Source organism: Vigna unguiculata, chromosome 2 (assembly GCF_004118075.2).
Source record: "Vigna unguiculata cultivar IT97K-499-35 chromosome 2, ASM411807v1, whole genome shotgun sequence".
Taxonomy (NCBI): domain Eukaryota; kingdom Viridiplantae; phylum Streptophyta; class Magnoliopsida; order Fabales; family Fabaceae; genus Vigna; species Vigna unguiculata.
The window spans coordinates 16,291,048-16,435,226 of NC_040280.1; the positions used below are offsets into that span (position 1 = coordinate 16,291,048).

General features: G+C 34.2%; 8 protein-coding genes across 19 annotated transcripts in view; 6 read left to right on the top strand and 2 right to left on the bottom strand.

The window, feature by feature from the left end:
* The first annotated feature begins 18,932 nt into the window (after positions 1 to 18,932).
* On the top strand, positions 18,933 to 27,570 carry LOC114169264. 5 transcript variants are annotated; one of them, XM_028054356.1, is made up of 6 exons: positions 18,933 to 19,232; positions 19,404 to 19,511; positions 23,966 to 24,297; positions 25,632 to 25,731; positions 25,839 to 25,909; positions 27,270 to 27,570. In XM_028054356.1, exon 1 carries the CDS (start codon positions 19,068 to 19,070, stop codon positions 19,215 to 19,217), a length of 150 nt encoding a protein of 49 aa, XP_027910157.1. In that variant the 5' UTR covers positions 18,933 to 19,067; the 3' UTR covers positions 19,218 to 19,232; positions 19,404 to 19,511; positions 23,966 to 24,297; positions 25,632 to 25,731; positions 25,839 to 25,909; positions 27,270 to 27,570. The 5 variants fall into 5 exon arrangements, with proteins under 5 accessions (XP_027910157.1, XP_027910142.1, XP_027910164.1 ...); XM_028054341.1 differs by having other exon boundaries at positions 23,966 to 24,564; positions 27,270 to 27,568; XM_028054363.1 differs by lacking the exons at positions 25,632 to 25,731; positions 25,839 to 25,909 and having other exon boundaries at positions 23,966 to 24,564; positions 27,270 to 27,566.
* A 2,313-nt stretch (positions 27,571 to 29,883) lies between these two features.
* Positions 29,884 to 41,816, top strand: LOC114173454 (WPP domain-interacting tail-anchored protein 2). 3 transcript variants are annotated; one of them, XM_028057871.1, is made up of 5 exons: positions 29,885 to 30,403; positions 33,851 to 34,417; positions 34,534 to 35,666; positions 36,348 to 36,545; positions 41,496 to 41,816. In XM_028057871.1, exons 2-5 carry the CDS (start codon positions 33,877 to 33,879, stop codon positions 41,670 to 41,672), a joined length of 2,049 nt encoding a protein of 682 aa, XP_027913672.1. In that variant the 5' UTR covers positions 29,885 to 30,403; positions 33,851 to 33,876; the 3' UTR covers positions 41,673 to 41,816. The 3 variants fall into 3 exon arrangements, with proteins under 3 accessions (XP_027913674.1, XP_027913672.1, XP_027913673.1); XM_028057872.1 differs by having other exon boundaries at positions 29,887 to 30,403; positions 36,348 to 36,549; XM_028057873.1 differs by lacking the exon at positions 41,496 to 41,816 and having other exon boundaries at positions 29,884 to 30,403; positions 36,322 to 36,549.
* A 15,286-nt stretch (positions 41,817 to 57,102) lies between these two features.
* LOC114173470 lies at positions 57,103 to 62,166 on the top strand. Of its 3 annotated transcripts, XM_028057904.1 has the most exons (6): positions 57,103 to 57,277; positions 58,426 to 58,516; positions 58,561 to 58,568; positions 58,938 to 60,544; positions 60,620 to 60,736; positions 60,828 to 62,166. In XM_028057904.1, exons 4-6 carry the CDS (start codon positions 58,952 to 58,954, stop codon positions 61,563 to 61,565), a joined length of 2,448 nt encoding a protein of 815 aa, XP_027913705.1. In that variant the 5' UTR covers positions 57,103 to 57,277; positions 58,426 to 58,516; positions 58,561 to 58,568; positions 58,938 to 58,951; the 3' UTR covers positions 61,566 to 62,166. The 3 variants fall into 3 exon arrangements, with proteins under 3 accessions (XP_027913705.1, XP_027913704.1, XP_027913703.1); XM_028057903.1 differs by lacking the exon at positions 58,561 to 58,568 and having other exon boundaries at positions 58,426 to 58,544; XM_028057902.1 differs by lacking the exons at positions 58,426 to 58,516; positions 58,561 to 58,568.
* A 3,253-nt stretch (positions 62,167 to 65,419) lies between these two features.
* LOC114173628 (pre-mRNA-splicing factor ATP-dependent RNA helicase DEAH10) lies at positions 65,420 to 76,920 on the top strand. 4 transcript variants are annotated; one of them, XM_028058117.1, is made up of 15 exons: positions 65,420 to 65,852; positions 66,128 to 66,219; positions 66,741 to 66,959; positions 67,067 to 67,113; positions 67,242 to 67,322; positions 67,436 to 67,652; positions 67,997 to 68,417; positions 68,704 to 68,907; positions 69,717 to 69,877; positions 70,475 to 70,660; positions 71,403 to 71,634; positions 71,912 to 72,111; positions 72,219 to 72,353; positions 72,531 to 72,738; positions 76,378 to 76,920. In XM_028058117.1, exons 3-14 carry the CDS (start codon positions 66,904 to 66,906, stop codon positions 72,712 to 72,714), a joined length of 2,124 nt encoding a protein of 707 aa, XP_027913918.1. In that variant the 5' UTR covers positions 65,420 to 65,852; positions 66,128 to 66,219; positions 66,741 to 66,903; the 3' UTR covers positions 72,715 to 72,738; positions 76,378 to 76,920. The 4 variants fall into 4 exon arrangements, with proteins under 4 accessions (XP_027913918.1, XP_027913921.1, XP_027913919.1 ...); XM_028058120.1 differs by having other exon boundaries at positions 76,463 to 76,920; XM_028058118.1 differs by having other exon boundaries at positions 66,128 to 66,190.
* A 1,466-nt stretch (positions 76,921 to 78,386) lies between these two features.
* On the bottom strand, positions 78,387 to 90,995 carry LOC114173958 (inorganic pyrophosphatase TTM2-like). The gene is made up of 12 exons (XM_028058666.1): positions 90,678 to 90,995; positions 89,423 to 89,776; positions 88,994 to 89,108; positions 88,220 to 88,415; positions 88,021 to 88,134; positions 87,718 to 87,891; positions 85,880 to 86,074; positions 82,838 to 82,960; positions 82,644 to 82,765; positions 82,111 to 82,234; positions 81,686 to 81,958; positions 78,387 to 79,009 (listed from the first exon to the last, which is right to left on the bottom strand). Exons 1-12 carry the CDS (start codon positions 90,736 to 90,738, stop codon positions 78,791 to 78,793), a joined length of 2,070 nt encoding a protein of 689 aa, XP_027914467.1. The 5' UTR covers positions 90,739 to 90,995; the 3' UTR covers positions 78,387 to 78,790.
* Positions 90,996 to 118,034: 27,039 nt separating this feature from the next.
* On the top strand, positions 118,035 to 125,150 carry LOC114173458 (heat shock protein 90-5, chloroplastic). The gene is made up of 19 exons (XM_028057883.1): positions 118,035 to 118,411; positions 119,072 to 119,145; positions 119,353 to 119,478; positions 119,567 to 119,660; positions 119,751 to 119,834; positions 119,936 to 120,079; positions 120,367 to 120,483; positions 121,472 to 121,519; positions 121,616 to 121,696; positions 121,821 to 121,925; positions 122,007 to 122,147; positions 122,551 to 122,643; positions 122,755 to 122,832; positions 122,920 to 123,174; positions 123,349 to 123,451; positions 123,552 to 123,726; positions 123,829 to 123,934; positions 124,149 to 124,238; positions 124,535 to 125,150. Exons 1-19 carry the CDS (start codon positions 118,163 to 118,165, stop codon positions 124,730 to 124,732), a joined length of 2,361 nt encoding a protein of 786 aa, XP_027913684.1. The 5' UTR covers positions 118,035 to 118,162; the 3' UTR covers positions 124,733 to 125,150.
* A 16,018-nt stretch (positions 125,151 to 141,168) lies between these two features.
* Positions 141,169 to 142,320, top strand: LOC114174522. Its single transcript, XM_028059358.1, has 3 exons — positions 141,169 to 141,801; positions 141,890 to 142,081; positions 142,156 to 142,320. The coding sequence occupies exons 1-3, from the start codon at positions 141,169 to 141,171 to the stop codon at positions 142,318 to 142,320; spliced, it is 990 nt and encodes a 329-aa protein (XP_027915159.1).
* A 300-nt stretch (positions 142,321 to 142,620) lies between these two features.
* Positions 142,621 to 144,179, bottom strand: part of LOC114174523 (protein MAIN-LIKE 1-like) — a 1,870-nt gene continuing 311 nt past the window's right edge. The window contains exons 2-6 of the mRNA XM_028059359.1: positions 143,990 to 144,126; positions 143,470 to 143,872; positions 143,002 to 143,382; positions 142,795 to 142,944; positions 142,621 to 142,722 (exon numbers count right to left, since the gene is read on the bottom strand). Of these exons, the coding sequence (XP_027915160.1) occupies positions 142,621 to 142,722; positions 142,795 to 142,944; positions 143,002 to 143,382; positions 143,470 to 143,872; positions 143,990 to 144,126 (1,173 nt within the window). The remainder of the gene's footprint in view (positions 142,723 to 142,794; positions 142,945 to 143,001; positions 143,383 to 143,469; positions 143,873 to 143,989; positions 144,127 to 144,179) is intronic.

Consider the following 144,179-nt stretch of genomic DNA (forward strand, 5'->3'; position numbering starts at 1 on the left):
TGGTTGAAAAAGATGGGGACATCAAAAGTTGCCCCTAGCGTGACCATGACTGGTCATATGAATGGTGATATGAAGCAACTGTCTAGTTTGGATTTTAGAGAAAAAGGTTGGACAATTGTATGAAAAGGTTGGATAAGGTTTGGGTTGAGAGTAGAGGATATGGTAGGAAATGAAGATGAAATCCATGAAGAGGGTGAGAATGAAACAACGAAGGAGGGTGCCCCTTATCTAATTGATTAACCAGGCTTGTTTTAAGGAGCTTTAGGCACATGTGACTGAAAAACTGTTTGAATCACTGAAAGCAAATCTCAAAACATATTTTTCAATTTTTATTTTTCCTTTTTTTGGATTTTGTACAAACCTTTCAGCACGTCAATATGATTTCCATGAATTAAACCTTTTGAAAGGTACCAACAATCAGTCTTGGATCTGTGTGGGCTTTATTATACTTGTATCGTGGTCAAGGCTAAGGGTATAAAAGCAAATGTGGATAGTAAAAACTCAAAAAGAGGTGATGGTATTTTGCAACAATGATCTTTGAATAATGCTGCATCATAAATTTATTTGACTCTTCTTTGTTCACCATTTTTTTTTAAATATCGCTTCTCCTTTTTTATTTTTTTCTTGATGTGACCAAATCATCATCATTTTTTCTTTTTGTCTTTTTCAAACTTTTTGATTCTAATGTATTTTTTTTATTGGTGAACCGTCTGTCAAACAAAAGTGCAAACCATCGATATCAGGTGACCCTTTGAAAGAAAAAATTTGCTCCTTTAAGGCTCAAAGGGGTAACAAAGGATGACATTTTTTTCTTTTTAATGATAAAGAAACATGGCCACACATCATTTCCAAAACATGATTATTTGCTCTTTCAAGAAGTTTCAACTCAGGAAAAAATTTGGTTCATGTTACAGGTTGTCCCTTACTTTTATTCTTGTTCTTTTTTTAAACCACCCTTTCAGGTTTTTAGTCAAACAAACATTTTTTATTTTCATGTTAAGAGATTTGCTGACAGTATGCTTAGGACAAGTTACTCCTTTTATGTGATTCCTCCATGAAATAAAAGAAGTAGGCTTTACAGTGGAAATGTGATGGAGTAATGATTAGCTTGAAAATTTCATGTTATTCGAGTCAGATAAATGCTTCAAAAGGAATGATATCAAACATTATTTACTTATTCAAGCTACTGATTTGACCAAAGAATTTTTATCTTTTTTGCCTAAATTTCCCTCTCAGGTTTTCAGTCTAGTGAACTTTATTTTCTTCTTCATTTTTCTTTTTTTTTTCTTTTTCTTCCTTTGAATTTTTTTTTTGTCTCGACACATTCAGGGACCACCCAACCAATGTAGGCAATGATAAACTAATCAAATCTACCCAATGAAAAAGTGTGTTCCTCAATTTGGGTAATGGCAGTGTTGATAGGGCAAATCTTTCATTTTGAGAAGCCGAAGGATGGACCTTTTCAACCCGTGCACACACGAATGTCTTAAAAGAAAAAGTCAAGTCGTTGTTCTTGATTAAATATTTGATCCCAGAAAAGTGTGACACCCCATTATTCTCTCTTTTTTTAAAGAAGTGAATTTGACGATTTGCGAGAAAAACAAGTGACTCAAAATGTGACAACCTTTTTTATTTCCTTCCTCTCATTTTTGCTGAGACTGTTTATTCATATGAGGTGAGATGCATGATATGGATTAAAAAAACTATGTACATGCCACTATGACTAAAAACAACAATTGCAACGCAAGTTTGTGCCCAAGAGGCACTTACTCACTTGTATGTCGATGCAATTAAAGAGTACCATACATGATATGCAACTAATTGAAAAGAACCTACATGAGATGTAATGCATGTGCCTCAAGAGGCATTTATTCCCATGATATGATGATGAAATGTTATACAATTACTTGGAAACATCATGCATGATATGCAGAGTGACATAATGAAATGCATGAATGCAGAGTGACATAATAAAATGCATGTTTATGCCTCAAGAGGCGCTTATTTTCATGAGATGTGATGTATGATATAAAAATGCTATGCGTGATTGTGCCTCAATAGGCACTTATTCACATGTACATTAAGCACACAAACATATGATGATTAAAGCAAGCAATCTTCCTTTATGCTTAATAGAGGTTTGGCGCTTAAGGTCTAGGGTGAAGTACACGCACTCACCGGGATGGTTCCCTAAACTTAAGGATCAAGGTCACTAGAGTTATGGCCCACTTCATGATATTTCCCAGAATAGTTGGTATACAACAAGGAGTGAGAGTACCAAGGAAACAAGCAAACTCTAGTTGGAGTGCTCACAATGACCACTTGGGAATTTCATCCACTATGGCACTACTACACAATCCCCTCTAATTCTAAGTTACACAGACCCGGGTATAGGGCCCCACTCATGATATGCACAATGTGTGTGTGAAGGGAGGATGATGCATACCCAAACCCCACCTGCAGAATAGCCAGAAACTTCCCAGGCAAATAAAGCAATTCCAAAACATCTATCAACATAAGCAAAAATAATTCACACACAATTTACCCAAAAAGAAAATATATACAAACACATGAAAACAAGAATATACAAATAAAAGAAGGGGGAAAGAAAACATTAGGAAAAATCACATCAAGTTTTCATATCTAATTAAATGGCTTGACTCTCTAGCGTCCCCAATGGAGTCACCAACTATCGCAACCAGAATCGCGACGGGAAAGCGAACTGAAAAAAGAAAACGTGTTTAAAAAGAGATTTGGAGTCGCCACCATAGTTATTCTGGAAAACTATGGAAGATCATAAAAATAAAACAAGTCTGCGAAAAACCAAATTTTGGATCCGGGAGTCGGTTACGCGTAGGGAAGCTGTTAGCACCCTACCGCGCCCACCTGAGGGCGGTACCTTTAATTAGAAATGCAAAGTTGATGTAATTTTCAAAATATTAATTTTCCCCAAAAATAATAAGACAAAAATGCTAAAAGAAACAAAATAATTTTTTTTTTTTTTTGGGCCCGGCAAGGATTGACCTTGGTCCTACGTATTCTCATTTAAAGTGAAAAATTAGGGTTACGTAGTTCTTTAAAAGATATTTGAAAAACAATTGAGAAAAAGATTTGATTTTTTAGAGGTGAACCTAACAAGGACTGGCCTTGCTCCTACGTATCTCACGGTGGAGAATCAAGGATCACGTAGTTCTTAAAAAATATTTTTTTTGCTTGAAAATGTTGATATTTTTGTATTTTGAAAATTTTGTATTTTTTTGGTATTTTTGAATTACTTGAAAATATGTGTCACACGACGCGAGCGATCGGACAGACACTAAAAGGGAAAGAAAATTATTTTTGGTATTTTTTAGAAAATAAGTGTCACACGGTGCGGACGACCAGACAAACACTAAAAGAGAAAGAAACTATTTTTGTTTTTTTTGAAAATGAGTGTCACACGGTGCGGGCGACCGGACATACACAATAAAGCAAAAGAGAATATTTTCATTTTTTAGATTTTTTTCTATTTTTTGTAATTTTCTATAATTTAAAATATTTTGTTTTTTTTTTGTTTTTTTTTTAGAAAATTATAAAGGTAGAATTTAATAAAAAGGATAAAAATGGAAAAAACAAAATGTGAGGTTGCTTGAATAATGTGTGAGGTATGAAGTAAACACAACAATAGGCCAAAATTAATAAACAAAGATACGGGGGTGTAGAACTATCATATATGGGGTACATGGAGCAAACACGCGAGGTGAGAAGATTGAAAGTGGGGGTGCGTGGAGCAAAGGTGGGCTGAGCCCAACCCCAAATCAACCCCCACTCTTTTCAGATCAGAAAAAAAACCTAGAAGAGGTTACTCCTCCTTTTCTCACACGTGACCCTCTCCCTCATCACCATCCATTGGATCGCCGCTGCTTCATCGCACCACCGCATGGCCAGCCAGAACTCGCGTCGACGACGCCGACCACCGCGAGTCGACCACCGGGAAGGAGTTGCCGGCGTTCGGACTACTTTTTCTTCTTCATTCTCCCTCGCGTGCGTGGCAGGGGTCGTTTCTCTCTGAGGACGTCGTCGACGCAGCCTCTGTGACCACCATTGTGAACGCCGCAGCTGTCGCGACCAGAGCGTGTCGCCAGTGATGCCAAGCTTCCCGAATCGCCTCCCTTTCTTCTTGTTTTTCCTATTCTGATCTTTGTGTTCCGATTTGTGCTGGGTTGTTAAGGTGAATTTGGGGGTTTCGCTACATCAGTGGGTCAAGGGTGATGGATGATGGTGTCGGTAGAAGGGTGTTTTGTTTACTATGTATGCAAATTCGGATGAATTGGAGGCAAGTGTGTGCGCATGAATCTGATGATGATGGAAAAAATGGGGAAGAAAAGTTTGGTGTTATTATGTGCAGGTTCAAGATGAAGGCGATGATCGGGAAAAGAAATAATGATGGTGATAAACTTTGTCAAAGGCTGGAGGTGAATAGAGTGGCGAGGGGATGATGTTGAAGGTGGTGACAGAGATTGAGGGTGAAGAGCCTCGTTCTGTTTATTTTTGCTTTGTGCAATAGTGTGGAGACATTGGAGGGGAGGAAACAAGATGTTTCATTTTCAAACATCACTCAAACGCATTTGATAATGAATAATCCAACAGACAACAAAGTTATACCAACACCACATCAGTCATGCTCATTCCAAAGTATTCAAGCATCAACACTTACCTCTTGTAGCCTCATTGACTTGTTTTGGCTCCCTCCTTAACTCGATGGGTTCCTTTGCTGTCCCTGATCTCTGATAATCTCTTCCCTCTTTGTTTCCTTTTGTTGTGCGTTCCACTGTATTTTTTGAGACCGGAAACTCCTCTCTTGCGCGTGATAGCAAAAACCCTCTTTTCAAAACGACCCTCCTTTTTCGTAAGGTTTTCTATATTTGTTTTTCAATTTGATTCTCCTTTGTCTGGTTCATCATGAATTCCCCAAGCAGAGGCCAATCAAAATCCAACTTAAAGTCTCTGATGCTTGTATTTCTTGAGCCGTGCGAGAAGTGGAAAGGGTGGTTGCTTCCTGCAATTTGGCCACCCTACCTCCTGTCCACCATAGATACTAGTTTTCCATTGATATTTGCAATCTTCTCTCTCTTATTTTTTTAATCTATTTTCTTTTTTCTTAAATAATAAAAAGTAAAAAAGGAAGAAAATTGTAAATAAAATAAGATTAAAATGAAAAAAAAAAGGAAAAAATAATAATAATAAAATAAAACAAAAACAAAATAAAAAAAAGAATAATAATAAAAATAAAAATAAAAAATAAAATAAAAGTAAAATAAGATGAAAAGAAAAATCAAAATAAAAGTAAAATAAGATTATGAGAAAAAAAAAGTAAAATACATTATAACGCGGACAAAATTGGGTGTTGACAATACCACATAAGTAATAAATCAATTCAAAATTATGCCTCATGTTAGCACCCCAATCCTCAATTCCTCAACTTTCAAACCCTATGTTGGACACCACTTGATTCTACATCCTTTGATGAGTACACTAATCGATCTTTGCTGCATGAGTGTCTACTCGGCCCTCCGACTACAAGCCACCACCTAATAGTCCACACGTGAGAATAAATTGTCGCGGCCGCAATCTGCGACACCAAATGGAGTTCCCCAAAATGAGCAGCAGTCCGTAGTTGTCCCCACGATCTCGCACACTCCACTGGACTTCCTAAGCCACCAGGCTACAATCTCGAGTGGCCACGTGTTACCCCAATACAAGTTACACTCGTAATTGGGCCCCCAGCCAAAGCATCGCATCATGACCTTCATCCAAAGCTATGTAGAAATCCTCTTTGCGATTCATCTCTGCACCCAAAATTGCCTGGCGCACCTCTCGCGTCACTAGGCGGAACTTGGTTCCAGAATGCTTGGTGGGCATCTCATGCCGCTAGGCGCCAAGCGCCTTCCAGTACTCCTGCCACACCACTATCGCCTGGTGGAACCAATCTTGCCGCCAGGCGCCACGCATGTACAGTGGCCACTGCCACTGTTTTGGGTATTTATCGCCTGGTGGCTCGCTTGGCGCCGTCAGGTGCCATATCAGTAGCACAATGCTACTGGTTTTTGGCATATTAAACAGGTCCTAAGGGACCCCAATCACCCAATATGTAAGTTATAACACATTCACAATTATACAATCATACCCTATGACAGAATTACGATGCAATCCATCCATAATTTTACAATTCAGGTTATACTTATGCTTAAATATGATGTAATTCATTATGTCCTCATTCCCCTACCAGAAAATCAAGTCACATCAAATGTAAATTATCCTCCCAAATTGACCCGTAATTATAGCTCAAAACATACAATTTATCACAATCAGTCAAAGAACCCTTTAATTATTTCATGCAATTGATTCCAATCTACTCACCCCTATACATACCATCATTTGACTCACCCCCATGCTTTGAATTAATACATCCTTTATCAACTAACCTAATTCGTTCAAAAAATCACTAGATAACCCCAAAGAACGCATATCACAAAATCAACTCAGAACGCTCCACTGTCCTGATGTGTCGCCTGGCGGCGCCTAGGCTGTCGCCAGGCGATGCGGGACAATTTGGGTTCTATCCAGATTTCTCCCGCACCAGTCGTAACCCCTAAACACCCCAAACATAGTATCAACCTTCACATTGACATAATTTAACATGCACACATCATACAGGGTTCATACTTTGTTCATATTAACTTACTTTCCATAAAAACAACGCACCAATCATAGACATAATTCATGCTTATTTATTTCCAACCCCAACATGAACCCTAATCCCCAAACTCATTCAAGAGTTCATGCAAATTCCACCAAATAAATAATTACAGAACATAATTTGTCATGTCAGTCGTATACATACAATAGAAATCCAATTCAAGCACCACAAAACCACTAACAAACCAAACAAACTAGGGAAACTAGGCAACACAGCATACGTCGCCTGGTGATTCACCCTCAGCCGCCAGGCGGTTCATAAGGAAACCCAAAAAACTGGGTTCAAACACATGTGTCGCCTGGCGGCAGTTCATGTGCCGCTAGGTAGTTTTTGGAAAAATCCAGAAACGCGAAAGAGTCCGAGAATGACAAGGTCATACACTTCAATCATTCTATATAATACATATTCATATGATAAAAATTTAAACACCAAAATAGGAACTCCCCTAACCTGGATTCCTTGCTTAATTTGATAAATCCTCTAGTTACTCCTTGATCACCACTAGCCTCCGTTGCTCTTCTGCAATTCCACTATTCCTCTCACTCACAACTCAGTTGCTAGTCTGAATTTTCCTCTCCTCACAGTACATACCAATGATAAACTCCCAAACCCCTTCTCTTCCCTTATTTGGTCTCTTTAATCATGCCTTAATTAGGGCTAATGGCCATAAAACGAAAAATGAGTATTTAGTGAGCTTAATGATTATTCAATGGCTGTTTGAAGACATTGTGACGACCATCCTAGCTTCCCTCTGATGACTAGGGTTTGTTTGAGTCTTCACGTTCATGCCAAAAATTGATTTTAGCAAAAAGAAAGTTATATTACTCATTCCAAGGTTCAAACCCATAGCCCCCTAATATCAATTATGCAAGTGCACAACCAATTCAACCAATACATGTTTCATGATAATTTTTATAAATTTTGAAATTTATACTGTCCTATCATGCTCACACATATGATAAAATAATACACTTTAAATAACACACAATTGGCACACATAGGACTTGAACTCAAGTCCTTTCAAGACAATTAAGTACTCTTAACCACTTAAGCTAGTACTTTTTCACATCATGAAAATTAGCATTTAATGTCATAAAGGCTTCCACTACCCACATTTATTAAATAATTATTTATTTAATTATTTAAATTTTCTAGGTCTTACAGATTCAGCATTGGTTATCTAAAAATTATTGTTCAAATAATTATTGTCTTATATTTTCAAATTAATTAATGTAAAGTCTTAATTAATTTGTTGGCGTTCTCAATATTAACCAAAGTACGGTCTCAATTAAAAGTGAAAACTTTTTAGATTATTCATAGTAAATTCAACAAAAGTATAGTCTCAATTAAATTCTACTATGTTTAATCATGCCTATTCTTTTGCCTCCTTACCAAGTAAAAACTTAATTAACCAAAGTAAAGTCTTAATTAATTTGTTGGCATTCTCACTATTAACCAAAGTATAGTCTCAATTAAAAGTGGAACTTTTTAGATTATTCATAGTAAATTCAACCAAAGTATAGTCTCAATTAAATTTTACTATGTTTAATCATGCCTATTATTTTGCCTCCTTACCAAGTTAAAAGCTAATTAACCAAAGTAAAGTCTTAATTAATGTTGGTGTTCTCACTATTAACCAAAGTACAATCTGAATTAAAAGTGAGAACTTTTTGGATTATTCATAATAAATTCAACCAAAATATAGTCTCAATTAAATTCTACTATATTTAATAATGCCTATTATTTTTCCTCCTTACCAAGTAAAAAGCTAATTAACCAAAGTAAAGTCTTGATTAATTTTAGTTAACGTAATAACCTTTAATCAAAGTAAAGTTTCAATTATTAGTAAAAAACTCATTTAATCACATGAAAGTTTCTAAGTTAAACCAAAGTATAGTCTCAATTTAATTTAAAACCCCTTAAACTCATATGACCAATATGCATATAGATTAAAACACCTTGCTAATTAGCTACAATGAAAAAATCTTTACTTTCTAATTGATTCGGAATAAAAAAGACATATAAAAATGAAAACTACAACAATAATGAAAAGAACAAAGAAATTATTTTAATCTAACATCAGAATCCATAATGAAATTACAATAGAATCAACCTTTGAGGCTTTAGCACTCCATCAAATGTAGAAATAGCATAAAAATAGAAAAGAATGAAGGGTAGAACGTGATTAGGTTCGCTAAAGGGTTCCTAAGGTCTCTTTTCTATTTCCCCTGAGTCACTTTGTATATAACATAAACTAAGCTTTTCTATTACTGAAATCTTTTGTCTGATAATGTAATATCTTAAAAATAATATAAAAGATTTGATTAGTTTTTAAAATATTTAGTAAATACTTTCTGCTGATATTTTATGATATAATTAATTTAATTATTTAAAAATATATAATAAATTTGCATATAAATTCAAAGATTTGCATTTTAACCCCTTTTGTTTGACCAGAATTTGATTAGCTTTGAATATTTTTGAATTTTTGACTCATTGACTATCCAATGAGGGACTACCATGTGCTAATTACCTCTTTATCTCAGAAGAAGATTTTCTTCCTCCATTAGGGTTTCTGTCGCATGGTGGTTTGCTCCGATCTATGCCATCACGACATTGTAACTCTGATTTGGTTCGCGTGGAGGAGATTTGCCTGATGCTGGAGTTGTGTTCTCTTCTCTGGAAAGTTGCTAATAGCGATGGTGTGAAATACTGCAAGAGTAGGAATCAATGATGGCATGATGAAGAATTGAGTCGGTTCATTTTAGATTTTTGAATATGATGATGAGTTATTTAAAAAAACCTAATGAAGATTCTCATTGGACATTAAGATAGCAAGTTATACTGATGTGAAAGTGCGCTTCTAAAGGCTCAAAGAGAAAGAAAGGAACCAATTAAACAAGAAAACAACACAAGATAACAATGGAAATGAAAATGCCGAATTGAAATAAAAGGAAAACAAGTAGAAAAATGGAAGCAATGAAGATGGTTATGGAAGAAGATGGAGCACACCACTCATAGAGGGGCCACATGGCTAACCAACCCTAGAGATGAGTGATGGAGTCACCACTTGCAAGCAAGATAAGGCAAAGGAGAGTCTTCACTCCTTGGAGGAGAAGACCTCATAGTTTTTGTTGATACAAACTAAGTGTTGTTTTACTTCAAAAGTGTTCAACCCTTTCACAAGCTAAAGAGCACCCCTTATATAGAGAGTTCTAGGGGCCTATAGGAAATAAACAAAAGTGCAAAAGGATTACATAGAAAATACCAAACCCTACATTCTAAAAGCATCTCCTAAAAGTAGCACAAACTAAGATTGTGGTGGGAAACCCTAAGGAGATTTCGGCTAAGCTCTTCAAAATGAGACAAGGAATGTCTCTACATGTCTCTACAAAAGGCCAAAAGGTGTTAAAGACAAAAGGAGACAAAATGTACAAGATGCTTTTTACTTTATGCTTTCCTATCTCTTTCACCAAATAAGATATGTATCATCTTCATCCTCCACTAGGGTTGTGCCACATATGCCATGCTTTCTTAGCCTAATTAATCCTACAAAACACATAAACATGAATTATAATCTTCAAGCTTGTTTTCCCCATGATAAATCCAGATAGAAAACACGAATACAAAGTTTGATCAACACGTCAAAAATCAAATCTCCACATCTTCATCAATGTAAGCATGGTTCCAACATGTTCTAAGGCAATGGCTTCAAGCACCTTCATCAAATCAACCAGGCTATTTGTGCCAACACATATTGTATGATTCATGACATAATTTATTGAGATATCATCATTTTCAATAATTTCAAGTACCTGAGGTTCTTCTGGAATTGAATCATTAATTATGTCAAAAGAATCTGTTGGGACTTTTACCCCCTCAATTAGGCCATCTTGCCTTTTTTTTTCCCTTTTTCTTATCCGAGGATTTTTATCTTTGGAACCGACAGGCCTACCACGCTTCAAGCGTGTTTGAGATTCATTTGCTATATTAGATTGTCCAATAGGAATATCAATTCTGATTGGAGCATCAACAATGGGTATATGTGACTTAGTTACCCTTTTTGTGTCAATAAAAGCATTGGTAATTGGTTGGCCAATTTTTGTAAATGAATTATCCATTGAACTTCTAGTTCACATTCTTTTGTATGAGGATCAAAATGAGATAATGATAATTCATTCCAACCAATATTCTTTTCCAGTTTCTTTCTTTCTCCCCCTAACGTTGGAAAAATTGATTCATCAAAATGTCTAGCAACAAATCGAGTTGTAAATAAGTCACTTGTTGATGGTTCAAGCTATTTTATTATCGACAAAGAATCATATCAATCATATATTCCCAAACGTCTTTGAGGACCCATCATAGTCCTTTTTGGTGGGGAAATTGGGACATATATAGCACACCCAAAAATTCTTAAATGAAAAATATTAGGTTGTTGACCAAAAACCAACTACAAAGGAGAGTATTTGTGATAACTTGTTGGTCTTATTATCAATGATTTTGCAAGTCCATTTTGAGTATGAACATGTGCTATTGGATGTTCAACTTCAATTTCATTAACATACAATACTCATTAAAAGCATGAGATGTAAATTCACCAACATTATCAAGACAAATTTTCTTAATTGGATAATTTGGAAAGTGGGCTCTTAACTTGATCAATTGTGCTAATAACTTAGCAAATGCCTGATTTCGAGTTGATAGTAAACAAATATGTGACCATCTAGTGGATGCATCAATTAAAACCATGAAATATCTAAATGATCCACATGATGGGTGTATTGGACCACAAATGTCACCCTATATTCGTTCTAAAAATGAGATTGACTCATTTCTAATTTTTTCTGATGATGGTCTTATTATCAACTTTCCATGCAAACATGCAGTACATGAGAAATCATTAAATCGAAGAAGTTTTTGACTTTTAAGTGGATGTCCACATGAGTTTTCAACTATTTTTCACATTATGATATATCGAGGATGACCCAACCGATCATGCCAAACAAGAAATTCATTTCTATTTCTAAGCTTCTGGCATGCGTCTCAATCATATTAATATATTGTAGTACAAGCCATAAGAGAAGGCTGATAATTTCTCCAATACACATTTTTTATTCGACTCAATTCGAGTGATATAAAGATATTCAATATCTCCTTCATTATTTGTCTCAATATGATATCCATTTAGACAAATATCCTTGAAACTTAGTAAGTTTCTATTGGACTTAGGATAATAAAATGCATTTTTAATATGCAATCTTGTATCTCTTGGTAAAAGTACAATAACTCTCCCAAAGCCTTCAATTATATTTGTAGTACTAGAAATAGTACTAACATTGACTTCTCACGTTATCAAACAAGAGAAAAATGTATTATTCTTGAGAATTGTATGAGTTGTTGCATTATTAGCAAGACACAAATCCTCATCATTGGTGTTAATGCCAATATTCATTCTTCATATAAACATAAATATAAATATTAGAAATTACTTTGTAAGAGGAGAAGAATAAAAAATAAAATAAAAGAAAAAGAACAAAATTATAGGATTTTATTCATAAAAAAATATCAAAACTTATATATATATATATATATATATATATATATATATATATATATATATATATATATATATATATATATATATATATATATATATATATATAAACATGAAATAAATATAAAGCATTGTCTTAAAATTAAGAACATAATATAAAATAAATTAAAACTATTTTCTAACACTCCCATCACCAATAAGGTAATCAATGCTTCCATCTGGTTTAGAAAAGAAATCATCAATATCAAGATGAGTAACATCCATACAGTCATAATCAGAATCACCATCTTTATAAGCAAAATGCATTTCTATGTTTTTCCTTTTAAGTGATTCTTTGTAGAGTTCAACAAGATGCTATAGTGTATAACAGGCACGAGTCCAATGACCTTTATTGCCGCAACGATAACATATATTTTTAGCTTTTTTGCCATTATTTTCACATTTTTCTTTTTCCTTTTTGGCATTCTTATTCCACTTTTGTTGATGAAGTTTCTCTTTGAAATTTTCTTTATAACTAGGTCCACGACTATGATTACTAGAATGACCACTAACCACAACCATGGCTACGACCACGACCAAAATTACGACCACGACTATTATTATGGTCTTGACCTCGTCCATGATTATATGGATCAGATGTTGCTGCTTTCACTTTTGGGAATGAAGTGGAACTAGTTGGTCGAGCCTAATGATTTTCATCAAAAGCTCATTATTTTGTTTAGCCACAAGAAGGCATGAAATAAATTTAGAATATTTGTGAAATCCTTTTTCATGATATTGTTGTTACAAAAGCAAATTAGTTGCATGAAAAGTGGAGAATATTTTTTCCAACATATCCTCATCAATAATTCTTTCTCCACACAGAGTCAATTGAGAAGCAATTCTAAACATTGTAGAATTATATTCACTTATAGTTTTAAAATCTTGCAACCTTAAATGCATCCAACCATAACAAGCTTTTGGCAAAATCATAGTTTCCTGGTGATCATATCTTTCTTTTAAATTTTTCCAGAATACAAAAGGGTCTTTTACAGTAAGGTATTCAATTTTCAACCCTTCATGGTGATGATGATGAAGGAAAATTATAACTTTAGATTTATCTTTCTAAAATACTTTATTTCCTTCTTTAATAGCATCACCAAGACCCAATGCACTTCAACATCTAAAATCCATGATAAAAAATTCTTTCTCCAAATATCAAGGGCTACAAATTCAAGTTTTGCAAGGTTTGACATGTTTAGAACTCGGTTGAGGTATGTAGAGCGTTGTTCTTAGAGAGGAAAAAAATGCTTTCACTAGTTCAATTGGATAACCCCCATGCTGATAACATGTTATGAAATAAAACTAATAATATAGAGGATAATAGAAGGAAGAATAGAGAATGAAAGAATAGGGAGTAACTTTTTTTTGTGTCTTATTATTGATAAGAAGAGTCCTATTTATATATACAACATGGTAACCCATAAAGGATACAAATCAAATAGTTAATACAAAATATTTACATAAAGAGTAATGAATCATATAAGTATCAATCATATTAATCATATAAGTAATTGTATCAAATCAATGGATAACCATTAATTCATAACAAATGTACCTAATTGGTACTATTTTAGTATGGAACCAGACGATCACAAGAACCCTCTGTGTCAAACCTCCTTCTGTTCCTCTTTGTATTTCTCTTGGATCTTCCTGCCGATTGCACTCCGAGAGTGGGGGTACCTACAGGCACTCCGACGCTCAAGTCAAACAGTGATTAAGTGAGAAAAGCACACCTTTACGTGTTCACTAGGTCTTAATTTATGCTAGTCTCTTAACAAACCTGTTATTGTTATTCGCGGGCCGTTTATATTCGAGGATCCACTCTTTCCTTTTTGGGATTTGTTCGTCTGTACTTCTCCAAATATCAACTCTTTCCTTTTTGGGATTTGTTCGTCTGTACTTCTCCAAATATCAACTCTTTCCTTTTTGGTTGAGATTAGTTCGTCTGTACTTCTCCAAATATCATCTCTTTCTTTCTTGGCTGAGATTGCGCGTTGCTCCTCTGCATTTCTACGCCATAATCCTATTTTCCATCTATCACATCATTGGGCTGGGATATACACGGCTAAAAGGGTCGGAATATACTCTACCATCACACTTATTGGGCCCTCTGTGTTGTGTTGGAGACGGTGAAAAACAGGTACCCCAGCGACTTGGCTAGAGCATGAGTGCCCCACACTTGGGCCGGGGTGATCCCGACCATTTGTGCCTTATAGGGCCAGGACGTACCCGGCCATACACCAACACCAGCCCCCTAGGCTCGTAGTGAACAAAGTTCACAAGAGGCTATGATGCACTGCCTTGGGAAATATGGCCGAGGTGTTCCCAACCACTTACATTTATGAGACTTGTTTTAATTGTCGTGTGGGAAAAAAGAAAGTATTAACTCGACTCGTCGTTCGTGGCTGTCTTGTCATAGTGAGGAGATATAGTATGTGTGAAATTAAAGGAAATGTGCTGACAACCGTTGGATGGAGTTAGATCTCGCGATTATAAGAAGGTTATCCTTGTGGAGTAGGTCCACTATAAATAGGGGTGGGGTCTTGGTGTTGGGGTAAAGGATCCACTTAAGAAGTGAGTCAGCCTTCAACCGAGTGTATCCCGTCTGCACTACTCTAGGTATTTCATCCTCCTCTACTTATTATCTTTCGAGTAGGCATAGTGATTTAGAGGAGGAGTGGACCATGTCCAACTCACCATGTAGTGATAGTTCTCAAAGGGATGATGACGACTATGTAGGCGCTGATGAGTTCTCGGCCCTGCGCTATCCAGGGTACGAATGGGTAGATCCCCAGGTGAAACTCCCTTTGTCTAGGTTTAGTAAGTCTGCGACCATAGCTTCTTTTTGTAAGAAATATGACAGTGTAGCTGATACAATAGATGAGTGTATTGTTAGTATAGAACGAGCCAAGAGCGCGGACAGTGTTTGTCACGGTCGCGAAGGTCATTCACATGATTTTCCTATTTGTACTCGACCTTAATTTCTGATTTGCATGTGTGTCTCCCTTTCGACGACTTTACAATGGGAGTGTTAAGGTGCTGAACGTAGCACCTAGTCAACTACATTCTAACAATTGGGCATCCCTTCAAGCGTTTTGACTGATTTGTCGAGTGTTTCACTTGAAACCCATCCCACAAGTGTTCTTGTAGTACTAATTTACGCGTCCAGGAGAGTTGGTCAGCTGGTTGTCCCTAGTGGATCAAAAACATCAGTGTCTACTTACGTCCTATACTCAGTCTTTTAAAAGGTTTAAGACTGGATTCTTTAAGGTAGTTATCCGGTCTGCTGGGGCTGAATATTTTTACTTTGACGATGGCGAACCCAAATTCCCTTTCTTTTGGACTAAAAATCCCACCCCTATCGAGTTTGGCCGAGAACATCCCTCACCCAGGAAGACCTGTATAATGGCTTCAAGAACTCACACATTATATAAAATGGCTTCAAGAACTCACACATTTTTTCAGCCCTTTTCAACTCATCATTTGATGGACAATGAACATAATTTTTATCACGGATAGCCAAGCATCCAAAGGCACGTCGATCTAATTGCACTCTTAAGCATAAGATAGGTAGAATTCCATCTAGTAGCAACATCCATTCTCAAACCTACTTTGGTATCAATACCCCTTACTTGAATAACACATTCTTTAAATGCAATTTTTCTTGCCTCCGATTCTCTCACATACTTGATACTCTCTCTAATATTATTCAAAGCATCAGAAGCCACCCTTAAACCCTCTTGAACAATAATATTCAATACATGTGCACTACACCTTCAATGAAAGTAATCACCATTACATATCAAACTATTTTGCAACTTCAATCGCTCACACAAAATATTTTGCAACACCTCATTGGCACTAGCATTGTCTAATGTGATAGAAAAAATCTTCCTATCTATTCCCTAATCAAGCAACAAAGCAAAAAAATTTTGTGCCAAATCACGACGGGTATGTGGAGGTTCCATTTTACAAAAGGCAATAATCTTACTATTCAACTTCCAACTAGCATCAACAAAATGAGCAGTCAAACAAATAAATCCTTCTTGATTTATAGAAGTCCAACAATCAGATGTCAAACAAATTCGGCTTTGAGATTTACGCATTGCAAGTTTCACCCTTTCCTTGTGTTCATGGAATTTCTTTGAAATATTAGACACAACTGTATTCCTTCTTGGAACTCTTACTTCTGGATTTAGATATACAAGTAATTCTTTAATCCATTTATATTCAACAAAATTATATGGCAGCCCATGTTGAATAATAGCCATTGAAATAAGGTCATCTACAACTTTTGGGTCAATTTCCTTGGACCTTAATTTCCCAGCATGATCAATTATCATTTTTTCCACGTTATTGTCTTTTAATTTCTTTAGGACCATACACTTTGACAAATGATGCAACATTGATAAGGTCCCTACTTTTGTACCACCAGAAACATACTCTACACCACATGCATTACATTTTGTCTTTTCTTTACCATCTTTTATACCAATTTTTGTTAAATGATCCCAAACCTTAGAAGTAGTTCCCCTAGGTCTCTTACTTTCTCTATCAAAATCAGTACCCTCATTCTCATTCTGTGATTGGTGGCAAAGAATAATTCAAATTATCATTAACACATTGGTCATCTATTGTTTCAGAATTCATTTTGTTTTGTAATAATTGTACAATGTAACATCATTAATCATCCGTTCACGTCTAAAAGAATGAACTAATATTTTATGAAGTATGAACTAATATTTAACAAAGTAAACACTTACCGTGAGAAGTGCTTTTAGATTAGGCAAGATTCCTATGAATACAACAATAAATAAGAACTTTTAGCATGCATTTTTTTCTAGAATTGGAGAGGATTTAGATAAATTCACGTGCGTGCGTGATACAACTCCGGGCAAATAATTGTAGGTTATATAAAGGGCTTAAAGATTGTTAGAGCTTTCCAGCATCATTTAAAATTTATATCCAATCACAAATAATCCAACAATTAGTATAATAAGTGTTTAATCTGAGCGTAGCATCATAGTTTTTTAAGAATAGAGGAATATTCATTGAAATAAGGTGTACACTAATTTGATAATTAAAATTGTGATAAATTGACTTTTGAAATGAATAAAATAGTCTTAAAGTGATAAATGATCAATTAATTTAGTGTTAAAATTATAATAGTCAGTTTTTTTATGGTCTTTAATATGTAAAAAACTCTTGAGTTTTCAAAACATGTGTTTATGAATTTACTAGGAATTTTCATGCTATTGTATGTGTATTTATATTTTTAATATTTTATATATTTTTTGAATAATTAATTAAAAAATATGAAAACTATATAGTAAATAACTTACTTTAAAAGTATAAATTTAATTATTTTAAATTGTAAGAACTTTATTCTTTGATTCTTTAAGAGCATGCATGCATGTAATAGAAAAACAAACTGATGAATATAAATTATGGAAGTTCACGTTTTTTCCATTTCATCAAATGAACTTTGTATTTATATAAATCATGCACTTCATGTGTTTATGCACTTCATGTATTAATTATGCTTTCTAATATTTAAATACTAAAGAGTACTTGTTTATAAATTTAAATATTCAAAGATTAAAAAAAGTATTTTGTTTGCACTTCAGGTGGATAATATTCAAAGTATTTATATAGTTCTTATAACAATGCAATGAGACCCATAAGCATTTCAAAAAAGAATGAAAATATTATTATATACTAGAAGAATGAAAACAAAAAAGAATGAACCAATCTTTTATTGAATGCAATACTTTTTTCAGCAAACTAATTATACCTTGGATTTGTCGTCAGAGCAATCTTAGTAGATCAACAGGGTACATGATGCAGAGCAAGAACCTAATTGTTCAGTGAACACTTAAACTGAAAAGAAAAATAAGGAAAATTACAATTGGGAAGAAAACATGAGGTTATAAAGTGATTGCTTATATAATCAATAATACCAGAAGAATAGAAGAAAAAAAAATCAAGTCGAAAGTGAGTGAGGGATGCAAATTTATCTGTTTGTTGAGTCACAATTGATATTGGTACTTGAGTTGAGATGCAATGTCAATCTCCTTACTATTTGTAGTTGAAACTAGGTTTCCATTTGTCAACCCACCAATGTGTTTGGTTAACAAAAACAGCCAAATATTGCAAAGCCCAACATAATGTGTGTTACCATGTGGGTTGGTGGGCTAACCTGGCTCACCACGGGTTCAATCCGGATGGGTGGGATTCTCGGTGGGTCGGGTCAAAAATTGACCCATATTGAAATGTGTAATGAAAGGACTAGATTTTCTAACAATTACTACTATTCTTACATGACACAACTATAATATGACCTATGACGATTTAAATTTTAAAAAAATTAAAAAGTAAAAATAGAAAAAAAAATTAAAATTCTACTACTTAACACATTACATATAAAAAGATGCTAATTTCAAACTTAACAAAAATTATCAAATTAAATTATTTTAAAAAATTAGAAAACAAAATTAAAAAAATAATAAAAAGACTAAATTAACCATTACGACGAAACTCATAACTATATTGGTAATTATATAGATGCTAACATGTGAACTGGATTTAAAAAAAAAAAAAAAAAGAACGCAATTGATAAACTGCGATGTCTGTTTCTTGCGTTTCGATTCTGTCAACACCGTTAAGACACATTTGTCCACAAATTAATCCCTCTCACGGTCCTGTCTCTCCTATTCTGATCTCAACGGCAACATGGCTATTCTGATGATGGTGGGATTGAGCCTATTGGACTTCCTCGTTGCGGGCCTTTCCTTGTTCATTGGCTTGGCCTTCATCGCCTTCATCGCCTCCATTCTCTGTGCCGCAGCTTTGTTCAACAACGTCAAAGACGTTTCCTCCTGAATCCTACATTCAACGGTTCTATCTTCACTTTCAGTCTTTCAATTTCTTGTATTTCTTTTTACAATGATTAGAAATCAGGAGCTTGTAAGCTATTCAAATCTATGGAGTTTAATTTCGTGTATTAATCTATACTTTTTTCATGATTTGCTACGAGTACTTAAAAATTGTCCGTAATTTTGGATGCAGCATCAATGTGGCTGCCGTGTCTGCAATTCCTTACAGGAGCAAGGTTACAACGAAATCGGAACTGGGCTGCGATTTAAATTCAGGGTTTGTTCTTATGCACTTCTTGGGGTATGTTTAGAATATATTGTGATTGTTGCCTGATTTTTAATTAGGACAACATTTTATATTTTGCATTAAGAATTAACGTTTTATCTGGATGATTTGTCTATTAAAAATGTTTAAATTCAAGGTTAGTATAGGTTTTGAGGAATGTGGTGGATATACGTAAGCTGTTGTAGTTACGTGTTGTAGCAATGATCTATTTGAAGTAAATTTCGCTGGAATTTTGCTTCCTTCAGATTACCATAAGCAGAATTAGTTTTTGACTTAGTGGTGGTAGACTGAGATACGTATTTTAGTGGACAGAAAAATAAAAGTATAGGTTTAAAGGGAAATCGATTGAAGAACGGAATGTTGTTATAAGTTTTTGTATGGTAGATGGTGATAATGGAGATGTAAGCTTAGCTATTACATTTTTTTTTATCGGCAAAAATTAAATATAATAGAAGTAGAGCACTTGGGTACTGAAACCCTTAACAAAAAAAGTACAAGGTACCACCCTCTTGGACTACATGTTTAATATACGGATTTGTTGCTAATCAGGATTTTGTCGTTGTTTTCCAGCACTGATATATGGAATAATGCCATTTATGAATTTGAATATTTATGTTAGAGGTAATTTTTAAAACAGATAGGATAATAGTTTTCCTGCATTTGATGCCAGGAAAATACGTTCAGAAATAAGATTAAAGAGAAACTGTTATTTGATATGATTGTGGTCGTTTTCCTTCATTATATATAATAATCTATAGTCATTGAGTGATAGCCCTGCAAAACATCCAACACAACATTCTACGTGATACCGCCGCAAAAGGTTCAACAAAATATCTTAAGCAGTAAGATATTCTACGTGATAACACCTGCCCAATCTTTGGGCCACTGTCTTCATGTTCAGTCCAGCATTGTTCATCCACGGTCATCTTTCCATGGCTCCAGCATCTAATTTGGGCTAGGAACGTTGCAGCCCAAATTTACCCAGTCAGTCATCATGTGGGCCAAGCTAAGATGTGCAGGTCCAATATCCACATTCGGCCAGCTGCCTCGGAGCAGCTATCATCCAGCATTGGGTCTCCTTCTTCGTGGGCCAGCATTTGCACAAGCTTAAGATTTCTCCCTTGGAATCAATGCTCATAAACTTGTGTGGGAAGCACAAGCCAGCTGATGAGAGACTTGTTCCCAACATGATTAAAAAAGGCTGGAGCATTTCCAGCAATGTTCATTGGTGCATTCAACATAGGCGTGCTAGAGAGTTTGAGCAAGTGTGCCGGGAGAATCCGCACTTCATTCTCTTACCACTCATAAAGAAAGCGTATATAAACCTTTGGTGAAGAAGGGTGTTAATCGGTGTGGGACTTGGTTTGATGGCATACGCCCAGCCATAAATAAAAGTTATCCAAGGAGCTAGAGTTTGGATCAAGAGTTTAGAAAATTAGATTTAATTTTTTTGGGCAATGTATTTAGGCCATGCTTAAAATAATTAAGTTGCACATTAAAATTGGATCAAGAAAAATCACCTAGCATTTAAATTGTGCTTCAGGTGATCCAATTCAAATTCTAGGCCAAGAAGCACTTTCCAGAACACCACACATTTAACATATTTAGCACATGATGCAAAGCATGGTAAATGTGAGGTGTCACTTGTCACTTGATCCACTTTTCATGGCTAAGGAGTTAGGAAACATGTGCTGAATTTTTGAACTTTCCCTTCATTTTCTTTGGCCGAAATTTGGAGCCTCCTTTCCTATTAATGCGGAGCTCCACCCATTGTAAAATCACTCTTGATTGTGTAATGAAATGATGTTGAGATGACTCCAAAAAATTGCACTTGAGAGTCACTTGGCTAGAGCTTCCTTAGGATCTCCTCTAGCTACCCTTCCTCTAGCTAGGTTGGGCCAAAAGCTTGAAATGGTGACTATGGTGGATGATGGATGCGTGGAAGCTTGGTGTTGAGAGAAAATGGCTCTCGGATTTGGTGATTTAATGGTGGGATGAAGGTTGCTTGCGGTGATCTAAGAGAGGTTAGGCTAACTCTAGAGAAAAGGGTGCAAAAGGGACCTCTTGGGATGCTCTAGCAAGTTACTAAGAGAAGAAGTATGGCTCAAATTTGAATTTGACAGCATAACATTAACATTCTTAAAGTGAGAAATACATGAGGGAGATACTTCTATTTATAGAGTAAGGTGTCTCCAAAATGGTCCAAACCCTAAAATGGTAACATGCACCAAAACCCTAAAAATGCTATCTGAGTGAAAGAGAGCTTGACATGTGGCACTCCACACTTTCACAAAACGAACCACTCATGAGTTGCCATGTATAAAGCTACTTTATGAAAAGTCTCTCCAATAGGACAATGACACATGGGCACTACCTATGTAAGAGAACTCTCCATTAAAGGCTTTACCATGTGACATGGGTGGCATGTCCTCCACCTTAAGTTAGGGTTAACTTAGTTAAACATCAAAGGATTTCTTAAACTAGACGCATATGATGTTCCCTATTTAAGCAAGATTGTTTTTAAAACCCTACACAAAACTTGGCTCTTAATACAAGGCCTTCAAAGGAAAACCTACTCTACACGACCCTTAATAAAAGGTCTAAAAATGCTCCATGAAAAGGAGTTAGCTTCACCTTGACTAGATGTTGCTAACTCTTCTTGAATTTTCTTGGCCATGCTTCTTGTGATTGGACCCTTGGCTAAGGGTGTGCCATCAAATACTGAATCAGTTTTCAAAGCCAAAATCTTCCTAAACAGAAACTGCATATGTATGAATTCAGTTTCAAAAGCAAAGACTTGGTCAAGGCATAGAACTACTAAAACTGAATGTATTAAACAACATAGCATAACTGCACTGCCAAAGATAAAAATATTGAACCTCAACTCAACGCAAAGACTGTTTCCACAACTGAATAACACAACAAGCTCTGAAAAAAATAAAACAGAAACAATAGTGTTGGTTCAAAGAAAACGACACGACCAATAAAAAACAACACAAATATGAATGAGTTTTCAAAACAAGACTCAGCCAAGGCAGATAAAACAACAGTTTTGAATCAATTTTCACATGGTTTGGCCAATGCACAGAACAACTAAACAAAAGGCTTGAATCTGTTTTAACAACACATAGCACTGCCAAGACATTCAGACACATAATTTCAGATCAACACAGTGAACTGGTCAGAACAAATTCAACACGGAACAAACTCTTGGTTTCCACGATAACTATATCAACTTAGTGGAAACAAGAGAATGATGATTTGGTCAGCAACAAACAGTGACAGAGAATCATTTCCAAAAGCTTCGGTCAAAGAATGCAAAGCACACTTGATTTTCGAAATTGAATTACATTCACGACAGCAGCAAACAACAAATGAAGGAAGTTCAGATAATTTGCTAATGATCTAATAGCAAATCTAGAAACTCAACACAGGAAACTACACATTCAGCAGCTAAACTCACATTACTCAATTCGGCTAACACAAATTCTAGCAAGACAGATTCAAAATAATTGCTAACATATACGGATTACATCTATGGAATTATGAACCTGTAAAAAACTACACAACACTCTAGACAACATAGAGGGTTAGAAAATTTAAAGCTAAGTAAACAGATTAAAAACAGTAGTTACACCTAAGACATACATTATGGAGTAGAAACCTAAACATATAGCATTGATTCAAGACCAATTCAAACAAGGATATTGAATCAATCTCGAAAGATTTGGCACTGTTTTAGCATGGAATAAAGCTATCCTAGATTAAATGGAAATACGCACAAGACAGGAAGCAAAGACAGGAAACAAAGAATTCATAGGAGACAAGTGAAATGAGTCCTCAAGTGCTAGACTTTTTGAATCTTAAAATCACTCTTTTAATGTAAGTGAGAGTCTTAGAGTTTTTAGGACATTTTTTAGTGTAGATTAGATAGTTAAGCTTTAATTTGTATTTTCTTTTAATTAGTAGTTTTTAGACTAGTTTAGTGATAATAGAGAGTAGAGTAGTGTTATCTTAGGTTTTCTTAGTTTAGTTGCTCGATTTTAGATGTTAAGTGTGATAGGATAGGTTGTTTCTCTAAGTTTCCTTGTTTTAAAATAGTTTTACTATATTTGCATTTTCAGTTTAAATCTTAGTTTAGTGTTTGTTTGCTTCTAGCACAGTCTATAGTAGTTTAAGTGATGTTAGTATTAGACTCTTGTAATTGTGTAGTTTAGTGCAGCTTTATTTTTTCTAATTTCGTTGCTATTTTAAGTTTATAATAGTACTTCCATTTGCTGTTTTTTAGTTAGGATTTTATTCAGTTCTTAATTTTCTTTTGTGCGTTCATAGGTAAATTCTATTTTTTCTAGTAATAAGTAGCATTGCCTTTAGTTCAATTAGTAGTATATTGTCTTTAGCTCATCAGTAAATAACTATAGCAGCACTACAATTTTCCTTCTCATGAAGGTTCTTCTATTTGTTTACAGGTTTCTAGGTGCAAAATAGCTAAGGAGATGTGACTTGCAATTGAAGGTGAACAATGCACTAAAGCTAGAGGAAAACCGGGAGTTAACTTGCACTTTCCCCTTGAGTTGCGTCAGCTGCTGCAAGCTTGTTGTAATCAAGACCTGGAAAAGGTTGGACCAAGAGAGGCTACCTGCTGTAGCGAGTTAAGCACTCCAATGGTTATTTCTGAAGAACTGCAGCAATCTACAATAGAAAGTGAGGAAGAAGAAGCTAGCTGCATGGGGAAACTTGTCACCTGCTGAATCAAGGAAAGTGAACTTGGAAGGAGCTGCTGCATCAAAGCTGACCTGTTGTAAGAAGTAGAAACAACTTGTAATCATAGGTTAAGCCAGTTTTATAGGTAGCTAGGTATATATAGGATTTTTCTGAACTTAATTAAGAGTCTGGAGTTTTCAAGAGTTAGAAGCTTGGGCAAAACAAGATAAATCAAAGGCTGGTAATGTGAAGTGAAGATATGCACAATCTGCAGAGTTCATTTTCTACATTTGTGACGTAACTTTTCTCTGAATTTACAAGTATCTTTGGACTACATAGCTAGCTACAGTGAATTGTAATTCAGGTTTGGTATTTTCCAATTTAATTTGGTGTTTCACATTCTATGAACTACATAGTTAGTGTTGTGAATGCAGTGTTGTTTAGTAATTTTGTGACTCATTCTTCTGTATTCTCATTTTCTTTAAATTCCACCCAACATTCATATTCAATTTGTTGTTTGGACTATATAGTTAGCTACAGTGAATTGTAATTCAGGTTTGGTGTTTTCCAATTTAATTTGCTGTTTCACATTCTATGAACTACATAGTTAGCAATTAGGTTGTGAATGCAGTGTTGTTTAGTAATTTTGTGACTCATTCTTCTGTATTTTCATTTTCTTTAAATTCCACCCAACATTCATATTCAATTTGTTGTTTAACATGTTCTATGTGTTTTGGTCTTCACAAATCAGATTTTGTATCTAATTCAAGATTGAATTGATTAATCCTTTGTGAAATACTGAATTTTAGCAAGTGCATAGCCATTGCTTTGATTCGGTGAGCACATAGTTGCCTTACTTTCATTCAAGAAGCACAAAGTGACTCTTGAACAATCAAAGGAATAATCTGATTCAATGTTCTTGAAGAACAAGAGCTGACTTGATCGTTATGTTCGTATTTGTCAATGTTGCATCTATGTATCATAAATTATTTTCATTTCTTTACATGTTGCTGCAAGATTGTGTTATACCTAAGCTTTGCACAGTTCCACAAAACTCCATGACTCAATTCACCCAAATTTAGAAGAATTCATTGAATTTAAGTTTGATTGATATTTTCGTTAACTAGGGTTCATAATTAGGGATTTTTGAATTACATATCATTTTGCTAATTCTGTTCATGCTTAAGTGTTTCGTACCATCCTTTCCATCTAATTGTTCCTACACACATCAGAATTGCATCTCAAACATGTTCATGGCCATTCCCTAACATTTTGGAGTTTTTCTACATTTCAGTTTGGGTAATGTAAGACCTACTTTTTCTGATCTTATGTTAAAGGGCATGACCTTAACTTTTGGGCCTAAGGATTGGCCCGTAGGGTACCCAAAACTCCTAAACCAGCCATAACCCTCTCATTTCTGCCATTTTACAGAAACGCAGCTATCTTACTCTCTCAATCTTTCTAGCAGTGCTCTGTTAGGGTTTAACCCCAATCTTGATCCAGTGAGCTCAGTCTCGTTTTCTTGCTCCATGTAAGTATTCTTCAGCTCATACATCTCCTTTCCAATAGTATGTTTGTATCTCCAGTTAGGGTTTTGTGGTAACCCCGTTCTTGTTCTGTTTCACCGTTTATTTCCAGCTTTTTGGCCTATCCTTAGAACTGTTGTGCTCACTATTTGCATATCGAAGTTTTCTGCTAGCTCTTTCCAGGTAAGGGAAGCTAGGACTTACTTGTTTACTTCAATTTTTGCTTACCTTGACGTTGTTTCACGATTTTATGGCTTGTGTGCTATTGTTGAAATGTTGAACGCCTTGTATTGCTGTTTGGATGTGAAAATATGACTATTGCAGGGAGAACAATGGCGAGATCTAATATTCTCGCCCGAGCGAGCCTGTCTCGCCTAGGCGAGACTTGTAGAAACAGGCCAGGTTAATACTCGAGCTCTCGCTCAAGTGGAGAGCTCTCGTTTTGAGCGAGGTGATATCTCGCTTAAGCGAGAGTGGCTCGCCTAAGCGAGAACTCGTGGGAACCTTGGTATGTCGCTGCAGTTTTGGCCCAGGCGAGGAACCTCACCTTTAAGCGAGGGGTGGTCTCGCTCAGGCGAGGAGGGGCTCGCCTAAGCGAGAACTCGCGAACCCAACAGACCTCCCTGATGGTAGTTTTGCCTAAGTGAGGGCCTATCGCTTGAGCGAAAGACCTCTTTCGCCTGAGCGAGTGTCCATGGCTTGAGCGAGGCTAAATGTAAGGGTTGCTCTGTGCCTGTTCTTTCCTTTGTTTCTAGTTGGTGATTTCCTATATGATTATATATCCTGTTAAGGCATGAATTGGTTAAGTATGCATGTGTTCAATGGGTCATGTACTGGAAATAATGTGTTTGGCATGATCTTGGCATGTAATGAGTATGGAATGGTTGGTTATAAAAGTGACATGGAATTGGTATGAGTAATTATGTTATGTGGATTGTTGGAACATGTTGTTGGTATAGTTAGGACGTAATTCCACGATAGTTTCGTGGTGGTGCCTCATTGGGTTAGGGCGTAATTCCATGAGCCTCTAGGTGAGACTTCATGGTGGTGCCTCAGTTGGTCGGGACGTAATTCCATGACTCTTGTTAGTGGGAGTTCATGGTTGTGCCCCATTTATATAATTTAGTAAGGATTCAATGTAAGGATTGCATCCTGACACTCTAAAGAGTCAGTTAGTCTCACATAGAGCGTACTGACTCGAGTGGTGAGAGTAACAGGAGGCCTAAAGCACTTTAAGGGCTAACCTTGTGTGGGGGAAGAAACACTGCAACAATTAGCTCGGTAGAGCAGGAAAGGCCACCACAAGTGCAAGCATCCGCTGAATCCGACTAATTATATGTATCCGGATGAGTCGTGTCTCGAGTCTTAGTGTATTGTTTGCAAGTCATAACATGATTGGTTAGCTTATGCATCTTAAACTATAAAATTGTATGTAACTGTATGATAAATCATTTTCTGCTCTAGCTTATCCTTTTGTTTATGTATGTTCTGTTTGTGTGGTTTTCTGTTGTTGCGATGATCATCAATTTATTGATGTGAGCAGATGTGAGAAATCCTCGTGGTCAACAAGGAGATGGTGATTCCGCTGCATAGCATGTCTGGGCTGGATTCCGTTTAATTGAACTTTCTCTTAGGGCTACGACCCATGTATTGACTTGTCCTTTAAATCTCTTTTTGATTTCTGTTGGACTTTGTATCTTGTCTTGTTTGGGCATCATAGTGTGCCTTGGATATTGTAAGGAGTAATGTTTATACTCCAGGACCGCACTATTATATTATTCTGTGTGACACTTCATTTAATTAGGATTTATTAATTAAATGGGACGTTACAGGTAACGAGTATAATCTTGTACCTACTCGTTTTCTTATACTTCAATATTAATTTATTTAATTTTTATAAAATAATAAAAAATTAAGTAAAGGAATCATAATATTTTCAAATATTCAATATTAGGAGGATGATTGTTTCTTCGATATCAAATACTTTTAAATAAATTATAATTGATTACATTTTAGATTAGAATACCAAATAAAATGTTATGAGAACCAAAATATTTATTAAATTTACAAACATTAATGAAACCTAGTTGATAAAATTTAAAAATATTTTTAAAAAAATATAAAAGGAAAATAAATATTCAAATTAAAATATATTTTAAATGTTTGTTTACTTTTAAATTATAATAAATATCTTTTTTATACACTAATAAAAGTTATAATACATCACTTCATCAAAATGACGCAAAGATAATAAACATAATAATAAAATTTTGACATAGATCTTGTATCTTTTGAACTCCAATATATGTTGGATGGTGGTAAAAAAATATTCATGATAATTATATTAAATTTTTATATTGTAGTAAATAAAATTCATTTATACAATTATAATGAAAAAATAAATTACAGAATGATTGATAAGGAGTTAGAAAATAAAAATAATCATATCAAATATATCAAAATACTATTCTACATAATGAAAATAAACGACAAATAAATATATAAAAAAAATTAACAAATGTGAGTCTTATAAACAATTTAAGAGACGATTGAAAGAAATCGCACAGAGAAAGGTAAATGTACAATTAAGGGCGTGATAAGATGAAAAATACTTTGGAGATCTAAGAAAACTTTTCGAATATCAATATATCATATATACTCAATGGTTGAGAAATAACGAAAATTATTTTAACGAAACAAAAGAGTTATTCAAATGGAACAAAAATGAATAATAATAAGTAAATAACATTTTTTTCCAATATTACTAGTAAATGAAAGGTTTATGCTATTAAATACTTAAATTGAGAATATTCAACATTCTCATGTTAAAGAAAAATATATAATAAATAAAAATATTAAAAAATAATAGAAATGTTTAAATGTGAGACATAAAAATTTTTTAGTTGACATATATCATTTTAACATAATTACATAAAGGTTATGATAAGATGAAAAATATATTGGAGATGCGAATGAATTTCATGACAAACTAAATAATTAAAAGAAATAAAAAATAGAATATATATATATATATATATATATATATATATATATATATATGGTTACTTAATATTGTAATAATTTTAATGGGGAGGGAGATGTGGCGGGGACATGTATTATGGCGGAAATATGTACATCCCCATATGCAATTGAAAAAGTCGGGAATTCTCCATACCTGTATCCATACCCAGTCAATATGGAGATTTTCCGTCAAAACGGAGACGAGTTCGAACAATATCCATGGAGACAGATTTATTTGCCATCTCTAACTATAATAAATGTGAATAAACTAATTAAAGAAATGGTGTCGTGTTTAGTGAATAAATAATAGTTATACTACCTTACTAAGTTTTTTAATGGCTTAATTAAATTTAAATTTATAATAAATTTAAAAAAATTTCAAATTTTTATTAAATTGTTATTAAAATGTTGTAATCTTAAATTATTGTAGTTTATTGAATTCTTAAAATTAAAAAAAAATTAATTTATTCTAAATAATTAGATTTATATTTTAAAGATGTGACGTAAGAGTTATCGTCACTTAGTCTAAACATCGTTATATAATATTTTTTACAAAAGTAATAAACAAACTTTTTTCTGTGTTTAATAAAATTTATTTTTAAAATTAATTAAAATTATAAACTTATAATATTATAATATTATAAAATTATTAATAAACCAAAAAATTTGATAGGAACTATTTTCTTTTATAATTTTATAAATAATATAATTTTATAATTTTATAACTTTATAATCTATGAGTTTACAGTTTTATAATCTTCTAATTTTATAATTTTATAATTTTATAATTTATAAATTTTTAATTTTTAATTTATAATTTTATAATTTAAGTTAAATTTAAAAATAATTTCTGTTACATAAAATAAATCTTTCAAGAAAATCTTCATCATCATTATTTAAATTTAACACAGAAAGATTTTAAAAATTCAATTAAAAAATGTTAAAATTTGAAAAACCATAAGAAAACAACAGAGAGTTTTTAAATTTATTACAAACTTAAAAGTTAATTAAGCCCTCCATGATTTAATTAATCACACATTACATTTTCTACAAATATATCCAAGATGGAATTGAAGCATGTTATATAGCATTAGAAATAACGATCAACATAAACAAACCCAAGTTGTCTGAATTCACAGCGTGAACCGTGATAGACCCACAAAGACAAAAACACTTCAGCTTTAAGTTGGCCTTAGCCATTGGTTTGTTTGTGTCTTATCTATCTAGTTGGTTGTGAGTACATCGTTGTTTTGTGTTGTTCCTCAGACTCAATTATTCAAAGTCAATATTAATATGCACCCCAATTCAAGTCTTTGATTTGTCTTCCACGGATCACAACAAACAGCGCTCCCACGCACTAGGTTGACCACTCTCTCTGCTTTTTGCACTTTTGGTTCTTCCTCTTACATCGATCAACACAGGTTGGAATAGAAGGAGAGATAAAGATAAAAGAGTGTACCTTTATTTATTTAGTTTGTGCGGTGGGGGAATGGGAGAAGCGACCCTTATATAACGGTAATTCCGAAATGAGTGGTAGTTAAGAGGCTCAGAAAGACCATCCAGCAGAATTTTCATGTGCGCTTTTGTTAAGTCAAGTTTCTTCAATATTATCGTCGGAGCAAAGGAATAGGAAGACCCGGAAGCGTTTTGACAAAGGTAAGACTCGATTTCTTTGTTCCCACTTAAGAATTTAGTGCGACTTTGGGGCCTTATGTTCTTCATTGTTGGAAATGGGGCGGTAAGGTTCATTCTTTCCGTAGCATTTCATGTTTTGGAACAATCAAGTTAGGAGCTTTGTTGAGGATTGTCACTGGGGTGGGGGTTTGTTTCTGGAAATTTTATATTCTTATTGATGTGAACTGAATGTGCAGTATTATTGTGGCGATTTTGTGTTGATGTTATGATTGATGGTTTTGGGGTTTATCATGAAGGATTTGTGCTGTGTGTTGATTTTGTTAGGCTACTCTGGTTATCCTGTGATTTCTGTTATAAGATAGAAAGAATTTGGAATAGGTGTTTCGGTTCTGACATTGGCTCTGTTTGAAACGAAATGAAATGTATTTTTAATTGAACTGCTATTGTGTTTAAACTTTTCTTGCCTTGTGCTATGGATGTTTAAAGAGTGTAAAGAGGAAATATTGCGTACGCTCAATTTTTGTAATTTTAGTTGTGGTGTTTCTGTTGGTAATTATATTTTAATTAATTACAAGAGGGGAATAAGATGCTAGCTAGTAGTGAGTTGTAGAAAAAGAAACCAGGCAACCAAATTCGTTAGATGATTCTACTTTTTTTTTTTTTACCATATATCTTCAGTGATGCCAGGAAAAGGAAAAAGGTGAGGTTAGTATAGGATGAAATGCTACATGTTTTGAGTTCTTGAAATTTATATGAAACGTAGAGGTGAATAAAAGCAACTTGTAAAGAAACAAACAACTTTAGTTGATTCTCAAAATTACTTCCATTCTAATTAAAAGAAACTCTTCTGCTACGAAGCATCTTGTACTTCACTTTTTCTCTTTTTGTACATTTCTTTGATATCTTACAGGCTTGTAAACGAAATCAGTTTTTATGTATTTCCCATTGGGAAATAAAAGGGAATCACGATGATACCGATACTTTCTTTTTATGTTTTCAGTGAATAAGAGCAGACAAATCCCTCATTATATGAAATTCTTCTTACCAATACTTTCCTTTTATGTTTTCAGTGAATACTGCAAATAAATGAGAGCATACAAATTCCTCACTGTACCTTTATCAAATTCTTCTTTCTGAGCCTTTTATAAATGATCAAATTAGTTTAGATTTATCAGGAATTATGTGAACTTTAGAATGAAGAAGTGGAAGAGGCTACATGTAAAAAGGAGAAATGTGTGATTGTAAAAGTGGATTAAGAAAAAGTTTACAACTCTCTGAGTTGAGATTTCCTTTGGTACATGTTAGAAAGGCTAGCCTTTTGTAGTAAATGGCTTACATGGATGGAGGGATGTACGGAATCATCCACCATATTGATTCTAGTAAACAAGAACTCATCTAAAGAGTTCAAACCAAGTAAAGGATTAAGGCAAGGGGAGCAATGAGCATCTCTTTTGTTCTTAATTGTTGTGGAAAGGTTGGCTGGGCTGGATAGACAGGCTACTGAGAAAATTATGCTAGAAGGTTTGAAGGTGGGGAAAAATAAATTGGAAGTGACTATTTTGCATTTGCAGATGACATGTTTTGAATTAGCATTAGGCCCTATGGGTAACTTCCATAAGAGTAAGGTTGGGGAGTTGGGTATATAGACAAAGGGAAGCTAGATAGGTACTCCAAAATATTAAACTGCAAGATAATGAATGTACCCTTCACATATTTGGGAATTATTGTGGGGGGCAAAATCCTAGGAAGCAAATCTTTTGGCAGCAGGTTGTGAATAAAATCAAGAAAAGACTGTTTTGGTGTGAAGGGAGATTTGTGTCTTTTGTGAACCAAGTGTGCCTAATAAAATTTGTTATTACAACAATTCCCTTGTACTATCTGTCCTTTTCTAAGGTTCTAGTGGAACATTCTTTGAAGCTGGGGATCAAACTTTCTTTGAGGCCGGGGATCACAAGGTAGGAATACAGCATGGATTAAAAGGGAGAACACGTATAAACCAAAGGAGGAAGGAGGGCCAGGAATTATAAACAAATAGTGCCCTGCTCGCAAAGTGGAAGTGAAGACTAGGAGTGAAAAAGCAAGGTTCGTGGAAGGAAATACTAGGCTTCAAGTATGGATAATGGACACGATTGAATGAGAGACCTAGATCAAATCATGAATTTTGGTGGAGGGAGCTATGTGATGTGTGTGGAAAGATGAGGAAGCACTTCAGTTGAGATTCCCTAGATTATATACAAACTTGAATAACAAAATGAAAAAGTTGAGGAGGTAGGAAGATGAAATGAGAGTACATGGGAGTGGTGTATGAAGTGGAGACGGGAATGGCTTGAGTGGCAAAAAGATCAAGTTGATGTGTTCATGCAAGAGATTCAAAGAATTTTAGTACATAAAGAAAGGGAGGACGTATGGATGTGGAAAAAGGAAGACAAAATCATGTTTGGTTAAGTCGACATATTCAAAATTGCAGGATAATTTTAGTGGGGAAGAGGTTGACTTATTCAACCTATTCTGGGAGATAAAGCTCTCCGTGCAACATTTTGCATGGCAGGTAATCTTAAAAAGTTGGCAACGAGAAAAAACCTTGGTAGAAGGGGCATTTTGATTAGGAATATGGCATGTGTTTTGTTATTCCTTTGCTGTAAACTTGTTAGAAATGTAAGGGATATGTGTGATAAGTGGGTAGGAGTTATCACATCATAGCCAACCAATGAATGGAACGCTTCAGGGATACCGTCTGCAGTTGTAAGGTTGTGGTGATGGAAGGATTTTTTTAGAAGGATTTTGTTTAAAATACTGTCAAACTATAAGGGTCAAAACTGTGGAAGAAACTCCATAACTTCTTTTTTAATTCTTTCTTATGTATATAAAAGTCGTATGCGGGTTGGAGCACTTTAGGCACTTCTATATCAAATATATCTTTTTTGTTGATAGAAGAAATCTGGACTATTGCGTGCTAATTACCAATCACTAACTACTGTTGCTTCACTTTATTAGTGTAAGTACTTTTGAGACATTGGCTTACACTTCGTTTGTATTGGATGGTCGAGCATGAAGTAAAATAACAAAAACAAAGTAATATTATTAATTCTTTAACATATATAATTGATTATATTAAAAACTTAACCTTTAATATACATTGATAATAATAATAAAATATTTACTATATAATTAATTACTTTGAAGGGATAATATATGCTGTAAATATTTTATTTGTTATTCAACACGTAATTATGTATTTGAGAATGATGGACTATAAATTGTTTAGCGCAAAATTGATTTTTTTATTAATTTATTTTATTCCTCATTTCTCGTGCTTTGCCTTTGTTCTTTTACTTTGTGGTCTTGAAAGAAACAAGTCGTGAATTAACTAGCCAATTGTGGTCTATCTTTTCGTGTGTTGAATTAGTACATAGGTGTGGTGGTTTTGTTCTTCTTCTACCAAAGATCTCATTTCTACCTTACTTTCAGGACAAGCTGAAGAAGTACAGACCACAATGGATGAATTTGGTAAAAAAGTTGAAGGTGACTTTTATGCTGTAGATTCAGCTTTTGGAAAACCCTACGCACTTCAGGGCTTTTCAACAAAAGAAAACGACACACAAGAAGAGTTATCCCTGCAAGCTTTAACGGAAATAGATTATCGACTAGCCTATTTTACCGAGAAGCTGGTGAACTTGCATGTGCTTTATATTTATCTATTAAGCGAGGAAAGTGATCTTGAAGCAATGGATTCAAAGAATAACTGCATCTTGGAACAATTATTTGAAAAGGCAATGACATTTGATCTATTGTCTGGCATTTTGGATTCTGAGGTAAGAGAGCTTGACAGTTTCATGGACGCTCTCCAAGAAGAAATTTTATTTGCTCGTCATAAAATATCTTCGTGCAGACATTTGACTGAGGTTTCCCTTATGATGGACAAAAAATTGTATGACTCTGAAGAGTCTGTGAAACAGTTTCAACAGCAGTTAATGGAGTTGAAAATGCAATCATCCCAGTTACAGAAAACCATGGATGCTTATAGAAATGAGAATTGTAAGTTGGAATTCTTACTAAAGTTTTTTTTTTTTTTCTGACATTTATACTGAGCGTGCAGTTCTTTTCCAAGTTTGGGATGACTGTTCACCTTTCTTAGTCATCCATGTAAACAGGCGAAACGGGGAAGGCCTTGAATTTATCAGGAAATGGTCAACTTTCAGATGTGAAAGCAAAATCCAATGATCAGATGGTTGAACAACGAAGATATATTCTGCAAATGCTTGAGAAATCTCTTGCAAGGGAGCTAGACCTTGAAAGGAAGTTAGCAGAGTCAAAAGACAATGAGGACCTAAAGTTGAAACTCCGTTACACAGAACAAGTGGCATTTTATATGGAAGAAGCAGCAGAAGTAGTTTGGGGAAGATTTCTAGAGGCAGAGAATGCTGCAGAGGTGTTAATGGGGATTTCTAAAGGTATAATGGGACGTCTTCAAGTAAGTGAGTTCAATCTCAGTAGTTCTATGCAACGAGAAAATGAGTTGAGATCAACAGTTCAAAATTTGATGGAGCAAATCAAGGCTAAAGATGCTGCTTTAGATAAGCTTGAGACATGTAATATCGAGAGTACTAAGGAAAATTCTGATGTGTTGGCTTTGAGGGAAAAGGTGAAATTTCTTGAGGAGGAGAGAAAGGATTTTGAGCTTCGGATTAATAATGCGATTGCAGAGAATGAAGCATATCATGAACATCATATTGAAATGGAAAATTTTGTTGAGTCTCTGAGAGAAAACATTGACATTGCATTAAGTAGGGCTGAGAGTGCAGAAGCTAAGGTGACACAGCTAACCGAGACCAACTTGGAACTTACTGAAGAGATGAATTTTCTTAAAGGGAGTGCTAGCACTGCAGAGAAAAAGGTTGGTTCACTTGAGAAGAAACTAAGGGAATTAGATATCCAACTACAGACTGCAAAGGCATCTTCTGAAGCAAGTCAAGAACAGCAGAACATGTTATACACAGCTATATGGGATATGGAAATATTAATTGAAGAGCTGAAGTCAAAGGTTTCAAAAGCTGAAAGTAATAATGAAAGTGCTGCTGAGAAATGTTTTGTGCTATCTCAATCAAACTTAGAACTTAATAAAGAATTGGATCTCCTTAGGTCCAGAACAATATGCTTGAAAACGTCTTTGGATCAAGCTAGCCATACAAATTTTTCAAGGGCAAAAGAAATTGATACTAAAACCAAACTTATCATGGACATGGTAATGCAATTAGCTGCTGAAAGGGAGCACATCAATAACCAGGTAATGACTTAAGAAATTTGTAGGTTTTGAACTCTAATTTCAATGGTTTCTTTAAGAGAAAACTTATATTTAGGTCCTTTAAAGATACGTGTACTCAATTAGGTTTCCTACAGTTTGATTTCATCAGAGAAGTATTCAATGTCTTCATTTATCTAAGTTTGATCCTTCTGTACTTAATTCATGAAATTATATCATCTTAACTGTTATTGCTACAACCGAATGTGAAAATAAAATATTTAATGATTCAATAGTTGGAAATTATACCTGCAGAGCACAATTAAGAAAAAATGTCTATTTCAAGTATCAAAAGAGTGTTGCTGTTTCCACCCTTCGTAGTTTTTCAAGGGACATTAAAGAAAATATACCTATGCGGATAATCTACAGTGTGCCTGAATCAGAATTTCAAATCCAGATCTATTATGGTTCATGGTTGCTTATCCTGAAAGAAACAAGTGGGAGTTAGGTGATTATGACTGTGTTTGGCATAATTAGAGAATAAATCAGTATTTTTCCTTGGAACAGAATAAGAAACCGAAAAAAAGTAACATGATAATTTTGAAGTTATGATTATGTTTGTTGATTTATAATTTTTTTCCAAATAACTCTAGAATTATTATTCAACTTTTTATGAATTATACACTAACAGGGACATTAGATTTCTTATCATTGTTCTTCTTGCAGTTACTTGCTTTAAAACAGCAAAATAAACATTTGGTACTAAAGTTAAAGAATACTAAAATTGATGGATCTTTACATACATGCAACTATGGACTGAATAACAGCAACGACGATCAAGATTCCAACATTGACTCAAGCAATGATAGCTGTGCTAAGTCCTCGGATGAGGAAGTAATAGATCACTTTAATGCCGCCTTTCAGGCAGGTACTTATTTGTCAGCCTTATCTTTTTAATTTGTAGGTATGCTTATTATGTGAAATGTAGGTGTTACATTTAAGGGTCTACTTAGGAAATTTTCTCCAAACTACTTGTAGAGAAAGAAAATAAGAAGAAAAATAAAATAAGGTTCTCTATAAGCTCTATTGTGCACTAAGTGTTAAATTTTGCCCCAGAACAATGCAAGAGCGACAAATTTAGTAAAGCATATTATATTTGTTGTTAGTCGGATATTAAATGCAATATTGCAAGTTGTTGGTATGATATTAAATGTATTAGTAAAAGTTGTTAGAAGACTCTAGAAATATCTAATAATTATTACTTTAGGGTTTGGGTTCTCTATATATCAAAGTTGATGTACTGTTTCAAATAAATTAAAAAAAAATAAGAATCTTCTTTTTTTTCAAATTAATCCTTTTAAGTTGGTATCAGAGCTCCTGATCTAAGAGCCTTGCTTCTGCATTTCTTCTTTTCCATCTTAGTTAAAGTTTTCGTTAGCATTGCCTGAAGTGCTGCCATTTCTTTTAATAAATTGGTTACATGAAGTGCTCCCAAGTTGTGGTTTTGTCACTACTGCTGCCCCATCTGCTGCCACCCACGGGAGCTGTCATGGGAGCCATTGTTGGAGCTTTCGCCAGGGCTATAACTGCTGTATCACTGCTGCCACCGTCACTGCTACTGAATAACTGCTGTCATCATCGCTGCTGCATCACCACTGCTGTTGCTGTCATCACGCTGCTGCCATCACAACTTCTGTCACCGATGTATTTCTGCTGCCATCACTGGAGCTTTCTGTCTTACCTTTTATTTTCATTTAGGAGAGGACTAAGGAATTCCTATTATTTAATTTTGGCATGGCATCTCCCTAAGCAATGCCAATCTTCTGCACTTGCCTGATGACTGCCACCTTAATGATCGGAATTATCTCTAATGGACTCAATTTATCATATGTACCTGAAAGGGAACATGTAGACTCAATGATATTGAAGGAAAGTCCATTTCCCTGGATGATCCTAATTTTCAAATTTGGGATAATGATGACTCACCAGTCATTACATGCTTATGGGGATCCATGACTACGTAAATTAGTAGAAACTATATGTTCTACTCCAATGCCCGTGAAATTTGGGAGGACCTTGCAGCTACTTATTCTATGCGACAAGACATCTCTAGATGTTATGAGTTAGAAACCAAGATCTTTGGTGTCAAGCTGAGAACTCTCTATTTCATAATATTATGGAATGTTGAAGGGTATGTGGATTGAGTTGGACCAATATCAAAATTTGAAGCTTGAGAATAGCAAAGATGCTATCACACTTGCTCAGTTTGTTGAACAATCTCGGATATTTAACTTCTTATTAGGATTGAATCCTGAATATGACCCTATTAGGGCTCAAATGCTTGGAAAGGAAAAACTTCAGTTGAGATTAGAACAAAAATCTTCTTTATTATCTGAGGTGAGGAGGCTCGTCAAATAGTCATGATGAATGAGCCCTCCATTGAAGGAGCTGACATGTTCTCCGAATAGACTTCCAAACTCAGGACTTCAAATCTTGCAAATATGAAACTTAGCTTAAAAGGTAAGGAAAGTGTTCTCATTGTAAGAAATCTGGACACATCAAGGACACTTGCTTCAAGCTACATGAAAGGAGAAAGTTCTCAATTGTCCAGTGGAACTAAAAGAACAACCCTCTAGGAAAGCTTATTAGGTATCTTTAGATTCTGAAAATTCTAGCAAAATACCTTTTTCCTCTTCACCTGAGGAAACAATGCTTGCACTACATGCCAAGATTGAACATATAAAATCTCTTATGGAGTCTCTAAGTAAGCTACCTTCTGGTATTTGCTCTCTAATCATGATCGGTAAGAATTCTAATTCTTCTCTTAATGTTTCTAAAACTTTATGAAAGGATTCTTGGGTTTTGGACTTTGGTGCAATAGACCATATGACCCCTCATTCATATCTTTTAACATCATATGTTTCTCTTTTTGATAACCACATGGTTGTTGACATTGGGACTCATATCCCTATAAATGGAAGTGGAAATGTTTCTATTTTACCATCCCTTAGCCTTAAAGATTTCCATTATGTTTCCAAACTATCTTATAACCTTATTTTCTCATGACCTAAATTGTTCTATAACCTTCTTTCCCACTCACTATGTTTTTTAGGATCTTGCCACGGGAAAGACGATTGGAGTTGTTAAGGAATAGGGAGGGTTGTATTGCTTTAACAACTTGAAAACTTAGAAAAGTATCGGCAAGCAAACACCTACCTCTTGTTTCCAGTCTTGCACTACTTTTGAATCTTCTTAAATTTGGCTTCTCCACCGTCGTGTAGGACATCGGTCCTTTTTTGTTTTAAAGTCTATGTACCGTTGTCTAGGACATCCGTCCTTTTTTGTTTTGAAGTCTGTGTTCCCTTCCTTGTTTACCAAAGAGTTTGTTAAGTCATTTAAATGTCATGTATGTCAATTTGCAAAGCACCATCGTGTCACTTATCCTTCTAATTATACAAAGAGTGTTCATCCTTTTGATTTGGTTCATTTTAATGTTTGGGAGCTTGTATCAAGATCTAGTATATATGGTGTTAAATGGTTTGTCACTTTTATTGATGATTGTACCCGAATTACATGAATTTTCCTCATGATAAAAACACAATTTGGGAAGTCGATTAAATGCTTGCGTTCTGATAATGGAAGGGAATATGTAAATCATGACATGTCTACATTCCTTTTCGAGAATGGTGTTGTTCATGAATTCATATGTGGTGGACATACCATAACAAAATGGCGTTGCTAAGAGAAAAAATAAGCATCTTCTTGAGGTGACACAGACACTTCTTTTCCAAGTGTATGTCCCTAAATCTTATTGGGGAGAGATTGTCCTCACTGTTGCCTATCTTATTAACCGGTTACCCTCTCGAGTTCTAGATGGTCTGAGTTCCATTGAGTCCATGCCTTCTCTCCATTTGTTCCTTGTCTTTCTAGTCTTCATAGTTAGGTGTTTGGATGTGTTGTGTTTGTCCATCTTCATTGTCAATTCCGTGGAATGTTAGATCCTAAAGTTGTTAAATGTATATTCATTGGTTATGCATCTAATAAAAAAGGATATCATTGTAACCATCCTCCAAGTTGAAAGCTTTTTACCTCCATGGATGTTACTTTTTATGAAACTAAATCTCTTTACATGTATCCTCAAGTTCAAGGGAAGAGTTCTTTTGAAGCCGAGTCTTTTGAATCTCTTGAGTCATCTTTTGTACCCTTCATACAAGAACCATCTCATTCTGATACTACTCTGGTACTCCTTTGGCAAGGGAAAGAACAACACAACAACCAAAAATACCAAAGTGTATAGCAAAATTAATTCCTCCAAACTTGCAAGAATCTATGAGTAACAAAAATAAAAAGTGACAACAATAATCACAAAAGCAGACATCGATATTTTGACATGTGAAAACCCTCTTAATGTGAGAAGTAAAAGTCCACATTCACAAGTCATTCAATCAAAACTAAAATCAAATACAGATACGAGAAAGTCAAATTAAAAGCATAAGCAAGGGCCTACAAGCAACCAATACATCAAAACAATAACACTTCCAAATTTTAAGAACAAAGAAAGAAAAACCTAAATACAAGAAATGTGGTAGTTAACATATCATTGTTACATTAACTTTTTGTTCTATGCGCTAGTTATTATTTTGATGACGTACTCTGGTTAGTCATATACAAAATATATGATTATTTACTAGTACGATGTTGATACATAAGTGTACTTTTAACTGCATATGAAAATTGTGGTAAATGAAAAGAAGAATGTTATTTTTTTAGAAGTTTAATTAGTCAGATGGTACTTACTTTCGTTCAGACGTGTCAGTTTGGTACTTGCTTTTAAGAATATGTCAGTCGAGTCTCAACTTTTGAAAAATTGTTTCAATTAGGTCCCTTTCAGAAAAAAATTATTAACGTCGTTAACTTTATTCATAACTTTTACTCTAAATTTTAATATAAATATAAATATTTAATTTTGTAAGTCATTTTAAATATCAATACCGTTAACAATGTTAATAATTTATTTATTTTTTCTGAAAGGGACCTAATTGAGATATTTTTTCAAAAGTTGGGACTTAATTGACACCTTTTTAAAAGTGGGTACTAAACTGACACATCCAAACAAAAGTAGGTACCATCCGACTAATTAAATCTTTTGTATATGATGGGAATACAGAAATAAACTGGTCATTGTTCAAACTGCGCGTCTCAGTAGATTTTGTCTTTTATATACTCTTTATTATATTTAAATAGTTATTGGGTAAAACCACCTTACACTTGAAGAGTTCATGAATCATGTTATAAAATGTCTCTAGGTTTATATGGTTTTCACTAAAGCCTGTTTTTGAACTTGGAGGATCAGACAATTGGATGATGAAAACATCACACTCTGATCTTCCTGCGCATCTCTGTAGATTTTATCCCATTTATCGTTTCATTCTATTTAACACCAAGCATCACTGTTATTAAGAGAATATAGTGTATGTAATAACAATGTACCTTGTCTATTTCTTGTAATTCATCTTTCCTTTTTTGAACATGATTACGTTCTTCCTGAATACTACCATGAAAAGAGTCTACAGAACCCTGCTTTCCCTTCTCAAGCCTTTTCTGTTTGCCATGCTAATAACAGAACTTATTTTAGAATTTGAAATTATATGTCTAGAACCAAAATGCCCAACATGTATCCAGAACCAATTGGTTTCTTTCAATCTTACACTTTCTACCATCATTTTACTGGATGGATTTTTACATACTGCTTTGGAAACATTACAATGTGAAGAAGTTCACCTTGCATTGATAGAGTAAAAAGCTAATTTACAGGTACAAACTTAATTTTTCTCAGATCCTAAAGTCTTTTTCTATTTTGGTTTCAACTATTAGGTGGATGAAGAAATTGCAAGCTCAAAAACTCGAGTCGCATCATCTATTTCGGCAGATAAGCTTGCAAGCTGCAGAAAATTGACATTTCTTTCAGTAGCATTTTTTGTCCCGCTGGTTTCTGTGTTAGCCATCTGGTTGTTGGACAAAGGAAACATTTTGATTCCCAAAAGCTTATGATTGCCAAGTTATGAACGCTATAGAAAATTTGTGCTTGTGTAGTTGGGCTTCCCTCAAGTCCTAGAACGTCTTTATGTTGTTATCTTACTTGCTGTAAATTAATATTACAATTAAATTGAAGGTTATTCTATCATTAGTGCTTAACAGATCTAGAGTTTGTCTTTCATAAAGGTGCAAATTATGAAGATATATTCTTCCCTATGCACATTTTCCAAAGTACAAAATATCTAAACTACTGAATCCTGCGAAACCTACAATAAACCTATTTTAAATAAAAGTTTTTCATCTACATCCATTATCATTTTATTTTTCCAAATGTACAAATATTTTTCTTAAGAGACTTTCAGTCTTATTTTGTTCTTCTGACAGAAACGGTTGTAATTTACTTTAACTTATTTGAAAAAATATTAGTCGAAATATTATAAATGTAATTTAATAATAAATTAATATCAATGATTTAGAAGATTAAGTAAATAAAGAAATTATGACTTAATTTTGATTTTAACTTTTAAATTATTATCTAGAATTTGTTTTTATTTGAACATTGATAATGTTTGGTCTTTGTCTATTAATAATAGAATTCAAGGTAGCACAAAATGCAAGTTTTTCCATCAATCACAAAAAGCAAAATACACAGAATTAACTCAAAATAGAAAGTTCAAACACTCTATTTTTTTGACAAGTGGCAACGTCTGGTGATAATACGTGTTAACGCATTTTCTAAACCCTAATTCTTTCACACTCAACTCTTCTCTCACTCTCTATCGTCACCATCTGCAGCCTCCATTTTTTCACTTTGCTCTCACCCACACCCTACGCTGCCTCACTGAAATCGTCCATAATCATCATTGAAAATCTAACCTTATGTTACTCTCCGATCATCAACGAAACCCTCCATATTCATCACTGAAACCCCACCGTTCTCTTACTCCACGATCATCTGAAACCCTAACCTTTTGTTACTCTCTGATCATCAACGAAACCCTACCCTAACCTTCTGTTAATAGATTTGATTATGGCTTTACTAACAAAGAAAATTATCGGAGAAGTCTTCAAGTCCAAAGATCAGGTTTTGGTTTTGCCTTCACCGTTTACCCTTTATGTTTTTTCTATCATCGTTTTTGTTTATGATTTGGTTTTCCCTTTACCGTTTTTTGGTACGCCTTCAGTAAACAGATTGACGAAGAACTTTCCATGGTTTTTTATTTTTCATGATTTCATATTTTTTAGGGTTTATTTCTAGCTTTTTCATATTCATATACAGGATGCAAGTTCGAAGAAGATATAAAGGCATTCATAATATGTTACTCTCCGATCATCAACAAAACCCTGTACGAAATGTGTACACTATATTTTCTGATTTCCATCATATTCGACCACTACTTCGTAAGGTTTTGGGTGTTTTTTGTTTACATGATTATTTTTGTGTTTTTTCTATCTTCGTTGTTGTTTATGATTTGGTTATGCTTTCACTGACAAAGATGATCGGAGAAGTCGTCAAGTCCAAAGATCAGGTTTTGATTATGCTTTCACAGTTTACTTCTTTTATGTTTTCTTTATCTTTATTTGCTTTTTGCCTTTTGCTTTTTGGGTACGCCTTCAGTGAACAGAATGACGAAGAACATTGTTATACAGGATGATTTCACATTTTGAGTGATTATTTCACATTTCTTTAACTTTATTCTCATCACCATATTCATGATTTCAATTTTTTTTTACCTAATTTGTAGGTTTTCGAGATTGATATACAGGATGCAAGGTCGAAGAAGATACCTTAATGTGAAATCACGTTTACCCTTTCTGTCTCAAACACATCACAGAATTATGCACAAAATGACAGTGATGAGTTTAGTCTGAAGTTGGAACTCATTGGAACTCATTGACTTTTGTTTAAATGCATTCATATTCATAATTTTCATTAATTTTTTTTGTGTTTTAGGAAATTGATATTTTTAAATTATGTTACAGAGAATTCCATTATCCATTCTCAGGCGAGTATTCCATTATCAATTTTCAGGCGAGTATTCCATTATCCACATACATGTGTGCATAATCTGATATTTTTTCATCTTCTTCCATTATTTTCCTTATTGTTGTATTGTTGATTCAAAGATATCATTTTAATTTTGTTTCAATTCATTATGTTCATCTTTTATTGTCCTGAAATTAATTTCTTTTTCACATTCATGGTTGGTGGTTGCTGATGTTATTGTATTGTATCAGAAGTAACTGTATTAATTTTTAAGTAGTTTGAAAATGTTCTTACTTTTTGTGATCTTAGTTTTTCTGGAAATCCAGGTTATGCACTTAAATCCACACAATTTTATTTTTATATGTTTGATTTTCATATTGCTTCTGATTTTTTTAAAAGGACTTACTCAGATTTGTTGATTGGAACCCAAGGTGGATTTGTTGTATCAGGCAGTGTTGGAATTCAAGGCAAAGCAAGTAATGTTTTTTATGCAAAAGAGAGAATGTTGGCTGCAATTTTATGTAAAAAAGATGGCCAGCTGCTATGCTCATGCTCATGCTTGACGAGCTCAAAGCAAGAACAAAAGCTGTTGTCCATGGGATTGGATATGAGAACTAATAATGTAGAAGTTTTGAAAAACATAAATTAAATGAGTATGTATTTGCTTGACATTGAATTAGACAAAATATGTCCATGCTATCATTGTACCCAACAATAACATTAATTGTCATTTAATTTAATTTTACTACAAATACATCAAATTGTATATATGTCTAAAAAAGTAAATATCACTTCTTCATATCTGTTAGATTTTTTTCTAAAGCTCTTTCTATCACGATAAAAAGCAACATACTTTGACAATCTCTATAATTTATGTTGGAAATATAATTTGTTTATTAATTTAAAATAATTATATTTTAATTATTTTATTCAACCTTTTAATTTATTTCTAACCTTATTATTCTTTTATTTTATGTAGCTTTTCCCATATTTTATGTTGGAGTCCTCAGTTAACTAAAACAGTAAAAAATGTACATGACAACATCAGGTGACTTCTTTCCTTTATCTTCTTATGTGATATAAAAAAGCTACATGACTGCATCATGTCACTTCTTTCCTTTTTCGGCTTTCTGTTCTCTTCATACTTTTGTTTTTCTTCTTTCCTTTTTCTTCTATGTTGTCTTCATATTTCCTTTTGTTCAAACCTTCAAACAAGATCTTTATTTCAAATCATATTTTTATTTCCTTTTTCAAATTATCTTTCATTATTTTGCAAACATTTAAATGTCCGACAACTTTTATTTTTCTTCTACTCTCTGCCATATTTTCCTTTTATTCCACAACAAAAAAATGGATTTTTAGTAGATCAAAACAAAACTAGACCACATCAGAAAAAACAATTATTTTTAATTGTTAGTCCTATTTTATTTATTATTGAATTATTATGTTTGCATCTATAGGAGAAATAAATAATTATTATCAAGGACATATCTTCCTTATGGTTGAATAAGACCATGACCTCTTAAATCTTTCATTCATATATATAATGATATATTTTTATTGTTTTAAAATATGAGTATCTAAACTTAAATAATTATTAAATTTAAAAATCTAATAATATTTATAATGATTTATTCTATTTACTTGTGTAAGCCCCATTTTTCTACTCTAAAGAGGTTTGGGCCTCGTCTTTTCGTGGGTCCAAGGCCAACCCATTAGGGGACCTCCAGAAATCCTCCACTCAGCCCCATTTACTTCCCATTCTGCCTCCCACTTCTCAAACAACTCAGTCTCACTTGGTCTCATTTTCAAAAATTGTTCCCTTTCTCCTTCCCTTTTCTGAAGCAAGAACTGTGTTAGGGTTTCAATCACATTCTTCTACGAGCTAGCAAAGTTCATTCTACCTCCAAGTAAGTTGAGCCTTAAACTTCCTTATCTTTTCTTTCCCTTTCCAGTTTGGGTACGTTAGTTTGGTCTAGGGTTCATCCTCATACCTTTATTTTGTTATGGTATCCACATTTCAACTCACTAATTGATTCCTGGGTTATGGTGCTTCTCTGTTAGGTGTTTGTCTTCGTTTGCTAGCATTTGTCCAGGTAAGGAATGTAAGACCCTTGAAATTTAATTAATTAATTAAATAATTAATTAATAAATGTGAATAGTAGGAGTCTTTATGGCATTAAATGTTGATAAAGGTGATGTGGAAAAATATTAGCTCAAGTGGTTGAGAGTACTTAGTTGTGTCGAAAGGACTTGGGTTTGAGTCTTTTGTATGCCAATTATGTGTTATTTAATTATTATTATTTTAATAATATGATTGAGCATGTTGAATGATGGCATAATTATTGAATTATATTAGTTAGCAAGAAACATGAATTGGCTTGATGGTTTAGCATTAACTTGACATTGGCATGGTTGTGGGTTTAAGCCTTGGAGAGCCCAAATTAAACTTTATTTTTGTTATTTTTAGTTTTGGCATGAATTTGAAGGGTTAAAGGAAACCCTAGCAGAGCCAAGAGTGGCTGAAAAACAGAAGGTATTAGACAATTGAATGGTAATTAACATTACCATTAAGTCTCATTTGCGTTTTTGACATTTAACCATCATTAAGACTCCATTATAAGGCCAGTTAGTGGTAAGAAAGAGGGTTTTGTTGGTTGGCATTGGAGAGGGTATTGTGAGGAGCAAAAATTCAGAGAGAAACGAGTGTTCTGGTGTGAAGGGGGAGCTGAATTGGGAGAGTAAGCCAAAAGGAGGCCATTGGTGATCAAAGGAAACTCTCAAGTATCCATCCTAAGCAAGGAAACCAGGTTAGGGGAGTTTAATTTTGTGTGTTGTATGCCATTTATATGATTTCGTGCTATTCTGGATGAATGGGCTGTGTATTTTGGAGTTGTGTTGAATTTTGTCGCGTTTCTGGAAATTTCCAGAAGCCGCCTGGCGGTGTTGAAGGCCCGCCAGACGACTCATGCCTCCAGAACCCATTTCTGGGTTTTCTTCTATGCATCGCCTGGCGACTAGGTGTTGTCCGCCAAGCAACACGATATGGCTTGCCCAGTTCTCTCAGGTTTTTGATGTTCCAGCGATGTTGGGACATTTGGAGTTGGTTTCTATGATGTGTGTATGATTGGTATGTTGTGTGATTATCTGTAATTGCTTAATTGGTGGAAGATTGTATGAACCTCATATGAATTTGGTATTTAGGGTTCATGTTGGGATTGTGGATGAATAACATAAATGACATTTAAGAGTGGTGCATTGTTTGCGTGGAATTGATGATAACATGATTATATTATGAACCCTGGATGTGGTGTGCATGTGAAATTACGCCAGTTTGAAGGTGAACATTGAAACCATGGGGTTGCAAGTCACACTGGATGCGGGAGGAATCTGACAGAACCCAGATGGTCACACACCACCTGGCGGCACCAGGACTGCTGCCAGGCGACACGTTAGAACAGAGGCATTTTAAATGGCGCTGTGACTTACGTTCTTGGGGTTATGGCTCGAGGGTTCTTATTCATGAAATGGGATAGTTGTTCAAGGACATATGAAAATTGAACATATTATGGAATTGAGTGCTAGAGTGTATAAGGATGAGTCTTATGAAGTTGAATGCATGAAAGAATCGAGGGATTATGTATCTGAATCTGGTAAATTGCGAAATGGGTAATGTAATTATGTATTCTTGGAATATTGATTTAAAAATGGAGTTAACACGTGCCAATGGGAAAAAGGAATAAATCCTAGATTACTTGCATTATATTTAAGTATAGGTATGGTTTGGATTGTAGAATTATGAATTATAATGCTTGGTAAATGTTGTTATGGGAGTATTATTGAGGTCTGTTTAAACATGATTGCATGATAGTCTGTGTATAAGTGGTATAGGGGTCCAATAAGGGTTGTTATATGTCAAAAACCATTAGCACTGCGCTAGTGGTATGGCGCCTGGCGGCGCGGGGCGAGCCGCCAAGCGGAAGACATCTAAAACAGTGGCAGTGGCCACTGAACTTAAGTGGCGCCTGGCGGCGCAGGATGGTGCACCAGGCGGTCTGCTTGGATTCTGCCTGGCGGTGTTGTGGCAGTGCCAGGCAGATACGACTATGGTTGGAAACTTGGTTGTGATGTTGAATTTGATTGACTAAGTCCTTTGGTGATCTGGGATGTGCTTGATTGGTGACATAAGCGAGGAGTTCGTGTCAGGTGGACCGCATGCAGAACGTGAACGGTTTAGTTCACCGGAGGTACCCTTGTTGGGATGAATGAATGAAGGAGTTCAATTCATGCTCAACTTGGGAATGCTATGAGTGAGGGAGTTCATAGTAAGAAAGGCGGGTATGCGTGTTTGGATCCGAGCGAGGAGTTCGGAAGACGGGAGAGGGAGTCCGTGAAGCAGGACTACGACCGGGGAGGTTCGTGGAAGCACGGGAAAGTCCCATGATCAAGAATACATGCATGAGCTCATAAAGGTTATAAGTGTGAGAAAATGGGTATTTCGTTGTTTTAAAAGTGAAATAATTATGTGTCAACACCCAATTTTGTCTGAATTATAATATATATATTTTATTTATCTATTTATTTATTTATTAATTTTTGTTATTATTATTTTTATTTATTTATTTATTTATTATTATTTGCTTTCTTATCTTGTTTTACTTTGATTTTTTTATGTCCTTTTATCTTATTTTATTTTTATTTATTTTTTTTCTTTTTATTTTCTTTTTATTTTCTTTTTCTTTTTGTTTGTTTTCAATTTTCTTCATATTTATTTTTATTTTATTTCATTTTTATTACTATTTATTTTTATTTTTATTATTATTATTATGTTATTTTATTTTTATTTTATGTAAAAAAAACGGATCAGAAAAGAGTGAAAAGAAAAAAAAGAAAAAAAAGAAAGAAAGATCAAAAAAAAAGAAAAGAAGAAAAAAGTGCAATGAAAAAAGGTAGAACGGAGATTTGAAAAGAAAAGTAAAGAAAAAGGGCAGCATTCAATTTCTCTGCACACAGGCTGCCTAACTCTTTCCTTATTTGGCACCCTGGAACACACACTCGCTTAGCTGCAGCTACCTATCCAACAAAAGAAGAAAATGCATCAGTGAGGGCTGGCTGCATCTACATGGATTGATTGAAGGGAGAAGTGACTCTGCAGATTGGGCAAAGGGGGAAGCAACCGCCACTTCCCACCTTTCTACGTCTCTGGACCTAAACAAAAAGGGGGTTCTCAACACTCAGGAAAAAAAAAGAAGAAAGGCGGAAGAGAAAAAAATTTCAAATACAATTCACACACAATTCATATCTAATTGATATTCAGAGCAAAAAAGAGAGAGAAGAGGGGGGAGAAAGGAGATTTTTGAAAAAAGATAGTTCCTGCATAGAAATCGGTAGTGGAGCAGCGGAAAAAAAGAGAGTTGGGAGAGATCCCAGAGGTTTGGGGAGAACAAAACAAAAGCTGCGATCAAATGGGAAAGGGGCATCACAAGAGAAAGGGGCATCAAGAGGTAAGTATCGCTGCCGTGAATATGAACTGGAATGTATGTGGCTTGTGTTCTTCTGCTTGTTGATTCATGTGCATGTATGTGTAAAAAGCCGTTGTGATATCCATTTACAATGTGTCTGTGTCATCTAAATAAAAAAAAACAAACAAAGAAACAGAATCCAACCATAGCAACTAACATCAATATCACGTAATGCACTCTATCCTCCTTCACCTTCACCATTCTATTCTCCTCCGCATGTACACACGTAACATGACCAGCTTTACCTTCTAACCCACCGCAGTCACTTCCCAACCGAACCCCAGAGCCACAGATTACCTCCATTTATCCCTGCCGTCTCCGGTCCCCAAAGTCAGCCAACAATACACGAGCTTCCATCACCCTTATATTCACGATTATTGTCCATTCACCAATTCCCCCACTATTACATACTCCACACTCATCTTCTACCTACAAAAAACACATGAAAATACAAAGTCCAGACACTGCAACCTTCATCACCCAATCACGCACCATTCCACCACTTCACCCTCAATCTATCTCGCCATCATCAGCATCACGCCCTCACCTCCATCCTCTACAACCTTATCATCTCCCAATCCCCCATCACCTTCAATCTACAGTCAGAAAATCAAGCAGACACGCCTCACCGCCACTCTTCGTTTTCTGTTAAATCCCAAACATCACACAAACCCTCACATTTCTCATCATCAGCCACATCCAATCGAAACAGAGAAGAGAGAAAATTGTCGGCGGCGCTGCCGCCAGCGAGTCGAAGCTTTAACGACAGCGGCTCTAGTTTCGCTCACCAACATTGTCGTTGTGGGCCTCTGTTCGACCTCGCAGATTAGAGGAGAGGAAGCACCCCCTGTTCGCACCAGCGGCGTCGGCAATTCCCTCCACGGTGGCGGCGAGGTGGTGCGACACGAAAACGACTGCGACGGGCTTGCAACGGAACGCGCGGAGCTTCGACCGGGAAGAAATCCTCGCGCAAAAGGGGGAATTGGCACCGTGGGCGACACGCTTCGGTCGCGGCAGCGGCGGCGTTCACGGTAGAAGTTGCAGGCGTTGCGTCGGCGTTGGTCTCTCGAAGTTACGTTCCGGTGCGTGAGTGAAAACAAGGTGGTTGAGCCACTGAGAGGGAGGACGACGCCCCCGGCGTCGATTAGCGTCGCCGGCAACCAGTCGTGGGGTGGCGTGGTGAAGTAGAGGTGTGGGCGGTGTGTTGGTAGGCAATGAGCCGTGCAAGGGTCGAGAGAGATAGAGAGGGGCGGGGCTCTTGTTTTTTCGAATAGCTAGGGTTTAGGTTAAGTTCACCGTACACATCTCATGTTGGACTGATTAGCCCACTTCCTTTCTTACACCGTTTTGTTTTAATATTCTCACCCTCCCGCTCTTGTGTATTAGAGTTGGATCTGTTTTCTCCTCGCACCTTTTTTTTTAATCTCTGCACCTCCTTTAGTTTGTGTTTTGCTGTTGTATTTTGTTTTCTCTGCGCACCCTTGTTATTTGCTAGCATCACACCCCTTTTTTTTGGACTAGTTTGCTACCTGCTGCACCCCATGTTCAGTAACTCCACCACCCATTAGTGTTCTATTGTCTTTTTTTATTTTACATGTTACACCCCCATTTTTATTGTATAAATCTGATTTACTTCATGTACCTCCATTAATTATTCATGTACCCCCTTATGTTTTCCACTTCATTTTTTTTTCTTTTCTCTTTTCTCTCTTTTTATTTATTTTTTTATTTTTATTTCGCTTATTTTCATTTTCGTTTTTTTATTATTTTTTATTTTATTTTATTTTTTATTATTATTCCTAGAAAACCAAATATTTGAAAATTATTAAAAAAAATTGCAAAAAAATAAAAACTAGAAAAATCTGAAAAAATGTGTTTTCTTTTACTTTATTTTGTCTGTCCGGTTGCTCACACAGTGTGACACTTATTTTCTAAATAAATACCAAAATAATTTTCTTTCTCTCCTTCAGTGTCTGTCCGACCGTCCGCATCGTGTGACACACATTTTCAAATAATCTCAAAAAACACAAAAAAAATACAAAAAATTTCAAAAATACAGAATATCAACATTTTCCAAATCGTTTTTCTAACGAACTATGTAACCCTGATTTCTCATTTTGAATGAAAATACGTAGGACCAAGGTCAATCCTTGTCGGGCCCAAAAAAATAAAAAACAAAATATTTTGTTTCTTTTAGCATTTTTGTCTTATTATTTTTGGGGAAAATTAATATTTTGAAAACCACGTCAACTTTGCATTTTTAATTAAAGGTACCACCTTTGGGTGGGCGCTGTAGGGTGCTAACACCTTCCCTATGCGTAACCGACTCCCAAATCCAAAATCTAGTTTTTCGCAGACTTGTCTTATCTTTATGGTTTTCCATAGTTTTCCAGAATAACTATGGTGGTGACTCCAAAATCTCTTTTTAAATCCGTTTTCTTTTTTGGTTCGTCGTCCGGTTGCGATTACGGTTGCGACATTATGTGATATTTGGGTGGGTGTATTTTATATTTATTTTCATCTATGTGCATAGCTCACTCTATCTGTTTGTGTGTGGTGATGATTGGATAATGTGTTATCCGGGAGCAGATGATTGTACAGGTGAGCCAGGAGATGCATAGTAGCGGAGAGCGGGAGCAGATTACATGGAAATTTAGAAAGTCTTTTTATTAAATTCTCATGTAATTTATTTACTGATTTTCTTTTGCGACTTTTGAATTGTAACGACGACTTGTAAACACTGAACTTTACGTTGTAATTTCTAAGTTTAAAAGTTTAAAATTCCCGCATTTTTTGGGAATGAGTTTATAATAAATGAGGTATTATTTATAAAATTGTTATTTTAGTTCTTATTTTAAGTAATATCCTACTGGGATGTTACAAGGAAAGCTAGGGTTTCATTGTTTTAAGTTATTTTGCCTTATTTTTGGTCTGTTTTACGTTCTTGGTGCTTGATACATGTTGTTGGTCGTGTGATAATACATTGCTTGTGCTATTGATATGGATTGAATCTGGTTTTGCATGTGTGAGAGCAGGTGGGATCTGTTAAACTCGCCTAGGCGAGTGTGTTTTTCACCCAAACGAGACGCTCTCGCCTAAGCGATGAGCTCTCGCCCGAGCGAGAATAGCAATAACTCGCTCCCCTCTGTCTCGAGTTGTCACCTGAGCGAAGGCCTCTCACCTAAGCGAGAGTAGTCTTGCCTGAGCGAGATGGGCTAGCTTGAGCAAGAACTCAAAGTGCCTTCTATTTGAAATCTTGCCCAAGTGAGAGCTGTTAGCTTGAGCGAGGGGTTCCTCTCGCCTGAGTGAAAGCTCTTTAGCTTGAGCGAGAATGATAGTAGAGTGTTTAAAGGCTTGTATGCTCCCATGATTAGTTGGTTTATTGTTTTAAAAGTATGAAGTATGATGTGCATATGCTTAAGGTGATTAAATGAGATTGTTACATGTTGGGTTTGGCATGAATGAAATATGGATTTTGATTGGTTGGATGGGCCTTGGTATGATATAATAATGTGTGAGATACAATGTGGTTTGGTACGAGAAGCATGGTTGTGGTATGAGATAGACGTAATTCTATGAAACTCTTGGTGAGATTTCATGGTGGTGTGTAGTGTATATAATTAGATAAGGATTCAAGTAAGGATTGTACCCAAAACTCTAAAGAATCAGTTAGTCTTACGTAGAATAGACTAATTCAAGTGGTGAGAGTAGCGGAAGGCCCTAGTCTTTGGCACGATAATGACTTTAGATGTTTGAAGGCTAACCTTGTGTGTGGTAGGGTGAAACCCATTGGCAATGGCTCTGCAGAGTAGTAGAGGCCACCACAAGTGCAAGCATCCAATGAATCCGATCTCTTTATATGTATCAGGATAATTGAGTCATAGAGTCTTGTTTGTTTGCTATCACATGATTTCATCCCTATTGTTTTGCATGTTTATGATCAGTTTTAATTATCTGCTTGCTATAACATGTTTCAAAATTTCTTTTTACTCTAGCATACCCTTTTTGTTTGATGTCTATTTGTTGGGAAATCACGTACTAAAAATAATCTCTTCAAGCGAAAACACATCCACAAATAAAAGTAGAAAAAGATAAATAAAAACACATAGGAAATTTAACGTGGTTCGGCACCTCAAGGCCTACATCCACAAACACTCAGCAAAAGTATTATCACTCAAAGTGCAATTTTTTGTGGACCAAAATTGCAAACTCGTGCAACTTTTCTGGCAAAAACTACAAACCTTCTAATGAGACACAACTACCCAAGCCCCTCATATACCCAAGAGACCCATTGTGTTGTAGTGTTAACTCTCAAATCAACTCATCACTTTTATAGTAGTTTCCTACTTTTTCTTTCTTCACTTTAGTCAATGTGGGACTTTAGTGAATACCCACCTTAAAACAACATATTCCTCCTTCACCAAAAGTTTCACATATTAAAAGATCATCTTCATGATTGACTACATTTGTAGAATGAGTACTCTTAGATTTCCACATCATTTCCTTCATGTGCTGTAAGTCCTCTTTGAATGCTCGACATTTAACTTGTACATGACAAAACTCTCCACAATAATGGCATTGAACATTAGTAATATCTTTCGATTGAAATTTACCTTGTTGGTAACCATATTTCTTTCTCGACTCACCTTTAGTTACTAATATTTGACTATCTTCTGAACTTTTATCATCACCCATCATTTGTTGACTCTCCTTCAATGATCTCACCACATTATCTAGTCATAGTGTACTCTTCCCAGCTAGAATTGACTGCACTAGTGGCTTATAAGACTTAGGCAATGATGCCAACAAAAGTAATGATTGTTCCTCATCTTTAATACTCTCATCTCCTGCATTCATAAGTCTGGATACTAATTCATTGAACTTATTAATATGATCAAACACATTACCTCCATCTTCCATCTTCAATGAGTACAAGTCCATTTTCATCATCAATTGATTGGTGAGAGTTGTTGATGCAAACTTACTTTCCAATAAATTCCAAAAATTCATTGGAGAGGTCTCTCTCAACATAGTCACTTTAATTTGAGGAGCTAATGCCAATCTAATTGTGCTTACTGCTTTTTTCTGAATTGTGATCCACTCTGCATCTTTCATCTCAACAGACTTTTCCCCCTCTAAAGCACAATTTAGACCTTGTTGTACCAAATAATCTTCAATTGTGCATTGCCATAAGGAGAAATCCATCCTCCCATCAAATAAAGGAACATCTAACTTTAACGAAGTCATTACACAAATTAAAGAAAATTATCAGCACTAACCTTTTTTCCAAGGAACCCACGTAAAGTTGCCTTTGTTCAACACTTCAAATTGTTCCTATTCCTCCCTTGATCAAAGCCTCAGCTCGGATACCACTGTTGGGAAATCACGTACTAAAAATAATCTCTTCAAGCGGAAGCACACCCACAAATAAGAGTAGAAAAATATAAATAAAAACACACAAGAAATTTAACGTGGTTCGGCACCTCAAGGCCTACATCCACAAACACTCAACAAAAGCATTATCACTCAAAGTGCAAATTTTTTGTGGACTAAAATTGCAAACCCTTCATAGTGCAATTTTTTTGGCAAAAACTGCAAACCGTTTAATGACACACAACTACCCAAGTCCCTCATACACCCAAGAGACCTATTGTGTTATGGTGTTAAATCTCAAATCAACTCATCACTTTTATAGTAGTTTTCTACTTTTTCTTTCTTCACTTTAGTCAATGTGGGACTTTGGTGAATACCCACCTCAGAACAACACTGCTTTGTGTGGTTTTCCTTTTTGTAATGATCACCAATTCCTTGGTCTGAATAGATATGGGAACCCTTGATGATCATAGTGATGATGGGAATGCTACAATCTAATCAAGCCTGGGTTGGCTTTTGCTTAGTGAAGCATCTTTTCTAGGCACTATTGCCTGGTTGTTTTAATTGCTCTGTGAGGAATCTGCACTATATTGTTGCCCTTTTTATATTCGGTTATTGGCCTTGTTTTGTGTCCTAAGTTTTCTTTTAGTATAATTATGGATGACTATATTTCAATGGATTCTTATATATTGTTTATCTTGTGCTCTAAGATATTATGAATAATATAATTGTTTTATTTAAATGGAATATCACAACTTCTTACTGGTTATTATTTAACAAATTTGTTACTATGTTACTAATACCATATTCAATATTTTATTTTTCATGTTCTTTATCATTTAAATTTAAAAAATTCATCAGTTATATTTAAATCATGTCAATATCTGATGAAAGAAAAAAAAAACACATTTTAATTAAGTTTTTTTTTCTGTAATGATTTTTGAAAACAAGATTTGAAAATAAAATGGGAGATAACTTTATGCATACAATTATTTATATTAAAAAGAAAATAACCGTTTTGGTTAAATTATTGATAAATTCAAATAATTTAAAAGAATAAGACCTCTATTTATTAGATATATATTTTTAACTATATTAAAATATATATTTATGTTTGTAACAGTAATAAATGATAAAATATATAAATTTTGAGAATATTATTTTGACTCTTTAAAACATCCATCACTTATTATTATTATTATTATATCAGTATAAGTAGATATTGAAAAAGAAAGAAAGAACAAACTCAATTTAAAAGTAAAAATTTAAACTAAAATAACCGCAAACTCTAAACAGACAAATGTTAGTAAAAAAACATGTAAATTCAATTTTTTTATGATAACAAAAAAATAATTAAATTAAAACTATAAAAATAAAAAATAAATAATTTTTATAATTTATTTATAGATAATTTTTTTAATTTTATAGATTATTTTTATTTATTTAATTTAAAAATAGTTAAATTAAAAAGAAAAAAAAAGTTAAATAAAAAGTATTAAATTTAGAAAATAATAAGGGAAAAATTAAAATAAAAAAGTTGAACACAAAAAAATGAATCGTATTTATTTATGAAATAATAGTATAAATTGAGTTCTTCTTCATTTAAATTTGACGAACTTAAAGAGATAGAAAATCAACTAAACTAAATTAAATAATAAAATATATTGTATTTGGTTTTTATATTTATTATTTACTCGATTATTTAATATTTATAAGTATAATAATCTTTTCAAAATTGGATAATAAATAATATGTGTATATATATATATATATTCCATATAAATAAATATTTTTAATTTTATTTTTAAAATAATAATTTTATTTTTACTTTTACTCTTTATATCAGTGAAAATACATATGTATGCATGTGTTAATTTTCTTATGATAATAATAAGTATTTTTATAATTATAAAAATAAATAAAAATAAATTTAATATTTTATTGTGAGAGGCTCTTATTTATTATAAATAATTGTTTTAGTTTTGAAAAATAGCCAAAGAAAACAATAGCTAAATTTAAAAAAAAAGTTTCTAAAATAGTAAAACAATTAATTTAGCTTGAAACAAAATTATCTACACTATCTATATTATTATATCTGCACTTACTGTTATATAAAAAAAAATCATTTGTTTTTCAATTTTATCATTTACCAACCTTTTTAAATTCAAAAATTACTCGTATTAATTTTATTTTCTAATTTTATTATTTTAATAATTATTTTTTTTAGTTTGTATCATTATTTAATACAAATATTTATATAAAAAAATATAATTAATTATTTTTATAATTACTTTTAATAAAAAAAATTATTACAATAAAAAAAGTGAATACACATTTTATTAGTAAGAAATAAAATAAAAAATAAAATATGCATACCGAAATTTTATATAATAGTATGCGTTAATTTAAATATTGATTATTTTTTAAAATAAATTAATTATTTTATAATTTTATTCTATTTACTTAAATTCAATTATTTTTCTAATTAAATTATTTACTTACAAAAAAAATAAGAGGCATATATCTTATACCAACTACAATTGTTTTAAAACAAAACAAAAGGTCCATTCAGGTTTTTTTGTAGACAAATTCTCTGTTCCATATTCTCTCCCTTTCCTTCAACTCTGTAAGATAAATACAGGAGGCATTCTCATTTGGTACTTTGGTCCTTCTTCTCCTTTCTCTGCACAAATTTTCTTCTCTCTCAACCCTTCAAACAGCCCACTTCGATTTCAAAGGTAATTTCTCTCATTCCAACATTGATTTTACATTTATCCTGTTGTGCAGTTTTATTCAGAGGGTGAATTTTATTTCACGGATCGCAATTTTTACTTTGATCAAATCAAATATTTCCTGGGCACGTATTGGACAATGTTTGTTTCTGTTTAATATTTTTATCTGTTGATTTAGTTGTTGTCTCGGAAGAATGTTGCTTCTGTGGTTTCTTAAACTTAATATACCGGGACATACTGGTTGTTTTGGGGGTGAAGGAATATACCGGGACATGAGTTTAAGATTTGATTTCTTTATTTTCTTATTCTGTTGCATAACAGTCTTGTTGCACTGATAGTTCTTCTTAGGGTTTTAAAAAACTCATTTTCATTCTTAATTGGGGTTTAAAATTTATACTTTGTATTTTGCAGTAGTTATTAAGGGTTGGTCTTACAATTGGCCAAACTTAATTTTGCATTGCAATTTGCTGAGTCGATTATTTACTATATTGTCTTTTCTCTTTTATTTTGCATTAAAATATCCTTTTCTCTTTGGTTAATGATTTTTTTTTAATCACAAGTAAAGAATGCTATTGCAATCCCAACCAGGTCAACACTACACTGCTTACCAATTTTATGCAGCATTCTTAATACAATTAATAGAAAAAAGAAATACAAAGTGGGGGGACTAAACCAAAACTCAAGAGAATCTATGTTTTGAGAGATCAAATCTATCACTTCAAAATTCAGAGATAATACAAAGAGGGCTCTCCATCTCACCAAGTAAAAATTAAAGTTCCAAGACCATATGCAGCTAACCTATCTGCATACCTGTTTTCCTCTAGAAAAAGGTGTGGAAATCTATTCTGTAACTATCCTTAATAAACTCTAAAACATTTTCCATCTAATCCTTACCTTCCAAGGAACTAAAAAACTAATACAAATAAAGCTGTCACAAAGCAAAGAATCCCTCTCCACCCAAAGAGCTCCTCATCCTTTCTGAATAATGATATCACTGGTTGCTACTTATTACTGCTTATAAACAGCAACTATCAGTTTGTTACAAATGACATTGCCATTGAACTATAGTAGGCTGTGTGGTTATGGATACTGGTTGCTACAGGAAACTGATAGCTTTGTGCTTTTTGTGTGATGCAAAATGTGGCCACATCAAGGAGGCGGGCTAGTGCCACTATTCAGAGTTTGCACCTCTGCCTCTCCATTTTCCCGTCAAACCTTTGGTTTAGTTCAATCTCATAAAACTGACTTCAATCTCATAAAACTGACTTATAGGGTAAGTACTTCCAAACCTTATAGGCTCTATTAAAGCCATATTTGTAGTCAATGTAGGACCAAGTACCTTCTTGAGGCTCCAATTATGGCGCATTAGGATGACTGCAATTGAGGTGGCTTTCCAACAACAGCTCCTATTATTTTATTACTTACATTACAACGCAATCATGGTCTTCACTTTAGTACAAGTGATTGCAATTTTTCTCTTATTCCTTGTTTCAATTCCAATGGGCTTTACACATTAACATAATTTCTAGATGCACACTTTGTCCTCATTTATCCACAATGTTTAGGTCAAACGGTTGTGACCATTGACACGGTTGTTTAGATCATTCATTTTGGCTTTCTTGTCTTCACTGGATGTAGTAAAGTTTTCCTTTGGAATCCTGTGCAGAGTGCCCATGTAATATGGATCAAGAAGATAGCAAGATTCACCCAGTTAATCCTACTGAACTTTCTTCTAATCCTCCCGCATCAGGGAAAGATGAGATGACGGGCATTGAGAATTCTTTGTCATCTGGAAAGGATGATATGCTGGGTACTGAGAATCCTCCATCTTCAAGAAAAGATGATGTGATGGGTGATGAGAATCCTCCAGAAGTATCGCCTAATTCTATGTCATTAGAAAAAGATGGTACGGTGGGCACTGTAAATCCTACTGAAGTGTCTTCCAATCCTATGCCTTTGATAAAAAATGGTATGATGAGCACTGATAATCTTCCGTTATCTGGAAAAGATTATGAGAAGTGTGCAGAGAATCCTCCTGATTTGTCTTCTAATTCTCCAACGTCAGGAAAAAATGTGAATCTTCTGTCACCAGGAAAACATGATATATTGACCATTGAGAATCTTTCTGAAGTGACTTTTGGTGATCTTTCTTCTGGAAAAGATGATGGAAAGAAGGATATTGATTCTCCTGAAGGAACTAGTAAATCAGATTTGAGTGACAAGAATACCCCGCAATCATTGAAGGCAAAATCTAAAATTGTTAAGAAATCTCAAACTGGTAAACTTAAGGGGAAGAAGAACAATGTTTCTCAAAAGATTAATAGGAAAAGAAAAATTAAGACTTCTAAAAAAGTGGTGGATAATGTTGAGAGTTGTCATAATGCTGGTGAGAAACAAGTTTCAGACGTTAGTGAGCTCAAGGAAAATAGTGATGAACCATCTGAGGGCAAGGGTGAGGAGGCTGAAAATAAAATAAAAAAAAGACAAAATAAGAGCAGTGCTGACAGAAGTCCGAAGGAAGAGTCAGACACTAGCCAACTGAAGGTTACTGATCCTCCTGAAGGATCTAGTAAACCAGAGTTGAGTAACAAGAATACTCCACAATCATTGAAGACAAAATCTAAAATTATTAAGAAATCTCATGCTGGTAAACTCAAGGCTAAGAAGAACAGTGGCACTCAGCAGATTCATGGCAAAAGAAGAATTAGTATTTCCAAAATGGTGTTGGATAATGAAGATGAGAAACAAATTTCAGACAGTAGCCACCTCAAGGAAACTGATAATGAACCACTGAAGGGGAAGAGTCAGGAAGGTGAAAAGAAAGTAGCAGAAAGCCAAAACAGGAGCACCAATGGCAAAAGTCGTAGGGAGAAGATCCGGCAGGCTCGTAAAGATAAGACTAGTCAATTGGATAACACTGAGCAAAATCTAGAGAGTGAAGAGAAGCATAGGGACTCAAGCAAGGGTTCTAGGAGTATAAAAACCAAAGTTAGGAGAGGTGGCACGGAAAGGAGTCAAGTAAATGACAAGAAGGCTGAAAGGCTTGGTGGTTTCATCTTTATGTGCAATGCAAAGACAAAGCCTGATTGTTTCCGCTATCGAGTCATGGGTGTTTCAGCTGGTAAAAAGGATGATGTTTTACAAATCAAACCTGGGCTTAAACTTTTTCTTTATGATTTTGATCTGAAGCTACTGTATGGTATTTACAAGGCTTCATCTTCCGGTGGCATGAAGCTTGAACCCAAAGCTTTTGGTGGCAAATTTCCTGCTCAGGTTACTTTCTTTCATCTTCCTGTCCAATTAGTCTGATGTTGTTTTGTTTTATATGCTGATGGGTGACTCCTTCAGGTACGGTTCAAAATTGTTGCTGATTGTTTCCCACTACCAGAGCGCATTTTCAGAAAAGCCATCAAGGATAATTATAATGAAAAAAACAAGTTCAGAACAGAACTTACTGTTAGACAAGTAAGCATTAAACGTTACCTCTGGTGGCCCTTCTGTATTTCTGTTTCTATTGTTTTTTATGATGAATGATATTTGAAATATTCTGTTTCAGGTGAGGAAGCTCACTCAACTTTTCCGACCAGTTGAAATTCGTTCAGCTATGCACCCTGTCCACTCCCAGCCAAAGGTAATAATTCGAGATAGGGAATCTCCCCACAATGTTAGGGGATCATGGTCCCGGTTGCAGAGGGAAAACTATAACGTGCAGTCTCTTAATAGGGATCATCAATTTGACCTACAAGAGGAAATTGCTCATGATCTGTTTCCAATGGAGAACAATCGTTCGTATGGTCTACCAAGATATAGAAGGAATGTGGGTACCACATCTCATATTACTCCTATATTGGAATCTTATGACAGAGACTATCAACCCCATCACCTAGACCATGGCTACACGAGAAATGTTCCTGCTCATGTAGATTCCGTTCGAACTGATCATCTTTATTTGAATGACAGTAGGGATTCTCTGTTTTTGAATGACAGTAGGGATCCTTATCATGTCTATCACCATGGTGTTTCACCTAGGGATGCATATTTGGCACCTTTAAGTAGGGAGGAAAACTCTTATTTGGTTGGGCGAAGACCTTTTTCTGGGACGGATAACTTCCCAAGGAGAGAGGCTGAACGAGATAGGCATTCTGAACGAGATAGGCAATACCCAATCTATGCTGCACCTGATGCTTTGTCTGATCATCTTCGGCGGCCATATCATGGAGACAAGTTGGAAGCTTCACGGGCCCCAGTTTCTTCTCGTTACTCTTTTGCTGGCCCTTCATTTCGTCGCCGCTGACTTGATGTATTTCTGAATTCCTGTTTTATGGCTCTTTATCTCTTAAATTCTGGTGACTGACTGGTAGATATTTTATAAAGAAAACTGTATGCAAACGTACTTGAGCCCTTCTGCATTTTGAAAATAATATCTGCATGCTTAGATTTTAATCCTGGTCAATATGCAGCAGATTGTCAAACCGTCCCAACATTGTATGATGATTGCCTGCTGTAGAACTTTAACTGAAGGGCCAGTTTTGATAACAATTGGTGATTACTGGCTTGGTTATGCGGCTAGTTACCATGTACTGCTTTAATGAATAGAGAAAAAAGGCAAGCATCGTTTCACTTGATGTAGAAACTAAGATGACTTATGTTGCCGTATTTTGTAGGCCAGTAATTTGGAGAAAGCATACATGAACAGAGAAATTTCTTTCAAACTCATGCATGCATTTGGATAACTGCTGGTTTCACTGTGACTACATCGGAAGCTAAAGGGTCTTGTATACTGTTCGACATTTGTCATCTTTTATTTGTCATTTCCTCTCTTTTCACTTATTTATCTGTGAACTAAATTGGATCCTCAGACTATTGTACTAGAATAAAAAAATTATTTTCTTTAACTGGTCTCTAACCTTTTTAGAGCAAGCCGTTGTCAGTTTCTCACATGGACCTTGCCCACATAAAGGCATTTGCTTGGAACCAAATAAGGGTAATAATTTACTCATCTCATTTGTGATGCTTCCAATCAATGCTGTTTCCAAAACATTCATAGTCCAGCAAGTAATGCCTGGAGGGCTAGCTATTAATCATGAATTGGTTTGACTTGAATGGATTTCTTATGATTTATATAACATCCTTTTCCACTCTAAGACGGATTGATTGTGCGTTGAACTTGCATGTTAACATCTTTGTTGGGAACTTTTCATGTCACAAGAATTGACTTGGCAAAAGCATATGAGAGCAAATTGATTTGTTTTAGTGAAATGGAATTGTCTTCTAAACCTAATAAATTAATCTGTTCTCAATATAACCACTCAACCCATCCCCCTCCCATTACAAATTATATTTGTTATTTACTCTATTTATCTTTTCTTTTTCTTTCACAAATTTTTACTATTATGATAACACACATGGACATACTCAATAGACAATTAGGGTTAGAAATGAATATAGAATATATAATAATAGAGATTCATATAAAATATTTGATTATTTTGAAATGAATTAAACAAATATTGAAAATGATATAAATTAAGTTCCTATAAAGTTTGTGTATTTTGAATTAGATCTTATAACACCCCATTTAATTTAGTAAAGGAAACGTCACATAAAGATAATATAATAGATAATATAATAGTGCAGTCCTGGAGTTTAAAACTTAACTCCTTACAACCTAAGGCACACCACGATGCCCAAAAGAAAACTAGACAAAGAGTTCAACATAAAGTATATAAATCCAAAGTTCAACATAAAGTATATAAATCCAAGGACGAACAGGTACATGGGCCATAGCCTTAAAGAAAGCCCAACAAGAAAATAAAGTCTAGCACATGTAGACTATGCAGCGGAACCTCCATCACCCTGGTTATTCCAGGGGGTTCTCACCTATGCTCCCATCAACAAGTTGATGATCATTGCAAGAGAAAAGACCACACCACAAAAAACACAACAACAAATAGTAGGGTAAGCTAAAGCCAACAAGATTTTTCATCATGCAATCAAATATACTTTCACAGTCCAAAATACATATATCATCCAAGCATGTTATGACCGTTCAATCAATATACTAGGACCCGACTCGACTCATTTAGATACATATGACCTGGTCGGATTTAGCGGATGCTTGCACTTGTGGTGGATACCTCTGCTCACACCCGAGCTACTCACCTCCGAGCTATGTGTTATAAGTGTTCCAATGAATCAATTCCCTCACACACAAGGTTAGCCCTTAATGAGTTTCAAGCCTCTTGCTACTCTCACCAGAAGAGTCAGTCCGCTCTAAGTGAGACTAATTGACTCCTTAGAGTGTCGGGATGCAATCCTTACCTTGAATCCTTACCAAGTCATATAGATGGGGTACCACCATGGGCACCCACTATCAGGGGTCATGGAATTACGTTCCGACCACTGAAGCGCGACCCTGAGAGTCTAGAGATCCCAAGGAATTACGCACTGACACGGACCAATCATACTCAATAAAATCAAAAAGGATTTATCATGCATATATTATGTCAACCTTTACTACCAATCCCTTTCATGTTTCAGATCAAATCCATACCAATTCCTCATACTCCAGCCATGAATATCCCATTCCAACTCATCTCGTTACCATGCCACTTTAATACCAACCTTCTCATTAAGATCACATGTTAAGTTCATGCTAAACCCATTATTCACAATTCATGAATCACATCCCTCAGGCATACTTATTTATTTCATGCATTTAACACAATACTCAAAACCAAGCAAGCATTAACCATTCAAAATTCAAGGAAAACAATCACACATCCCACTGCCTCGCTCAGCCCCTCGCTCAGGCTGAAGGGTCTCGCTCAGGCGAGAAGCTCTCGCTCAGGCGAGCCCCCTTTGCATAGGCGAGGGCTCAAAAAGGGGAACAATAGCCTCACACGGGATCTCGCTTAGGCGAGACCCCTCTCGCTTGGGCGAGATGCTCGCTCGCTCAAGAGTAACGTGGGTCACCTGAGCGACTGCTCGCGTGAAGCAGCTTGGGCGAGCCTCTGCTGATCTCGCCTAGGCGAGCCCCCTTTGCATAGGCGAGGGCTCAAAAAGGGGAACAATAGCCTCACACGGGATCTCGCTTAGGCGAGACCCCTCTCGCTTGGGCGAGATGCTCGCTCGCTCAAGAGTAACGTGGGTCACCTGAGCGACTGCTCGCGTGAAGCAGCTTGGGCGAGCCTCTGCTGATCTCGCCTAGGCGAGCCTCTGTTGGTCTCGCTTGGGCGAGAAAACCAGTGCTCACCACTGTTCTCTTGTGCACATACACTCAATAGGTCACAACTGGCTCAATATTTTCATACACAGGTTCACATCAACACTAAACACATCAAAAAATGGTAAAACAGTGGCACAAACAACGCAACTCAAAAGAAAGGGCGAACCCTAGCTTCCCGTACCTGGAAGGCAAGCTAGCAAATGGTCCTTGGGTACAAACAGGGAACACAACAGCTCCTAGAGTAGATTAGTGAGCTGAAAACATAAGGAACAATATAAGACGAAGCTACCCATAACGACCTTAATTAGAACACGAAGTAACAGTGCGAAGCAAGGGAGGTATGGAATGAGAGTCAACTTACATGGAACGAATCTGACTCGAACAAGAGGGACAGAGTTCCAAGACTGAACCCTAGCGGAGTGACGACTGCGGCTCTAAGCACCAAGGGAGCAGGTTCTGAAAGTGCACAATGAATCAATTAGGCAGACTTTGGGGTGGTTTTATCCCTTGGGCCAACCCTTAGGCCCAATAGCTTAAGACAACCTTTAAAACTTTAGGACAGGAAACGGTACCTTACAAATCTTAATTAAAATTTTTTATAATATTAAATACTTAAATTTTTTAATAGAATTTTATAATTTAATTTTATCGTTAATTAAAGTGATATAATAATTATTTTTGTATTATTATTTACCTATTTACCCATCATTACATAAAAACAAAATAAAAAAATAAATTTTAAGGTCTTATTTTTTTTATAAATTTGATATCACTTTTATTGGTTAAGGGGGTCATATGATCATTTAATTTTGTAACATAAGAAACAATCCAACAAATTTAATTTAATAATAAAAATATACATATGAAAATATAAAAATTTTGTCTGAACTTTATATATCATCTTTCATGCGACTAGACAATTAGACGATTACGGATGATAAAGCGGGGCAGATCAGTGGAGTGGCGCTGGTAAAGACGCGGTAACATTTTGAACCTGTTTACCCGCAAAGCAAGTGGCGTCACATCTTCTTTCTCTCTGAACGCTGCGTCAAAGAATAACAAACGCACAGAAGAACGAAGCTCGGCGACGGCGGTCCTTTCAACGGCAACGCTCCTCTCAACGGCGGTCTCCAGCCAGCGGCGCGACCCTCCCATTTGCGGTCCACAGCCAGCGGCGCTCCTAAAGCGGTGGTCCCCAACAGCGGCGCAACCCTAGCAGCAGCCGCGGTCCTCGTCCTCCCCAGCCAGCGGCGCTCAACCCTCCCAGCGGCGCTTCCCTGACCAGTGGCGCTCCCCTCCCAGCATCTTTTACTGATTTCTATATTGCTGTTCCTTCTACTCAGTTCCCTTTAGGTTTCTCTCCAAACTAAACTCACTTCATTATTTAATTTTCATCGCTTATTTGTGAATTTCATACCAATGCCGCCTAATCAATTTGGAGGCCGAGTATGGATTTCGATTGTGAACCAAGGATAGCTTCAATTTGTTCAAGATAATGGATAAACATTGGTTGCTGTCAGTTAAATTTCTCATTAGTCACTACTTAAAAAAGAAAATTAATAACTGATGATTGAATGTAGAGTTTTTTTTTCTCCCTGGTTCTGAATCCACTTTCTTATGTTGTTCAGAGGAACTTAGATCAACTGGAATCATTATCCAAGAAACTTAAATCCATAACCGTAAGGACTTAGGTACCCTCTCAATCTATTGCTGCAACAAGGTACTCTTTGGCTATAAATCTTGATTGCTGCGCAAGTTTTTTTATCATGCCAGTAGTAGTCAATCTTGACGAATTTAGGAATTATAAAAATCTTAGATTATGTTATGGCTGTGTGTAGTGCTTTGAGTTGTTAGAACGATTTTTACTTCTTAGCCAAGCCTTATTGCCTCCAAAATTGGTGTTGGCCACTTGCATTTCCAGATTTCATTTCATTCAAATTTGATCTATCAAAAAAAGCGGGTTGGCCGCGGGCCAGTAGCTATGTGGGAGGGACCAGAATTTTCAGTCCATATTTTTCAAGTGGGCTAGCCTGGCCCACATTTTGCTGGCCAACTGCAGGGTGGGCTTAAATGGGCCGACCCGGCCTGCATTGTTGTACAAGTATTTGAATTTAATTCTATGATAATTTAGTCAAATTCTTTGAGCTTGTTACCGGAAAAGTTCTTATGCTTAATGAATGTCAATTCATTTCAATAAATTTAGTTTGAATTTGTAAGTTTCATCTGAATTTGATTGTGCAGATTGCAGTTTATTTTTCTTCAAAATCAAAATTGGAGCTTGAATCAGAAGAGTCTTGGCCGCCATGAAAACAAGGAAATTATAAATGTGGTTATAATTTCAAGCTCTTTCACATTGTTGTATTATTTCTTGTTTCATTTCTTTCGTGTATCACTTGCCGCCACCATGCCTGCGGTGCATCGGGGAAACTTCTCCAATCGCCAAACACAATTCTCCGCTCGGTATTCTCTTAGACCCTATATTAGGGTTTCAGAATCACTTCAGAACAAAAAAGTAAATGCAAACTTTTCAATTTTTGATTCAATATTTGTAATATGTTCTTATGCAGGAGGCAGAAGATAATGCAACAAAGGAAGTCCCTTCCGATTGCTTCGGGTATTTATCTATTGCCTTAGTCTTTTAGGTGTTAATACTTTCAATTTCAACTTGTGGCAATGTGTAATAATTAGAATAATTACTAAGAAGGAGAGTATTAGTGTTGACCTTGTTTATATTTGTTGTAGTTGAGAAAAGACTGGTTGAAGAGGTTCGGAAGAATGATGTGTTGATTATTGTTGGTGAAACTGGAAGTGGAAAGACTACTCGTAGGTTACATTTATCTTGTCAAGTGCTTATCACAGTGTTTCTTATAAGCTTTGTTTTCAGGATAAATGGTTTTAGGGTAGTGGATTTCACTATGCTATGTTGTTCTGTGTAGAGATTCCACAGTTTCTATTTGATGCTGGATTTTGCCGCGATGGAAGGGTTATTGGGATAACACAACCTAGACGTGTAGCTGCTGTCACTGTGGCAAAAAGAGTTGCTGAGGAGTGTGGTGTTGAGTTGGGTCAGAAGGTCGGGTATTCTGTTAGATTTGATGACACTACTTGTGGCTCAACAAGGATCAAGTACATGACAGACGGTTTGCTTTTGAGGTACTTATTTTGCATAGCATGGACTATATTTTTTCCTTTCTCGTTAAGTTTAAACTTATAAGACTTGACCAACAAAAAACAGAGTCCTTTGATTTTTCTTCTTCCTAGTATCAAAAATAGAATCTTTTAGGTGAAATTTTCCTTTTTTCTTTTTATCTGTGTGAAGTTAATGGGATTCAAGGATTTGCGATTTGGTTTACCATCCCCCCTCTTACTGAGGTGGGATTGTGGAGTTAATATGGTTATATGTTTGGAGTTGCTAATAAGGTTTTGAATTAAAGTATGTTGTTTCCCATGGTTTTATGAGAATTGTGGTGTTGATATGCATTCTATTGTGCTTACAGGGAAGCATTATTAGATCCGTATCTTTCTAAGTATTCTGTTATAATTGTTGATGAGGCACATGAGAGGACTGTTCACACTGATGTCTTGATGGGCTTGCTAAAGAAAGTACAGCTCGCTCGGTCAAGTTCTGTCGGTGATGGTCAGGGACTCAATTTTGGAAAAAAGAATTTGAAGAAAGTTATGATGTCGGAGAAAGAAAATGATCAGAGTGGCCGTTTTCATAAAATGCCTCGCCATGAGAAGTATGCTCCGTTGAAGTTAATCATCATGTCTGCAAGTCTTGATGCCCGGGCTTTCTCTGAATACTTTGGTGGTGCCAAAGCTGTTCACATCCAAGGGAGACAGTTTCCTGTTGATATATTTTATACTCGCATTGCAGAGACAGATTATTTAGATGCTTCCTTGATAACAATATTCCAGGTTTGTGGTTTATTTGGTCCATGTATTTCAATCTAATGTGATTTAACTTTTATTTTATTCTTAGATGGAGATTTTTGGATCCCAAACAATGCATTAGTCTTGCTGCATTGGTTCTGTGTATGCATTTTTTTGTATTAACAGTTTCAATATATCATGGTCATCCTGTTCTATTCTTTCTTGGTTATGGTATTTCTGGTTCATGCTTAACGTTAACATGAGGAATGGAAAATAAAGTTCATATAATTGCTGCTTAAACTTAAATTCATTTATTTCTTTGATTTTATAGATTCATTTAGAGGAGGGTCCTGGTGATATACTAGTATTTCTGACTGGGCAAGAAGAGATTGAATCTGTTGAAAGGCTTATCAATGAGAAACTCCCACAATTACCTCAAGAAAATAAGAAGCTTCTAATTGTACCTATTTTTGCTGCTCTTCCATCTGAGCAGCAAATGCGGGTCTTTGCACCAGCTCCATCTGGGTTTCGCAAGGTACACAAGCCATGCGTTTAATATATGATGCTGGTAGAATTAAATAAAATGGGAAAAAGTTTTTGATTACTTATTTCTAAAACTTTTATTTCTTTTTGAAGCAATTGCATTTCCTGTTGAAACACCTTCATTTTCTCTGATTATGTTAACAAATTTAAAGTAAAGGCTGGTTATTATTTTGAGATCCAGTAGGTTTAGGACATGGGCACATGATTTCAGATTGCTTTTTTAGTTATGCAACTTTTATGGAAGTTGTCTCGCACACATGACTTGTGTATTGATCATCTTATTCATTATTGATTAGCATAAGCAAGCAAACAGCATTATGCACTCCAAACATGATCCAGCTCCTTTGTTTCCCAACTATGCAGTAATGTCATCTTCTTGTAACATTGTCATTTACTGCTTCTCTCATTTTTACCACAATACCACTTTTACTAGCAATCATGCTTACCGTGAAGCAATTGTGTGTACCAACCAACAATATGCCATTACTGAACCCATCACCTTACAACTGCATCCACTGCAACTACTATCATCTTAGTCATCACCTCTACTACTACTGATGCTTTATATCTCTCAACAAACACTGCTTTTTCTTTAGAACTAAGTCAATTAATTGCCTTGCTATAATTCCTACAGATAAGACATTGAAAACAGAATGGTATCTCTGACTTTGTAATTTTGAACTTGAGCTCCACCTATGTAATGTGAACTTATATAGAGTTAGAAAAAACTCTTGAGATTTATATCTTATCAGGCTATTACCTTTTTTAGCTGTATTATACTTATCTCTGTTGTTTTTGAAGGTGATATTGGCAACTAATATTGCTGAGACATCAGTAACAATTCCCGGAATCAAATATGTAATTGATCCTGGATTTGTTAAAGCACGATCCTATGACCCTGGAAAAGGCATGGAATCCTTGATTATAGTGCCTACATCCAAGTCCCAGGCTCTGCAAAGAAGGTGGGGCTAGATTATGTTTGAGTCTGTTTAATGAGTAATTGTGACTTGTAAATTAATTCGGTTAATGAAAATGAAGTTTGGCTCAATTTGACTAAGGATGACTTCCTTTCGTTTTTCAGTTGAGTTTTGTAATTGATATCTCTGGTTTTCTTGAGGGAAACACAGTATTGCATGGCAAGGACTTTTTAGATTTGAATCTACCATCAATGTTTCTAGTATTTATTATTTATTTTAAATTAGTATGCTTGCAGGTGCTTGACTGCTTTAAATTTTTGTTATCGGTTAAAGTGGAAGAAAATGAATCTTTCAATATGTCTTATAAGAAAAGAATAAACCTGTGAATGTAAAGTATCAATTTTCGCTTCCCTGAAATATTTTAATTTCTGAAAATTTTTATTTAATACAATTGCTCATTCTTGAATTATGACTTATTTTATGTTTTCCCATATTAAATCTTGTTTTGTTTGTTTGAAATCATTGGTACATTTTCATAGTTAATTTCAGCTAAAATTATCTTTTGAATTTAATATATATTTGATTAATTTTACTTGAAAAGTAGTACAAATTGATTAATAACATTGCCTTTTTGGGTATTAGTGGGCGTGCAGGGCGTGAAGGACCTGGAAAATGCTTCCGACTATATCCTGAAAAAGAATTTGAGAAACTTGAGGACTCAACAATGCCAGAGATAATGCGGTGCAACCTTTCTAATGTTATTTTGCAGCTTAAGGCTCTGGGTGTTGATGACATACTAGGGTTTGATTTTATTGAGAAACCTTCAAGGTAGGAGAACCTTCCAGAATTTTATTCTGGCAGTTTGTGTGGATATTTATGTGATTCCATGTTTTGGTTGATAACTTCTCTTTATCTTGAAAAATAAAGTTATTAAAGGAGTAGCTAGATACTATTCATATACCAAAATGATATGAAAGGTATGGCATTTAAACCAAAAATTAATAAAATGTTACGTATGTTATTGCCTCTACTTTTGGGAATATATTCATCCGCTACATAAGTAATGCAGAAGAATCCAGGGACCACATCTGCCAAAAACCATTACATGGACCATGGTGAACAGAACCATATGTCTGGATGGATAGTTTTAGTTTTAAGTATTTTAATTTGTTAATTGAAGTATTTATTTTGTTTATGTAGTCTTTAGAATGGCAGCCATCATGCATCCACTATCTTGCTATAGCAGTTTTGGGGTCGTGCTGCATCAAATTGATAATTTTAGTCCATGTATTTGTTTTCACTTATGATGTCTCCATTGTGCACGTAACAATAGTACTGACCGACCACTTCTTTCTGACCAGATGAAATATAATACCGTATAAGGGATCTAGTGATCTATATTTGCATTGGCCATTATTCATTAGTGAGTCGAAATGCTTCTGATGGTGTCACTTACATTGTTCTCCAGAAATAAATTAGCGTTATTTGGGGATATTTGTATCTATATTTAAAAGTATTTTGACCTGGCAAAATGTTACTCAAAGCTTGTGCTTATCACTTGTTTGAACAGGGCAGCTATTATAAAATCATTGGAGGAGCTATTTTTGCTGGGTGCCCTAACAGATGAATGTCTACTATCTGATCCTGTAGGACATCAAATGGCTCGACTGCCGTTGGATCCCATTTATTCCAAAGCTCTTATTTTAGCTAGTGAGTTTAACTGCTTGGAGGAGATGTTGATAACTGTAGCTCTGCTGTCTGTGGAATCCATATTTTATAGTCCTCGGGACAAGTTAGAAGAGGTTTGAGGACTGAACTCCAACTGTATTCCTATTGTATTCTATTTTGATGTTATGATGAAACATAACATAAGGATGGTTAGTGATTATATATATAGTACTAGTGTATCTCTCTATTAACTACTTAACAAAATATTTATGAATATCATTTGCATGATTTGAACATACGAAGTTGACTGATGCGTGAAGGTTTTGGTCTTCATATTTTTCCATATACTTCTGTTCCCTCTTAGTATTTATCTAAAATTATTGTTTGTTGATTTCTCTCATATTTTACCAGGCAAGGACTGCAACTAAATGCTTCTCAAGTCCAGAGGGAGACCACATCACTTTGATTAATGTGTATCGAGCATCTAATGATTTCTTGGAGAAGAGATCAATGGAGATGGGTATAGCAAAGACTGAAAAAGTTTTTAGAAAATGGTGCAAAGACAATTATATTAATAGCCGGTCTCTTAGACATGCTCGTGACATTCACAAGTAATTTTATCATGTTAAGCTAAATATCAAGGATTTAATGATATTTTTTTTTACTGTAATCTAGTCCAGACATTTATGCTTTCACATTTGCAAATTACTTTTTTCAGGCAGATTAAGGGACATGTTGAACAAATGGGTCTTAATCTTTCTTCTTGTGGAGATGATATGCTTCAATTCCGCAGATGCCTAGCTGCTTCATTTTTCCTCAATGCAGCTGTAAAGCAGCCAGAGGGGACATACAGGTATCTAATTCAAGTTAGAAATTATTGGCTTTCATTCAATTCCCTCCTGTATTAGGTCAAATTCTGGCCTTTTATGTTTGAAATTCGTTTTGGGATTTTTGACTATAACTGGAATCCTTGACTGCATATGTAATTTATTTTTCTATTAAAGGTCCTTATTGCTTAGTTACGTGGCAGGGCTTTGGCAAGTGGTCAGGTGGTGCAGATCCACCCTTCTTCTGTATTATTTCGGAAAAAACCAGAGTGTGTGATATTCAACGAATTGGTCCAAACTAATAACAAGTATGTCCGAAATCTAACAAGAGTTGATTACCTATGGTTAACTGAGCTGGCTCCTCAATATTATGCCATGCAGAATTAAATTCGTCGTGGTTCCATTAAACAGGTGATTCACATTACCGATACTTTAATCCTTTTTAAGTTTGGGTAGTTTAAATACTTCTATAATGTGCAAAATTGGTGGTTTACATCCACAATTCTATGTAATCCCTTGCACTGTCTTCATTATCTGGGCTGGCCCCTATACAATTTGGGATTTGAAGCACTACATACATCTTTATTGTCTTCTACAAGTCTGTATTAACCTATAATTCACCATAGAATTGTGAATTTGCGAGTTTGATAACCATGCTAGTCCATATGGAGTTCTTCAAGCTCTAGTAGACAAAATCAGTATCAAACCATTCATAATCTTGAGGCAGCCCTTCAATAATGACAAAAGATTTTCATTTTAAGAAAATCACCATTGAAGGATCATCAAGAGTCATGGATTGAAGTACATTGCGAAGTTGCCATGCCCTTGCACTTTTTTGTTTATGAAAATATGCACCTTATCCCAAACTTGTAAGAACTGATACAAACAGGATGAGAAAGAAAGTATCTTGTTAGAGTGGATTGTATCCATGGACAACATTTGATCTTTTTCCCAAGAAATATATGTTGGATTAATTTTGTTGCTATCTTAATCTATTTCACTGTGAAACCGAAAAGCAAGATGCTAGAATCAAGCTTTGCAGAAATATTGACAAAGATAGGAGAGGAAAGAAAAAGGACATATTCACAGTCAGGTAGAGAGATGAGTCTGCAAGCAAGGGCAAAGTGGAGGATTATTTTCTGTAGGCATGGATCACTAAGCTCTTGAAACCAGATATGATAGGCCCAATACAAGTCAACAGAATAGGCCCAAAGTATGGAGGGTTTATGTGAGAAAAAATAGGAGGGAGGCAAGAATGTTGACTGCCAGAGAGAGAGAGAAGGAAATGTGAGTGGGAGTGTGTCTTTCTGTTATAGAGGCGTTAGGGAGTGAATAAGGAAAGGGGGAGAGAATATCTGGTTGTTTTCTGAGCAGAGATTCTCTCTGTAGGAGCATAGCTCTGGGGTAGAATTCCTCAATATAAATAAAGCATTGGTGTCGTCTAAGAAACACCCTGTTTCAGCAGTGGAGATTTGTGACTTTATGCCTTGTAATCTTTTTCAAATATTTTGGAAGTATCCAAATGCTGAAGTCGGCTAGCGAGCTGAAGATGTATTCTGTTATTGTGGTTTAGTTACTTATCTTCATTAGCTATCTCTTTCAGCCCCACTTAAAAGGGTTCCTTTAAACTAACTATTGCACGAGAAGTTTGTAATCTTTAGGGTGCTTATTGTAATTCTCTAAGTGAATCCATGATCACCAACAAAGGGGTTACACTTCCAACAAAGGTGGCCTGACACAGGAAATGACAATGCACCAAATGCAATGCTTGCCTCAGAAAATAACAATGGTTGGGGAGTGTACGATGGGTTCTCTATTGCTCTACGAAACAAACTAGAGACTAGTTGCTCGCCGGAGAAAATGAATGTGGCAGTTGGTGATGGTAGACGGCATCAAGTGACAGTTTTTTCACTGGACAATGAAAAAGAAATTGGATGGACACTGGAGAATGATAACATGGCAAATAATGCTTAAGAGATTGATTCATCTCTTAGCTCTTAGCTGACTCTTTATTTATGAGTCCTTACATCAAACATACAAAAGGAAGATATGAAAAGACTACACCTAGATTAAAATAGGTACCACAAAAACAACATTATAGCTTTCCCAGAGATAGACAGAAGATAACTTAACCTATTCTAATATGTTAAAACTGTTCTAAAATACACCATAACACATTTTTAACTGATGCAAAAAAAAAATTACCTAGTAAACGATGCAACCACAATTATGAGTATGGAAGACCAATCTTCTTCTTAGTACCTCCTCACTTGTAATCCATCAAGTTCTTAAGTAATTTTGGTGAATCAATTGGAACAACATCATTACCTCAATTACATGAATCTCCTCTATTTTCGAGTCACACAAGTTCAATGAACTTCAAATGAAAGACACTTTAGTAAAAAGAATATTAAAGATGGTGAAGAGAACATATGAAGAATCATGCCATTTTGACTAAACTAAAGATAAGTGAAAGGTTGAAACACCACTTGAACTCCTGAGACTTTAAGATTCTAAACAAGAGAGTATCACACACTGTCAAGAGAACTCAATGGTCTCACATTTTGTCAAAGAAATTCAATTTATTCAAAGATGTGGATGTTAAACAAGGTTACATGGATGCCTTATATAGGCAATTATGCGTTGGTCATTTTGGCTCCAAAGTTTAGATTTCAAATAAGCCTGGAAACTACTAAAAGTGGCGTACCCTGAGTCACACTTTGCATGCTCCTTGGTACACATGCTTTTTTTGCCCAATTGTCTTGCATGCCAAGTTTCAAAAATATGGTCTAGAATGTTCGAGTTGACACGCTCCTGAAGTCACACTTCCAATCCTTGGCTTGGTGTTTTCGTGCTTCACTTGATGAACTGTTGCCTCTTGAAACCAGAAACACCATCACAATTGAGGCCCAACAAGTTCTAAATTTCAATTTCAACTAAAAGAAAATACAATCAAAGTAAACAAATACTAATGTTAAGAGTTCCATGAAATATAGAAAGAAAGAAAAAAAAAATTGAGCTTGGAGACTTATAGTCATCCTTTTGTAATCCTCTCAAGTCTATGTTCCTTTTCTTTTTTGTTTTTTTATGCACTTTTCTATAAAACTACCAATGGCTTGTTCTTTTATTCCATAAGCACTTTTATGAGAAAAAAGAAATAACAGAAAATTAAATAAGCACAGAAAATGAAATAAGCTCCTCTATAAGCTAACATTAATTAATGAATAGGTTAAAAAATAAATTTTTGGGTAAGATATATGTGAGAACTTGTACAAATTATGGAGAGGCTAATGTTTTGGTTCCTCTTTTTTATTTTTTTCTTAGAAGTGTGTATAGAGAAATTTATCAAAAGAAATCCAAATTTCATTACTTGGCCTATCAGTACCTCCGCCTACTGAAGCAGCCAAGTTAGTCAAACTCTTGATTACTTAAGGGGAAACATACTGAAAAATCATTCTCTTGTTCTTGCGTTGTCCCCCTTAGCTTCATTTCTCTAAAATTACTAGTTTGATGCTTTTGATGAACACTGGTTTGTCCCATGTTCTTAGGCTGCATTTTGTTAGTGTATATGGTTTGAAAAGAAATGCTAGAACCTTCTGAGTACAACATTCTTCTATAAAGTTCATTTGGTATCAGCTAGTTTTTCTGGTTTCTTTGAGTTTTTCATTGTCTTTTACTGATGTTTTTATCAGATCTTTGGTGAGATTGGCATGCCATGTTAAATGTTTTGTTGATTTCTGTTTTTTTTCTCATCTTTAATTTAATTTGGTTTTGTGATCTTTAGTTCTTGAGAATTTCTTACACTTATGTATCTTTCCTTGCGGTGTATATAACCAAATACACCAGAGAACAGTTGCAATAGATACTTCCTCCTCATTTCTTATGCAATATTTAGAAATCAAGTTGATATACTTCCGAACATTGTCATGGTTCTGCTTTCTGCATATAGGCAAGAAAATTCGGACATCGTTAGTTTTGGACTGCTGTTGTGCTAAACAGTGCATTCTTTTTCATATATTTGGGGCTGAGATATTAGATTTCATTTTGTAGGTTACTTGATTGTCTGTTGGAACAGATCAATTCAAGCTCCCGAATTTGTGCCCCCACTGCTTGATGGATCTTTTCGTAATGACAGGTTTTGAGATTTAAGGGGATTGTCTTTGGCATTCCTTGGTATGTGGAGACGTCAATTATTCCTATAACGACAAGCACCTCTTACTGGGTTGTTGTCAAGTTATTTTCTCTTGGGCTGCAATGGTCACTAAGATCGAGGAGCAAGTCTGTGATGGTAGGGTGCACCTTACAGTTGTGACCTCATCGCATTGAAATTGTGTACAGATTTTTTTTTTTTAATGTTCATTTCTGCATCATTTTAAATTGCTCGATTTAAACTAGTACAATATGAATTGTATGATTAGCAGCCAAGTTCTTTGAATCCACTTATTTATATACACTGCACATCAATTTCTAGATGAGAGCTATTGGGTATTTCTTTATGTTTTGGGCGATGAGTGAGGGCTACTGTTATTTTCTCCCCCCATCAGCAATATTTGAGGGTTACTTAAACATCAACATTAGTATATTTTTGCTTTGTCATGTTGGTATCACCGAGTTCTCTTAATCTATCGGATAAGGACTGGTTTCATTACACGGATGCAATGTTTAGTATATTGTTTTTTAGCGTTTCTTCCTATGAGAAATTTCTGCTGTTTTAAACAGTATTTTCGCTATCAATTGCTGGTTTTTCCTCACTTTCTGCATGTGATGATAACCCGTGTCGCTCTTTCAAACGTACGCATAATACACTTTAATAAATTTCTTCTTTAAACACCACCGAGCACAAACTTATGAATTAAGCCATAAGTTAAACACAAATTTCGTAATTCCTCGGTGGTGATAAATTTAAAAACTTTCTAATTAATTCTTATTAAACTTTTATTGGGCAAAAGTAAAATAGAAATAGAAGAGATTAATGCAGGTTGTGGGTGAGCAAGCGGATCGACCGACTCTTTGCTATATGACCTGTGGATTATGTATGAGGCTTAGTGAGGCTTAGTGTTTAATGTCCAACCTAACTCGTACTTTTATAGCAAGTTATAGGCTAACTACAAGACTCACTTAGTATTGTCATCCTACTCATTAAGCCAAAACTTGTAGAACGAATATTTGTTGCAGTCAATTAATTTATTATAAGATTACAAAACGTGTAGCTTGACCTAGTTCAACCTGAGTCTACAGGCTAAGGTAAACAATTTTAACAGCCCAACCTAACCTATATTTTAAATTAGGCCGTAAGTTTTGGCTACCCAAACCCTAAGTGCACATGACAATGATCCATTTTTGTCCTAATTAAAACTCTTGAAAATCATTTCAACCTTTTCTTAAAAAAAAACATAATATAATACTTGAAAGAATGTTATTAATGTCTTCCACATCCATAACATATACTTAAAACACGTCAAAGTTTATAAAAGTAGACAAAAGTTCGTATCACTGTGAAATTAATAGCCTAATTAAAACACCACAAAAATAACAAGGACTTCCAAGACATAATAATTAATTAAATATAAACAAATGTAACATAAATATAAATGGATCAACCTAACTAGAATGGTTAAAACGGATTACCCAATCTGGATCCACTCAACCTATCACAGGTTAGCCAGTTAATGAATCAATCTAACTCGACTCATTTATTAACAAATCAAAAAAGTTTAAATCAAATCCAACCTACCATGGGTTATAGGTTAAACAAGATTATCTCAATGACTCACACTTAAATAAAACAGACCTAATTGTAATCGAATAAACATGACCAGAACACTTATACACACAAATGTATATGAATATTTGAAATGAATAAACACTAGAAATTAACAAAATAACTGATGTTTTATGTTTGCGATTTTACCCGACATAAAAATAAAACGGACCTAGTTGTGATGAAATAAACATTACCCGTACACTCGTACGTACACACACATTTATATGAATATATAAATATATAATGCACTATGTAAAGAGGCATTTGCGAAAGGAAATAAAATAAACACTAGAAATTAACAGGATAACTAGCACCACGGCATTCACTTGCTAACAGCATGATTTGTTTGTTACAATTTTAATAAAACATCTCCGTAAATTGACCTCCTCACTATTACCAACTTATTTAAATTTTCGAATGAGGAAAGAAATATACATGGTATACCACCTGAAAATTCCAAAACATAGATATAGTTTTCTGTCCTTAAAATGGCATAAAAATGTAATGAAAAAGTAAGCCCACGAAGTCACAAAATTTCAAGTGGGCATGCATCATTCTCTATCCGACCCTCAAATAATCTTAAAAGACTGCCTCCTGAATTCTTCAACTGTCGATTGCCTCAACACCTTCCTTATCAGAAGGGTTGTCATAGTGAAGAAAAACATCTTGAATCTAAATCAGTTACTATATCTAGAGAAATCAATTTCGGTTCAACAAACCCTTCATCAAGAAGATCCCCAAAAAACCAACTGCCACCACTGCCATAACAGAGGTTCCCATGGTATCTGATGTCGTATCTATGCTTCTCCGGTTAGTTCTTGTTTGGTGAGACTTCTCCCCTGAGCTACCCCTGAGAAGATTATTCAGATTGTCCAATTGATGCATGATCTGACGCTGACTGCGTGCAATGCTTGATATCTGACGACACAGTCAAGAATATCATCAAGAGCCTATACAACATTAGTCATACACACTTTGGTGATTCAGATATTTTATTTTATTTTTTTACATAATCAAGAGCCTACCGTATTTTTCCCATTTGCCATTTTAGTCATACACAAGAAAACTCTATGCCAAGAAAGAGGAAATTCTGATAATAATATATTCTAGTGCTAGACACCACTAACAACTTGAATCCAGTAAAAGAACATTGGGTACATGGTATTGAAGATCCATTATATATCTATAAATAGATTTTCCGCCACTAGGTACACCAAAATTTACACAATAGCAAGAAACATGCAGAACTGTTGTTTTGTAAATCATGACGTTCATTACCAGCCACCGCGTGCAACATTCAATGGATCCATATAAAAAAGTAAATCACATTTCCTTTTTGACACTCACCCATCTTTTTAATCTATCGTAAGTTTCCAACATTAGAATAAGATCAGAATAAAATAATAAATTAACTACATGAAAGAGAAGTTTCTTCAGTTATTGTTAAAATAATACATCACGCAGTTTTTATTACATATATTGCTGGATCTGTTTTTATTGCATGTAAACATGGAAAGATTCTGCTATTATTATGGATTTCATTGATTCCTCATTTGACTATAAATAGACGGCATAAATGTAGGAATTAGACAATGTTAGGATACGACCTCCTATTACAAAGGTCTACGAAAGAAGAAATAAGGGAGAGAGAAAATACTGCTAATTGTTTTAATGCAAATAGCTGAGGAATCTATTAGTAGTAGTTATGTTGTTAGCTGAGGAATCTGTTAATAGTTACGTTGTTGGCAAGCTTGTATAGATAGGTGTGTTTTAGCGTATTGTGGGTGATTGAAAAATTAGTGAATAGTAGTAGGATTCTGGACTGTCAAAGTGCTAGTGTCTATCTGCTAGGAACCAAGAATTGAAAAGAGAAATAATAGAATGGTTTTTTATTGAATAAACAGAAAAGAACAAAACATAGGAGAGCACTCTCTCTTTCCTTCAACCAGATCAGTAGCAGCGACAAATTCTTATTCCCAATCCAGAACCGGCAAGGGCAAATAATAAGGTAAAGACTAACAAAGAAGGACGTGGCAGAGGCAATTTTAAGGGGGCTTTTGCAAGATGAAGGAGAAGGGTATATTTTGGAATGAAAGCAAATAGCTGACTCGGCAGAAGATACCAAAGTGATAGAATGGTTGCAAAGGGTCGTTGATGAATATTCATGGGTTTTTGGAGCTACGGGTATTCTTCCTCCTTCGAAGAGGCACAATCATGCAATTGTTCTAAAAGTTGATTCTCAAATACCGAATGGCCAATACAAATATCCCCACTACCAAAAACATAGATTGAAAAGTTGGTGGTTGAGATGTTGGGGGCAGGCATCATTTGCCCAAGCGTAATTTCTTATGCTAGCCCTATTATTTTAGTCAAGAGAAAAGATGGGGCATGGGATTTTGTGTTCATTATAGAGCACTGCATAAAGATACAATACCAGTAAGTTTCCCCTTCCAATTAGAGTTAATATATGAGATTGGGGGAGCCAAAATTTTTTCTAAGTTGGAACTGAAATCAGACTATCATCAAATAAGAATGTGGGAAAAAGATATTGAGAAAACAACTTTTCAAACTCATAAAAGGACATATGAATTCATGGTAATGACATTTGGATTGACAAATGCTCCTTCAACTTTCTGGTATTTGATGAATGAGGTGCTAAAACCGAGAAAGTTTGTTTCAATACTTTTTTATGATATTCTCTTTTAGTACCAATCAAGAAGAACATGAACTTAAGGGCAGTTTTGGAAGTTCTATTACAACAACAGTTGAGAGTAAATATATAGAAATGTATATTTGTTGAATGTATTGTGTGTCTAATGCACCACACAGTATGTACTTATACTAATTTTCATAATCAATTATAATAAATTCCACCAAAATATTAGGTATCAATCATCCTAGTTTCCTAGGATATGTAACTGTTAATTTCCTACAAATCTATAACAACTGATTAATTTCTAACACTCCCCTCAACTTGGAGCATATATGTCATATGCACCAAACTTGGTAAAAATGTACTCAACCCGAGGGCCTCTAAGAGACTTGATGAACATGCCAGCCAACTGTTCTCTAGAGTTGATAAAATCAGTAGTGATTTACTAATTATTTAGAGGAATGAAATGTTTATATACATGTGTATGAAAATAAGGGATGAAGGATAGAGAGATGGAGATTTGGTATAATTGTAAATTGAGCAATGACTACATGAGAAAGGAGAAATCATTTGAGCCCTTGTAGAGAATTTCTCCTTTTTCTTGTCCTTTTCATCCTATTCAATAAAAATCTCCTTTCTTTTTCTTCTAAATTTTTAGTTGCTAACACTGTTTCCCATTAAATATGTTCAGTGAATCCATATTACATTTGTCTAATTCTTAAAAGGATTTATATGAATCAAACTTAAAAAACATAGTAAAATTTATCTAGAGGGTTAGTAAAATATGTCTCTAGTTGTTCTCTCTCACTCCCAACCACCCTCTGTTCGAAAGTTATATCCAAAACATCGGACATTACTTCCCAAAAGAAGCACCTCTTAAGAATCAACTTAAAGAGTCAGAACAATAAAATACTCTGAAAGTGACATAAGACTCATAATACCTCATCCATTAAAGGAGAATCCTTAGTTAACTGTGATGATGAAGAGGAATTTGCCATTTTAGATCCAGTTAAGGAACCATTGCCCAAACTAGTGATGAAGTATGAGGTGGGAGCTGATCCATTGCATGTCTCAGTTTGAAGTGACATATTCTGTTGGCTTGGAGAATTTCTCTTGGTGTTTAATTTGGAATTCAGCTCTTCAATGCGATTTGTAAACTCATCCATTCTATCATTGAGGGCAGAAATTTGGTCCGAAAGTTGATTGATGGCTCCCTACCATATATTAAGTAAATTAAGTAAATAAAACATAAATTAGATAGTTAGTGGGTAAATGGACGAATGCAAAAGTGATTAAATGAACTCTATCTTTACATGAAATAAAAAAAAAAAAAAAAAAAAAAAAACTGCTACAAGACTCGATGTACCTGATTCAGCGCCATTGTGCTGGACTCTGAATTTCTTTCAACAAACCTTCTATTGTTGGAATCATATCCAGTAACCTTAGCAAGGTTTTTGTCTCTTTGATTGGTATATGACTGTGATATTCCACTGTCGAAGATAATCAGTAGTCCTATTATTAGGTAATTGTAAAGCAGTTTTCCAAGAAGTATACAATGTTTCCTTTACTAAACATTGTCAAATAATGTACCTGAGTAACAGACCCATAACTAATGGAGTTATATGAAGTACCTCAACAAACATCATTCATGTTGTCAAATAAGTACATTGATTTTCTCTCAATATAGCACTGGATAATTTCACCGATTTTAATTTCATTAATGGGTGGTTATGATATGTGACCAACAATTTTCAATTCAATTAGGCCATGTCTCAACAGGTAGGGTTGGCTAAGGATTAATCAACACTATCAAAGGTTTTCAAAAGTAAAAATCAAAACCATCTAGAGCAAGGTCAGTTTAGTGGTTTCTTTTAATGCATTTAGATGGAAAATTTTCACCTCCTCAGATGTTTATTTCTCATGGCAACTCTGTCAGCAGAGGCTCTAGAAAGTGCTTCTTTGGGGCTTGACACCAAATCCTCATCTAGGCTGAGTTTTGTCTTCAAATCCTCTGGTAGGGCCTGGAGAAGTGGGAACACTTAGACAGAAAATGCTGAAACAAAAAAACATTAGCAGATGGTAAGCTCTCATACCATAACCTCGTCCACAAGCTTTTCAATTTGAATTTGCTCAATGTAGGTACGAGGAATGTAGGAACCATCTAAACCTAGCTGCTGTCCTATGTATTTTAAAACCAAGCGATCTCTTCCTTGTACCTGTTTATCAATTAGTTCCAAAGTCCAAATAAATCAGCAAAAAAAAAATAGTATGTAAACAACAGTTGAAAGGAATATAATGAATTTGCGTGTTGTATACACATTAACATTTTTATTTATAATAAAGAGGAGATATAACAATAAGAAAGAAAATCAATATCTAATAATGGGATTATAATAAAGAATTCATAGAATAATAAAGAACAAAATAAAAATTTAATAATGGGAAATATTTCGTAAGATACTTCACTATCAAATCTAAAAAAAATATTTATTTCATCAAATCTTTAATATGGTTAGATATTGTTAGTTACAATTACAATATCTTCTGTTATTTACAATATTATGTGTATTTGCGCTTAACTCATATTACCCTTTATTATTCTTCATTATAAATATATTACCCTATGTGTATTTTCTAATTGCCCTCCATAAAGGTATACACTGTACCCTTAATCCATCTCCTCATTACACTGTTTTGGGTTACCATAGGTTATCTACATCATTTTGTACCTACCTTTCGTCTATTTCTACTATGTCAAATCCAAAATCCGTAGGTGATGCCTTAGCACATCTTGGTTGGCGTCAGGCTATGCTTGATGAAATAATTGCTCTTCAGAATAGTGAAAAAGCCATGGTTATTCTTTAACAATGGCCTCTTTACCAACTGCGCTCAAATGTTTTTCTTAATGGAGATTTGAAGGAAGAAATTTATATGAAGTAACTTTCAGGTTTTCTTACTCAATGGAAGTCTTTTGGATTGGTATATCGCCTCTGCAAATCTTTATATTACCTAAAACAGTCTCCTAGGACTTGGTTTGGAAAATTTGGCAGTGTTCAACAGTTTGGTATGACTTACAATAAGGCAGATCATTCATTCTTTTATCATCACTCAAGTGTTGGGTATATCTATTTAATAGTATATGTTGATGATACTGTCCTTACAAATCGTGATCACAATAGCATCTCCTAGATGAAACAACACATTTGTCACCACTTTCAAACAAAAGATCATGGCACACTCTAATATTTCTTAGGGATTGAGGTAGCACAATCCAACAATGGCATTGTTATATCTCAAAGGAAAGTGGTCTGATAAACTCAAAATCTATTGACACACCTATAGATCTCAATACAAAACTCCTACCTAAACAGAGGAGCATTTCTCAAATCCTAAGAAGTACAAAAGATTAGTCGAAAAATTGAACTATCTTACTATTACTCATGTTGACATTTTCTTTCCCGTCAGTGAGGTGAAGCAATTTCTCAATTTCCCATGTACATATCATTGGAATGCAGTCATTCATATATTAAAGTACATTAAAGGATCCTCTAGAAAGATTTGTTATATGGTTACATTAAAAACACTAAAGTTGTCTACTACTCAGATGTTGACTGGGTAGGACTCCTTCACTTCTGTATATTGTGTTTCCATTAGAGGTAACTTCATTTCTTGGAAGAGCAAGAAACAAAGTGTTGTGGCAAGATCTAGTGCTTAAGCATAATATAGAGTTATGGCCTTTGCTACTTATGAATTTGTTTGGCTTAAAACAATTACTTAAAGAGTTGCAATTTGGAGATGTCACTCAAATGACATTTATATGTGACAATTAGGGTGTTCTTCATATTAGTTGTAATCCTATCTTTCATGAAAAAACCAAGCACATTCATATTGATTGTCTTTCATGAAAGGACCAAGCATATTAGCTCTAATCCTATCTTTCATGAAAGGACCAAGCACATTGAAAGTCATTTTATTCAAAAAAGATTATATTTAGAGACATCAAGACTGCGTTTGTTAACTCAAGTGATCAATTAGAAGATATTTTCACTAAGACTTAACATGGACCTAGAATTGATTATATTTATAACAAACTTGGTACATACGATTTATAAGCATCAGTTTCAAGAGAAGTGTTAGATATTGTTATGATATTATAAGTTACAATATCTTATGTTAGTTACAATATTATGTGTTTGAGCTTAGCTTATATTCTCATTTATTATTCTTCATTTTAGATATATGTTCTTCATTATAAATATAGTACCCTATGTTTTAGTCAATTGTCGAGATTCAAAGAATCAATTAAAACATAATATTTGTTTACTAAACATTTAATAAAATAATTTTGAAGAATTCTATTAGAATCTATTAAATATATTATGTAAATATCCTAAATTCATAACTGAATCTTATGTTCTATAAAATTTTACATTAATATTTTTGTATTTAAAAAATTTTACAGTCTATATAAATTTTATATTGATATTTTTGTATTTAAAAAAGAGACGTTGAGTCCAATTAATTGAAATTATTCTAATGTTTATATTTGTTACAAAAAAAGCTTTTCAAATTCCACATAAAGATAGATTGCCCTAATGAAAAAGCTTTTAATGCAGTAAAATATCCCTTCTTTTTCCATAAATTGTTCCGAATAAGTTTTTCCATAAATTGTTCCGAATAAGTTTTTTTGATATAGACGTGCACTTTTTTTGAACTATCATAGAATTAGTATAGTTTTTATTGTTATAGAATTTTATGTGAAAGACATTTTTTGGTAAATTAAAATTAAGTTTCTCTCTAATTAGACATATATGTTCTATATTTGAATTTCTATTTTTTTTAATATTATGATAATAATATAATACTTTCATTCTCTACAAGGGAATTAACCCTAAACCTAGTTGTCACTATTTTCACAAATATAATAAAATCATATCTCTAACAACAATAAGATAAAAAGAAATAAAAAAAAAATATGCACAAAAATTAAACAAAATATAAAAAATTATTGATTATTCCAATAATCAGTTTAGTAATGACTGCAATTGAAATTTATAGAAATCTGGAGAAAAAGGGAATTTAAATAAATTTATTCCACCATAGCATGTAATAGTAGCATGATAGTCTAATATTACCTGAACATAATGTCTATTGAGTTGCTCAAGCCAATCGAGTTTCACACAAACCCTATCATCAGAAAAAACATGGCTGTTTCTCTTAAGGATAGTGGCTATTGTGTATCCCAAGGCCATTAGTCCACCAAGAAGGCGCACACTGACCTCAAAAGTAATTCTTGGTGATATGACAAATGGATTATCTGTCACCCATTCCTGAAAATTGATAAGACATTTCATTCTCTATGAATCATGGAGTTGTGTTGTTGTTGTCCAAAAGAATCAAAAGAAGTCACAAACCAACAAACTATGAACCTTTAAAATTCTAAATAATAAAGTATTTCGACTACAAAATTGGAGACAGTGTTAACAACAAACCTAGCAGTTTAGGAGAGAGAATAAAAGATATAATGGTAATCAATTTTGTACACAATAATCTAGTGATTCCCAAGTGTAATGGGTAAATTTCAAAGCATAATTTGAAGCATATGTGCACTCATTTTCTATAAAATCTACTTTTTTTGCTTCTTCCAGAGATCAAATATACGATGTAAAAATGAGATATTTCAGAAAGCGCCAACTTCAAACATAAAAAATGTTTGGTTGCATATAGTTCCTTATGCTATTAGCTCCAAAACCTAAAACATGAAGAATCAAACTTATGCTAGCATCCAAAAGTCATAGGTGTCATAAACAAGTTAGTAAGAGGACTCATGAAACCAACTTATAAGATGAGGTTGCACCCACTTATACACTATAATTTGACCTTATCTTTAATTGATGTGGGATCTTCAACACACCCCTCACTCTAAGAATTGGATGTCTTTAAGGCTGAGGGATGGCAACAAGAATGTGGTTACTAGGAAGGGAAATGATTTTAAAAAGATGTGAATGAGGGGATGTTAAAAGATATGAATGAGGGGTTATATGGTTTGTCGCACCAGAATCTAGAATTCAAGAGTCCTTGCATAAACTTTTAGAAACAATAAAAGAAGAATTGGTGTCGATCATGGTTAGAGAGAAAGTACCAAAAGGTGGCTTATAGACTCCATAAGAGATTTTAGGTGTTCAATTTCAGCACATAGTAGTGGTGATGGGTAGCAATAGTGACGGTAGCGGTGACGTAGAAACAACGATGACAACAATCACATAGTAGCGAAAGCTCCAACAAAAGCTCTAACGATAGCTTCAACAACGATCCTACAACAGTGCGACTTTGGAAGTGGCAGTGGATGGTGATAGTAGCAATGACAAAGCGACAAGTTGGGGACACTTCAGGCAAACCAAATAATCAAAGGAAATGGTTGCACTTTAGGTGACCTAATAAGAACCTTAACTAAGACGGCAAAGAAGAAAGCGGAAGCAGAACTCCCAAGATCAAGAGCTCTGGTACCAACTTAAAAGGATTAATTTGAGAAGAAGATTCTTATTAAATTGATTAATTTGAAACAATACATTAGACTCTATATATAGAGAACTCTAACCCTAAAGTAATTACAAAGAGATCTCTAAAATCTTTTAACAACTTCTAATAAGTTCTAGTAATACATTTAGTATCCTACCAACAACATTTCTTTTGGCAATGTAACTTGATACTATATAGAGATGGAAAACTTGAGTTATGAGTTAGTATTTTAAAGTAAAAAAAGAAAAAATTCTCAGGCAGAGGAATCTAGTAACTTTTCAATTCATGGAACATTGGGAGAAATTTAATTTTTAATTGGATTTCCAAACAACACCCTATTCGTACCAATGAAAAATCAAATTTTGAATTTATAGCGCAAGCTCACATCAAGGAATCATGTGATACACAATATACTATTACAGTACAGAATATGAAATATAGCCAGGAACCAAACCTCAAACATGAGACTGTATTTCCCATCCTTATTTCGCATTCGCAGATACGATTGGCAAGTTTCTGGATCTTCACCAGGTGGTAGAAGATATATGTCATAAGTTTGCTCTGTTGTTTCCTTAAAATCCTCAGAGAGAACAGCTTTAATTTGATCCACTGCTAGATTCTTTGCTGACTACAACAATTATACAATGGAGTTTCTATTTAGACATAATCTCTTATCAATATTGAAACACAGAACTATCTTTCTTCTCATTTCATTTACTCAAGTGGAATTAAAATAATGACTTATTATTGCACTAACCTTTAATATGTAAGTTGGGCTCTGGAATCCAGTAAATGGATTGAATTTGTTGATGATTTTTATGTGTGCTGTTTGGAGATCTGGCTCAATAAAGGCCTTGTACATTGGATACACCTGAAAAGTTTTAAACATTGGCACTTCTAGAAAATGTTATTTTCTAAATCTGTATAAAAAGATGAAAGATATTAAAAGTATGAACCGTCTCAGATATTTGATGAATAATTTCTTCAGGTTCTTGACCAGCACGTTGAATATCACGTATAACTCGTTTTACAAGGTCAAGGTGAACTCCTCCTGTAACAGAGACTCGAAGGTCCAGTAAAGGTCGTAACTTTTCACTCAAGGCATAGATGCCCTCTATAAACACGATACGAGAAGTTGGAGCCTCTACTGTCCTGTAACCAGGGTACATATTTAATATTAAAATGAAGGCAAACATAAAATTGGAGTACTCCAAACCAATTGAAACCATCTTTGAATTACATTAAGTATAAATTTCAGATATGCATTGTAATTGCTGCAGATCACAGAACATCAAACTGAAATGAAATGCCAATAAGATACAACTGTAGGAAACTACATCCCTGAACCTTATAAGGGTGTTCTACAGTTTTTCAGAACTTTATATGAATCAAGAGATTTGTCCATCATTCCATCAACCGACTAACAATTTGGCATATGTAGCAGTTGTATAGTTAGAACTAATCCACCTCCCTAACTGAGAGTACCATAGAGGAAATACACATTAAAAAACTGAAAGTTAATACAGAAGCTGATACAAAATATTCTCATACATAGTCATTGCTTGAAAATTATTAACCAAATATACATATTTTCTATTTTTCATCTTTATTTTCCTAAAAACAGTGTTCTCTGATCAATGTCTCAAGAAAGTAATTTTTCAACAGAGTAATTTTCAACACATCAAAATATGCCAAATTGTACAGTTAATCAACATGGTCCAAAATTCAACCTGTATCCTATTCGTGAACTGGACTTGAAATCATATACGGGAACTTGAACAGGCTTTCCTTCCTTTAAATCATGTAAATTCTGAAGTAACGTGTCGTAATCTGTTAAGCGTGGATCTGGACAAAGGAATAACAGAGTTCAACAAGATTGGTGTCAAACTTGTAGCCGGTGTTTCAGTTTAAATGTCACAATAATCAAAGCATGAATATGATACCACATACATTTTATTTTTGTGGATCTATGTATCAGATGCACACTAATAGACATACATACTACCTCATCACTCAACAAAAATATTTTATTACGAAATGAGCTATGTCATTCCTACAATCACGAAAGTTGTGTTTCATTATGCTATACAGCCTGTATTCCAAGAATGCAGCATGGTAAGAATAATAAAAGCATTGCATAAGGTCAGATCATGATTTACCATCAAAGTTTCCATCAACAATTCGACTGGAATCATTGTAATTATCCATTGAAATGACAGCAATACTGGGCATGAAGTTGAGTATCTTTTCAGTAAATACAGTCTTGCCTGCTCCAGAAGGACCTGCCACCCCTACCAATACTATTCCATCATTCTTTTGTGCCAACAATTGGCATGCACGAATTACAATGAAAAAACCCTTCTCAAAGGATAGCTGGTCTTGGATTGGAGCAATCTCATGGCGATCACAGTCTTTTCTTTTAACCAAGTGAACTTGATCTTTTAAAAGACCAAGACGTTTGTGATGGGAATCAGAATCGGAAATCTCTTTTCCCATTGAACAATTCCCAGTTTCTCTAAGAGGAAAAAAAAATCAGTGTTAAATAATGCATAAATAAATATGTAACATTCATGTTAAACTCATATATCATTGTACCACATCACAAACATACAATGATGGATTATGGCTTGCTAACTACACTTTTAATTTTTCTAACATAAATCCAGAAAGAAGCCTTGGCATTCTTATTATCATTTTCTATCATTTTATCAGTGGACATGTAATCTTGCACACAACTGTAGTTTACATTTAGCTCATCCTAATGCACATATGTAACAATCCATACAGTTATTTAAATTCTCTTTTATTGGAAATGAACAAGTACAATCGCGCTCTCTCTCTAAAGTGCAAATCTCACTTTAAAGATGCAAAATTCAGCGAGAATACAAGTTGGAATATCCTACAGGCCCAAAGAGTAAAATTCAAAATCTAGCTTAGGAACACTGATACAGCAGGACTAAGAAGACAGATACAGGGTTTTGTTCTGACTGCGAGCATATAGTTTTCTAGTATCACCATCAGATTATCACAATTCCAACATCACACACAACCCCACCTCTATATCTAATCCAAAAAATTAAAATTGCGCATCAAAAACAAAAAATAAAAAACAAAACCCTGAACTAACAACTTTTTAAGAGCGTGAAAAGGATCACCCGTATAACAAATTATTATAGAGTGACAAATATTAAGAAGAAAAGAAATATCCCACCCAGGAAACAGAAACCAACAGAAGTTGTTTGGAAACATAGCAAAACCAAAAACCGGCCTTGAAAAACTCAGTTCTTGAAAGCACTTTGGATCCAAAATCAAAAAGAAAATTTCCAAGCTTTGGTACAAAAACAAGAATACCCATAAGAGAATGCACATCAAAATTGATCCAATGTACACCCTTGTGATTATCAGAGAACTCACCGAGCCTCCCTGAACGAGCAGTTACAGTGAGTTCAGCAACAACACAAACAACGGCAACCATAACCCAGAGAACCCATCATTTCAAGGTCGGCTCTGCTATATGCCCATATATCAATATTAATATTAGTTCTAATATTAATATTATTTCTTTCTAGATGTTACCCTTCTCCGCGAAACAAAAGGAATGCGAATTTTCTCCATTCCAGGATATTTTGTGATGAGGGATTAATTTCTAGAGGATCCGCTAACGGTCTAAAGAGAGAACAAAAACCAAAAAAACCAAAAACAATAGAAAGAGAAAGAGAAAGAGAGAAGCTTTCATATACAAGGGAATGGTGAATCAAATACAAGAACTAAATATTGCATTTTCTTATAAATATTACTATAAATATTACGTTTTATTAAATATCACATTATATTACTATAAAGAACATTACATTATATTATATTATTTGTAGCTTCTATAACTATTAATAATTTTAGTATTATGTTTCAATTTCAATAATTATTACAATTTTTAACTTTTAATTTCTTATTTCACACAAAAGTTTAAATACGTTTCTATTAGTATTATACTAATATTTGTAACCGTGCAATACACCGATACGGAAAGTTTTCTAACAATATTTAACAGTAAAACTGATTTTAATAAAATTATTTACTTATTATATATATTTTGAAATATACATCTTTAGTTCACAATATTGTATGATTTTATTTAAATTTTTACTATGCAAAAATAAGGGCAACTTATGTTGCATGTTTGTATGTTTCTATTTGTAAGAAGAAGTAATGATGTAGAAAAATGTTTCACAAATAACAGGAACTATACCTATGCAATAGATGTTCCTGCAGCATGATCTTAGAGAACCATAACAAGTTGGCACAACTTGGCACAAAGAAAGAGAGGATAATCTTATTATAAGATGGATATCTATTCTTTAATGATATTTTTAATTTCTATCAATGAACTGATACAATTTTTTCAATGTTATTATAGATGGAAAAATAAATTCTATAAAATTAAGACCTGTTGCAAACAATACTCGTAAATATATATATATATATAGACGTTATTAAATACTAGCGTAAACACAGGCGCTATCGTGTCTGTATGTACGCATTTTTTGAATTATATTAATAATTGATGATATTGTAATGTTATTAAGTTAATGAACAAAATAAAAGTATATTTATAAAAATTAAAGTGAAATATATGGAGAAAATATGAGAAAAATAAATATTGATGGATAGTAGGAGAAAAAAGAAGAAGGAGATAAGTAAATAGTTTTATAAAAACTTGTAAAAGTAACCGTTAATTTTTAAAAATTTAATAAATAATTAAATTGTAAAGGGTAAAGTTGGAATTATGAAATGTGGACACAAAAGAGGGAATCCCCTTTATATATAGTTATAGACACAAAAGATGGAATCCCCTTTATATATAGTTATAGATATTTAATTTTATAAAACTTATTTGATTTTATGTATTTAAATAAAATATTTAATTAATTATTCTTAAAACTTGTCAAATTGATAAACATATTTATTTTAAATCTAAATGTTGATTCTTTATTTTAGTTAATTCAATTATAAAATATTATTTAAAATAGTTATACAAAATTTATTTTATTAAAAAATGTATAAATAACATAAATAAAATTTTATTATTGACATAATTAAATATTATGATTTTGTTTTAGTTCTTACATAATTGAATATACTCTACAAAGACTCTTAATTCCAAATTGCTCCAACTTCAAGATATTTGTCCTCTCCGAAGGATACTCATCCTTTCTCATGGGTATTCATTCTCCTCACTTTGGATAGGGGTTGTGTCTACAGAAGACATTTTGATGCTTAAGTCAGTCAAGTACATCAAATCATAATGAATGTGGTAATTAATGAACATAATGGATGTACCTTGTAGAATTTGTTATTTATACACTACCTTCCTGGTCACAATAGGATAATCAAGAGGACGATCGAGAATAGAGTGTGAGGTTTGTGAACTTTTGAATATCCGACTAATTGTGTACGTCAATCCATGGTATCTATATCACCACCCTTCATTCTCCTATGTTTACCTGGCCTTTTTTTGGACTCTATATCTAGTGTATATTTGTACTATCTATACAATCCTTTTTATTCTTTATTTTTGTATTTTAATTTATCATCCTCTCGCATCATCTTTATATGAAATTCTTGAGACTTTTACTCACAAAATTTTAGTAGCATAGCAACTACGTTTCTAACTTTTCATAACTTTCAAAATAGTAAAAAACAACCAAATTACAAAAAGAATTTAAAATCAACAACCAAGGATAAATCATTCTTTCACAATAATTTTACACAAAAGTAATCAAACAATAACCATAACTAAAATATTATTTTTGAATAATATCTTATAAGTAAAATAATAAACTTATTTTATTTATAACTCTTTTTGAATAATCTAAATATATTTTTATTCTTAAAGGTGATGGCATAACATGTTAAGAAGACAAGAGTAGATGACGTGTTCCGAAGCCTGAGGAACAAGATACTACTCATCGATAAGGAGGGCGAGGGGACCTTAACTCTTAACTTGAAGGGGTTGATTATAGATATCCCATGTTACCACTCATGAGAGTCTTTGACCCTAAAAAATCCATGGGATGGGAAAATAGAGGAAGAGGATGAAGACTCCACTCCTCTCACTCCTAGCTCTCCAAATCACGACACCAAGGTAGAAGTGAGGCTTAGTTTGGGAAATGAGGATAACATCCAAGTGTTCCTCATAGAAATGACCACAAAACAGATAAGCATTCCTAAGGGATTGAGATGTTCATGGCCTGGAACTGAGGGGTTTGAGACTCTACTCCAACAGCTCAAACACCAAAAGCTGAAGACATTTCTTGTACTTTTACGGAAGATATATCCTGATCCTGTGAAGGTATTTTTCACCAATTTCCAATTCAAGAATTATGCTCTGTTGTCAAGTGTCAAAGGGGTTCAAATGGAGATTTCCAAGAAGACTTGGAAGGATAATCTTAGACTAAGTCAAAGAGGAGTTCAAGTGAGGAAAGGAAAAACTGGTGTTGTTGAAGAGTTCAACAAAATGCAATATTATGGGCAGTGTTGGAGGAACCCTAGTACTGAGATCAAGACTTTCTATGTTGGTGGTCTCAAGGTAGATGAGAGGCTCCTTGCTATGATTATCACCAAAGTTATAATCCCCGTGGAAGCAATCACTCTACCTTGAATGAGGGTGATTTGATTCTAATGTATTGCATCCAAAACAATGTTCAAGTGGACTAGATTTTTGTTATTCGTGATCACATGCTGAAGGCTAAGAGGCTTACAGACTTAAGGCTTCCTTATGTGGTGTTGGTGTCCAAATTCATTGAATACTCACAAGTAGACATGGAAGATGAACTTGAAGAGTCCAAAGGGATTTTAAATCAGACCTCATATCTCAATCTGCACAAAATGGGTTTTACCAAGGTTGGAAATGTTTAAACTATAGGATGCATAGGTGGAACTGCAGCTGGTAATGCTAATGACCATGAAGCTGGCCCAAGTAAACATGGAAAACCTAGCTTTCTTTTCTCTTGTGATATCGGTCTAGCTTCACTAAAAATGGACAACCTCTGAGAGGTTATCCTTGGATTAACCCTTGGAAGGTCAATTGTCATCCATGCAAACAGATCGGCATTATCGACTAAGACTTGCCTTATAGCCTTCTCATCTTCTTCATCCACCGTCACTCTAATTTTCAAGCCTTGGTCCCCTTGCAAAGGGAATATCATGGTTTCTCCCACAAGCTCAATCTTTGTATTGATGCCTACCCTGGGTCGAGGTTGTATCCTTCTATGGCTCACCTAACCATATTTGCTTTCTCAACATTATTAGCATTGAGTTGTGGGATTGGGAAGCCTTAGACTTGCTATATAGCATTCTCGTGTTGTCTTGTGATCCTCATGGACCGTGATGATATCTCTTGATGATGACGAGAACTTCATGGCAAGGTGAGGAGTGGATACTACTGCTCCTAGCAAGTTGAGTGATGGTCGACCCAACAAAATGTTATGTGATGAGTGTATATTTTTGCCTCCATATAATGCTTAATTTTAGGTATTTAATTGAATTTTTATACTTAAAGAGTGATTTAATTGACAATTTTTATAATTGGGCTTCTTCAGTTTGTAAGACAAAAATAGCTTAAAAGTGATTTTTAATTGCATAAATTATCTTTGAATGTTATAACTTTTGTTGATGCAGTTGAAGTTAAATTTGATTTTTTAAAAGTGTGAAATTATATTGTTTCAAGTTACAAAATAAGACCAAAATCAATAAATTCTGGAAAGAAATAATTCAAGAGCTAAATGCACCCCCAATTTCTATTTTACACACTCCTTTTTCAAGTGGGTCACCCAAAAACCTATTCTACACCCCTATTTTCTACTAAGTTACACCCCTCACTCCACTCAAAATTCAGCCTCATTCAGATGCTGCCATGTGGCAATCTCACTCTCACAATCTCTCAAATCAAAGACTGCCACATGTCCAACATTATAACACTCAAAATTTGGCCAATTAGATTATGACATGTCATCATCACCTTTAACCTAGGTCCAAAACAATACTTCCATCCACCGTCAACCTTCATCTATTGCCATGCACTCAGGTAAGTGCTAACGATGAACCAAGATGCATAAACATCGCTTCATCATCGGACCTCCAATGCCATCAACAATTGGACTACCTCGAGGCAACAATGGATCCCACACTATTATGCCAGAGCACTCGTCCATGTACACGTTCACCACGATGCAAACAGGCGCCACCATTGCAGACTGACTATAAGCCCCGTGAAATTTAATTAATTAAATAAATAATTAATTAATAAATGCGAGTAGTGGAAGTCTTTATGACATTAATTATGCGAGTAGTAGCTCAAATGGTTGAGAGTACTTGATTGTGTGAGAGGACTTAGGTTCAAGTCCTATGTTTGCCATTTATGTGTTAATTAATTGATTATTATTTTTAATAATATGCTTGATTATGATGAGTGATAATTTAATCCTATATTTATAGAAATTATCACAAAACATGAATTGGTTGAATGGTTGTGCATTGACTTAACATTGGCATGGTGATGGGTTTGAATCTTGGTAGACCCAAATTAAGTTTTCTTTTTGCTAAAATTAGTTTTGGCATGAATGTGAAAGGGCAGAGAAACCCTAACTGACAATGGGCAGCCAAGGGAGCTGGAAAAATAACCACTAATGGACTTTGAATGGCAATTAAGTCAGCTTAATGCCAATTCTCGTTTTCCTCTTCATCATTGCTAATTAAGGCAATTTTTAGTGAGAATTAAGAGTGAGAGAAAAAGTTTTGGTGCCTGCCATTGGAAAGCATTGTGAGGAGTGAAATTTCAGAGAGAAACTATGGTTCTTGGGTGAAAAGAATAGTTGAATTGGCGTGGCACTAAGGAGACCATTGGTGATCAAAAGGGAAGCTCTATACTATCAAATTTTAAGCAAGGAATCCAAGTTAGGGGAGCTGGAACCGTACCCTTTAATTCATATTGTTAATTGCATGAAAATTATGATAAAGTGAATGTGTAAACTCTGTCTATTTCGTGTATTTTTGTGTTTTCTAAAATTTCCAAAAACCGTCTGGTGGGTGATGAACCACCGCCAGGTGACTCATCTTTTTTCTAGGTTATTTTGGGTTCGAGAGATGGAACCGCCTGGCGGCACGACCTTGCCGCTAGGCGACACGTGACTGTGCGCCCAGTTTCTGAGTTTTTGGCATGAACTGCCTGGCGGTGATGAACACCCGCCAGGCGACGCGACTTGTTTTCACGTGGTTTTTTATTTATTTTACACTTCTGGGTGGTTGATAAATGGGAAAAAATGAATCTTATTTGTTGGCTAAGCATCTGATATTGATAATTGTTGAAAATGTCTTGATTATGAGTAGGACGATATTGCTGCATCATGTCACATTTTCTAATTTTCACATGGATTATCAAAATTGTTGCAGCATGTCACAAAAATGTCTTGAAACATGTTGCTGTCACAAAATTGAGTTATTGATAATTGTTGAAAAATGTCTTAATTATGAGTAGGACGATATTGATAATCCATGGGATGGGAAAATACCACTTTTGTGACACATGTCTTGATTATCTATTGACTAAGCATCTTATCAATTTTGTGACTCATCATTTTTTTAAGAAGACACATGTCTCTATAATCATTTGCTTTTGCAATCATCAAATTTAATCCATGCTCATAATTTGTTTTTCTCATTATCACCTCACACTCTATATTAGAACCACGAGGAATTAGGCAAATCTTTGCGTGAAATGAGAGCATTGTATGCCTTACATTCTCTTCTTTGATGCACAATACATCTCATGAATGTTTGAACCCATGGATAGATGTTGCACAACTGACTCAATTTTGCGACAGCAACATGTTTCAATGGTTCATATGGAATGGGCGATATTGCTACAGCAGAATTGTGTTTTGCTTGTTTTGGATGAGCGTGGTCTACAAGGCTTTGATGATATCACGAAGGTCGACTTGCTAGTGTTCCTTGAGTTGTGGCTCAGAACGTATCCCTTAAGTTGTGGCTTGGGATAGGGGTTAAGCACGTAGCATTTCTTGAGTTGTGGCTCGGAATGGCATCTCTTCAGTTGTGGCTCGGGATGGCGGATGAATATGAGGAACTCTTGATCTGTGGCTCGGGTTGACGACTGTTGTCGGTGTGAGTATGCATGTTGTGGCATGTACGGCGGGTCCAGATAAATTGCCCTCCTTGGTATGAGACCAACGAGTTTGGTAGTCTTGGGACGTTACAAATGTTATTCGTATTGGGAACTCCACCTGGCATTACAAAGTGAGGTCCGTAGCATGGTTTCCCGCACGTGCTCTACCAGTTGTGGCTGGTAGGTGAGAGAGCAAGACATCTTGAGGTACTCATCAGAAGATGTAGAACACGGAGACGAGGTGGTGGCCATGTTGTGTGGAACAAAGGATATGAGTTCCTTTGGTGTGCTTGAAATTATATGTTTTGTATACATATGTTATATTTTGTGAGCTCACCCTATCTGCTTATGCTTGGCGATGATCGTGTATTGCGTTACACGTGAGCAGATGATGTTGCAGGTGGATTTGGTGAGGCATAGAGCCAAAGTAGGGTAAGTCTTGGGAGGAGAATTTTTATCAGAGTTTTTATGTTTTATGATTTAAAATAAATTGTAATATTTTATATTACTAGACTTTGAGATTGAACATGGATTTTATAATTGAGTTATATTAGAGGTTTTGTGATACTTTATAATGTTATCAAGTTTTAAAGTGTCCCACGTTTTTGGGAAATGATATTTCAATAAATGAAGTTTATTTATTAATTCTTTATTTTATTATTTAAATCCGTAATATTTGGTCGGTATGTTACACTGACCACAAATCCTCACAAACCAGATCACCACGTTGCGGAACAACTACCACGAACAAAGGTTCGTGCAACTGTTCAACCACATCATCGAACCTTGACGCCACCACCATCAGCCTTCACAAGAACGAAGTCCAAAACCACCATCATAACTAGCAGCCGTTGCAGGACGAAGCACACCATAGATATGCTTCCTTTTCGCATCACAACCACCATCTTCTACAGCTGCAGATCAATGAAACCATCATGCACTTGCATGAAGCAAACTAGAAAATGCCATGAGCCACCATCAACGAAAACCACCTGCGAGTGTAGCGTCTCCTTGACCTAGAACGCAAATCTTCCATGCACTTGCATGAAGCAAACTAGAAAACGCCATGAGCCACTATCAACGGAAACCATCATAACTAGTAGCCGTTGCAGGACGAACCACACCATAGATATGTTTCCTTTCCGCATCACAACCACCATCTTCTACAATTGTAGATCAATGAAACCACCATGCACTCGCATGTAGCAAACTAGAAAACGCCATGAGCCACCATCAATGGAAACCACCTGCAAGTATAGCGTCTCCTTGACCTAGAACACAACTTTGCCAGTTTGTGAATCATCACCATCGTGACATTTCTTCCACATGAACAACATTTGCAAAACAAACCAAATGTTGCCACCGAAATCGCATATGCAGAAACCCTAATGAAGAGAGAAGGAGATGCCACGTGTTAGTCCCCCTTATTGGACAATTAAAAAGTCAAATGGGTTAAAGTCTGGTCAAATGAGAAGAGTTTAAGCGCAAATATTGATATATTTGGATTTATCTATAAATTTATATTACAAAAGGATTGATATAAAAAATTACTACAAATATTAGTTGGTGATAATTTATCATATATCTTTAAGTAATTAATTTATTTAATTATATCAGATATTGATATTATCAACAAACTATATTTGTCAAATAGTTTTAAAACTTTATATCTCTCCAAATATTTTTAAATATTCGTAATCACTATAAAGATGAATAATATATATTTTTATCTTTATTTTAAAAGATATTTGAGAGATTTAAGTAACAGAAAAGTCAAGCCCAAGTCCTATATAAAGAGACCATGGGGAAGTAGAAAGAAACTCAAAACTTCGGAGTTTATGAACACTTAGAGAGTGCCTAATTTCTTTCTCTCTCTCTCTATTCTTATTTTATTTTTATTTTATTTTGATTCCATGAAGGGCTAAGTTTCTTTGGTTGGTTCCATTATAATTTCATTATGGATTTTGAGGCTATAATGCAATAATTGGTTTGTTCATTTGATTATTCTTGTGGTTTATATTTTTCTATGTCTTTTATATATGAATAAATTAAAAGTACTGATTTTTACATTATAGCAAGTTAGCACGATGTTAAATCTACATAACATATCAATCATATGAGTTCAAAGGTTTGTATCTACATATCAATCATATAAGTTCAAGTTATGCGACGTGTTTGTATCTGTCAACAGATATCAGATAGGTACAATCTTCGTTAACGCCCTTATCCAAAGGTGGTGTCCAAGTAGATATAGCCTTTGGTACTAACATTATCTCTAGAGAATTCGTATATGGACTCGTCATATGGGGTCATTGCCTCCTTCGGCAGCTCCAGTTTCTTGTATACTTTTCAGTAAAGTATATCTACTAAGTTGCCTTGTTCTACCAAGATCTTTTTAGTAGCAAAGTTTTTTATCTCTACTGTGATGACCATATGATCATCTTGTTTAAGGTCTACGCCCTTGAAGTCAGTGTCTGTAAAGGTGATAAGAGGCATATTCTTCCCTCTGTAAGTCCTAGACACCAAGTTAATAAACGAAATGACTCTTAGGTGTCGCTTCCTGACCGACGCTAATGAGCCTCCTCTGGTAAATGATAACAAATGTCCCACCCTTGGCCAAGTGCAAACAAGAAGAGTGGGCCTCAATTACTGAAAGGGCCTAAGCTCTTATCTTTTAGGCCAACATTATTTAAATATTAGATTAGGTTTTTGTATTTTGGGCTTTGTATTATGGGCCCAGTAGAATAGGTTTTTTTAGCCATGTACTAGGACTTGGAGAGCTTGTGGGCCTTAGAAGTGTTTTGGACCAAAAGAGAGTTGGGCCTTGTAGAGAGTGCTTCTTCTAGGATTCTAGATCCTTCTTGCGCAAGCTTGGCCACCAAGCTACTCCTTTGTGTTTCTAGGAGCAAGTTCCATTTGACTTGCTAAGTCACACCTTTCTCATGCTCTCTTTTTGACTCCAATTACCATATTCTAGATCTTTTTCCCTCCATTTTTCTAGACAACCTATCTCTCCTTTTCTCCTTAAATAGATAACTTAGGGTCTTGTAAAAACATTTCATGAATATAGTAGAGAAACTTTGTTGAGATGACTCCATACATTTCTCCTTTTTGTGAATCAACTTAGGCTAAAGCTCCCCTTAGTGGCTTCCTCTAGCCTCCTTCATAGATTGTTGGTCTAACCTCACTTGAGAGCCTCCTCCAAACACCATAGCCGAACTATTTCTCCTCCTATCAACCTTTCTTTCGCACCTCCAATCTCCCTCATGGAAGTCTCCATCAATTCTTATGGCTTCCACTTGGTGTTTTACTTGAAGATGGTATCATGGGCTTAGGTTGATCAAGCTTTGCTTCAAGAGATAAGTTCATCTTCCCAGTCTTCTTTTTAATTTTATGTTGTTCCATTACTTTTGTAAGGCTCGGGAAAATTAATTAATAAATGCGGGTAGAAGGCGTCTTTATGGCATTAATTATTGTTTAATGTGACGTGGAATAGTACTAGCTCAAATGGTTGAGAGTACATTGATTGTGTGAGGGGATATGGGTTCGAGTCCTATGTATGCCAATTATGTGTTGTTGTTTTATGATTTATTTTTAATAATATGTGTGAGGATGGAATTGGTAATGTAAACTTATATTGATTGAAGGGTATCACCAAATGTGAATTGGCATAGTGGTTGTGCTCTAGCATTATGAGTGGAGGGTTACGAGTTCAAACCTTGGTAAACAGAACTTAACCTTTATTTTTACTAAACTTAGTTTGGAATGAATGTGAAAAGGTAGAGAGAACCTAGCAGAATGGGGCAAGCCAAGAGGGTTGGAAAACTACCAAATAATTAACATTAAGAGGAATTAAAACTCACCCTAAGCCCAATTTCATTTTATTTTTTAATACCCATCTTAAAGGCACCTATAAAAGCCAAAATTTAGGTAAAGGGAAGGGTTTTGGCAGTGTGGTGAACTGGTATAGAGAGGAGCACGAGATTGAGAGAGTGAATTGAGTTTTGGGTGTGCAAGGGCTGAAGCAAGAAGGGATTTTGAATCAACGGGTCCTGTCTTCTCAATTTTTGATCACTCATTCCAGGTTAGGGGAGCTGAACCCGTGTTGTTAAGTTTTTGGTTTGATTATATGAGATTGATGATCTATTGCCATAGAATTTGAGTTGATTATGGGGTGAATTAGGGGTGGGGTAATTGGGTACTATTTTATTGAAAATTTCATGTGAATTGATGCTCATGATGGCTATTTTGTGTTGTGTATACTCTTATGGTATGAAAATTTGGGAGTGGGAGTCTCTATTATGTTTATACTTTGCTGTTTTGTGAGTGTAAGGTTGTCAAATTGAATTGGTGTGTTTTAGGAGCGTATTGGGTTTTCTGGTGCAGTGCTTGTGTGCGTAAAACTGTCCCAGAACCTGCAATTCTCGATCAAGCGGGCCGGGCTCGCCTAGGCGAGACATGCAGGGATTCATATTCTTACCCTACTCGAGGTTCTCGCTCAAGCGATGAGGTTTTGGGTTTTAGCGACACACACACTCGCTCAAGCAAGTGAGGTTCGCCTAAGCGAGGTAGTGATGAAGTTGCGTGTGTTGAGCGCGACTTCTCGTCCAAGCGAGGAGTTTTGTGGGTTTTGAACGAACCAGGGTCTCGCCCAGGCGAGACGGCCTCACCTAAGCGAGATGTCATGGTCATGTGTGATGTTTTGCTTACATTTTAGCCCAGGCGAGATTGAAATGGGTGTTTGGGCAAGAGATGATCGCGCCTAGGCGAGGGGATCGCGCCTAGGCAAGGGGATCTCGCCTAAGCGAGATAACGTGATGTTGTGACTGATTTAAGCTCGCTTAGGCGAGGTGAGTTAGCCTAAGCGAGGCTGAGGGCTTAGCTTGGGCGAGAGTCCTTAGCTTAAGCGAGTTTTTGCGAGTTACTATGTTTTTATGTGCTTGTGAGTGTGTTTTGGCTGTTTTATCCTAAGAATAGGATGTATATGCATGTGGGTGGTGTTTGGGCTTGAAGGACTAAGTCCAATAGGGGTCTGGGATGTGCTCGGTGGTTGGACACATGATGGGCATGGAACTGGTTGAGTTCCCGTCGACTACTAATGGGCGAGGAGTCCTTAGTATGGTGATTGCATGTGTCGGGCGCACGATGGGCAAGGAACTGTTATGTTCCTATCGGCTACTATTGGGCGAGGAGTCCATAGTATGGTGATTGTGTGCGTGCTAGGGTCCAAGTTTTGAGGCTTAGATGTTTTTACTACAGGCGAGGAGTCTGTAGGGCAGGACTATGAACGGGATAGGCTCATAGGGTTGGATCACAAATGAGTTAGTTTCGTGGGAGCACAGGAAAGTCCCAAGACCTAGTTCATGCATAGGGATGACAACGGGGCGGGGCGGGGACGAGTTTCGTTATCCCATACCTATCCCCGCATAAAAAATTCATCCCCATCCCCATACCCAAACCCAACGGGTATCAAACTTTTTTCCCATCCCCATCCCCATCGGGTAATGGGTATAATCTCGTACCCATACCCGTACCCGTGTTCTAACTACTTCAATATTAATTTTTATAAAAGAAACAAAATTACGGTAAAGAAAACATAATATTCTGAAATATTCAATATTAGGAGGATTTTCTTCGATGCCAAATACCTTAAAATAAATTATAATTGTTTACATTTTATATTAGAATACCAAATAAAATTTCATGTGAACCAAAACATTTATTAAATTTGCAAACTAAAACATTGATGAACTTAGTTGATAAAATTAAAAAATATTTCAAAAAAATATAAAAGGAAAACAAATATTCAAATTAAAATATATTTTAAATGTTTGTTTACTTCAATTTTTTAAATTCTAATGAATCTCTTTTTTATACACTAATAAAAGTTATAATATATCACTTGATCAAAATGACACAAAGAACAAATAATAAACATAATAATAAAAGGAAAACAAATATTCAAATTAAAATATATTTTAAATGTTTGTTTACTTCAATTTTTTAAATTATAATGAATCTCTTTTTTATACACTAATAAAAGTTATAATACATCACTTGATCAAAATGACACAAAAAACAAATAATAAACATAATAATAAAATTTTGACATAGATTTTGTATCTTTTGAACTTCAATATATGTTGGATAGTGAAAAAAAAATATTCATAGCAATTACATTAAATTTTTATATTGTAGTAAATAAAAGTTATTTATACAATTAAAGTGAAAAAAATTACAGTATGATTAATAGTGAGTTATAAAATAACAAATAATTAGATAGAATATATCGAAATATTATTCTACATGATGAAAATAAACAATAAATAAAAATATTAAAAAACTAACAAATGTGTGTTTTAGAAATAATTTGAGAGACTATCGAAAGAAATCGCACAAAGGAAATCAAATGTATAATTAAGATATGATAAAATGAAAAATACCTTAGAGAACTAATTATTAAATTATGTTTGAAGTGGTTAAAATTAAATAGAAATATCATTAGTGACCAAAAAATTTGTCATTAAATTACAAATAAATTAGTAATTAAATTGGTCACTAAATCAAGTACCGATTCGATCATTGAATCGGTCACTAATTTAGTCATTGATTCAAACAATAAATCAACTACTACCACCAATGACGAAAAATAGTGACTGATATGGGTTACTGACTAAATCAGTCACCATTTCATGTTTTTATTGTAGTGAATTATCATATACTATTCCTAAATATCATTATATATATATATATATATATATAAAATTTTAACCACTTCAAACAGAATTTAAAGTGGAAAAATTACATTATGATTAATAATGAGTTATAAAATAAAAAATAATTAGATAGAATATATCGAAATATTATTCTACATGATGAAAATAAAAACAATAAATAAAAATATTAAAAAACTAACAAATGTGTGTTTTAGAAATAATTTGAGAGACTATCGAAAAAAATCACACAAAGGAAATCAAATGTATAACTAAGGTATGATAAGACGAAAAATATCTTAGAGAATTAAGAAAACTTTTCAAATATCAACATATATACTTAATGGTTGAAAAATAACGAAAATTATTTTAATGAAACAAAAGAGTTCTTCAAATTAAACAAAAATTAATAATAATAATAATAAGTAAAGAATTTTTTTTATATTATCTTAAATTGAGAGTATAAACATTCTCATGTGAAAGGAAAATTTATAATAAATAAAAATATTAAAAAATAATATAAATATTCAAATGTGAGGCATAATTTTTTTTTTAATTAACATACATCATTTTAACATAATTACATAAAGGTTATGATAAGATAAAAAATATATTGGAGATGAGAATGAGTTTCATGACAAATGAAATAATTAAAAGAAAAAAAAAATATATATATATAGGGGTTACTTGATTAATTGTGAATATTTTAATAATTTAAACGAGAATGGAGATATGGCGGGGACGGGTATTATGGCGGGTATATGTACATCCCCATACCCATCCCCATACCCAACTGAAAAAGTCGGAGATTCTCCATACCCATACCCATACCCAGTCAATGCGGGGATTCCCCGTCAAAACGGGGACGGGTTCGGGCAATACCCACGGGGACGGGTTTATTTGCCATCTCTATTCATGCATATGACTCATGAAGGACTATGAGGTCATGGTTGGGTGATTTGAAAAGTATGAGAATTTTAGTTATGTTATTTTGGGTTAGGGAACACATTTATTTCATATATTTGTTTATATTTTTATTGTGCATAGCTCACCCTATCTGTGTGTGTATGGCGATGATCGGATAATTTGTTATCCGGGAGCAGATGACTTGACAGGTGAATCAGGATATGCTTAGAGACAGAGAGCATGGCCTACTTGGGCTTTTGAAAGCAAACTTTATTGTTTTAATTTTGATGTAAATTATTTTATGCTGAACTTTAGTAACTTTTATATATAACGATAGTGTACATTCGGATTATGTATGGTTACTAGTTTTGGTTTTAATTCCCCGCGTTTTTGGGAAATTGTATTATATTAAATGCGGTTTTTGTTTTAATTCGGAATTTATGTATTAAATATTAGTAATATTCCTTAGGGATGTTACAACTTTCTTGCTTGTCTTGTTTGGTTTTCTTTCATTCACCTTATTAGTTACATGGTTCTTACCATTATTCCTTTGGAACCATTCGACCATTGTGTCTAAGAACTCAACCATGATGAATTTGTGTGCATTTTACACTTTGTTTGCGTTTTGTTTCATCTTTTATTTCATCTATTTTGAGTCATTTTAATTTGCTAATCCATATGTTTTTTTCTAGAGTCATGTGTAGTTCATACATGTCATTACTTTTATTGTTTAGCCTTTTAATTTTGTTATTTCTCTTATGTGGTGATTTGCACATCTATATTCAGATTTATGGTGTAGTTTTTTGCTTCTAAAATGAACATTCTCTTCTCCCTTGGATCCTTGAAAATGTTGTTAGCACAAATGAATTTAGTGCATGAAGATTTGATGAAGATATTGCATAGTGACATGATGTAATTATGATCAATTGATGAAGATATGAAGACTTGAAAGAATGTGTGATGATCAAGCTCGATGTGTGTACTAAATCTGACTACCACATAAGATCTCAAAGCTTGAAGATTGGAGCTCAAAGTGAAGACAATTTAACATAGTATAGGTGGCTTATGTATGGGTTTTTAACAAGTTAATTGGCTAGTTGTTATTAACATATTCAATCAGCTGAATTAACTTTCAATCAATTAATTCCACTTAAGTCAAGTGAAATCAATAAATTGAACAAATAAATGAATTTGTTGAATATGCTATCAAACAAATTATAAAGTTTGGTCTTTTAGATAGAGTTGTAACAATTGGCATTTTGAACGTGAAATTAGTCTGAACTTTTAGAAAATTCTCTCTCTAGACTATATAGATCTACAATTATTCATGTAGCAATCTTTGGTTTCTTGGAGCATTTTTGCTTTATTTAGAGACTTGAAGAGGTTTGGTTGACAAGGGAGAGTCATCATCTAGGTCTGATCTTTCTCAAGTTTATGAGTATTGCCTAGTGAGTTTCCAGGTCTATAAGTGGGAATCTTGTGTGCCTTGTTGAGACTCTTGTGGGATTCAAGAGTCTTGGTGTTGTTTTGTATATTTTGAAAGTGTAATCTTGGTGGACTATGTAAATCTTTTGAAATAGTGCAAAGTCAGGTTTAGGTTGTTTTGACCAATTGGATGTAGCTCAGTTTTGAGTGAATTAGTATAAAAATTTGTGTGTGCGTATTTGATCTTTCGTTCTTAGCTTTATATTTGATAAAAAAGGTTCAAGAAATTTGTTTATAATAATCTTTGCATGGTTCTTGTGTGATTTGATATAATTTGAAGCTATAATTCTATTTGTATTACTGATTGGAATCATTCTTTATGAGTTGCTAAAATTGTTTATAAATTTATCATCAAATTCATTTCTCTAAATAATTTCTAGTATTTCAGTTGATTGTTTCTGTGTTTTAATTTGTTGAAATATATTGATCTATCTTGTTGACTCTTTGTTTAATGAAATCAACATATTAACTTCATTTTCAATCGCTTGAAAATGCATGTCCCAGTAGTAATTACATACTGAGGTCTTGGTTATTCTGATTCAATTAAAAGTTCTTTTACAAGTTTAAGAGGAACCAAAGTTTTCGAAAAAAATAATTCAACCCCCTTCTTGGCTAATTACATCTTTCATTACTTATAATTGGTATCAAGAACAGGTTCTTGAAAGATATTCAAGTTGATCCTAAAACTATTTTTGAAATGGATGAAAACAAACTTCGTTTTGTAGAAGGTGTTTTTATACATAGGTCACCTATGTTTAGTAGTGTGAACTATCAATTTTGGAAAATTCACATGAAAATTTCCATTAAATAAATTGACTAAGGAATTTGGAATGCAATCATGAATGGACCATTCGTTCCTAAGCATATTGTTCATGATAAGCAGGTTGACAATGAATGAACCTTTGGTCATAAGATGAGAAGAAGAAAGCTCAATATGATTGTGCAGCCAAGAACATCCTAACTTTCACAATGAACATGGATGAGTTTTTAAGAGTTTCTAAATATGGTTGCGTAAAGGATATGTGGGATGTGCTTGAAGTAACACATGAAGGAACTAATGATGTGAAGAGGGTTAGGAAGCATGCATTGATACAAGAGTATGAGTTGTTCAAGATGCAACAAGGTGAATCAATAGTTGAAGTCCAAAAAAGTTTCACACATATTATCAACCATCTCATAGGCTTAGCAAGGAATTTGACAAAGAAAAGCTAAACATCAACCTCAAGGTACACCTTATGAATCACACATGATAGGATTCTTGATCTAGGTCGTACCTAACTAAATAAAACATATAAATGTAGTACCCAGGAATTAACCCAAGGTTGTCTCCTAGTGACCAATATTTTCAATCAAAGCTTTCCATATTACAATTCAATGCAAAGGAGGAGGAGTTGACAAATTCAAGTACTAACTAAATGCTAACAATAGATTAAATGAAATGAAACAATGATTAAAATGTACTGACTTCCTTAATTCAAATACAATTCCACTTATCATAGGCCACCAAATTAACACCTTTGCCTACTTTTAATCCACTAGACAATAACCCACTGAGCGAAAGTTACAATCTAGTTTCAATACGCAATTAAGCAATGCATACATCCATGAATTCCTAAAACCAAGCTACATACATTAAACATGAACATAACTTAACCCAAACATATGCACTCAATCTGTAAATTAAGCATAAACAAATGAACCACATACACTCCATGAATTCAAGATAAAGAGATGGCAGAATTAACAAAACCAATAGAAGCTCAAAGTTTCATTGCATTTGTCATCAATGAGTCAATGCACGAATTTAGCAAGCTATGAAAATGGAGTAAGTAAACACTCAAAACTGAAATACCTCATGGGAGAACATTCAAAACGTAAACAACCAAAATAGAACATCAAACCCTAAGTTGGATCATATGAAAATGTGAATTCAAGACCAAAACCAGATTTATAAAGCTTCAATGGAACTAAAATGATTGTTGTATGATTGAAAACGAAAACCCATATATGGGTGGTGTTCCAAGTCATTAAAAATCAGAAAACAAAATGCCCAAGCTACCAATGTGTAAAAAACGTAAAATCCACAATGGGTGCTGTCAATAATGCATAAAAATGTTAATAATGAGTGTTAAAACGTGAAAAATGAAGAAGACACCTCCATGGGTCACCAACCAAAGCTAAGAAACGTTAAAATGGAGTATGAGGAAGAAAATGTTGGTTGTCACATGAAAAAAGAAGACCTAAACGCGTGGTCACATCACCACAAATCCACATATTTACAAAAATGTCTTTCTGATCAGCAGAATTACAAAAATGTCATTATGGGCTGAAAATGTTGGTCCAATGACAGGCTAATTGACATGGTGCAAACATAGCAATGATGTGGAAATGATGTGACAACTCTCTCTTCACCTTATGATTAACATCCAAGTTGCTTCACAAAATACCTAAAAATAGAAACGAAAATTAGACCAATTAATGTCAAATTAATCAAAATTCAAAATAATGGCCCAAGAAAGTCCAATTGATGAAAATGCACTAAAAATAGACAACTAAGCACCAAACATCCATAAAGATGAACACAAAAAGGCAATGAAATAGGGGAAAATAATTACTCATCAATTCCCTCCTTGGGAAATCATTATACATCACCATTTCCATCGCCGTAACATCACATTCAACGATCTACATAATTATCATTTGTTTGCATACCTTTGTATATCATATAACAATTTATTCAAGGCTAAAATTCAATTAAAGATATGTGACTTCCCTCCAAACTCACTAAATATCATTTAACTCAAAGGAAAATTACATCATTTATTTTCCATTAAGTACATCAAAACGATGAACAACATTTCTCTAACTATAGACCACAACTCAAAGATCCAAACGGTTAAACTAAAGATTCATATGCTTAGGATCTACAGTCAAAATTTCAACTCGATCCAATAGTTAATGAAGTGAGAAACCCATTGTTCCCAAGATTACTCAAAGTAGGAAAATAGTATGGCACACGATGCTGGGAAAGTGGTGTTGGCGCTAGGACTCCCAAGAACTCACCAATTTGAGAGCGCTCGACAATCCAAAAGTGGCGCCCAATGTAACATTCCTATTTTTAATAAACTGTATTAATTATTTTAAATAAAATAATTAGAAAATTTTATGTTTTTACTAATATTTTGTATTTTATTATGATGTAGTTTTTACTTATTGAAAATAACAATAAGAACGAAACAAAATTAATAATATATATATATATATATATATATATATATATATTAGGAAAAAATATTTTAATTAAATAGGTGTGTGTAAAAAAAATGAAGAATCTTCTAAAAGAGATAAAAAAATATATAGAAAAAAAGAAAAGAAGAAGAGATAAGAAGATAAGAAGAAAAGAAAAAAAGAAGAAGATAAGATCATGAGAAAAGATAAGAAAGAAAAAAAAAACTAAAGAGATGAACATGATCTCTTTAATTAATGAAAGTAATGATTATTTTGCACATGTATAGGCTTTTACACACACACACACACACACATATATATATATATATATATATATATATATATATATATATATATATATATATATATTTATATGGAAGAAGAAGTTACATGAAAGATATAAAAAAAAAAAAGTGAGAAGGAAAGAAAGAAAGGAGAGAGAGAAAGAAAGAAAGGAGAAAGAGGGAGAAAGAGAAAGAAAGGAGAGAGAGAAAGAGAAAGAGAAAGAAGAGAGGGAAAGAGAAAATAGGGAAAGAAAGTTTAGAGCAAAGATTCAAAGAGATCCTAGTCCTCTACAAATATTATTAGTGTGTCCTTCAATCAATAAGGTAAGGGGGGAGTGAGGTTAAGCTCTTATATATTAATCTTGATAAGCTCATGGGTTTTATATTAATCCTTTATTTATTTTTGAATCTTATATTATTCTATTTACTTCCATTTAACTTATTCTCATTTATTATCCTCTTATATTTATTTAATTTATCTCTAGTTATACACTGATCATGTTTATTTATTCTACTTAATCTTCAATTATGCACTGATCTTGTTTATTTATTTATTTTATTTAATCTCCAATTATGCATTGATCCTATTTATTTATTTAATTTATTTTCAGTTACGCACTGGTCCTATTTATTTTTTTTATTTTTTATTTATCTCAAGTTACGCACTGGTCCTATTTATTTATTTTATTTTATTTTTATCTTCAGTTACGCACGAGTCCTATTTATTTATTTTATTTTATTTTATTTATCTCTAGTTATGTACTAGTCCTGTTTATATATTTTATTTAATCTCCAGTTATGCACTGATTCTATTTATTTATTTTATTTTATTTATCTCCAGTTACACATTGGTCCTATTTAATTATTTTATTTTATTTATCTCTAGTTATGCATTGGTCTTGTTTATTTATTTCAATTAATATATCTCCAATTACGCACTGGTCCTGTTTAATTTATATTTTTGTTATTATATCTATTTATAACGTTCTAATCCTTATCTAATTATATTTAAAGTTCTTGCTTTGATTCTTATTTTATTATTATAATTAAAAAGGAATGTGAAGTGAAAGTAAATATTATTTTATTCAGTGAGCTTGGATAGAAGAAAATTGCATGTACATTTTAACGTTGTTTTATATTCTTTGTGTATAATTTATACAATGACATGAATTGATAGTCATCACATTTTATGATCTTTGAAAATATCCAAGAGTATGTCAGTTAAGTAAGAGTTAAGTCTGGTTTTAATAAGTTGAGATTAAACCAGTGTCAAAGTGTTTGTATTTGGGAAGTCACAGTTTGGTACACTGCAGGATGAAAGGCAGGGACCATGGTGGGGTTTAAGGAAGTTTTACCAAGTAGGTGAATATCTGGATAGTTCAGAATAGCGCACTGGACTAGGATATTCATAGGCCAAACTTGGGACTATTTGATACTTGCTTGGCATCGCCAAGGTTAGGTAATGAGTATATATCTCTTTTGTGAGCTGATGAATGGCTAATATTCTCGAGAAAGAAATAATTATGATTGTACCAATGTTTTATGAGAAATACTCAACTACCTAATCACTTCCCAAAGTAACTTTTGATGTTCATAATGGATCATCAGAAGTGGAATATGGATTCATATGTCTGGTAAAATAAGATCAAGTTTTGTGATTGTAGGTCCAAATCTAGGCCCCCGGTGTCTATATTGTTTGTTGAGTTTATTAAGATTGATATTTAAGGCTTATAATGACCTCACTCCTTTCATATTTTTCTTTCATATGTACCTGTTGCATGAGCAAAAGAGGAACTTGCTCAGTGAGAGTTGTTCGAGATATTATTGGTGGATCTTCTGAAGATTGACTCATGGATAATTTCTATTAATACCTTTAGGAGATATTAAAAATATAGATAAATCTTCTATTCTGATGTAGGACTCTTAATATTTTACAAATATAGATTTTTGTAATATTTCATGAACAATTACAGAAATGTAAACTATATATATGTATATAAATTTATGTTATTATTAATGTTCTCTCAAGGAAAATCTTATGGTAAAAGAAAAATTAATTCCATATCTTTTTATCAAATAATAATTATTTAGTATAGTAGTCGGGGCGTCACACCCAACACCCCCAAAAGAGTGACCACTATTTAAGTGACGTCCAACGACACTGCAATGGCGCCCAATGATATACCAGAAGCAAAAACTACAACTTTGAGTTTTAATTGAGCAAATTAACTCTTCTTGAGCTTTTCCCACTTAATAAACTTCATAATGTTTTAATATATAAATCTCTCAACTCAAGAACTACCTAATTTAGTCAATCAAAGGTTTCATAGAGAAGTTCCTATTAACAATAAAATTCAATTTTCAAGTACAAACACAAAAGGGAAATAATTAAGTAATAAAATAATTTAGGATAATAGTTAATAATTTAATTTCAGAAAAATATAATAAAATTGAAATTAATAGGTATGTATTTAATAATAATTTCATTCAAATAAATTTGGATTAAGAGATTAAAATTAACATATATATTACTAAGTATTGATTATACTAATAGTTTAATAAGAAAAATAAAAAAATCGTAAATATAATTAAAATTTCTAACTAAAAGGAAGCAATTAAGTAATAAAAAAATTGTAATAATAATTTTAATTCAGTTTTAGAAAAAAATATAATAAAAATCGAATTAATAAATATGTATTTAATAATAATTTCATTCAAATAAAACTAGATTAAAACTAATTTCCTATTATATAGACTCAATCTAATTTATAAATTACCTAATATTAATCATACTAATAATAATTTCAATTAATAATTAATAGTTTCAACAACAAAAAATAGAAACATAATTAATATTTCCAATAAAAAGAAATAATTAAGTAAAAAATTGTAATAATAACTTTAACTTAATTTTATAATAAAAATATAAAAAAATCAGAAATAGTAGATATGTATTTAATAATAATTTCATTAAAATAAAACTAGATTAAAATTAATTTATTGGTATATATTACTAAATATTAATCATACGACTAATAATAATTTTATTTAATAGTTAATAGTAATATTAGTTGTGAGAACCTGGAAACAAATTACAAAAAGAATATAATTATAGGTATATATTATTATTATAATATTCCTTTAATTTCTATTAAAATATATTATAAAAATATATGTGGTTTTAAGAGAGTTTTTCAAAAGTAAAGATTAAATGCAACAAGCCTTCATTCTTAATTATGGAAAGTTAGGTTTTTCTCAATCTTCTCTCCTTTCTTAGTAAATTGATCTCATTCTTTGTTTTTTTAAAACTATAGAAGCAATCGGTGCGAAGAATCTTACCATACAATTCAATCAATTTTATCTTGCGATAAGTTCAAATTCTTCTTAGAGAGTACATATAGTTTTCTTATGCATGTGTGGCTGCATGTTGTCATCTAGCCTTTGTCCTTGAATTATGTTTTGATCGTTGATTTAGTTTTTGGGTTGTGTAAATAGGATGTCATAAGTGGTGAAATTGTGTAAGGGGTGTAACATCCCGGTCGGATATTACTAATTTAAATAAAATAAAGTAAAATAATATTAAATATGCCATTTTTTTTCAAAGTTTTTTTCCAAATCGCGGGAAAATTAAAACCCTAATAAAATGTCTCAAAATTCAAAACCATAAATTAAACTTCAGGTTTACATAATTCAAAATTGATCAACTAAATGTTTACAAAATAGTCAAATATAATCTATAAAACTTCCCAAGTTATCCCTTCTCGGGCTCTAAGCATCATTAGCTGCACCTGAAACAACTTCTGCTCCCGTGTAACGAATTACACGATCATCGCAAAACACACACAGAAAGGGTGAGCTCATGTAACAATATAAACGTATAATTTAATACATATAAGTTCATCCCAAATTACTTTATTTCAGCCAATGCTTAAACAAGTAACCTTACTGCCTTGAGGTTTCCAACCCAAAATTTATTGACCATGGACTCAGGATATATATGCTTCCATGAACCCGCCCGCTCGTGGTCCTGCCTCTACGAATCTCCCCGCTAGTAGTCCAACTCTACGGACCTCCCCGCCCATAATCCAACAGCTACGAACCTCCCCGCTCGCAGCAACTCTCAAGTGTGAGCACAGAACATACAAACCTCCCCATTTGTATCCTCACACGAGAGCACCATAATATGAACCTCCCCGCTCATATTATCACGTGTTCATCACCATTCATGAACCTACCCACTCATGACATAGTCAAGCATCTCCTTGTCCAAGTCCACATCGCAACACATTAAAATGAAAGTAAGAAAAACACATTGCCTTATACAAGATACACACTCAAGTTGGTCTTAGGGATTTAAATGCTTCCACGAACCTGCCCGTTTGTTGTCCAACTCTACGAACCTCCTCTCTCGTAGTCCAACTCTACAGACCTCCCCGCCCGTAGTCCAACACACGTGATCCAACAACTACGAACCTCCCCGCTCGCAGCAACCCTCAAGTATGAGCACTGAACATACGAACCTCCCTGCTCGTATCCTCACACATGAGCATCATAATATGAACTTCCCCGCTCATATTATCATGTGTTCATCACCAGTCATGAACCTACCCACTCATGACAATATCAAGCATATCCCAGACCAAGACCAATACAACAAGCCATGCAAAACATATCATAAACGCACCTTACCACTACACCATCGCCTGACGCAACTTAAGTGCCACTAGGCGAAATGGAAGTGCAGACCGCTTGGCGGTTCTACAACATTGTCAGGCATCACGACACACAAAGCTTCTCTATTTCTGGTTATTGCTTGACAGTTCACTCTGCACCATCAGGAGCTACACCAATAATGTGACACTACTTGTTTTAGGTACTCTAACTCAATTCCTAACATTCAACAATTCAATTCTCAAACATCCTGGAACCAAATTCATATATTTCATATACTCAAATTTACAACATCAAAGCTCATATGCATCATTCAATTATAAGCACACATCTATCCCTTTCTAAATTCATATAAAATCATCAAAACAAAGTATTATACTCAACACACAATCATGGACAACCAAACAATATACAAACCAAGAAGAACACATAACTATTGTCCCAAAATATCGCACGAGCAATAAAATAGTAATAATGATAATAATAAAAGTAACAACAACAATAATAATGATGATAATAATAATAATAAAATGAAACAATAAAAATAAAAATAAAAATAATCAAAATAATAATAAAATGAAACAACAATAATAAAATAAGAATATTAATAAAATAATAATAATAATAATAATTAAATAAAGCACTAATGAAACAATAATAATGATAATAAAATCATAAATAAAATAAAACAATAATAAAAATATTAATGATAATAAAATAATAAAATAATAATAATAAAATAAAATAACAAGAATAAGAATAAGAATACTAATAATAGTAATAATAAAAATAAAAATAAATATATTAATAATAATAGTAAAATAAAATAATAAAAGTAAAAATAGTAATAACAATAAAAAAAATAAAAAAATTTATAATTATAATAATTATAATAATTATAATATAAATAACAATAATAATTATTATAATAATAATAATGATAAAAAAATAATAAATAATATTAAAATAAACTAAAATTAGTAATAATAATAATAATAAGAATAATAGTTATAATGATAACCGTAATAATAATAATTAAAATAATAATAATTATAATAATAATAATAATAATTAAAATAATAATAATAATAGTAAAATAAATTAATAATAATAACATTAAGGATAATAATAGTAATAATAATAATAATAGAAATAATAATAATAATGATAAGAATAATAATAATTAGTAGTAAAATGAAATAATAATAATAATAATAATAAATAATTATAATAATAATAATAATAATAATAATAATAAATATGTTGTGTTTAGAAGAACTCTAAATACGCATTCTAGAAGTCGAATGCAACTAAAGCAAATCAATTAAATTCCAACCCAAATTAATAAAATCACCTCTGCAATCCCCGTTTATAAGCCACTTTCTATAATTATTCCTTTCCTCTTTTATATAATATATTAAAAATTAGTAATTATACCATATCATAATTTCTATAAAAAAACACTACCAAAGAAAATTACTAATTATTCTAAAACCTTAATTGCAACATACCAAAAGTTTAGTCATTACCAAATCTTAATACCCAAAAGCTACAAGTCATATATAATATCAAATACAACAAAAAATAAAAGAGAGAAAGCCGACCCCACTTTTAACCTTCTTTAAATATATATACAAAGCAGATAATTTGTTTCCTTTTTTTCTTTAATATTATATAAATTACTATATGATGAATGTCGTAAAATATCCTCCTAAATATTATAACATACCATAACACCACATTTATCTACTTTTTCATATAACTAAAAAAATGAAAACTCGAGAACGCAACCCCAAGTCACGCTACTGGAAAAAAAAAAAACATAAACCCTAATCTTTCCTTTGCATCATTTTACATCTTAAAACTTTAATCAAATAAAAACAATAACCTAACTAACTTAAATGTTATTTTCAAATATAATCTTAATCCAAAATTCTAATAAAAATTCAATTTTCTTTTAAATAACTCAAAAATTTAAAAATTAAACAAAAACACATAATACATGAAGCAATTGGAAACAGTGGCCGCCATGAGAAGAGGAACGATGGTTGTGACTTAGAGACCACCACAACAGGTGGAAATGCATAGGAGTACGAGAGAGTCGCGATTTGGATCCCACCAAAGCACAAAGTCAAGTAAAAAATCAGCATTGGAGATTGGACATAGTCATAATTGGGAGCATGACACAAGTGGCATGATGGGATGGTGGTGAGGGGACAAGGCTGGGAGAATATCGACTGAGAATGAAAATAGGGATACAAAGACTCACACAAAAGACATGGTGCCATAACGAAGAGGGAGGGTGAACTTGGAGTACCATGACGAGGCTACCAGAAAATGGAATGCAGATGCTTGGAGTTCACCAACATGATCATGATCATGTGTTACATAAGAGTAAATTATGTTGTTGTAATAAGACAATTTCACCAACGATGAGGTGACAATATAAAAGTTAAATTATATGTGTGTGACACGTTAATTATGTTTAATGATTACTAATTTTTAAAGAAAGGATGACTCAATTATTATGTTTCACAACTTAACAAAATATAACCATAGGTTCATGATAAATGTACTTTTTTAACATGAGAAAACACCTAGTTACCTATTGAAGAGATTAAGAATTTGATAAGATATTGATCAATCACCATAAAATAAGGATAAACCTTTAATTCAAAATTTGGATGAAAACCCGTTAAAATCGATTTTAGGATGATATTCTCCCTATAATCATCTTAGACATGTTGTAAAAAAAGACAAAACGCTATATCTTTAAATAAAATATCTTAAATCAATTTTCAACATTTTATATCTTAACATATCTATAGATATATAGGTTGTTGATTAAGGATGAGAAAATAACCAACCCGTTATAATTTTGACTACCTCACGGTTGACTTTCCAAAAATAAGATAGGAAAAAACTAACATGTCAACTTTTTTCTTATTTTTAAAATTTTAAATTTCTCTTTAATTTTGTATTTTATATATTAAAAATTTTGTATTTTTAATTGATTAATTAATGTCTTGAAATAAAGTTTTGTATATATCTAAATATTTAAGTAAAATTAAAAAGTAAAAAGTGACGAGAGAGTTTCCCTAGCACCAAATTGCACTGACAATTTATCCTTTAATGTGAAAAACTTTAATTAAAAAAACAAATAATTTTACTTATTCAAATAAAATAAAATACAATATAAGACTGGATATGGCATGTCGTGGCAGAATCTAGGCCTTACAATTCGGACGCTAAAACGGCCAAAACCCTTCCTATATGATTCTAGAACAATCTCTCGCGTTATATCTTCACTAAACCCTTTCTTCATTTCCTTGTAAGGGTTTTCGTTACTCTCGCTCAGACTCATTCACAGATAGAGATAACACATAACAAGGAAGACTCTCTTACTCACTCTCTTGTGTGTGGAGAGTTCAAAGTATGGCTCCCGTACTGAGCAGAACCATGGCCACGCCCTCTCTTACCTCTCTCCTTCCTTCTTCCTCCTTTTCAAGGGCTTCCCCTCTCAGAAGCGCTTTTCTGCCGCCGCAGCTCGCTCGCCGGAGGAGCTTCTCCGCCGCGGGGCTGAGGTGGGCGCAGAGGCGCGAGAGGAAGCTCGCTGTTCGATGTGAGGCCGCCGTGGCCGAGAAGGAGGAGACCACCGGGGAGAAGTTTGAGTACCAGGCTGAGGTGTGTTTTTAATGATTTTGTAGGTTTGTTAACCATATTGGAGTTTTTGGTCGTCTTGAGTGAGCTAAAGGTTCAACCTTTTTGCTATTACGTGTGGCTTGTAATTCCAAGTAAATAAGCCTACATCGTGAAGTGTGTGCGTGTGTGCGAGAGACAGATTTACTTAGGAAATGAATTCAATGTCAATTTACTCTTGTACTTGGTTTGGAATTTTGACAAAGACCCATTTATTACTGGTATGTTTGCTTGTGAGAGAGATTTATGAATCTGATGAATTCCGTGATCTATATATGTGTTTGGTGTGTATATATTTATGTATATGTATGTCATGATCATATATATCTTCATTTGTATATGATATTTACTATGATCATCTAGTTTTTCTTTTTGGAGGATTAGAAAGTAATTAGTATTCACACTCAAAAACAAGTGAATGTGGCAAATCCTTTTATTAACGCATACATATATGTTGCAATTAGTTTGGAATTTTGATATGAAAGTGATAGACTTAATGCATAAAGGGGTTTGTGTGTGCATGATTTTTTCTGAATGAAGGGGTACATCAATTTGTTTTTGCACTTCCCTTGGAATGAAGGGAGATCTGTTATTAAGTGTATTAATTTTGCTGAAGTACGTGTATTCCATTTTTCTTTTGTGCAGGTGAGTCGATTGTTGGATTTGATTGTTCACAGTCTGTACAGCCACAAGGAAGTTTTCCTTCGTGAACTTGTGAGGTAATCTGACTAATGTTTCCATGTTTGCATGATTGTGCTATTGTTGTTGAGTAGTGCATACTAAAAGAGGTTGCTTTAGTAGATGCCATGTTTTTTTTTTTTTTTCACTTGGGATTTTTGCACCTATATCTAACACGGGTTATATGATATGAGTATGCTACCACTGGACTGTGATGTATTGTGTTGATTGTTGTTCTGTTCTTCCAGTAATGCTAGTGACGCTTTGGACAAGTTGAGATTCTTAAGTGTGACTGAGCCTTCTCTGCTCGGAGATGCTGGAGATCTTGAGATACGTATAAAGTCTGATCCAGAAAATGGAACTATTACTATAACGTATGTATCTGTATTGTTTTGGTTTTATTTCACTTTTCATGGGTACCTGTGATAAGGAGTATTAAACTGTTAACTCTTGACTCTGTAGGGATACTGGTATTGGAATGACTAAAGAAGAGCTCATTGATTGTCTTGGAACTATTGCTCAGAGTGGTACATCAAAATTTTTGAAGGCACTTAAGGTGATTTGCCATTGAGCTGAAATGTGGCTTTCATTGATAATTGATGCTTTAATTCTTCAATCATGTTTTTATATCCCCCTTGTGTTACAGGAAAACAAGGATCTAGGAGCAGATAATGGTTTGATCGGACAATTTGGTGTTGGATTCTACTCTGCTTTTCTTGTTGCTGAGAAGGTATCGAGTGGCTTTCTTAAGTACATCATGCTGGTTGATTTTTCTGATTTTAACTGTTTCTGAATTTTGCCATTAATTGGCTATTCCTGCATGGCAATCAGGTTGTTGTTTCTACGAAGAGCCCAAGATCAGATAAGCAGTATGTGTGGGAAGCAGAAGCTGACAGTAGCTCTTATGTGATAAAGGAAGAAACTGACCCGGAAAAGCATCTGCGGCGTGGTACACAAATTACACTGTTTTTAAGAGTGAGTGATGTTATTTCGTTTTTTAGAAAGGTTACATGGAATGTAAGAACTGAGAAGTATGTATTGATGAAAGGTTGAACTCAGGATAATTCTTGCTTCTTGTCTAGCCAGATAACTGATATTAATTAAATAAGTATAAAGTTTTAAATTTCAGTGGGAAATCTTCTTTTGAAATTTATTTGTCCTCTTTCAGTACAAGGATAAATCTAGTATAATATTTGGAACATCAATTTAGTGCTGACATGTTTTATGTGGTTAAAACACTCAAATTTTTCTTTACTGGCCAGGAGGATGACAAGTATGAATTTTCTGAGCCAACCAGGATTCAGGGTTTGGTGAAGAATTACTCACAGTTTGTTTCCTTCCCCATCTACACATGGCAAGAAAAGTCGAAAACTGTGGAGGTAAGCAGGCCTTCTGTTACAGATTCCTGTGTTGATGTTGGGTGGCTGATGTGCTAAACCAATTCTATGTGTACAAGTGGTAGTTTTCTACTTTGCACATATGTTTAGTAGTTTTTATACTGATCTACCTTTTCTATTGTCTATGAAATGCTTTATTTTAATTTCTTTTGTTGGGTTCTAGTATTGTTCAAGGTACTCTTTTTGGTTATTGATTTCTATCAGTGAATAATGAGATTTGGTCTTTACTTGATGGTAATTATAAATATTTACTTATCAACAGGGGTAGAAAAGGAACTTGAAATGGTTCCTTGTGGTTTTTGTCTTTGTGTTGGTAAATTTGTTCTACATTAGCTATGGTTTTTGTCACCTTTAGGACGACTGGGTTATTTTTAGTTTGAGACAACTGTTAGGTAGAAAGGAAACTTGAAATGGTTCCTTGGTATTTGGTGTTTGTGTTTGAGGTGAATTTATTCTACCTTTAGGATGACTGGCTTATTTTAAGTTTTACATAGCCGTTTGTTGGGTTTCTGTGAATGGGTTAATACTGGGCTATATTTGCTAGCATATTCAGGTCAGAGAGGATTGATGTTGGTTGTAATGAGGGATTAGTGGTGAATAGGAGATGGTTATTAAGAAGTGTTAAGTGATGCTCGAAAAGGTGTGTTCTTTTAGAAATTTATTTCCATCTGGAAAGGGAGCAACCATTTTCTTTTCAATTGAATAGAAAATGTTGTGGATGAATAATATGTCAAACAATTGAAGTATAAAAAATAATTTCAGTTTATTTATTAAAAAAGCATAATAATACTTGTAGAGTGACTCATTTTATCTAGGTTAAATTTATTTACTGTAAATTCTCATTCTCTATTTTCATAAATATTTTTGAAGCTTATAGAAATGTTTTTCATGGAGTGGCAAATGAATCAGCTCTAGTTTTTTTGGCCATTAATTTAATTATCTATCAATTAATTAATTTTAATATTGGCAGGTGGAAGAGGAGGAAGAACCCAAAGAAGGGGAAGAACAAAATGTAGAGGTAATGACTTTATAGTATTTCTTGATGTCGGTGTTGTACTTGTTTTTCTAATTTGTTACCAAAACCAAGTGAATCTGTATCTGCTTGTGTTATAAGGGTGAGAAAAAGAAGGTGAAAAAGACTAAAACCGAGAAGTATTGGGACTGGGAATTAGCCAACGAAACAAAGCCAATATGGGTGAGTTTGAGATATATCTACTTTTATGGTGCTAGCACATTATCTCCGTGCATTTTTTCTTATCATTCTGTTATCGTGCCTCTTATTGGTCTTACTTCGCTGTTTTTCTTTTAATTTTTGGTAGATGCGGAACCCAAAAGAAGTTGAAAAGGAGGAGTACAATGAATTTTACAAGAAGACTTTTAGTGAATTCTTAGAGCCACTTGCACATACTCACTTCACTACCGAGGTATATTGAAAATTTAGTGTATCAGAAGAAGGTCATTTCCTTTACGTAGTTATCAATTTGACTAGGCTTTAAACTCTGCAGGGTGAGGTCGAGTTCAGAAGCATTTTATATGTTCCAGGAATGGGACCTCTTAACAACGAAGAAGTAGTGAATCCTAAAACAAAGAACATACGCTTGTATGTTAAGCGTGTATTCATTTCAGATGATTTTGATGGGGAGCTGGTGAGTACTAATTTACCATAAGCTTCTAAGTGGGATTTGTCTTGTATATTTTAAATTTATGTCAATGCCACTCTTTCATTATATTGTTATTGTGAATCATGAAAGGAGGAAAATTTTTGGTTCCTACTCTGGTGTATAACTTCAAACTCTTAGTGGGATTTGTCTTGTATATTTTAAATTGATGGCAATGCCCCTCTCTCATTATATTGTTATTATGAATCATGAAAGGAGGAAAATGTTTGGTTCCTACTCTGGTGTATAACTTCAAGCTCTTATGTGTCATATCTGTGTTTTTGTTGTTTATTGCTCCTTATTTTATCGACTGTTCTCAGCTACCTAAGAAGGAAGAGCTTGGAGCATTGAAGAGCTTAATTGACATTTTACTTGCCTTTTTATTTCTCAGTTTCCACGTTACCTGAGCTTTGTGAAGGGTGTGGTTGACTCAGATGACCTTCCTCTCAACGTTTCTCGAGAGATCCTTCAAGAAAGCAGAATTGTAAGAGGACTACCACTTTTCCTGCTTATTTCATATGATAAACATGAATGATGTTTGATGACTATGTGTTTTTCTTATAATGTTATTTTATTCTAATAATATTGTGATCAGGTAAGGATAATGAGAAAGAGACTTGTCAGGAAGGCATTTGATATGATTCAAGATCTTGCTGAAAGTGAAAATAAAGAGGTTTGTTGCCATAAACCTAGCGTCTTTATATTTTGAATATGAATTTGGAGTCTATTGATTTAATGAATGATTTTTGTGTGATTCCAGGACTACAAGAAATTCTGGGAGAACTTTGGTAGGTTTATAAAATTAGGTTGTATTGAAGACACTGGAAATCATAAGCGCATAACACCCTTATTAAGGTTTTACACTTCCAAAAGTGAAGAGGAACTTAAAAGCTTGGATGATTATGTTGAAAACATGGGAGAAAACCAAAAGGCTATCTTTTACCTAGCAACTGACAGCTTGAAGAGTGCAAAGACTGCTCCATTTGTGGAGAGACTGATTCAGAAAGATATTGAGGTATCTCTACATGTTAATTGTGCTTGTAGATAGGGAATTGGTCGGTGAGATGGCAACCAAGGTTGTCAGCTTCCCTCTGCAGTACCTGCTATCTTGTGGAGGGTTAGGCTTTTTGTTTGTGTGTATGATTGAAATGCTTGATATAACTGAAGTTAATTGTGTCTATTGTTATAGGTTCTTTATTTGGTTGAACCTATTGATGAAGTTGCCATTCAGAACTTACAGACATATAAAGAAAAAAAATTTGTTGATATCAGTAAGGAGGATTTAGAATTAGGTTCGTATTGTTTCCTACCTTGCTTTCGATTGCTCAAATACTATTTTGTTTCCGGGAAATTTGGATTTGAATATTGTTCTCAAAAAAATTATTAAATCAGGTGATGAGGACGAAGTCACAGAGAGAGAAAACAAACAAGAATACAACCTACTGTGCGATTGGATAAAACAACAGCTTGGTGATAAGGTTGCCAAAGTTCAAATCTCTAAGCGCTTGAGTTCATCTCCTTGTGTCCTTGTATCAGGGAAGTTTGGTTGGTCTGCAAACATGGAGAGGTTAGTCAGCGACTCATTTAGCTTTTCAAGCCATTCTCTCACAAGCAGTTGATGATTCTCATGACATAAGGCTTGAACAATCTTCAATTTTCATTTCTTCAGACTAATGAAGGCACAGGCTCTTGGGGACACTTCAAGTTTGGAGTTCATGAGGGGGAGGAGAATATTGGAGATTAATACAGATCACCCCATTATCAAAGACTTGAGTGTGAGTTGACATTGACTTTGGAGTTTATTGATTTATATAAACCGTTGTTACTATATTATTAAGTTTTCTTATAATTTGCACAGAAAACATATACACATAGCATAGACACACTTTTGATTAAAAGTACATAATTATTGAATGTAGAAACTGATATATAGCCATACTCTGAATTGAACTTGTCTGACTTGTTTTAATTATTTTTATCTCCTTCCAGGCTGCCTGCAAGAATGCACCTGACAGTAGTGAAGCTAAGAGAGCAGTGGATCTCTTATACGACACAGCTCTAATTTCTAGTGGATTTTCTGTAAGTGCAATATAAAATTTGATTTTTCATATAACATGCAGACTACATTTGGTCTATAACTCACCAAAATGATGTTGCTGAATTGATATTGTTAACCTCATATAGTAGGATAAGACTCATTTTCCCGTAATAAATATAGGTTATCCGCAGTTTTGATTAAACATAGTTTCTCAGTTAGAGCAGCCTAATAGCCCGGCTGAGTCGGGTAATACGATATATAGTGGGATAATGCTTATTCTGTTGTGACAAATATAGGTTAACTGCAGTTTTGATTAACATATTTCTCAATAATGCAGCCTGATAGCCCAGCTGAGTTGGGTAATAAGATTTATGAAATGATGGCCATGGCCGTAGGAGGAAGATGGGGTAGATCAGAAGATGAGGAGGGAGAAGCATCTGAAGCTGAGTCAAGCTCGGCTGAGGAAAGTACAGAGCCAGAAGTTTATGAACCCACTGAAGTCATTACAGAGACTGATCCATGGACAACAGATTAGGCATACTATGCCTCAGAATTTTAAAATTTTGGCATTATAGGAAAATAATGAATTCAAAGGTTGGAAAGGAATTAGAGAGTCTAGGTTTTTTTTTCCTATGATTTTTCATGGGGTTGAAGGAGCATTGAAATGTAGAACTGTGAAGAATGTCTTAAGGGTCAAATCATTTTGTACCTTTTGGAATTAAGAACTAGTTTTGTTGGTGGTGACAATTTGATGCTTCATGGTCTCGGGTGTCACTGTATTATTCTTTTTAGGTGTGAAGATCTTTCACGTGGTTGGGAGCAAGTCTGGAAGCTGAAATGAAATGATCAATGATTCTTGTTCCCTCATTTCTGTCATGGATGTGTAGTTCAACCTGACAACACTAGTCGATGCTTAATTGATATGCAATGGAAAATTTTATAAATACTTTTTAGACGGCTGTGTTTTAGTTCGATTAAATTTAATTATAGAACCATATCCACGCATCAAGTATGAGTTTCCAATGCAACTGTCAGTTGGCAAGTAAAATTTGGGCTTCTGAATAATTCAATTGTCAGAGTAATTTAAATAATTCAACTCACAAAGTTTATGTATGGAATTTAATTGGAATATAGTGACAAATGTATAATATTTTTTATTTTTTATTTTTAAAATTAGTATTCCGTTGTGGAATTTTATATATACAACTAAAATTTGGGTTTTGGGCAATGCACTTTGCAAGTATTTTAAATTATCAATTGGCAAAAGTTTTTGTATGGAGTTAAATTGGAATATAGTGTCTGTACAAATATATTTTAAATTATCATTCAACTATCGACTGATATATAGTTTTAGTTTTTACTTTTGTTATAGTTGTTAAAAATATAGGGAAGTGATTCATTTGGTGTGTGAAATGCTCTGCTAATTTAGTTCTAAAGGTAGAATGTATCATTTTATTTTTGAATATAAGAATTCAGATTGGTTCTTAATATAATGTATCATTTTATTTTTGAATATAAGAATTCAGATTGGTTCTTAATATAATAGTTATGTGATTAAACAATTATAGTTTATTGCCAAATAGGTATTTAAATTTATATCTTAAATAGTAAATAGTTTTCTATATTCAGAAACTAAATAAATATTTTCTAGAAAGATATCTACATTTCTTTTTCATGAAAAATTGAAAAAAGAAATGTGACTTTTTAGTTAAACTAATATTTCTTTGGAATATCTGTAAATTTTATTTTCAAATTCTTTTCCTATCATAAATTGTTTTCTTTAATGAATATTTGTCTTTGGAATTACAAGTCCTCTTTTTTTTTTTTTTCATTTTTCATTTTTTCTATTTTTTATAACTACTACTTTTGTTTTAGTATTGAGATTCATCTTCTTGACTGAACATGAAAATGTTCAACTTTATCCTCTTTCCCTTTCTCTGTTTTGATTGTTCTTTTGCAATTTGGATTAACCACCATAGGATCTGATTTAGGGATATTACTATACATTTTCAATTCGGGAGTTGTGATTTGGATCCATCACTGTGATTATTATTAGTCCTGAGGTAAATAAGTAGGTGTTGATGTTATTGTATTGAAGAAATTATATAATCTATGTTTTGATGATTAGTTGTGGGATTAAATCAATTTTTGCTTGAGTGAAAAACACTAGATGTTGTGTTTTTGTCATTTTCATGATTGTGCATGTATTTTTGGTATTCTGGATTCATTTTCATGATTGAAGCAGGTGGTTGAGCTTGATGTAGGTGGTTATGTATATCCTATTGCATTAACCTAAATACAAAACCAAAGTTAGTTAAAATATGTCGTAATAAGTTGAATTTGGTGTGTTTATTTAATAAAAACCTTAATTTTACTAAGAATATTACCATAAGATTTATAAAAAAATAAATTAAATGTCAATTTAAGGAGGGGTATATTATTTCACTTTTACAAAAAATGGGACTAAATTGAAACTAAAAACAAATATAGGGACCAAATTGAATCATTTTAACACGTGGCACAACTATGAAGTGATACGTGAAAATATAAAAAAATAAAATAAAATTTAAAAAATTCAAAAAACTCAAATTGACATGTGGCGTTGACTTTAACACCGTTTGGTCAAACTAACAATAAAGACTAAATTGAACCATTTTTAAGAATGAGGACCAAATTAAAACAGAAAAAAACTTGAGGATCAAAATGACATTACTTGACAAATGGAATGACCAAAAAAGTAATTTAACCAAAACTATATTTTGATGTTGTTGAATCATAATCTCTTTGATTAGATTTTTAACCTTAACAAGTTCCTCTTCTCTTCCCCAAATAGAAGGATACTATAAATACTAATGGATGTTATTCTGGGAGATTCAATTGTGGTCATGTATGTGATGGAAAGGAACTAGAAAACATTGGTGGTCAAAAAACCATTATTGGAGGTAACTTTCAAAAAATTGTTCAAAAAGTGTTAAGTTGTGTTCTAGTTATTTGTTTTTTGTGCACCAATTAATATTGAATCTAGTTGGTCAATTTTTTTTTCGAAGTAGTGACCTAATGAAAGTACTTATCTTTGTTATTTCTTAATTGTGGCCACATATGTGATGGAAAAGAACTAGAAATTATTGGTGCTTTACCCTTAGTGGAGGTAACTTTAAAAGAATTGTATAAAAAGTTTTAAGTTGTGTCCGAATTATTATTTTTCCGTGCACCATTTATGTGTCCGACTTGGTAGGCCTATTTTTATTTTATTTTATTTTATTTTTGCAAAGTAGTGACCTAATGAAAGTACTTATCCTTCTTAGCTTTATGTGTGATGGTAATTTCATTAGAAATACCATTATGTATAGATTTTCTATGAAACTGCCATGGTATTCCTAGAAAAATATGACAAGCTTCCATAGGAACTACATTACATAAAACTTTCTCTTCACAGTTTTTATGGAAAATTGTACCTTTACTTGTTTAAGTGTGATATCCCCATCTAAGTTAATGAAGTTTGTAGGGTTTGGGATGAGGTATTACAGCTAAGTTCAACTTTTCAGCCAATCTAGTACTACAAAAGTTACAACAAGATCCATTGTCCACGATGAGAGAACATGTATTTCTCATGGTTGCACCTCCATAGAATATTCTTTCATTCATAATGTAGTTCAATTTTTACAAACCATTTTTTGGTCTAGGACCACAAGAATCTTCCACAATAAGCTATCATGTTTAAGGTGTGAACATTCATAGCATGACAAGGATTAACTCTCCAAGAAAATATTACTAGGTACACAAGCATCAAACCCAATACTTTGCTTAAGGGAAATTCATAATTTAGAGAAAGGATTCATTATTTAGAAATTTTGATTGAAATATTTTTCAGTGTTACAAGAGATACACTATTATTTCCTCTCCTGTTAGACCTTCATATTTACTATCCTAGTTCCTCTACCATTTCAAGATTCACCTATTTGCATATTTGGTTTACAGTTTCAAATGTAATTTTAAGAGTTTAGGGCCCAAACATTTGGCTTATGTGTTTATTTTTAAAAATCAATGTAAGCTCTGTAGCTTTGTCTGAAGCACCCATCTTAGCTCAAGATCTTTAATCAGAAGACATCATCTTGAATTCTGAGAACAAAGAAATCCATATCATCCACATGGTTGCAAAGAAAATACCTACCACACAAAAGCAACATACTTCCATTTTTTTCTAGTGTCCTCGTTATATTTTGTGTATACTAAAAAAGGAGAAAATGTTTTGATACTCCACTTCCCAAAAGCTGTTAATAAACAAAATCTTAATTAAGCTCTATGCATACTCAACTACGAGACATCATTGTGGTGTCTACAACAAAGAAATCATCATGCTTCATAAAAACTCACAGTGCCCGACTATTCTCTCATCTCATTCTTCCTTCTCATTTTTATGCTTTTCTTCAATTTTTTTGCCCTAAATTACAAAGAGTTTGATATCTAGGTTTTTCTTTCAATGAGAGTACATATATATTCACAATGGTGGCCAAAATAGATAAACAAAAATCCAAAGAATCTACAAAATAGAAAGTGGAAGGAGAAAGGAAGAGAGTTTGGTACTCTTAGAAAAGGACCGCTGCAGTGGTTGCTAGTCCGTCGTTGTTGGTTCGCTGCTGGAAGACGAGAGAAGTGGTTCACCTCCTCAAAAATCGCTGCAGAGTGCCCACTCGCTGCTGCAAGACAAAAGACTTTCCCAAACCCTTAATCGATAAGTGCCCACTCAAAGACAGGATGTTGTTGTGACTGGAGAGCGTGAATGCTATTGTGGTTGGAGAACACGGATGTTGTTGTGGTTGAAGAATGCGGATGCAGCTGCTGTCGTGTGAGGGTTGTAGGAGAAAAAAAATGCGAAGTAGTGTATGGTGCCGAAGGAGTATTTTTTAATACATAGACAACCCTCTTTTACTTAAACACTCTCTATTGATTTCAGAAGTAAAAAACACTCTCTATTTACTTTATTTAAAATGTTTTATTTAAATAAATAAAATGTAGTTGGTGCCTATTTAAAAAAGCGCTATCTATGTGTATCCATTTTGACAACATTTGTTCAATAAAGCACTGCCTTTTGTTCCGCACTTTCATTTATAGCGCTTAGTTAAATAAGTGCTGTCTAAAGTGTGCTATCTATCATTAATTTTGGTGCAGTGAAGGGAATGTGTCTCTTCCTAAGGGCAGATTTCAGATCATTCCATTACCCTTGAATGCTAAAGGTACTAGGGAAACTTTTCTTTCTTAACTAACTTGGTGGTAAGCAAATATTTGTTCCTCCTTCATTTCCCAAACCAAATAAACTTCCACATTATCTTTGATGAATGTCACTTCACGGAGAATTTCCAGATTTGTGTTTCGAACAATGAAAATCCACTATGAAGCCTTCAATCCTAGATCTATCGGTGAAGATTGATGAATCTTGTGGCAGAAGACTTGAAATGATAATAGGATTTTCCCAAGCTCCTTCGGTGGAACTCGAAAACTCTCGAATGAGGCAATCTTAGGTTGAATCTCTCGTGAGAAGAAAATGAACTTTGAAGAAGAAAACTCATACGCAATTTACACTCAATCATCAAAGTTAACTATTACATTTGATGGCCTACCTTTGTATAGGGAGGAGAAAGGCATATGTGAAAGGAGAAGAACAAGCTTAGCAACCCCGAACACAAAGGACAACCATCTTATAGAAAAGAGGAAAAGAGACTACCAAGAGATGAGGGGAAGAGAAATTCCTAAAACCCAAATGGGTGAGGCGCTAGGAAGGAAGAATAAATCCCTAGCTCTTTTGAGATGCAGAGCTTCTCTACACAAACATGTGGGCTTAGATCCTCCACTCGTGAACGGGCTGAACATTCCAAGTCATGCTGAAGGAATATGTGTTGGCAAAAGCAATACAAGTCTAAATGCTGAAGCAAGATTTTGATGATGATAAAAGAAGCCTGAAAGCCATCTGGAAGACAATATGAAGACTACATGTTATTATGTTTAAAGCTATCTTGTAAAATGTAATTAGATTAAGTTAGAAGCAGTATTGTACAAGAAAATTCTAGTATTTCTCGAAATATCAAAATGATAATCGATTATCACTTGGAATAATCGATTATCCTAAGCTAAACATTTTTTTTCAAGAAAGCACTGGAATAATCGATTATTACTTCTGATAATCGATTATCTGCTCAAAAATTTGTTTTCCATAAACCACACTGGAATAATCGATTATCACTAGTGATAATCGATTATCCTAGTCTGTTGGGCGCGACTGTTCAGCTTTTTGACCTAATTTCTGAAACCCCTATTTAAGGAACCTCAGAGTTACTTCTCAATTACCTTTTTGAGAAGCTAGAGTACTAGTGCTGTGACTGCAAGAGAGTTCTCTGAAGTGTTCTCAATTGAAGCTTTGAAAAACCTAGTGTGGGTAGAGCGATAACTTTTCCTGAGAGGTGTTCTAGGAGATTGAGTGCTGCTGCTGTTGCTAGGAAAGCTAAGGTCAAGGTTCTCTGTGTGATTCAGAGAAAGGTGTTCATCTCTTGTGTGATCCAAGAGAGGTGTTTTCTTTCCTTATACTCTAAATATCTGATTGTAAATCTGTTAATTGTTAGTGATTTAGTTAATCTCATTTTTAAGAGATTAACAACTGGACGTAGGGTCTTTTGATCCGAACCAGTATAAATACTTGTGTTCAATCTTCTTCTCTATCTCTTTATTTCATCTATTATTGTGTTATAAAGAAATTATTTATTGATCTACTTGATAAATTTTGGAAAAATTTTAAAGTATTAATTTTATTATTCAAAAACCAATTCACCCCTCTCTTGGTTTTGTCCGCACATTCAAACATTCCGCTGCGCGATACCAACAATTGGTATCAGAGCTTGCTTTGATAGTTATTCAAAATTTTCGAAAATGGTTGGACAAAATCAAACCTTTGCCGAGGGCGCATCTATCAACATACCTCCTCTATTTACTGGTGAAAATTATCCTTTCTGGAAAGTTAGGATGCAAATTTTTCTGGAATCTGTTGATAGGGGTATTTGGGATGCTGTTTTAAATGGTCCATTTGTTCATGTTAATATTGTAAATGATGTACAGGAACCAAAGCCATACTCGCAATGGACAGCAGACGAAAATAGAAGAGCCCAATATGATGTAAAAGCTAGAAATATAATTTCATCTGCCTTAACCCTAGATGAGTTTTACAGGATCTCAGTATGCACCAGTGCATAAGAAATGTGGGAAATATTGCGTGTAACCCATGAAGGAACAGACGATGTAAAAAGAGCACGCAAAAACTCCTTGATCCAAGAATACGAAATGTTTCGGATGCAGCAAGGAGAAACTATATACGATGTGCAGAAACGATTCACACATATCGTCAATCATCTCAAAGGTTTAGGTAAAACTTTTGACACTGATGAATTAAATATAAAAGTTCTTAAATCCTTGAACAGGACTTGGCAGCCAAAGGTGACAGCCATCACGGAGTCACAAAACCTTGCTACAATGACGATGGCAGCTCTGTTTGGAAAGTTGAGAGAACATGAGATTGAATTGGGCAGATTAAATGATGAAGAAGATATTGGTAGAAAGAAGAACATAGCTTTTAAAACCGAAGTGGTTAAAGGCAAAAGACAAAAGGAAGAAGAAGATTCAGATAATGATGAAAATCTTAGTCTCATGATTAAGAAGTTTACAAAATTCATGAAGGCCAAAGGTAAAAATCAATTCAAGAGCAACAAGAAGGATAATCAAGGATCATCCTCAAATTTCAAATGCTATGGATGTGGAGAATCTGGACACGTCAAAGCTGACTGCCCAAATTCAAAGAAAAGTGAAGAAAAGAAGGGTAGAAAGTTCTTCAAAAAGAAAGCATATATAGCTTGGGAAGACAATGCCTCAAGTTCATCAAATTCTAGCGATTCTGAAATTGAAGAAGCAAATCTATGTCTGATGGCCAATCATGATGATTCTGATAGTGAGATGACTTCAAAATCCAGAAGATCAATGTGGTATCTTGACAGTGGTTGTTCAAGACACATGACTGGAGATAAAAAGAAGTTTAAGAACTTCAAAAAGAAGGAACAAGGATTTGTCACTTATGGGGATAACAACAAAGGAAAAATACTTGGAACGGGTAATGTAGGTGGAGGAAATACTTTGGAGATCAAGGATGTACTGTATGTGGAAGGACTAAAACACAATCTTCTCAGTATAAGCCAATTATGTGATAAAGGACTCAAAGTAATATTTGAGAGTGACTACTGCACTATTCATCAAAAGGACTCCAAAGAAGTAGCATTAAAAGGTGATGAAGAATATTTCAAAGAAGCCCTTGATGAGATGTATCTAAATGAGAATCCACTGACTGAACCTGAAGATCTTGCCAAAAGCTGGAAATCACCTAGAGGATTATCTCTGGAAAATGTCATTGGAGATATATCAAAGGGAGTTGTTACTAGAAATATGTCAAATTTCTGTATGACTGTTGCCTTTGTTTCACAGATAGAACCCAAAAGTGTAGACGAAGCTCTTCAAGATGATCAATGGTGCATAACAATGCAAGAAGAGCTGAATCAATTTGAAAGGAATGAAGTTTGGGAACTCATTCCTAGGGATGATTCACACCAAGTAATAGGAACAAAATGGGTGTTCAGAAACAAGCTGGATGAGGATGGAAACATCACTAAAAACAAAGCCAGACTTGTAGCAAAGGGATACAGACAAGAAGAAGGTATAGACTATGATGAGACTTATGCTCCAGTTGCCAGGTTAGAAGCTATACGCTTACTTCTTGCCTATGCTTCTCTCATGAAATTCAAACTATATCAGATGGATGTCAAAAGTGCTTTTTTAAATGGATTTATAAAAGAAAATGTGTATGTTGAACAACCACCTGGCTTTGAAGACTATAAGTTTCCTAATCACATTTATAAATTAAAGAAAGCATTGTATGGATTAAAACAAGCACCTAGATCTTGATATGAACGATTAAGTACATTTTTGTTAGAAAATGATTTTGAAAGAGGTAAAATTGATTTAACTCTTTTTATCAAAAGAGTAAATAAACATATTTTGCTAGTTCAAATTTATGTAGATGACATAATATTTGGGTCTACTGATAGTTCACTATGTAAAGGCTTTGCAAGCATAATGCAGGGAGAGTTTGAAATGTCAATGATGGGAGAGTTGACATTCTTTTTGGGTCTTCAAATTAAGCAAATGGAAAATGGAACTTTCATTTCTTAATCTAAGTACTGCAAAGAAGTACTTAAGAAATTTGGAATGGATACTCCTAAGGAAGCAAGTACTCCTATGGGAACCTCCTGCTACTTAGATAAAGATGAATCAGGAAAAGAGGTAAATCAAACTATGTTTAGAGGCATAATAGGTTCTTTGTTGTATCTTACTGCTAGTAGGCCTGACATTATGCAATCTGTATGTGTGTGTGCTCGTTTTCAAGCCAATCCAAAAGAATCACATCTTACTGCAGTAAAAAGAATTTTAAAATACCTAAAAGGTACTGCATGTTTTGGACTATGGTATCCTTCAGGAGCGTCTCCTAATTTGATAGGCTATTCAGATGTTGATTATGGTGGTTGTAAAATAGATAGAAAAAGTACCAGTGGTACTTGTCACCTCTTAGGTAGTTCATTAGTCTCTTGGCACTCAAAGAAATAAGCTTGTGTGGCTTTGTCAACTACAGAGGCTGAATACATAGCAGCTGAAAATTGTTGTGCTCAAATTCTTTGGATGAAACAACAACTAGAAGACTATAATATCTTTTTAAATCACATACCTCTGAAATGTGATAATACTAGTGCTATTCATTTAACCAAAAATCCCATAATGCACTCTAGGACAAAACATATTGAAATAAGACATCATTTCCTAAGAGATCACATTAATAAAGGAAATTGTGAAATAGAATATGTAGATACAAAGCATCAATTAGCTGATATCTTTACAAAACCTTTAGCTAAAGATAGATTTTATGAACTAAAAAGAGACTTAGACATATTAGAGATCTCTTAAAAAGCTAAAAACTCACAATCCTTAAAAAATCCGAAAAATAGCGTAAATAATCGATTACAAGTGTCAATAATCGATTATCAGACTCTCTTCAAAAATCCCAAAACATACTGGAATAATCGATTATTTTGGGAAATAATCGATTATCCTTAAAATCTCTTCCTAAAAATTCAAAAACATTTTGTAATAATCGATTATTCAGGGCCATAATCGATTATCCTTAATTCTGAGCCAAAAATCAAAACTCACTGGAATAATCGATTATCACTTAGGATAATCGATTATCAGCTCGTCAGACTTCATATTTTGCCCAGTTTATGAACCAATAATCGATTATCATCTTAGAATAATCGATTATTACACGTCGTTGGACCAACAAATTTCAAAAACTAGCCGTTGCAACGGCTAGATTTTCATCAAATCGCGTGTATATGGCCGTTGGAGTCTTCTCTCTATAAATATTAGCCATTTTTGTCACCAGAACACTCTTTTCTCTCCAACAACACTCAAGACCCTCTCATTTTCTCATTTTCTCACAAAACTCTCAAAGGCTTCCCTCTTACCTAAACCATGGCTGAATCCTCTCGTAGAAAAATTCCTACACGCAGAAGGACTGCATCTCATGCCTCTCATCCCTCAACTGCACCAAGAACAGCCTCCATTGAAGGATGGATTTCGGATGAAGAAAGACGTTCTGAATTCATCACACTATGGAAAGACAAACCCCTCATCACTCCAAAATTCATCCAGTCTCAATGGTTTGTAAATCGCCATTTCCCCATTCAAAACTTTCTGGCTGAACAAGGTGTGAAATTCTTCACAGAGATGCAAGGCACTTACTATCCAGATTTGGTTCGAGCCTTTTATTTCAACTACAAATTCAGAGATGGAGTTGGGTTCACAAAAGTGAAAGGTATCGACATCATTTTAGATGATGATATTTGGGAAAATGTTGCACAATTTCCCATTCATGATGGCACATCTCCCATTCTCACGGCTGGCATAGAAGGGTTCAACAGAATTTTTGCATATAGATCTTTTATGCGACGCCCAGATCAAGAAATTGGCCGTCAATTACTAGCTGGACCTCTCAAAATCGATGAGCGTCTACTTCACTATCTCATTGTTTGGATTTTATGTCCATGTGGTACAAATCACGCACAGTGCAGTGAAGCCGATCTTATGATAATATATGCCATGCTCAACCACATCCCCATCTATTGGCCAAGCATCATTCTTGACACCATGCTAAAAGCCAAACGATTGCCTCAATATCCTCTTCCGTATTCCTTGCTCATCTCTCGTATTTGTGAGTATAAAGGGGTAAATGTCTTTGATGAACAGTCTCATAAGACAACTGCAACAAACAAAATTGCAGAAAACTCCTTGAAACAGATGAAATTTATTCCTTTTGGGAATACCTACATTCACAAGGATGATATGCCTTCTTCGGACAATGAAGAAGAAGAAAATCCTCCCACTGCTCCTATTCCTCCTGTTGACACACATATTGGATCATCCAGTGGTGTTGGTGGCTCATCCTCTTCTTTAGAGGATCACATTTTAAATCTCAATCAGAGGCTTGAAGAATTCTTTCTTCTCTCCACTCACAGACATGAAGAAGTCACTGGCTTAATTAGAGGATTAGATTCTAGGATCTCTACCTTAGAACATAAATTTGATAAATATGAGGACGATGATGACATGAGTCAAGACTTTTAAAAGTCTACATCATAGTCTCATTGTTTGCAATTGTAATATGTTTTCCAGTTTTATTTTTAATATAAGTATATTTGTCTTGTTATTCTTTACCTATGCCAAATTGAGGGGGAGCTTCTTTATTAAAACCTTTTTCATATGATCAAAACAGGGGGAGAAAAAGTTTAAACACTTAAACCAAACAGTGCTACTAACAAATCTCCTTGTAAGATATTTTGATTGCAGATACTTTAAACATATTGTTTTGATCATCATCAAAAAGGGGGAGATTGTTGGCAAAAGCAATACAAGTCTAAATGCTGAAGCAAGATTTTGATGATGATAAAAGAAGCCTGAAAGCCATCTGGAAGACAATATGAAGACTACATGTCATTATGTTTAAAGCTATCTTGTAAAATGTAATTAGATTAAGTTAGAAGCAGTATTGTACAAGAAAATTCTAGTATTTCTCGAAATATCAAAATGATAATCGATTATCACTTGGAATAATCGATTATCCTGAGCTGAACATTTTTTTTCAAGAAAGCACTGGAATAATCGATTATTACTTCTGATAATCGATTATCTGCTCAAATTTTTTTTTCCATAAACCACACTGGAATAATCGATTATCACTAGTGATAATCGATTATCCTAGTCTGTTGGGCGCGACTGTTCAGCTTTTTGACCTAATTTCTGAAACCCCTATTTAAGGAACCTCAGAGTTACTTCTCAATTACCTTTTTGAGAAGCTAGAGTACTAGTGCTGTGACTGCAAGAGAGTTCTCTGAAGTGTTCTCAATTGAAGCTTTGAAAAACCTAGTGTGGGTAGAGCGATAACTTTTCCTGAGAGGTGTTCTAGGAGATTGAGTGCTGCTGCTGTTGCTAGGAAAGCTAAGGTCAAGGTTCTCTGTGTGATTCAGAGAAAGGTGTTCATCTCTTGTGTGATCCAAGAGAGGTGTTTTCTTTCCTTATACTCTAAATATCTGATTGTAAATCTATTAATTGTTAGTGATTTAGTTAATCTCGTTTTTAAGAGATTAACAACTGGACGTAGGGTCTTTTGATCCGAACCATATAAATACTTGTGTTCAATCTTCTTCTCTATCTCTTTATTTCATCTATTATTGTGTTATAAAGAAATTATTTATTGATCTACTTGATAAATTTTGGAAAAATTTTAAAGTATTAATTTTATTATTCAAAAACCAATTCACCCCCTCTTGGTTTTGTCCGCACGTTCAAACATTCCGCTGCGCGATACCAACAATATGGATGCACATAAGCGTTGGTGTTGGATTGTAGCAGGCACTTGCTTTGATTCAAAATAGAATAGTTGTGACAAAGGTGAAATGGGATGTAGCTTCCATTGGATGGCCCAAGCAAAAGGTATGACGTGTTTGTTGTCTTCACAATTGGTGATTCAGGATGATAGGCTGCTGGATGCAAGCATGCCCAATATGTTGGTCCTCATTAATTGAATAAGGGCCCTTCTCCCTACACCTCCAACAGTTCTTATGTACCCCCAAAATTGACCGTTATACCCTTATTTAACATATGGGTGAAAGTGGGTGAAAGTGGGTAGGGACTGCGTCGCCAACGTCCCTGCACCCCCAAATTGTTACTATTACTATTTCTTCTTCTCTCGTTTCTTCTCCGTCCCACTCTGCTTTCATTTAAAATTTTGCTCAGTTTCATTCTCGTTTCTGTCCTTCATTCTTTCATTGTCTCTGGTGGTGGTGGTCCCTCTTCCGGTTTGTATCACTTTCATTTTTTTTAAATGAATGTTGTTTATTCTCAGGGTGTCTCAGTTTGCATTGTGGTTATTGTGATTGAAGGTTCTGTCATTGTTGGTTCTTTGAAGGAAGGTGGTATTGTGAGTAATTGCATCCTGTTATCTTCTCTCCAAGTGATAGTTCCCGTCTGTCCAGGTTAGCCTTAATACCAGCTTAAGTTTTTTTTTTCTGTTTGTGATGTGAAACGAAATTTGTTTTCCGTTTCATAAACTATATCACGAAATCTTTTATGAAATGGATTCTGGCATGCGTTTCAAACTTTTACCAAACGGATTACAAAAGCTGTTTCGCGAAAAAAGTCAAAATGTATGGGAAACGGATTACGAATTCCGTTTCATAACATTGTGAAATGGATTCTGTAATCCGTTTATAAAAAAAATTGCAATTTTTTTTGAAACGGATTACAGAATCTGTATTCCGTTTCCCATAAATTTTGATTTTCCCCATTCATAACAAAATTACACCCCCACCCCATTACTTTTAAACCTTATTCTTTGTGGTGTATATATATATATATATACATGACTCATGTTCGTAGCTGGTTGTGGGGATGCTGTAAGTCACCTTTCTTAATTTAATAATATAGTTTCTTACAATGACATTTGTTTTTGGTGTTTTAATTCAATGAAGGCATAAGCCTAATGCGTTTCTTAGATGATAAATGAGAGTTGATAATGATTTTCCTTTTGTTTTCACCGGACCAAAACATGTCGTGAAAATTTGTTTGTATGTTTGGGGAAGGAATATTTGAAGGTAAAAAAGAATTAGAGTTTGGTGCAAGGGATGTAATATTATAATTTGGTGATCTTTGTATGGGAAAGAGGAATCCGTTTCACAATTTTATGAAACGAAATTTGTATTCCGTTTCCCATAAATTTTGATTTTTTTGCTTACACCCCATTCATAACAAAATTACACCCTCACCCCATTACTTTTAAACCTTACTCTTTGTGGTAAATAAACCTTGCATCATAATCTCTTCAAAATTACATCCACACCCCATTTCTTTCTTCTTGATTCCATTTCCAGTTCCGACAACACAATGTGCAAAGAAAAGAAGTCGTGAATAAGATTGGTGGCATGCATGTACGTGTTGTCCTCGTCTTAGAAATAGAATTGAATCAGTTATTCCGTTCAAATTCCCGCTCCTTATTTGCATGGTTGTTTTGTCCGACAGACGAAACACTGAAACATCAAATAGAAACCAAACATATAAGGTTCTGACGACAAATTTTTTGCCAAACGGATTACATAATCCGTTTCTTAAAGATGTGAAACGGAATTTGTAATCCGTTTCACCAAGTTGCCTGTGCTTTTTTCTCAAACGGGTTTTGGGATCCGTTTCATATGTTTGTGAAACGGATTAGGTATTCTGTTTCATACTTGGATTTTGTGTGTTGGTATTGAATGTTGATTTAGTGTAGGTGATTGACTCCAGTGTGCGTGAGTTTGTGAGTGAATGTATATTGTGTTATTGGTAAATTTTTAATGTGAGTGAATGTATACTGTGTGATTGGTGAATTTTCTAACGTGAATCATGCAATCAGTTATGAATATCAACATGCAATCAGTTTTCAATTTTTGATATGTGTTGCATTCACTCTGTTTCTCTGATACGTGTTGCATTCTTTTTATAATTGCATTATTTTTTAATATTCTTATGTATTATGTGGTTACCCTCGATGGGTTATTTACGTATTAAAATATTTTTTTATTATAGTTCATTATGGAAGATCATCATTTTAGTTATTTGAGTTTCTTGGATTCTCAAGCGGATTCTCAACTAAATTGTAGTCTCATGTCAGAGTTTTCTGATTTTGTTCATGATATCTGCGAACAAGATTATACATCTCATTTTACAACCGATGATATTTTCCCAACACGTGAAGATTTAATTAAGTGGGTTAGAAGGGTTGCTTATAATCTTGGATTTGTTGTTATTATTCTAAGATCGGATAAATATAATGGACAACCAGGAAGAAAGACCCATGTATTATTAGGTTGTGAAAAAGGTGAAAAATATAGAAAATACAAGCGTGATGCAGAACTGAGTTTATCTGGGACAAGAAAATGTGATTGTCCCTTTAGATTGAGATGGAGACCCATCTCTCAAGGGGAGGGATGGGTGTTGAACGTAAAATGTGGTTACCATAATCACGATGTCTCTTCTACTCTAGTTGGTCACCCCTATGCGGGTAGGTTGAAGTCTACTGAACAGTCGTTGCTTGTTGATATGACTAAAAGTCAAGTAAAACCTGCAAATATACTTCTCACTCTCAAAGAAAAAGATGAGTGTAATGTTACAACTCTGAAGCAAGTGTATAATGCAAGATATAGGTACAAACGTTCAATAAGAGGTTCAAGAATTGAGTTACAACAGTTAATGTTGATGTTGGAACGTGATCACTACATCCATTTTAGTAGATGTCTTGATGAATCTGATGTGGTTAGCGATTTGTTCAGGACCCATCCTGATGCTGTGAAGTTGTTAAATTCATTCAATATTGTGTTCTTAATGGATAGTACCTATAAAACCAACAAATATCGGTTGCCATTACTTGAGATTGTTGGTGTGACCTCAACAGGATTAACTTTCTCAACCGCTTTTGCATTTTTATCTAGTGAAAAGCAAAATAATTTCATTTGGGCTCTTGAAAGGCTAAGAGGTCTGTTTATGACGTCCGAGGGTGGTCCACAAGTCATTGTAACTGATAGGGATCTTGCTCTAATGAATGTTGTTGGCATTGTGTTCCCTGAGTGTTATCATCTTCTATGTCATTTCAACATTCAAAAAAATGTGCAGGCAAAGTGCAAAATGTTAGTAAATTCTGTTGATGCATGGGATGTTGTATTGCAAGCCTGGGAGAATGTCATGGACTGTGAAAATGAATTAAAGTTCAACGAGTGTGTTCATCGTCTTGAGCTTGTTAGCCAGCCATGGCCTGTATTCTTTGAATATGTTAACGACTCGTGGATCATTCCTTATAAGAAATTCTTTGTGAAGGCATGGACGAACAAAGTTATGCATTTGGGGAATACAACATCAAACAGGTATGTTTGCATTTTGCTATTAATTAAATTTTTTTATTAATGGTTTATATGATTTCCTTGTATAAATTGTACTAGGGTTGAGTCAGCTCACTAGAGTCTGAAAAAAGTTCTTGGAAGTAGTATGGGAGACCTTTGTTCGTGTTGGGATGGAATTCACAACGTTATTATCTTGCAACACAACGAAATTAAGGCGCCTTTTGAAAGAAGTATAAATCTGATCAGTGACTCTTACAAGGCATTGAGTTATAGATGTGCCTTAGAACTCCTTGCTCCAGAGTTGGAAAGAGTAAAGAAGATTGGATTCGATAGTAGTCGTTGTGGCTGCATTCTCAGACAAACTTATGGTCTACCATGTGCGTGTGAATTAGCATGATATGATCCTGGGATGATTCCTCTCCAAGAAATTCATGTCATGTGGACTAGGTTGAGCTTCTCAAATGTGTCGTCTTCACAATCCGAAGGGCAATTATCTATTCAGAGGGAGGTTGATCTACTGCTTAATCTTTTCAAAGAAGTTGATATTGCAGGAAAAGTGACCATAAAACATAAATTACTTGACATAGTTTGCCCTTCCATGACATCGATGTTACCACCACCGAGTAAAGTTAAGACGAAAGGTGCAGCTAAGAGTCATAGATCAAAGAAGTCAACCAAACGTGATCCCTCATATTTTGAGCATGTGGACGCCTTCATTGAGTCCTCAAGACAAGACACATGTTTTGCAAAAACAAAAAACAACCTGAAGAGCAAACGTGTAATTGAAGAGAAAGTAATACCCATGCTAGAACGGTTCAATCCTGTTTTTCATCCTTATATACTCGATGTTGTGGCGGACGGTCATTGTGGATATAGATGCATTGCTGCATTGTTGGGTATGGGTGAGGAGTCGTGGCCTCTAATCAGACATGATCTATACAAAGAACTTAGTCAATGGCGAGATGAATATGCAACATTAGTTGGAGGCTATGATCGTCTGGAAGAACTGAGAAAGTCTTTGCTAGTTCAATCACCATCAGGGGTATAACTTCTACACACCAATGCTGAAATTTATGTATTAAAAGTTTTTTATGATTTTGTTTTATTATAATCTAATTAATTATATACAGGCTAATCGAGACAAGTGGATGACTGTACCAGACATGGGGTATGCGATTGCTAATCGGTATAATGTAATCCTCGTGTGCTTGTCATCAGTTCAGAATTTGACGATATTCCCACTTCGTACATCCCCACCTATTTCGCAAAGTCAACATCGACTAATTTGTATCGGGCATGTTTACAGTTCTCATTTTGTGCAGGTATATATGTTTATATATATATATTATTTTTATAAAGAACTTTATTTCTCTATTGACTAATTGCGTATTTACAGGTTCGTCTACAAGAAGATTGTCCATTACCGACAGTGGATATCATATCATCTAGCAATTGTTACCCAAAGGCAAAAGGGTGGGCATCATTTTATAGAGATAAGATGCAAGCATTCCTAGATTTACACGTAGTAGATCGTAGTTATGTAGATCTCATGGAAGACTGATATTTGTTAATTGTATTAAGTATTTCACTGTTGTAGTTTGTAATTATTTTACCAATATATAAAATTCTAACTCCTTTGGCCAAGGGACATATATATTTTGGCCTCATTACTAACATTAAATAACTTAATATAAAAAACCATATATAGATGAAATATCTTAATATAAAATCCAATAGAAATGTAAGTTCTAACATCAAATACAAATAAATAGTAAATCGGCTATCCAGACGTAGATGGTCGTCAACCTCGAACTCTACGTCCTCCTTTAGTCTCTTCCTCTTCAACGCCATCTCGAGCCATCTACAATAACTCATGAGTGCGATCCCAAGCAACTGTGCCCTCAGTAACGTCTCTACAATCTATCATCCGCTGAAGACCGCCTACAATGCGTTTCATGAGACCCTGTGATAATAACAAGTTAATGTCAAATATTAAAAGTTACTAATAATATGAACAACTAAATTTGTAACATACCAATAAACCACTGGAAGATGATGACGGTGACGTCCTCTGAACTGTTATGTCATCTGGAAAATTTCGACGAAGTCGGGGCACAATCACAAGGCTAGGTCGGTCGGCCTCAGCTCCACTTAAAATGTATGGATGGGAGACTCTCCTAAACCACTGCAAATATCCATCTGAACATGAAAAAGGAGCTGGTGCTTAGACCACTTGATGTACAACAAACTGCTCGTGCTTTTTCCACTGATCATCAATAGCCTCAAAGTCCATCATGGGAAGCGAACTCGGCAGTCGTGGAATAGGCTGCATGAAGCCAAATTGTCGCAACACACGCTCCGGCAGATGACGGTGTACGAGGGTACCAACCCTCAGGAAGCCAGAAAACATGCCATGTGTTACAAGTTGTCGAGTAGCTCTATGTGCTACATAGGGGTTCCAAATCATCCCATCATATGTCAAGCCATCCAACTGGACTCTAACATCAGTTATAGCGGAAATGGCGCGTCTAGTGACATAACATAGAGCACGGGGTTCGGTCTCCACATATGTATCCCGTACTTGCTTCCTTCCCAATGTAGGGAAGTGCTCGTATATCCCAGCCTGTATCAAATAACATTTCATTTAACTATTGTCATATAAAACTAAAAACAAGTAATATAAAGAATAAAATGTTATATAAATGGGTACCTGTAGAAGAGGTAGATATCCAGCTAATTGCTTTGTATTTGCAAAGCTGACATCTCCTAGCTGCTCATATAAGTAGACAAGAGCAGCAACTCCCCAAGCATATCGACGACATGTGGAGAGATCTCTAAATAGCTCGAGATAATGTGTACGAACATAGGTGGCGCTTTTGTTAGCAAATATCGTGCACCCTACAAGGTGCAAAAGATATGCACGTGCAGCAAACTCCCATAGCTCGTTTTCACAACAACTGTCATACAACTCTCTCAACCAGCTAAGTCGAACCTGTGCACCCCGACTTTGATTCAGCTCCACACAAGCCATGGCCCGGTCAACACCAAGAAGTGTCGTCAAAATCTCAACTGAATCTTCATATTCAAGATTTTCAGTGGAGCAAAAGTTTCCACTGATGGGAAGATGGAGAAGTGACCATACGTCATCTAGAGTGATGGTCATCTCCCCAATGGGTAGATGAAAAGTATTAGTCTCGGGATGTCATCTCTCCACAAAACCCAATACTAACCCAAGATCGATATATTCATATAAAATATCGCACAGAGGCGATAATCCAGAAGCTAACACAAAAGGTGCAACAGAAGGGTGAGGACGTCCTAATTTCTTCACTTTTTTAATATGGGAGACCACTTTCACAACTCGATCCTAACAAAAGAAACAAAAAAGAATAAAAATACTTAACAACAACAAAATTAAAC

Coding starts and splice junctions, on each gene's coding strand:
- LOC114169264 (XM_028054356.1), top strand. CDS start 19,068: ATGGCTATTCTGATGATGGTGGGATTGAGCCTATTGGACTTCCTCGTT.
- LOC114173454 (XM_028057871.1), top strand. CDS start 33,877: ATGGATGAATTTGGTAAAAAAGTTGAAGGTGACTTTTATGCTGTAGAT. Junction 34,418..34,533: donor TGCTTATAGAAATGAGAATT/GTAAGTTGGAAT, acceptor CCATGTAAACAG/GCGAAACGGGGAAGGCCTTG. Junction 36,546..41,495: donor ACTTTAATGCCGCCTTTCAG/GCAGGTACTTAT, acceptor TTCAACTATTAG/GTGGATGAAGAAATTGCAAG.
- LOC114173470 (XM_028057903.1), top strand. CDS start 58,952: ATGGATCAAGAAGATAGCAAGATTCACCCAGTTAATCCTACTGAACTT. Junction 60,545..60,619: donor GTGGCAAATTTCCTGCTCAG/GTTACTTTCTTT, acceptor TGACTCCTTCAG/GTACGGTTCAAAATTGTTGC. Junction 60,737..60,827: donor CAGAACTTACTGTTAGACAA/GTAAGCATTAAA, acceptor ATTCTGTTTCAG/GTGAGGAAGCTCACTCAACT.
- LOC114173628 (XM_028058117.1), top strand. CDS start 66,904: ATGCCTGCGGTGCATCGGGGAAACTTCTCCAATCGCCAAACACAATTC. Junction 67,653..67,996: donor ACAGACGGTTTGCTTTTGAG/GTACTTATTTTG, acceptor TTGTGCTTACAG/GGAAGCATTATTAGATCCGT. Junction 72,112..72,218: donor CATGCTCGTGACATTCACAA/GTAATTTTATCA, acceptor TACTTTTTTCAG/GCAGATTAAGGGACATGTTG.
- LOC114173958 (XM_028058666.1), bottom strand. CDS start 90,738: ATGGTTGCCGTTGTTTGTGTTGTTGCTGAACTCACTGTAACTGCTCGT. Junction 89,777..90,677: donor TGCTCGTTCAGGGAGGCTCG/GTGAGTTCTCTG, acceptor TTCCTCTTAGAG/AAACTGGGAATTGTTCAATG. Junction 86,075..87,717: donor AATACAGTCTCATGTTTGAG/GTTTGGTTCCTG, acceptor ATCAATTTTCAG/GAATGGGTGACAGATAATCC.
- LOC114173458 (XM_028057883.1), top strand. CDS start 118,163: ATGGCTCCCGTACTGAGCAGAACCATGGCCACGCCCTCTCTTACCTCT. Junction 122,644..122,754: donor TCCTTCAAGAAAGCAGAATT/GTAAGAGGACTA, acceptor TATTGTGATCAG/GTAAGGATAATGAGAAAGAG. Junction 123,175..123,348: donor TGATTCAGAAAGATATTGAG/GTATCTCTACAT, acceptor CTATTGTTATAG/GTTCTTTATTTGGTTGAACC.
- LOC114174522 (XM_028059358.1), top strand. CDS start 141,169: ATGATTCCTCTCCAAGAAATTCATGTCATGTGGACTAGGTTGAGCTTC. Junction 141,802..141,889: donor TAGTTCAATCACCATCAGGG/GTATAACTTCTA, acceptor AATTATATACAG/GCTAATCGAGACAAGTGGAT. Junction 142,082..142,155: donor ACAGTTCTCATTTTGTGCAG/GTATATATGTTT, acceptor GCGTATTTACAG/GTTCGTCTACAAGAAGATTG.